Source organism: Lygodium microphyllum, chromosome 28 (genome assembly GCF_053477565.2).
Source record: "Lygodium microphyllum isolate KBCC chromosome 28, Lygodium_microphyllum_v1.1.10, whole genome shotgun sequence".
NCBI lineage: Eukaryota > Viridiplantae > Streptophyta > Polypodiopsida > Schizaeales > Lygodiaceae > Lygodium > Lygodium microphyllum.
The window spans coordinates 115,517,711-115,661,889 of record NC_141162.1 but is presented as its reverse complement, the minus strand read 5'-3'; positions in this window follow the sequence as shown (position 1 = coordinate 115,661,889).

Sequence of the window (144,179 nt, the reverse complement as noted above, 5' to 3'; positions counted from 1 at the left end):
GCCGACAACACAAAGGTGTCGCGTAAATCCGTCCATTTTTTTCGGAATCTATTTCGAGAAATCCAGATGGACCTCATTGAATTGTTGCTCCAGCTCCTCCAAGTACCACTTTGAATCATTGCACATCGAATAGTATCATGGAGAAGCTATGGTAATCCACTATAACAATACTTTGCAAGTTCCCAAAATACTACATCTCATCCACAACCGTGTTTGGATCCGTTGCTCATCGCTGGCTCTCTTGCTCGAACCTTGCCATGACCCCACAGTCCATTGTGGAGCGCATTTTGTCAATACGCTCCACGTGAAAATGTCATCCGCACGACCACGCTGCACTATATATTTTGTACTGTACATTGAAACCCTCAAATTAGATGTCTTATATAAAATTTAGATACGACAGATTCTAAACCCCTCATCACCTTTGGACTACATCCCCTCGACAATTCCCACTCCCCCATTGAGACCTCTGTCCCTTCACAAGACGCTGTGGTCAAAGCTCCATGCAACCATCACGTTGACATAAACCGCGGCATCTCCTCCATGCCTTCAGGATATCAAATCAGTCGATGACGCATACTACGTCGGAATTCAGCTCGTGCTTCCTCTCGATCTTGCCTAACAATCTGGTACTTGGTGAGCCACGTCTCCATAGAGGCATGGTGCAACATACAAAAGCGATTCACCTTCTCTTTCATTGAGGCATCTATTCTTTTTTCTACCCCATTTCCAACCACCACATCTCAAGTCAGTCTATCATCGCCCTTTAGCGGACCATAGCATTTCATTGTCTGGTTCCACCGTTGGTAGCCATTGTGAAATATGCACTAGCGCCTTAGACACCAACCAACCTTCGGCCATGCTACCTTCTGGCCGAGCTCCTTGTCACACAAAGCCTTTCAGGGTTTTCATGAAGCGCTCCAAGAAGAACATCCATTGCGTATGGACAGGTCCAGCAATCTCCACTTCATCCACAAGATGCACAAGAAGGTGGACCTGTATTGTGAGCATGCTGGTGGGCAGGTATTTCTCAAAGAGACAGACCATCTCCACTACTCTCCGCCTCGCAAATTCAATAGAGGATGTCTTAATCTCCTTATGTGAGATCCATTGCACCAAATTCGACAACTTGTAAATGGCCCCGCGTATTTTTGGAGTAAGACATCTTGTGATCGCGATTAGTAGTACAAACTACCACAAATGAGAAAGTATTATGAATAATGGCTACATTCCAAATATCAAAATGCCCACGCTAATTACAATCCATTCGTAGTACAAACCTGACATATCTTATGCCAGTCATGGGATTTTAGCCCTGATAATTGGTCGTCTTTAGAAAATGCGGACCTGAGAGAACGCATCATACCCGTCGGAGTGCGGATAGACTTGATTACTTGCTTCACAATGCGCTCTTCTTTAGTGGACAAAACCCAAGGAGTGCGAGGAAGCTACACGCGACCATCACCACTCGAGTGCGGCCAAAGCGCCTCCATCTTACCTACCTCCTTCAAATCCATTCGTGTCCCTATAGTCCAACGTTTCCCTAAAACTCCTCAAAGGGAGAACCCTTATACATTGGCAATGCCACGATCACACACATATGGGAGGGACTCCACCGACTAATAGTCGGAGCCCCACTGCAGCTCTCTTACATTACATGGATTGGCCCTTTGATGCGCTGCTAAACATATAACACAAACGAGCACAAACTCCTCTCTTTTATATTTCTCCTATTTCCAGGAGATATACCATGCTTCCTCACTTCACAGTCCCTTAGGAAACCGACCCTCTACCCCACGGCAAGGGATAACCTCACACTCTCAATCGTGGGTCAAAGTCCTAAGAAAACAATTGCTATGCAGTCCCGGAGATTTTCCTTCGATACCATGAACCATGCATAGTGCATAATGTGAATGGTTTAGTGCACAAACAATAGAAAATCAGCATTGTGCTTAGTGCAAAAGAATTCTTTCAATGATTTTGACTATCGCTCGTATGCGGCGTTGCATGAACCTAGCACCGAGGAACCCTCGTGCTACTAGGTCCTTAATTTTTAGATATCGACCAACCTAAATGATATGCATAAAAACTAGCAAGCTTTTCATCATTTCATTCAGCATTTAAACACCTTTCATACACTCTACCCCCTTACCGGTTTAGATTGTGCATTATTGATCGGTTTAGGGTTCATTTCCACGTTTTTGTTGTATGAAAAGCAATAAAAACTCACTAAAACATAAAGGTAGGGCTGAACTGAGGCTAAACCTCATATTTTAGACCCCCCATACATCCACAAACATGAATCTTATTTTTCCTTAACTTTCGGCACTCAAAATCCATTTTTCCCTTTTTTTTTTCATTTTTCCTATATTTCTTGTATTTTTTTGTAATATTAAATAACTGAAAATACAAAATGAGTTGTGAAATGTGGCCCTTAGGTTCATTTGCAGCAATAACATAAATTTAGTTGGTGTGTCTTATTATATTTTCCATTTATATATCAAAAAAATCCAATTTTTCCATATTTTGCATGTTTTACGGGTTTTACACCATTAATTTCAGTCACAACACTTATGATTTTCTGATTTTTTGAGCATAAACTGATCAAACTCATAGCAAACATCAACATTATGCATAATCATCCCATGGAAACAAATATTCATGAAGCAAATTGCATAAAACACCAATTTCCTTTGTAAAAATGAGATTACCGTTCTTTGCGGGTTGCGGGTTTTTATTTGCCATGTCTCGGGACTAATTTCCAGCAGCCCTTAATGCTCATGACAGCCCACAATCAGCAATCTTCATTCTTCTTGAACCACGGAGCAATCCGGTCTTCATTGGACAAGCATCCGCCATCCATTCTTCTTCTTCTTCTTCACCACATGAATCTGCCTTTAGGGGAGAGAGGGAGGAGAGAGAAAGACTAGATTTCCATCTCTTCATTCCCACAGCCATTTCACGGGAAAAGACAGGCGATAAGACCAGCCAAGAGAGGAAAGATCAGCCCCATGATCGGTTGTATGGGTTGCTTTCAGCCTGCATACTCCATCTCCATCATGAGAGGGCGCAAAAAATGGCCGCCATGTTGCTCCACGTTTCTTCTTCATCCCTCATCCTCTCTCCACGTTTTTTGCCTCATAAAGTGCATAAAATTTTAGAGAGAGGGTCCAAACTCAAAAGGCATGCCCAATTTTGGCCTCCCAAGTGTCCACCTTTTCATATCTTGACCGTTTCCTTGGCCATTTCCCCGTCCTGGTTGCGATTCGAGCTCTGAAAAATCCTGGGCATCCGGCTTGGCATCCAACATTGGCTGGTAACTCTTGACAACCCGCATGGTAGTTTGAAAAATTATGAAAAATCAACAAGTTTCGCTCGGGCGCCTTTAAAGCACTTTGCCGCTTAAAATCGTCCTAGATCGAGCCGCCGCCTTCGACGTTGAATATTTTTTCCTTGATATTCATAATTTTTAGCTATTTTTAAGCACTTCTGGGCATCAAAAATCCGCTCTCATTGGCGACCACGGGATAGGGCGACTCAGCCCGTCGAATCCCACACTAGATCTACACAAAACAACCGAAGGAAGCATCAAGCTTATACAAAATAGATACATATTAAACACAGCACAATGCTCACCCTACCCCCTGAAGAACCAAGGCATGACATCCACAAGGAGTAGGCCTAGCATAATCTGATAAAAGGTCCAAAGCTAGTCACTAACCAACTGCTCCAACACGGCCAAACGAAAAAGAACTACCAAAGAGGTTGCCCTAATTGGTGGTCTGAACTACCTACCTAACTAAGGACAACACAACCAGGAGCTCCTACTAGGCGAGGACTCCTATAGCTTGATCAAGAAGTAGTGTCGTGTAGCACATTTCTTCTTTCAGGTTTTTATTTTATTGACATACTCGGGCATGTAAAAAGGAGGGAGCTGAGCATTGTGACCCAAGGAGGACAGGGCATCGGCCTCAGGTCCAGTCTCAGTACCCAAGAACCTACCAAGCCCTCGCAAGGCGACACTTAATCCTTTTCTGACGCTCACTTTTATTTTTGCTCCAACCTTCCTTAATTTCTTCTTTTCCAGCAAGATGCCACCCCTAGGAAGACAATGCATCGGCCATGGGTCTGACTCGTCCCCAGGAACCTACCAGGCCTTCGCTAGGCGATAATCAACTACTAATTTTTCTTTCTTTTCTGTTTATAGGGGTTAGAATCCCTTTTTACACACCTTTGTATTTATTTGTCCTTTAAGATATTCAGGGTTTCTTTTCCCTTATTATCTTTATTTTCCTTCTACAGGCTTCCCTAACGGCCTCACAACTAACAAGAACTCCTGGAACAGCTGCCTAGCAGGCTAGCAGAACAGGGTCACTAGAACTCCATTCGAAAACAGGTCTTTCGATGCCTGACAGTGTCTTTACAGGAGGCAACGACTACTCAAACCTCCCTCAAACATACTGAACCTAAACCGCGGGATTGCATGCCTTGGACTCCGGTTCCCAACAAGAAAAGAAAAACCCCCTTAACAAGTACACAAACACATATAGCATGAAAACCACAGTACTCATAAAGGAAAGATATCACCTGGATAGGGCGACGAGAAGCTTCCACGCAACAAAAGGCTCCTTCCAAGCTCTTCTTCAAACCTGTCTAGCAAAAAACTAAAACACGAAACCATTAACCGTACCTACACTAAACAGACAACTGGCCCTCTTAGCCTAATGAAATAAAACACTTCACTACAAAACTTAATCGGCCCTCTTGGCCTAACGAAATAAAACACTTCGCTACAAAACTTAATTGGCCCTCTTGGCCTAATGAGATCAAACAGAATAACACCTACACATCCTTCCCTGGAAGAATCCAGATATACAATCATAAGCTCCTTTCCAAGGAGGAAAAACAGGCTCGTAGCCCTAAACTAAATGCATGAGGTTATGACCCATCCCTCCTGTATAAATAGCAAGACGCGTACGCATAATATGATGTCTAATCAACCTATGGGTCCCAGATAATAACGATAAATTGGTCTCGGCTACTCGTTGCATCACCCATATCAACCATCGTCTGCCATACATTGCATGTTCTGATAACATTCCCCACAAGCGACCGGGTCCTGTTTCATCATTGATCACAATATCCAAACTAGGACCACAATTAAAGAAGAGATCTTCCTCATAAGCAAGATTTGCTAATGAATCCACAAACTAATTCCAGTAACGTGGAATCAGCTGAAAAGACACTCTCTCAAACTCCTCTAGTAGGGTCATCGCAGTCCGATGATACATACAAAGAATGGGATTCTGCACTGTGTATGTCCCATCTAGCTGATTCAGGATCAACTGGGAATCCGCTTTTACTAACAATCGACGAATACCACCTTGTTTGGCAATATGCAGTCCCATAATCAAGGCTTTATACTCCGCCATATTGTTAGTGAATCCTACCCCGAGATAAGCAACTAACTTCATCGTCATTCTACGTCGGGGATCTCAGATTACTACTCCAACACTTCCTTTTCTACTAGGGTCCCTGGATGCTCCGTCAAAATATAATGTATACGTCCACAATGGGTTTACACAACCGGCCATTGCGAAGTCCTCTATTTGTAGTTATGATAGTCAAAGTTTAGCATGTTGAGAGGATGAACTGACTGCTCCATCCCACCTTCTTCATTGAACTCAACAGGGATACTCGTCAACAGTCATAAATAGTGATGCCAAAAGACTTTGATCTCCCACACAAAGGTTCCGACTTCTTGCTCAATCACTTTATACCCTTTGCTCCACCAGATGAGTTTCCCCTGATGGTATCTTTGCTCCAGATATGGGCGCTCCAAATAAGGGATTAACCAACCCATCAACTGTTTTAAGCTCTTCCGCAGGTCTCAGATCATTCCTACCATGGACCTGCAATGCATTTTCTTTATATTAGCATACTTAGAAGTAATAAGGTTTAATCTTATTAAGATTAACCTTATTCTTAAACTCTACTCCCTGTAGATCAACTAATAGGGTTGTAGACCTATTTTTCCCTAACCTAACAATCTTGTAGGGGCCATCCCATTTAGGTTCCAATTTTCATGGGAACAACTCCCTACGCGCATCATAATACAAAACCAGTTGTCCCTTCTTAAAGATATACTTCTTCGCTTTCAGGTCATGCAACTGTTTCATGCGACGTTTAGCCACCTCTTGATGTAGCAGGCCTTGCAACTTAATTTCATCGAGGTACGCTAAAGTCGTGAAACGTTCTAATAGGGCACCCTCATTACCCAAAGAATGGTTTATTGCGAATCTAATGGTCGGCAACTCAATTTCTAAGGGTAAAATGCACTCTTCACCATAAACTAGTTTGAACGGCGTGTGGCCAGTGGCTCGCTTGAACATGGTATTATATGCCCATACTGCCACATATAGTTTCTTATCCCATTCGCGTTTCTTTTCAGATACGACTTTCGATAGGATACCCACAAGCTGCTTGTTGGTACTTTCAACCTGCCCATTAACCTGCGGATTATAAGGATTCGTTTTATTGTGCTTGATTTGCCAAGCCTCTGTCAAGCTTTTAATCACTTTGTTCAGGAAATGGGTTCCACGGTCTGACACTAATTCTTTCGGTGGACCAAAACGGCATATTATCTGCTCTAAAAGGAAACTAGCAGTTTCTTTAGCATCATCTTTCCTTGTTGCACGTGCTTCTGACCACTTTGTGAAGTAGTCAATTGCTACAATAATATACCTCTTTTGCGCAGTCGATGATGGAGTAATAGGACCCACAAAGTCTATTCCCCACTTCTCAAATGGAAGTATCGGCATAATAGAGGTGAGTGGTATTTTCCTATTCTCTCGACTATCATGTCGTTGACAAATATCGCATCTCTTAACATACGCGAACGCATCCTGGAAAATGGCAGGCCACCAGTAACCTGCTCTTAAAGCCTTTTGTGCTGTAAGCCGTCCAGCAAAATGGCCTCCGCAAGCGAAATCATGGCACTCTTCCAAAATGAATGGCATCTCGTCAGGCATCACACATCGACGATAGATGTCATCAACCCCTTGCCGATATAATGTACCTGCGATCAAGGCAAACTTTAATGCCTGCTGCTTAATTTTCTTTCTCTCAGCTTTAGATAGTTCGGATCCAGCCTCTCCTGTCGATAAATAATGCGTTATTGTAGCATACCAGGAGGGAATAGATGCCGTATCTATCTTAAACAACGACTCCATGTCACTACCTTTAGCCACAGATTCTTTCGGCTCCCCAAAGTCCACAAGACATTCCACAATACCCTGTAACCTTGGTGGCTTACTCCTGATCTCATAATCAAACTCTTGCAAAGTGATTAACCACTTCGCTAGAGAATCTGGCGGCTGCAGCTTATTCATCAATAATCGAAGCCCCTCCACCTTCGTATAAAGCACAACTTTCTCATAGAGAATATAGTGCCTGAATTTCTTAGTCCTAAAGACCATTGCCAGACACAACTTCTCCATGTAGGTATAATTGATCTTTGAAATGCCCAATTTTTGACTAGCAAAGGCTATCGGATGATACCACTTTTCCTCCTAGATTTGGGCTAAACAACAGCTCATACTATGCATGGTGGCTGCTGAAAATATATAAAATACCTCACCTCTTTTAGGTTCTTTTAAAACAGGTGCTTTTACTAGCTCCTGCTTCACATCCTCGAATGCTACCTTACAGGGGTCACCCCATACAAACAAACAATTAAAGGACAATAGATTTGTAAGCGGCAACGTTCTTTCTACCAAGGCATTTATGAATCTACGGTAATAACCAACCGAAGACAGAAAGCTATGAATTTCTTTTGGAGTGCGTGGTGGACCCATGGCAACTATGACTTTGACCTTCTCAGGATCTGTCGCAATTCCGTGGGTTTAGGGCGATGCAAAATTGTCTGCAGCACTCAAAGCATTTTCTTAAAATGATCAACTGCCTTTCTCTCACGGTGGCGGCCCCTAGGTCATCAATAAACACCTTCAACTTTTCAGGGGATATGTCACCGAATGTCTTATCTGCTGTTTGTTGCCACGAACCAGGCGCATTGCATAAACCAAAGGCCATCACATGGTATACAAAAGTACCAAAGACAGTAATAAAAGTTGTTTTCAACTTGTCCTCTTCTGCAATTGCCATCTGGTTATATCCTGCAAAGCAATCCATAAACGAATATATCTCCCTACCCGCTAATTGATCCAAAATCTGGTCAATGAATGGCAACGGGTAATAATCCTTAACCATCTGCTTATTCAGCTCTCTAAAATCTACACATAATCGAATCTGGTTGTTTTTCTTCTTCCTGATAACAACTGGCGTACACAATTCCCTGTGTTGCACAGGAAAAATCAAGCCCGCTTTTCGAAGCTTCTGTAACTCCTCAAACAGCGCATCCCTCAGTTCAAAAGGCATACGCCTTACTTTTTGACGCACAGGATGACTACCTTCTTTTACAGGAATAGTATGAACAGCTAGGCTGGGAGGAATGCCTCTCAACTCATCATAACTCCAGGCAAAGATATCGCGGAATTCTTGAATTCGGGACACATAGTCCTCCCTTTCTGCTGAACTGAGCATAGAACCTAATTTGATCGACTGCAAATCATTTGGCGTGCCAAGGTCTAGCTCGATAACATCTGCATCTCTTATACAATCTTGGGCCTCTATCAGCTCATTCAAAGTGATCTGATAGATGTCTTCCATGGTGGATCCCTCTTTGGACTCATCTCTCGATGATGCCTCACTGGCGGATAAATCCTCTAATGTCTCCAATTCTGTAGAAGATAGAGGAGCTCTCTCACTCTGCGGGGACTCGGGATAGGCATCAATCACCACGCGCTGAGCACCTCTACCGAATATCAATCGACCGGAGGGTATATCCACTTGGCAGTCCGCTTGCAAGATCCAAGGTCGTCCAAGTAATACTTGGTAACTTGGACGCCCTGCAAAACGAATCACCCTAAAGTCCAACAGGCATTCTACATTTGCAACTGTGACATGGACCTTAGTAATGCAGCCTTCTGGCTGTCTCAAACTATCATCTGCCATTCTGAGAATTGTGGAGGTATCTTTCTGGATCGCAAGACCCAACCTTTCCATCAGTTCAGAACTCATAATGTTGACAGATAATCCCCTGTCGACAATGGCATAATCTACTAATATCCCATCGACATAGGCTGCAACCCTTGGGCAATGCTTCTCAGCATGCTCGAACCAATCATCACCAACTCGCGAAATACCCAAAGGTTCCACGATATACCCGGTACACAGGATCTTTCTAAATTCCTTGCGTACTCCTAGGGAAAGCTTAATAAGCTGTAAAAGGTTCACATCTGGCTTGACTTCGCAAAGAGAGCTCGCCAAATCAAATTCATGATAGTTTTGTAGAGTTCACTTTTCACGCCAAACCATCCGCTCTTTAGGTCGCTGAACCGGCTTTATTGCCTCTTTTTTAACTTTCACCTTCTTCCTTGGTGGTTCCTTATCCTTCTTAACATCTTCTTTACTCTCCATGGGCTTCAGAGGTCCCCCTTCCATGGTAGGATTCAGAACTTGCGTTCCTTTGTTGCCCTCTTTAGAGTTTCCATCGACAGGCTTATCCTTGTTGGCCTCTCTACCCTTTTGACCTCTTGTAAGGACAACTCGCAGATTAGAGGTTTCAGCATCATTAACATGCACAGCCTCAATCAAACTAACCCCATTACCACTAGGCAGCTCCTCTACTATAGTCTTTGGTCGTTGGAGAATTTGTTTAGGCCCGTCTTCTCACTGGGAATCATTTCCTTGCGCACGATGATTAACAGGCCCTGGTTGCCGACTACCTCACTGGAGAGAACTAATCTTACTCCAGCAAGTGGCTGCTAAATGGCCAGGTTTTCCACAAATGTCGCACTTGACATTTGGGCAATTTCTTGGATAATGTTGCCCACCACACCATTTGCAGCTAAACCTCGAAGGTGCACCCTCATCCGAGTATCTAATTCCTATCAAGAAAGTTGACGTCAACGGCTATTTGTCGATACTGCTCCGTAATGAGTTGTAAAAGGTTCCACGATATACCCGGTACGCAGGATCTTTCTAAATTCCTTGCGTACTCCTAGGGAAAGCTTAATGAGTTGTAAAAGGTTCACATTCGGCTTGACTTCGCAAAGAGAGCTCGCCAAATCAAATTCATGATAGTTCGGTAGAGTTCACTTTTCACGCCAAACCATCTGCTCTTTAGGTCGCTGAACTGGCTTTATTGCCTCTTTTTTAGCTTTCACATTCTTCCTCCATGGTTTCCTTATCCTTCTTAACATCGTCTTTACTCTCCATGGGCTTCAGAGGTCCCCGTTCCATGGCAGGATCCAGAACTTGCATTCCTTTGTCGCCCTGTTTAGGGTTTCCATCAGCAGGCTTATCCTTGTCGGCCTCTCTACCCTTTTGATCTCTTGTAAGGACAACTCGCAGATTAGAGGTTTCAGCATCATTAACATGCACAGCCTCAATCAAACTAACCCCACTACCACTAGGCAGCTCCTCTACTATAGTCTTTTGTCGTTGGAGTATTTGTTTAGGCCCATCTTCTCGCTGGGAATCATTTCCTTGTGCACAATGATTAACAGGCTCTGGTTGCCGACTACCTCACTAGAGAGAACTAATCTTACTCCAGCAAGTGGCTGCTAAATGGCCGGATTTTCCACAAATGTCGCACTTGACATTTGGGAAATTTCTTGGATAATGTTGCCCACCACACCATTTGCAGCTAAACCTCGAAGGTGCACCCTCATCCGGGTATCTACTTCTTATTGTTTTTTTTAAAGAAAGTTGACGTCAACGGCTATTTGTCGATATTGCTCCGTAATCATGTCGGTATAATGCTTCATCATGTCCTTAACCTCGCCAAGAACATTGGAAGTGCTCGACTCGTAGCGTTGATCATTACCCTGTCGTTCCATCGGCCTAACAATTCGATTAGGCACTGGTTGTTGAACCGCAGGCATGGTATTAGGATTAACTGCCTGGCCTCCACCATTTGGAGCCATTTGACTTCCCGTAGGCATCGTCATGCTAGGGGGAGCTGTTAATAAAGGCACATTCTGCATCATGTTCCCTCTCCTATTAGGATTAGCCATCGCTATCCCTAGGCTACCACTGCCATTGGCCATTGCCATATTATTTTCCAATCCTAGACCTATATTCGAATTGCCTCAAGAGGCATAGGCTGCTTGTAGTTAGGATTCCACTTCTTCTGCTCGTGTAATGGCAATGTCTATGTCTCCCAAAGGGACACTACTCAACTGTAACTGAATATTAAAGTCCAAACCATGTAGAAAATATTGCAATTGGGCCGCTGCGGAGATAGGAATAGAGGTGTCCAACTTATGGAAAACCTCTTTTAGTTTCTTCGCATAAGCACGAATATCCTCGTGTGGTTCTTGGTGGGTCACGTTGAGTACACGCAACCAATATTGCCCACCCCTTTCAGGGGCAAACTCCCTTCGAAAAGCTCCATAAAATGCATCAATATTCAATATGGTTCCGGCTTCTAAACCATGATACCATATGGCAGCTCTTCCTTTGAGAGTCATGTTGAAGAACATCATTAAATGTCCTTCTTCTTGGATGCGATTGTTAAACATCAGCTTTTGAAACTCCCTGGTGTGGAGTTCCGCATCTTCCTCAACTAGCCCATTAAAAATGGGCAGCGGGTAACCTAGAGCCGGCAAATCCGTCGTTCCTGCAGGAATTGCAATAGGCTGCGCCATGACAAAAATTGGATTTGCACTAGGAATGGGGGACGGTGAGGTTACACCTCCCTCACTTGATGTAGACTAGCTTATGGAAGGAAGGGGAGGACTAGAGCTCCCACCTTCTCCTAACTTACTGCTTGTGGCACCAAGACCACTAGATCCACTCCCTCGTAAGGGTTTAGCACCCATATGCTTAGGGGAGTACCTCCTAAGAATTTTAGCACGTCGCCTAGCTCTTTCGTCTCTCTCTTGCTTTTGGATGTCTGCTAGACGATGCTTATCGATGAATAACGGGTCAATCTCAGTATCCTTTGGCATAAACTGCTAATTGGTCCCTAGACAACCACAATTCGAGGACCGCCACTTCTAAGCGGCTCCCGGCAGACGCACCACTGATGGGACCTAAAATGGGCCGGCACTAGCTATGGCACTAGTCGGACCTCATGCTCATGACACACAAACACCCTCACGGCCTCGCAGACTAGGAGCGTCAATCTAAGGCTGAAGGACAAACTACCCTAAAGCTTAATTCATGCGTTTATAGTTCATAGTCCAACGTTTCTCTAAAACTCCTCAAAGGAAGAACCCTTATACATTGGCAATGCCACGATCACACACATATGGGAGGCACTCCACCGACTAATAGTCGGAGCCCCACTGCAGCTCTCCTACATCGCGGGGATTGGCCCTTTGATGCGCTGCTAAACATATAACACAAACGAGCACAAACTCCTCTCTTTTATATTTCTCCTATTTCCAGGAGATATACCATGCTTCCTCACTTCACAGTCCCTTAGGAAACCGACCCTCTACCCTACGGCAAGGGATAACCTCACACTCTCAATCGTGGGTCAAAGTCCTAAGAAAACAATTGCTATGCAGTCCAGGAGATTTTCCTTCGATACCATGAACCATGCATAGTGCATTATGTGAATGGTTTAGTGCACAAACAATAGAAAATCAGCATTGTGCTTAGTGCAAAAGCATTCTTTCAATGATTTTGACTATCGCTCGTATGCGGCGTTGCATGAACCTAGCACCGAGGAACCCGTGTGCTACTAGGTCCTTAATTTTTAGATATCGACCAACCTAAATGGTATGCATAAAAACTAGCAAGCTTTTCATCATTTCATTCAACATTTAAACACCTTTCATACACTCTACCCCCTTACCGGTTTAGATTGTGCATTATTGATCGGTTTAGGGTTCATTTCCATGTTTTCGTTGTATGAAAAGCAATAAAAACTCACTAAAACATAAAGGTAGGGCTGAACTGAGGCTAAACCTCATATTTCAGACCCCCCATACATCCACAAACATGAATCTTATTTTTCCTTAATTTTCGGCACTCAAAATCCATTTTTTCCTTATTTTTTTAAATTTTTTCTATATTTCTTGTATTTTTTTAATAATATTAAATAACTAAAAATACAAAATGAGTTGTGGGCTGTGGCCCTTAGGTTCATTTGCAGCAAAAATATAAATTTAGTTGTTGTGTCTTATTATATTTTCCATTTATATATCAAAAACATCCAATTTCCCCATATTTCGCGTGCTTTACGGGTTTTACACCATTAATTTCACAACACTTATGATTTTCTGATTTTTTGAGCATAAACTGATCAAACTCATAGCAAACATCAACATGATGCATAATCATCCCATGGAAACAAATATTCATGAAGCAAATTGCATAAAACACCAATTTCCTTTGTAAAAATCAGATTACCGTTCTTTGCGGGTTGCGGGTTTTTCATTGCCATGTCTCGGGACTGATTTCCAGCAGCCCTTAATGCTCATGACAGCCCACAATCAGCAATCTTCATTCCTCTTGAACCACGGAGCAATCCGGTCTTCATTGGACAAGCATCCGCCATCCATTCTTCTTCTTCTTCTTCACCACATGAATCTGCCTTTAGGGGAGAGAGGGAGGAGAGAGAAAGACTAGATTTCCATCTCTTCATTCCCACAGCCATTTCACGGGCAAAGACAGGCGATAAGACCAGCCAAGAGAGGGAAGATCAGCCCCATGATCGGTTGTATGGGTTGCTTTCAGCCTGCATATCCATCTCCATCATGAGAGGGCGCAAAAAACGGCCGCCATGTTGCTCCACGTTTTTTCTTCATCCCTCATTCTCTCTCCACGTTTTTTGCTTCATAAGGTGCATAAAATTTTAGACAGGGGGTCCAAACTCAAAAGGCATGCCCAATTTTGGCCTCCCAAGTATCCACCTTTTCATATCTTGACCGTTTTCTTGGCCATTTCTCTGTCGTGGCTCCGATTCGAGCTCTAAAAAATCCTGGGCGTCCTGCTTGACATCCTGCATTGGCCGGTAACTCTTGACAACCCGCAGGGCAGTTTGAAAAATTATGAAAATCAACAAGTGTTGCTCGGGTGCCTTTAAAGCACTTTGCCGCTTAAAATCGTCCTAGATCGAGCCGCCGCCTTCGACGTTGAATATTTTTCCCTTGATATTCATAATTTTTAGCTATTTTTAAGCACTTCTCGGCATCAAAATTCTGCTCTCATACAACATTATTCTCCCCAAACTAAATGTAAATAGTTGGCTTATCATTCCAAGACATGTTGTATTCCGAAAGGGCTATGCCCATATAAATACAATAAGACTTCCTTTTATCAATGTCTGTTTGTGCATGAGAATTGATAAAAGTTAAGTGGTTAGATTGCTTGATTGATAGCTAAAATCGAAATGAAATATAAATCGTAACGATTATCGATTAATAAAGAAACCTTTATCCAGGCACAACCCCAAGTACAGAATCCCAAATCACCTCCTGCATCAAGTACTGCTGTAATCCAGGAGAAGAAGTTTCTTCTCAAGCAGATTAAGCCTCCCAAATCTGACGGGAGAGGCAGGTCCATCCAAGCAGATGCTGAAATTTGGATTGAATCCATGGAGGATTACTTTGAAGTAGCCGGTACTGCACTCGCCAATCAAGCTATGCTTGCCAAGCTGAAGCTCACTGGCGAAGCCAGGCTTTGGTGGAAGCAATGGTGCAAAGATCAAGGGATCGTGGAAGGATTCGTTACCTGGGAGAAGCTGAAGGAAGTCGTGCAGGGAAGATACTTACCACCTGCGTATCGCACGCAGAAAATGAATGAGTTCTATAAGCTAAAACAGCTTCTAGGACTTACTCTTGATGCATACTACTCCAAATTTGTCTCACTTCTTAAGTATGCGCCATAGAGGGACATGACACAACAGGTGTCAAAATTTTGTGCTGGTTTAAATCCACCAGTAAATACCTGTCTCGAATCGATGCGCCCATCAGATCTTCAGGACGCGCTCATTCGAGCTACCCCTATAATTCAGGAGGTGCAGGCTAGACCAAGAGGTAACAAAACTTGGTCTTATAATGACCCAAACAGAGGAGCATTCAGGCCTCAAATGAAGAGAGTTCAAGGTCAAAATCAGGGACAAAGAAAGAAAGCAAGGACTAATAACATCAACAACTTTGTTCCTACTCAAAGCAATGGCCGAAACCTTCGCTCTTTCCACTGCAACGAGCCCAGTCATTTCAAGAGGCAATGTCCCAAGCTTGGAGGAGGACATCACCAAGCACCTTTCCAAGGAACGGTAGGGAGCCGCTACCCGAGGCAGAGGAAGAACCGCCTGCATTGCCAATAGGCAAATGTGCGAAGAAGAAGAAGATCCGACCATGGAAGCAGAGTTTGAAAGGGCGACAGTCCATGCGGCTCTTCATAAGAAAGGCCCGAATTGCCAGTTCTCGGTGATTCAGACACCGTCAAACTACCAAGGTAAAGGTTTTAAAACCTTGATTGATTATGGCAGTACACATTCCTTTATCTCACCAGCTTGTGCAAAAAGACTAGGAATAGCCACAGTAGAAGCACCTATCTTGCTTGTGGAATTGGAAAATGGTCGTGAGGTTACTTGTACTAGGCAAACTGCTAAGGTGGAATTCTTTCTGGGAGGAAAGAAGACTTCGGTCAAATTCAGAGTCATGAGCCTAGGTATCCATGAGTGTCTACTCGGAATGGATTTGCCTAAACCTAACGACACCCACATTCATTGTGAAAAGGGCCAAGTTTCCTTTCGAAACTCTGAAAGGGAATTGGTTACAACTCAAGGTGAGGCTGGAAATCCAAAAATGCAATTGGCCAAAGCATCTTGGATCATAAAAGGAGTCAAAAAAGGACTACTTGTCTACTTGATTAAGCTCAATAAGTTAGATTAGAAGCAGGACTCTAGTGAAGGACCTTCTTGGCTAAAGGAATATAGGGACGTATTTCCTGAAGAGTTTACAGAACTCCCACCTCAAAGAGAAGTGGATCATGAGATCAAGCTAGTACCAACAGCTGCGCCAATTGCAAAGAGACCTTATAGGATGTCTATACCGGAAGCGATTGAGCTGAAGGAACAACTCAAGCAACTGTTAGATCAGGGCTACATCCGTCCTAGCAATTCACCATGGGGAGCTCCAGTACTGTTCCAAAAAAAGAAAGATGAAACACTTTGACTATGTATTGATTACAGAGGGTTGAATCAATCGACTGTCAAAAACAAGTACCCTATTCCTAGAATAGATAAGCTTCTTGATTGTCTTCAGGGTGCAACGATCTTCTCCAAGATTGATCTTAGGTCGGGTTACTATTAGATAAGGATCAAGGAAAAAGATATCCCCAAGACGGCCTTCAATACAAGATATGGACACTTTGAGTTCCTAGTTATGTCATTCGGGCTTACGAATGCGCCTGCCACCTTCAACAGGTTAATGCATGATATTTTTAGGCTATATCTTGATGACTTTGTGCTTGTCTTCTTCAACGACACTTTAGTCTATTCCAAATGGGAGGAAGATCATGAGACCCAACTTCGGATTGCCCTTGAGACAATGAGGTCACATAAGCTGTATGCTAAAATGAAGAAGTGTGCATTCTTCAAGCGTCAGATTGAATATCTGGGATTCATAGTATCAATGGAAGGAATCTCAGTGGACCCAGCCAAGGTCAGAGATGTGCTAGAATGGCCAATACCAACATCTATCAAAGAAATACGCAGTTTTCTTGGATTTATAGGATTGTACAGGGTCTTCATCAAAAACTATGCTTTGATTGCAGCACCTCTGACGAATTTACTGAAGAAGCATACAACCATTGCATGGTCAGCTCCCGAACAAACCAGCTTTGATAGATTGAAGTAAAGTTTGGTATCAGCACCTATCCTAAAACTTCCAGACCTCAGTAGGAGTTTGAGGTAGTAACTGATGCTAGCACACGTCCTAGAATGTGTGCTCATGCAGGAAGATCACCCAGTGGCCTACTCTTCAAGAAAACTGAAGATTCATGAGAGGAATTATGCTAACCATGATCTGGAATTGTTAGTTGTCATCCATGCTCTAAAAATTTGGAGACACTACCTGTTGGGTAACAAGTTTACTCTAGTGACTGATCATAAGAGTCTCAAGTGGATCTTTACCCAGAACGAGCTCAACATGAGGCAACGTCGGTGGATTGAAGTGCTAGAGGAGTACGACTTTGAAATCAAGTACGGACCAAGAAAAGAGAATGTAGTTTCCGATGCACTCAGTTGCAAGGCATTTCTTAATTTCCTAATCTTGCAGAACCCATCAATGGCTAGATCTCTAGCTACAAAAGTATCTATGCCAAACAATCCAATGCTTGAGTTAGCTAGAGAGGAAGCATGCCATGGTCCAGCCTATCAAAAGATGCTAAGGGAAATCTCTATCAAGGATCAGGACCAAAAGCTGCAGGCTAAGTATCATGAATTCTCTATCAATAATGGACTTTTCTACTATAGAATGAGGCTGTGTATACCGGCAAGTCAGTCACTTAAGCATAAGATATTGTGGGAAGCTCATGATTCCCCTTTCTCAGGACATCCTTGCTATACCAAGACTCTCAATGCAGTTAGGAAGAGCTACCATTGGCAGAAGCTTAAAGATGACGTTCTCAATTATGTCACCGAGTGTTTGTCTTGTCAACATATCAAAGCCGAACATGTCAAAATGCCAGGAAAGTTACAACCACTTTACATTCCCCAAATAAAATGGGAATTCATCAATATGGATTTTTTTGTTGGCCTACCCCAAGTTCAGGGAGGATACAACTCCATCATGGTCGTGGTTGACATGCTTACTAAAGTTGCACACCTTATTCCAGTAAAGACAAACTATAAAGCCTTAGACATTGCAAGATTGTTTATCAAGGAGATATTCAAGCTACATGGGCTACCTAGAAGAATCATTAGTGATCACGATTCTCTCTTCACATTGCACTTCTGGAGAGCTATCTTTGAAGCCATTTTTTCTGCTTTAGCACAGCTTACCATCCCCAAACAGATGGCTAAACAAAGCGCGTCAATCAAGTTATTGAGGACATGCTTAGGGCACACTGCTGTCGTGAGCCAAAAAGGTGGATTCAATACCTACCTTTGGTTGAATTTGCCTACAATGCTTCTTACCAAAAAAGCATTCAGATGACCCCTTTCCAAGCATTGTATGGTCATGACTGTCGAAGCCCCCTAAACTTCTCAGATCCAACCTTGAGGGTTGAAGCTTCAAGGCAGATGTTGGAAGAGATGGATGACCAAATAAAGTCCATAAGATAGGACATCCAAGCTGCCAAGGATAGACAGAAGGCATACATGGACTTGAAGCGTCAAGATAGAATCTTCGAGGAAGGAGATATGGTCTTCATTCGTGTACGTCCAAAGAAGAGTTCTCTATCCTTAGGTGATTGCAAAAAGCTAAGTCCAAGGTATTGTGGACCGTACAAGATCCTCAAGTGCCTAGGACCTAATGCTTATAGATTCCAACCCCCTGAGAACCTAAAGGTTCATAATGTATTTCATATCAGCCTATTGAAGAAGTATGTATCTAATCCTAACCATGTACTTGATGACCAACAAGTTGTAATGCCTAATCAAGGAATCCTTGAACTAAGGCATGACAGGATCTTAGATGTTAGGGAGAGACAACTAAGATCCAGAAACTTGAGAGAATGCCTCGTCCAGTGGAAGGATTATCCCGAAGAGGATGCCACTTGGGTAGATGAAGGCACTCTCAACCATCAATATCCCCAGTTTATCTCGAGATGAGGACATCTCGATTCCTCCAAGGGGGAGAGAATGTAACATTTTGATCTTTCATGCATGAACCGCCTTTTTAAGTCATAAGGATAATTGGATAAATGGCAATTTTTTTATTATTCCCCTTATCCCCCAGTTGACAGTCATACTAGAGGGTAGGGGAATAGCATGTATGAGCAAGCTCCTTGCTGGAGCTTACTGAAGGTAGGAGGCCATGCACTATGGCCATGTAGCGTCAAGAAGAATCCCTCCCTTAGCTATGAAAACCATGGGACATGACCTTCGAGGGGAGGCAGATACACTGTTGCTACCATAGTGGTGAGAGAGAGGGAGAAGATTGTACGCTACGGCTGAGGGACAGCAACTGTGAGGGAGAGTGTGGGTGTGGAGTGAGGTGGAGGGCTACCGTGGAGTAGGAGAAGGGCACCGTCAGACTGTGAAGGAGAGGGGTGGAGAGACCGCCGCTCTGCTGATCGTGGGTGGTGAAGAAGAAGTTGCCCTCTACCGCGTCATATCACTGCCGTCCAATAGATCACTGTCGCCTTCTCCTTTGCCACGTGGCTTTCACGGCCTTACAAGAAGCATCAGAAGCTTCTTAGGAAGCTTCTATAGCTCCTAAGAAGTCCCCCCTTCCTATGGCTCTTTAAGACTATATCCCCCCCCAACAAATTCCCTCCTAAGGGCTCTATAAGCCTCTTAATTTCCCCCCAAGTTCTCCCCTTGAAGGGCCTTCATGTGGTCCTTAAGCCTTTCTTTTTCCCCCATACAAAAAATTTCCTTCTTAATACCCCTTCATACCCTTTGTCCCCCCACACAAAAATCCACTCTTAAGGGTCTTCTACACCCATTTTCCCCTTTCCAAGGTTCTTTTGGAAACCTTAGCTAAGAGGGTTGGTATTCCCTCCCCCCTCGGGATTCAGGAAAAGGCCCTTCTTGTGCGCATTCTTAATACCCTTTCAAGTGGGTTGAGAGCCCAGTTACTCCGTGATTGAAACCCTCACTGGCGAGTCATACATTCTCCTTCTTTCCTTTTCCGATCCACTAAGACCGTTTAAAACCCCTCCTGGAGTTTAAGCCCTTAGCATTTCCATAACGTCATTCTTGACGGTTGTAAGGTGCTAATCGTGAAATCCCTACTTCAAGGAGGAAACCTTCTAAAAACAATTTTCAAAAGAGATTGTGGATAAGCCTACGGGCTAAACTTTATGTATTTCAAAGATAAATACGATAACTTGTTAAAAAGAAACTTGTTTGACATTGCTTTTCTATGTCAAGTGCTATGATTACGTGAAGGAACCAGTGCCTAACGGGCTAATTAAGGAAGCTAATTGATACATGTCCAACTAAATGTGTTAGGTAATTAAATAAGTAAAACAACCTGAGAAAAGTGCGGTGGATGTGGCCATAGGTCTGTCCTACGGATGGGTGGTCCCGTTTGGCCGGAAACTTTTTACTACAAGATATAGGCCTTATACCGATGTTTAAAGCGATGAAAATGCAAACAACAAAATTTGCCCTCGTCATCGCAAAAAGCGTCGTTATTGGCGATGCCATAGAGCAGTCAGTATTGGCGTCGCTATCAGCGTCGCTATTAGCATCGTTATGCACGTCGCAAACCATCGCTATCAGCGTCGGTATTGGTACCGACGTTGATAGCGATGGTTTGCGACGCTAATAGCGACACCAATACCGATGTTGATAGCGATGGTTTGCGATGTGCGACACTGATAGCAACGCCAATACCGACACTGATAGCAACGGTTTGCGACGTGCATAATGACGCTAATAGCGATGCGAGCAATAAAATTTGCGACGCTAATAGTGATGGTTACAGGGGAAAAAAAAATTGTGGCAGGGCAGCTATAGCATTGTGTGCTTTATGAGAGCCATACAAAAAAGTTTTGGCACTACTGTGTACAATGCGCTTGCAAATAAAAACAATGTATACTGAAATCATAAAACCGATACATGAAATAAATACATGATTGCATAAAAAGCGATTGGTACAATCATGACAGGATATCAGTAATACATAGAAAATGTTTACATAGATCAGGTGACTCAAAAATAAAGGTGTGTGAGCTCCAGGGATCCAAGAGCGAGCTACGCATCCTCGTTCGCCGAAAGCTCGTCCCGCCACAAAGGAGCATCGAACGGAATCTGCAAAAAAAGAAACAACACATCAGTCCACCATACAATAATGCATTCAAATATCTCATGGTAACTACGGACAAGAAAGATTTGTGACTTACAAGGCCGCCGCGTCTATACAATCAGTCGATCAATGCAGTGAGACCGTGCCTCTCTACATATCGAGTCTCAAGGCCAGTCGGATCGCGATTTGTAATGGAGTGCATATCTTATGTACCCTTATAATGCATATCTCACTTTAAATGCATATCTTATGTACCCTTATAAGCGATTGGTCAACGAATTGAGTAAGTGGATGCTCCAAGTATGAAGTATCCTATGGTCCCATGTTAATCTCTTGATACAACTCCGCATACACTGGAAGGTCGATAGACATGTCACCACAAAAGAACGAGTCCGCCTCATTCTCAAAGAATTCTTGGACTCCTGTATTTCCATCATTGTTAGCCGATGCTGGCTCCAAGCTTTCGACGACATCCACCCCTTGCAATATCGACCCCTCTATTTGCATATTATATTCATCTATGCTCGGAACATCGCTTTGATCATATACTCTCACATTTAGGGGAGTTGAAGGTATAACATACCACCATCGAGGTTATCGGGGGTTTGGATAGAAGATTACTGTTCACAAACACGTACAAGAGAGTTCAAACCATTGTGACATAAACCATGTCGTAATACAATTAGCAAGCAAATGAGTCCATGCACCTGTTCACAATGGGCCGACAACACAAAGGTGTCGCGTAAATCCGTCCATTTTTTTCGGAATCTATTTCGAGAAATCCAGATGGACCTCATTGAATTGTTGCTCCAGCTCCTCCAAGTACCACTTTGAATCATTGCACATCGAATAGTATCATGGAGAAGCTATGGTAATCCACTATAACAATACTTTGCAAGTTCCCAAAATACTACATCTCATCCACAACCGTGTTTGGATCCGTTGCTCATCGCTGGCTCTCTTGCTCGAACCTTGCCATGACCCCACAGTCCATTGTGGAGCGCATTTTGTCAATACGCTCCACGTGAAAATGTCATCCGCACGACCACGCTGCACTATATATTTTGTACTGTACATTGAAACCCTCAAATTAGATGTCTTATATAAAATTTAGATACGACAGATTCTAAACCCCTCATCACCTTTGGACTACATCCCCTCGACAATTCCCACTCCCCCATTGAGACCTCTGTCCCTTCACAAGACGCTGTGGTCAAAGCTCCATGCAACCATCACGTTGACATAAACCGCGGCATCTCCTCCATGCCTTCAGGATATCAAATCAGTCGATGACGCATACTACGTCGGAATTCAGCTCGTGCTTCCTCTCGATCTTGCCTAACAATCTGGTACTTGGTGAGCCACGTCTCCATAGAGGCATGGTGCAACATACAAAAGCGATTCACCTTCTCTTTCATTGAGGCATCTATTCTTTTTTCTACCCCATTTCCAACCACCACATCTCAAGTCAGTCTATCATCGCCCTTTAGCGGACCATAGCATTTCATTGTCTGGTTCCACCGTTGGTAGCCATTGTGAAATATGCACTAGCGCCTTAGACACCAACCAACCTTCGGCCATGCTACCTTCTGGCCGAGCTCCTTGTCACACAAAGCCTTTCAGGGTTTTCATGAAGCGCTCCAAGAAGAACATCCATTGCGTATGGACAGGTCCAGCAATCTCCACTTCATCCACAAGATGCACAAGAAGGTGGACCTGTATTGTGAGCATGCTGGTGGGCAGGTATTTCTCAAAGAGACAGACCGTCTCCACTACTCTCCGCCTCGCAAATTCAATAGAGGATGTCTTAATCTCCTTATGTGAGATCCATTGCACCAAATTCGACAACTTGTAAATGGCCCCGCGTATTTTTGGAGTAAGACATCTTGTGATCGCGATTAGTAGTACAAACTACCACAAATGAGAAAGTATTATGAATAATGGCTACATTCCAAATATCAAAATGCCCACGCTAATTACAATCCATTCGTAGTACAAACCTGACATATCTTATGCCAGTCATGGGATTTTAGCCCTAATAATTGGTCGTCTTTAGAAAATGCGGACCTGAGAGAACGCATCATACCCGTCGGAGTGCGGATAGACTTGATTACTTGCTTCACAATGCGCTCTTCTTTAGTGGACAAAACCCAAGGAGTGCGAGGAAGCTACACGCGACCATCACCACTCGAGTGCGGCCAAAGCGCCTCCATCTTACCTACCTCCTTCAAATCCATTCGTGTCCCTATAGTCCAACGTTTCCCTAAAACTCCTCAAAGGGAGAACCCTTATACATTGGCAATGCCACGATCACACACATATGGGAGGGACTCCACCGACTAATAGTCGGAGCCCCACTGCAGCTCTCTTACATTACATGGATTGGCCCTTTGATGCGCTGCTAAACATATAACACAAACGAGCACAAACTCCTCTCTTTTATATTTCTCCTATTTCCAGGAGATATACCATGCTTCCTCACTTCACAGTCCCTTAGGAAACCGACCCTCTACCCCACGGCAAGGGATAACCTCACACTCTCAATCGTGGGTCAAAGTCCTAAGAAAACAATTGCTATGCAGTCCCGGAGATTTTCCTTCGATACCATGAACCATGCATAGTGCATAATGTGAATGGTTTAGTGCACAAACAATAGAAAATCAGCATTGTGCTTAGTGCAAAAGAATTCTTTCAATGATTTTGACTATCGCTCGTATGCGGCGTTGCATGAACCTAGCACCGAGGAACCCTCGTGCTACTAGGTCCTTAATTTTTAGATATCGACCAACCTAAATGATATCCATAAAAACTAGCAAGCTTTTCATCATTTCATTCAGCATTTAAACACCTTTCATACACTCTACCCCCTTACCGGTTTAGATTGTGCATTATTGATCGGTTTAGGGTTCATTTCCACGTTTTTGTTGTATGAAAAGCAATAAAAACTCACTAAAACATAAAGGTAGGGCTGAACTGAGGCTAAACCTCATATTTTAGACCCCCCATACATCCACAAACATGAATCTTATTTTTCCTTAACTTTCGGCACTCAAAATCCATTTTTCCCTTTTTTTTTTCATTTTTCCTATATTTCTTGTATTTTTTTGTAATATTAAATAACTGAAAATACAAAATGAGTTGTGAAATGTGGCCCTTAGGTTCATTTGCAGCAATAACATAAATTTAGTTGGTGTGTCTTATTATATTTTCCATTTATATATCAAAAAAATCCAATTTTTCCATATTTTGCATGTTTTACGGGTTTTACACCATTAATTTCAGTCACAACACTTATGATTTTCTGATTTTTTGAGCATAAACTGATCAAACTCATAGCAAACATCAACATGATGCATAATCATCCCATGGAAACAAATATTCATGAAGCAAATTGCATAAAACACCAATTTCCTTTGTAAAAATGAGATTACTGTTCTTTGCGGGTTGCGGGTTTTTATTTGCCATGTCTCGGGACTAATTTCCAGCAGCCCTTAATGCTCATGACAGCCCACAATCAGCAATCTTCATTCTTCTTGAACCACGGAGCAATCCGGTCTTCATTGGACAAGCATCCGCCATCCATTCTTCTTCTTCTTCTTCACCACATGAATCTGCCTTTAGGGGAGAGAGGGAGGAGAGAGAAAGACTAGATTTCCATCTCTTCATTCCCACAGCCATTTCACGGGAAAAGACAGGCGATAAGACCAGCCAAGAGAGGAAAGATCAGCCCCATGATCGGTTGTATGGGTTGCTTTCAGCCTGCATACTCCATCTCCATCATGAGAGGGCGCAAAAAATGGCCGCCATGTTGCTCCACGTTTCTTCTTCATCCCTCATCCTCTCTCCACGTTTTTTGCCTCATAAAGTGCATAAAATTTTAGAGAGAGGGTCCAAACTCAAAAGGCATGCCCAATTTTGGCCTCCCAAGTGTCCACCTTTTCATATCTTGACCGTTTCCTTGGCCATTTCCCCGTCCTGGTTGCGATTCGAGCTCTGAAAAATCCTGGGCATCCGGCTTGGCATCCAACATTGGCTGGTAACTCTTGACAACCCGCATGGTAGTTTGAAAAATTATGAAAAATCAACAAGTTTCGCTCGGGCGCCTTTAAAGCACTTTGCCGCTTAAAATCGTCCTAGATCGAGCCGCCGCCTTCGACGTTGAATATTTTTTCCTTGATATTCATAATTTTTAGCTATTTTTAAGCACTTCTGGGCATCAAAAATCCGCTCTCATTGGCGACCACGGGATAGGGCGACTCAGCCCGTCGAATCCCACACTAGATCTACACAAAACAACCGAAGGAAGCATCAAGCTTATACAAAATAGATACATATTAAACACAGCACAATGCTCACCCTACCCCCTGAAGAACCAAGGCATGACATCCACAAGGAGTAGGCCTAGCATAATCTGATAAAAGGTCCAAAGCTAGTCACTAACCAACTGCTCCAACACGGCCAAACGAAAAAGAACTACCAAAGAGGTTGCCCTAATTGGTGGTCTGAACTACCTACCTAACTAAGGACAACACAACCAGGAGCTCCTACTAGGCGAGGACTCCTATAGCTTGATCAAGAAGTAGTGTCGTGTAGCACATTTCTTCTTTCAGGTTTTTATTTTATTGACATACTCGGGCATGTAAAAAGGAGGGAGCTGAGCATTGTGACCCAAGGAGGACAGGGCATCGGCCTCAGGTCCAGTCTCAGTACCCAAGAACCTACCAAGCCCTCGCAAGGCGACACTTAATCCTTTTCTGACGCTCACTTTTATTTTTGCTCCAACCTTCCTTAATTTCTTCTTTTCCAGCAAGATGCCACCCCTAGGAAGACAATGCATCGGCCATGGGTCTGACTCGTCCCCAGGAACCTACCAGGCCTTCGCTAGGCGATAATCAACTACTAATTTTTCTTTCTTTTCTGTTTATAGGGGTTAGAATCCCTTTTTACACACCTTTGTATTTATTTGTCCTTTAAGATATTCAGGGTTTCTTTTCCCTTATTATCTTTATTTTCCTTCTACAGGCTTCCCTAACGGCCTCACAACTAACAAGAACTCCTGGAACAGCTGCCTAGCAGGCTAGCAGAACAGGGTCACTAGAACTCCATTCGAAAACAGGTCTTTCGATGCCTGACAGTGTCTTTACAGGAGGCAACGACTACTCAAACCTCCCTCAAACATACTGAACCTAAACCGCGGGATTGCATGCCTTGGACTCCGGTTCCCAACAAGAAAAGAAAAACCCCCTTAACAAGTACACAAACACATATAGCATGAAAACCACAGTACTCATAAAGGAAAGATATCACCTGGATAGGGCGACGAGAAGCTTCCACGCAACAAAAGGCTCCTTCCAAGCTCTTCTTCAAACCTGTCTAGCAAAAAACTAAAACACGAAACCATTAACCGTACCTACACTAAACAGACAACTGGCCCTCTTAGCCTAATGAAATAAAACACTTCACTACAAAACTTAATCGGCCCTCTTGGCCTAACGAAATAAAACACTTCGCTACAAAACTTAATTGGCCCTCTTGGCCTAATGAGATCAAACAGAATAACACCTACACATCCTTCCCTGGAAGAATCCAGATATACAATCATAAGCTCCTTTCCAAGGAGGAAAAACAGGCTCGTAGCCCTAAACTAAATGCATGAGGTTATGACCCATCCCTCCTGTATAAATAGCAAGACGCGTACGCATAATATGATGTCTAATCAACCTATGGGTCCCAGATAATAACGATAAATTGGTCTCGGCTACTCGTTGCATCACCCATATCAACCATCGTCTGCCATACATTGCATGTTCTGATAACATTCCCCACAAGCGACCGGGTCCTGTTTCATCATTGATCACAATATCCAAACTAGGACCACAATTAAAGAAGAGATCTTCCTCATAAGCAAGATTTGCTAATGAATCCACAAACTAATTCCAGTAACGTGGAATCAGCTGAAAAGACACTCTCTCAAACTCCTCTAGTAGGGTCATCGCAGTCCGATGATACATACAAAGAATGGGATTCTGCACTGTGTATGTCCCATCTAGCTGATTCAGGATCAACTGGGAATCCGCTTTTACTAACAATCGACGAATACCACCTTGTTTGGCAATATGCAGTCCCATAATCAAGGCTTTATACTCCGCCATATTGTTAGTGAATCCTACCCCGAGATAAGCAACTAACTTCATCGTCATTCTACGTCGGGGATCTCAGATTACTACTCCAACACTTCCTTTTCTACTAGGGTCCCTGGATGCTCCGTCAAAATATAATGTATACGTCCACAATGGGTTTACACAACCGGCCATTGCGAAGTCCTCTATTTGTAGTTATGATAGTCAAAGTTTAGCATGTTGAGAGGATGAACTGACTGCTCCATCCCACCTTCTTCATTGAACTCAACAGGGATACTCGTCAACAGTCATAAATAGTGATGCCAAAAGACTTTGATCTCCCACACAAAGGTTCCGACTTCTTGCTCAATCACTTTATACCCTTTGCTCCACCAGATGAGTTTCCCCTGATGGTATCTTTGCTCCAGATATGGGCGCTCCAAATAAGGGATTAACCAACCCATCAACTGTTTTAAGCTCTTCCGCAGGTCTCAGATCATTCCTACCATGGACCTGCAATGCATTTTCTTTATATTAGCATACTTAGAAGTAATAAGGTTTAATCTTATTAAGATTAACCTTATTCTTAAACTCTACTCCCTGTAGATCAACTAATAGGGTTGTAGACCTATTTTTCCCTAACCTAACAATCTTGTAGGGGCCATCCCATTTAGGTTCCAATTTTCATGGGAACAACTCCCTACGCGCATCATAATACAAAACCAGTTGTCCCTTCTTAAAGATATACTTCTTCGCTTTCAGGTCATGCAACTGTTTCATGCGACGTTTAGCCACCTCTTGATGTAGCAGGCCTTGCAACTTAATTTCATCGAGGTACGCTAAAGTCGTGAAACGTTCTAATAGGGCACCCTCATTACCCAAAGAATGGTTTATTGCGAATCTAATGGTCGGCAACTCAATTTCTAAGGGTAAAATGCACTCTTCACCATAAACTAGTTTGAACGGCGTGTGGCCAGTGGCTCGCTTGAACATGGTATTATATGCCCATACTGCCACATATAGTTTCTTATCCCATTCGCGTTTCTTTTCAGATACGACTTTCGATAGGATACCCACAAGCTGCTTGTTGGTACTTTCAACCTGCCCATTAACCTGCGGATTATAAGGATTCGTTTTATTGTGCTTGATTTGCCAAGCCTCTGTCAAGCTTTTAATCACTTTGTTCAGGAAATGGGTTCCACGGTCTGACACTAATTCTTTCGGTGGACCAAAACGGCATATTATCTGCTCTAAAAGGAAACTAGCAGTTTCTTTAGCATCATCTTTCCTTGTTGCACGTGCTTCTGACCACTTTGTGAAGTAGTCAATTGCTACAATAATATACCTCTTTTGCGCAGTCGATGATGGAGTAATAGGACCCACAAAGTCTATTCCCCACTTCTCAAATGGAAGTATCGGCATAATAGAGGTGAGTGGTATTTTCCTATTCTCTCGACTATCATGTCGTTGACAAATATCGCATCTCTTAACATACGCGAACGCATCCTGGAAAATGGCAGGCCACCAGTAACCTGCTCTTAAAGCCTTTTGTGCTGTAAGCCGTCCAGCAAAATGGCCTCCGCAAGCGAAATCATGGCACTCTTCCAAAATGAATGGCACCTCGTCAGGCATCACACATCGACGATAGATGTCATCAACCCCTTGCCGATATAATGTACCTGCGATCAAGGCAAACTTTAATGCCTGCTGCTTAATTTTCTTTCTCTCAGCTTTAGATAGTTCGGATCCAGCCTCTCCTGTCGATAAATAATGCGTTATTGTAGCATACCAGGAGGGAATAGATGCCGTATCTATCTTAAACAACGACTCCATGTCACTACCTTTAGCCACAGATTCTTTCGGCTCCCCAAAGTCCACAAGACATTCCACAATACCCTGTAACCTTGGTGGCTTACTCCTGATCTCATAATCAAACTCTTGCAAAGTGATTAACCACTTCGCTAGAGAATCTGGCGGCTGCAGCTTATTCATCAATAATCGAAGCCCCTCCACCTTCGTATAAAGCACAACTTTCTCATAGAGAATATAGTGCCTGAATTTCTTAGTCCTAAAGACCATTGCCAGACACAACTTCTCCATGTAGGTATAATTGATCTTTGAAATGCCCAATTTTTGACTAGCAAAGGCTATCGGATGATACCACTTTTCCTCCTAGATTTGGGCTAAACAACAGCTCATACTATGCATGGTGGCTGCTGAAAATATATAAAATACCTCACCTCTTTTAGGTTCTTTTAAAACAGGTGCTTTTACTAGCTCCTGCTTCACATCCTCGAATGCTACCTTACAGGGGTCACCCCATACAAACAAACAATTAAAGGACAATAGATTTGTAAGCGGCAACGTTCTTTCTACCAAGGCATTTATGAATCTACGGTAATAACCAACCGAAGACAGAAAGCTATGAATTTCTTTTGGAGTGCGTGGTGGACCCATGGCAACTATGACTTTGACCTTCTCAGGATCTGTCGCAATTCCGTGGGTTTAGGGCGATGCAAAATTGTCTGCAGCACTCAAAGCATTTTCTTAAAATGATCAACTGCCTTTCTCTCACGGTGGCGGCCCCTAGGTCATCAATAAACACCTTCAACTTTTCAGGGGATATGTCACCGAATGTCTTATCTGCTGTTTGTTGCCACGAACCAGGCGCATTGCATAAACCAAAGGCCATCACATGGTATACAAAAGTACCAAAGACAGTAATAAAAGTTGTTTTCAACTTGTCCTCTTCTGCAATTGCCATCTGGTTATATCCTGCAAAGCAATCCATAAACGAATATATCTCCCTACCCGCTAATTGATCCAAAATCTGGTCAATGAATGGCAACGGGTAATAATCCTTAACCATCTGCTTATTCAGCTCTCTAAAATCTACACATAATCGAATCTGGTTGTTTTTCTTCTTCCTGATAACAACTGGCGTACACAATTCCCTGTGTTGCACAGGAAAAATCAAGCCCGCTTTTCGAAGCTTCTGTAACTCCTCAAACAGCGCATCCCTCAGTTCAAAAGGCATACGCCTTACTTTTTGACGCACAGGATGACTACCTTCTTTTACAGGAATAGTATGAACAGCTAGGCTGGGAGGAATGCCTCTCAACTCATCATAACTCCAGGCAAAGATATCGCGGAATTCTTGAATTCGGGACACATAGTCCTCCCTTTCTGCTGAACTGAGCATAGAACCTAATTTGATCGACTGCAAATCATTTGGCGTGCCAAGGTCTAGCTCGATAACATCTGCATCTCTTATACAATCTTGGGCCTCTATCAGCTCATTCAAAGTGATCTGATAGATGTCTTCCATGGTGGATCCCTCTTTGGACTCATCACTCGATGATGCCTCACTGGCGGATAAATCCTCTAATGTCTCCAATTCTGTAGAAGATAGAGGAGCTCTCTCACTCTGCGGGGACTCGGGATAGGCATCAATCACCACGCGCTGAGCACCTCTACTGAATATCAATCGACCGGAGGGTATATCCACTTGGCAGTCCGCTTGCAAGATCCAAGGTCGTCCAAGTAATACTTGGTAACTTGGACGCCCTGCAAAACGAATCACCCTAAAGTCCAACAGGCATTCTACATTTGCAACTGTGACATGGACCTTAGTAATGCAGCCTTCTGGCTGTCTCAAACTATCATCTGCCATTCTGAGAATTGTGGAGGTATCTTTCTGGATCGCAAGACCCAACCTTTCCATCAGTTCAGAACTCATAATGTTGACAGATAATCCCGTGTCGACAATGGCATAATCTACTAATATCCCATCGACATAGGCTGCAACCCTTGGGCAATGCTTCTCAGCATGCTCGAACCAATCATCACCAACTCGCGAAATACCCAAAGGTTCCACGATATACCCGGTACACAGGATCTTTCTAAATTCCTTGCATACTCCTAGGGAAAGCTTAATAAGCTGTAAAAGGTTCACATCTGGCTTGACTTCGCAAAGAGAGCTCGCCAAATCAAATTCATGATAGTTTTGTAGAGTTCACTTTTCACGCCAAACCATCCGCTCTTTAGGTCGCTGAACCGGCTTTATTGCCTCTTTTTTAACTTTCACCTTCTTCCTTGGTGGTTCCTTATCCTTCTTAACATCTTCTTTACTCTCCATGGGCTTCAGAGGTCCCCCTTCCATGGTAGGATTCAGAACTTGCGTTCCTTTGTTGCCCTCTTTAGAGTTTCCATCGACAGGCTTATCCTTGTTGGCCTCTCTACCCTTTTGACCTCTTGTAAGGACAACTCGCAGATTAGAGGTTTCAGCATCATTAACATGCACAGCCTCAATCAAACTAACCCCATTACCACTAGGCAGCTCCTCTACTATAGTCTTTGGTCGTTGGAGAATTTGTTTAGGCCCGTCTTCTCACTGGGAATCATTTCCTTGCGCACGATGATTAACAGGCCCTGGTTGCCGACTACCTCACTGGAGAGAACTAATCTTACTCCAGCAAGTGGCTGCTAAATGGCCAGATTTTCCACAAATGTCGCACTTGACATTTGGGCAATTTCTTGGATAATGTTGCCCACCACACCATTTGCAGCTAAACCTCGAAGGTGCACCCTCATCCGAGTATCTAATTCCTATCAAGAAAGTTGACGTCAACGGCTATTTGTCGATACTGCTCCGTAATGAGTTGTAAAAGGTTCCACGATATACCCGGTACGCAGGATCTTTCTAAATTCCTTGCGTACTCCTAGGGAAAGCTTAATGAGTTGTAAAAGGTTCACATCCGGCTTGACTTCGCAAAGAGAGCTCGCCAAATCAAATTCATGATAGTTCGGTAGAGTTCACTTTTCACGCCAAACCATCTGCTCTTTAGGTCGCTGAACCGGCTTTATTGCCTCTTTTTTAGCTTTCACATTCTTCCTCCATGGTTTCCTTATCCTTCTTAACATCGTCTTTACTCTCCATGGGCTTCAGAGGTCCCCGTTCCATGGCAGGATCCAGAACTTGCATTCCTTTGTCGCCCTGTTTAGGGTTTCCATCAGCAGGCTTATCCTTGTCGGCCTCTCTACCCTTTTGATCTCTTGTAAGGACAACTCGCAGATTAGAGGTTTCAGCATCATTAACATGCACAGCCTCAATCAAACTAACCCCACTACCACTAGGCAGCTCCTCTACTATAGTCTTTTGTCGTTGGAGTATTTGTTTAGGCCCATCTTCTCGCTGGGAATCATTTCCTTGTGCACGATGATTAACAGGCTCTGGTTGCCGACTACCTCACTAGAGAGAACTAATCTTACTCTAGCAAGTGGCTGCTAAATGGCCGGATTTTCCACAAATGTCGCACTTGACATTTGGGCAATTTCTTGGATAATGTTGCCCACCACACCATTTGCAGCTAAACCTCGAAGGTGCACCCTCATCCGGGTATCTACTTCTTATTGTTTTTTTTAAAGAAAGTTGACGTCAACGGCTATTTGTCGATATTGCTCCGTAATCATGTCGGTATAATGCTTCATCATGTCCTTAACCTCGCCAAGAACATTGGAAGTGCTCGACTCGTAGCGTTGATCATTACCCTGTCGTTCCATCGGCCTAACAATTCGATTAGGCACTGGTTGTTGAACCGCAGGCATGGTATTAGGATTAACTGCCTGGCCTCCACCATTTGGAGCCATTTGACTTCCCGTAGGCATCGTCATGCTAGGGGGAGCTGTTAATAAAGGCACATTCTGCATCATGTTCCCTCTCCTATTAGGATTAGCCATTGCTATCCCTAGGCTACCACTGCCATTGGCCATTGCCATATTATTTTCCAATCCTAGACCTATATTCGAATTGCCTCAAGAGGCATAGGCTGCTTGTAGTTAGGATTCCACTTCTTGTGCTCGTGTAATGGCAATGTCTATGTCTCCCAAAGGGACACTACTCAACTGTAACTGAATATTAAAGTCCAAACCATGTAGAAAATATTGCAATTGGGCCGCTGCGGAGATAGGAATAGAGGTGTCCAACTTATGGAAAACCTCTTTTAGTTTCTTCGCATAAGCACGAATATCCTCGTGTGGTTCTTGGCGGGTCACGTTGAGTACACGCAACCAATATTGCCCACCCCTTTCAGGGGCAAACTCCCTTCGAAAAGCTCCATAAAATGCATCAATATTCAATATGGTTCCGGCTTCTAAACCATGATACCATATGGCAGCTCTTCCTTTGAGAGTCATGTTGAAGAACATCATTAAATGTCCTTCTTCTTGGATGCGATTGTTAAACATCAGCTTTTGAAACTCCCTGGTGTGGAGTTCCGCATCTTCCTCAACTAGCCCATTAAAAATGGGCAGCGGGTAACCTAGAGCCGGCAAATCCGTCGTTCCTGCAAGAATTGCAATAGGCTGCGCCATGACAAAAATTGGATTTGCACTAGGAATGGGGGACGGTGAGGTTACACCTCCCTCACTTGATGTAGACTAGCTTATGGAAGGAAGGGGAGGACTAGAGCTCCCACCTTCTCCTAACTTACTGCTTGTGGCACCAAGACCACTAGATCCACTCCCTCGTAAGGGTTCAGCACCCATATGCTTAGGGGAGTACCTCCTAAGAATTTTAGCACGTCGCCTAGCTCTTTCGTCTCTCTCTTGCTTTTGGATGTCTGCTAGACGATGCTTATCGATGAATAACGGGTCAATCTCAGTATCCTTTGGCATAAACTGCTAATTGGTCCCTAGACAACCACAATTCGAGGACCGCCACTTCTAAGCGGCTCCCGGCAGACGCACCACTGATGGGACCTAAAATGGGCCGGCACTAGCTATGGCACTAGTCGGACCTCATGCTCATGACACACAAACACCCTCACGGCCTCGCAGACTAGGAGCGTCAATCTAAGGCTGAAGGACAAACTACCCTAAAGCTTAATTCATGCATTTATAGTTCATAGTCCAAAGTTTCTCTAAAACTCCTCAAAGGAAGAACCCTTATACATTGGCAATGCCACGATCACACACATATGGGAGGCACTCCACCGACTAATAGTCGGAGCCCCACTGCAGCTCTCCTACATCGCGGGGATTGGCCCTTTGATGCGCTGCTAAACATATAACACAAACGAGCACAAACTCCTCTCTTTTATATTTCTCCTATTTCCAGGAGATATACCATGCTTCCTCACTTCACAGTCCCTTAGGAAACCGACCCTCTACCCTACGGCAAGGGATAACCTCACACTCTCAATCGTGGGTCAAAGTCCTAAGAAAACAATTGCTATGCAGTCCAGGAGATTTTCCTTCGATACCATGAACCATGCATAGTGCATTATGTGAATGGTTTAGTGCACAAACAATAGAAAATCAGCATTGTGCTTAGTGCAAAAGCATTCTTTCAATGATTTTGACTATCGCTCGTATGCGGCGTTGCATGAACCTAGCACCGAGGAACCCGTGTGCTACTAGGTCCTTAATTTTTAGATATCGACCAACCTAAATGGTATGCATAAAAACTAGCAAGCTTTTCATCATTTCATTCAACATTTAAACACCTTTCATACACTCTACCCCCTTACCGGTTTAGATTGTGCATTATTGATCGGTTTAGGGTTCATTTCCATGTTTTCGTTGTATGAAAAGCAATAAAAACTCACTAAAACATAAAGGTAGGGCTGAACTGAGGCTAAACCTCATATTTCAGACCCCCCATACATCCACAAACATGAATCTTATTTTTCCTTAATTTTCGGCACTCAAAATCCATTTTTTCCTTATTTTTTTAAATTTTTTCTATATTTCTTGTATTTTTTTAATAATATTAAATAACTAAAAATACAAAATGAGTTGTGGGCTGTGGCCCTTAGGTTCATTTGCAGCAAAAATATAAATTTAGTTGTTGTGTCTTATTATATTTTCCATTTATAGATCAAAAACATCCAATTTCTCCATATTTCGCGTGCTTTACGGGTTTTACACCATTAATTTCACAACACTTATGATTTTCTGATTTTTTGAGCATAAACTGATCAAACTCATAGCAAACATCAACATGATGCATAATCATCCCATGGAAACAAATATTCATGAAGCACATTGCATAAAACACCAATTTCCTTTGTAAAAATCAGATTACCGTTCTTTGCGGGTTGCGGGTTTTTCATTGCCATGTCTCGGGACTGATTTCCAGCAGCCCTTAATGCTCATGACAGCCCACAATCAGCAATCTTCATTCCTCTTGAACCACGGAGCAATCCGGTCTTCATTGGACAAGCATCCGCCATCCATTCTTCTTCTTCTTCTTCACCACATGAATCTGCCTTTAGGGGAGAGAGGGAGGAGAGAGAAAGACTAGATTTCCATCTCTTCATTCCCACAGCCATTTCACGGGCAAAGACAGGCGATAAGACCAGCCAAGAGAGGGAAGATCAGCCCCATGATCGGTTGTATGGGTTGCTTTCAGCCTGCATATCCATCTCCATCATGAGAGGGCGCAAAAAACGGCCGCCATGTTGCTCCACGTTTTTTCTTCATCCCTCATTCTCTCTCCACGTTTTTTGCTTCATAAGGTGCATAAAATTTTAGACAGGGGGTCCAAACTCAAAAGGCATGCCCAATTTTGGCCTCCCAAGTATCCACCTTTTCATATCTTGACCGTTTTCTTGGCCATTTCTCTGTCGTGGCTCCGATTCGAGCTCTAAAAAATCCTGGGCGTCCTGCTTGACATCCCGCATTGGCCGGTAACTCTTGACAACCCGCAGGGCAGTTTGAAAAATTATGAAAATCAACAAGTGTTGCTCGGGTGCCTTTAAAGCACTTTGCCGCTTAAAATCGTCCTAGATCGAGCCGCCGCCTTCGACGTTGAATATTTTTCCCTTGATATTCATAATTTTTAGCTATTTTTAAGCACTTCTCGGCATCAAAATTCTGCTCTCATACAACATTATTCTCCCCAAACTAAATGTAAATAGTTGGCTTATCATTCCAAGACATGTTGTATTCCGAAAGGGCTATGCCCATATAAATACAATAAGACTTCCTTTTATCAATGTCTGTTTGTGCATGAGAATTGATAAAAGTTAAGTGGTTAGATTGCTTGATTGATAGCTGAAATCGAAATGAAATATAAATCGTAACGATTATCGATTAATAAAGAAACCTTTATCCAGGCACAACCCCAAGTACAGAATCCCAAATCACCTCCTGCATCAAGTACTGCTGTAATCCAGGAGAAGAAGTTTCTTCTCAAGCAGATTAAGCTGCCCAAATTTGACGGGAGAGGCAGGTCCATCCAAGCAGATGCTGAAATTTGGATTGAATCCATGGAGGATTACTTTGAAGTAGCCGGTACTGCACTCGCCAATCAAGCTATGCTTGCCAAGCTGAAGCTCACTGGCGAAGCCAGGCTTTGGTGGAAGCAATGGTGCAAAGATCAAGGGATCGTGGAAGGATTCGTTACCTGGGAGAAGCTGAAGGAAGTCGTGCAGGGAAGATACTTACCACCTGCGTATCGCACGCAGAAAATGAATGAGTTCTATAAGCTAAAACAGCTTCTGGGACTTACTCTTGATGCATACTACTCCAAATTTGTCTCACTTCTTAAGTATGCGCCATAGAGGGACATGACACAACAGGTGTCAAAATTTTGTGCTGGTTTAAATCCACCAGTAAATACCTGTCTCGAATCGATGCGCCCATCAGATCTTCAGGACGCGCTCATTCGAGCTACCCCTATAATTCAGGAGGTGCAGGCTAGACCAAGAGGTAACAAAACTTGGTCTTATAATGACCCAAACAGAGGAGCATTCAGGCCTCAAATGAAGAGAGTTCAAGGTCAAAATCAGGGACAAAGAAAGAAAGCAAGGACTAATAACATCAACAACTTTGTTCCTACTCAAAGCAATGGCCGAAACCTTCGCTCTTTCCACTGCAACGAGCCCAGTCATTTCAAGAGGCAATGTCCCAAGCTTGGAGGAGGACATCACCAAGCACCTTTCCAAGGAACGGTAGGGAGCCGCTACCCAAGGCAGAGGAAGAACCGCCTGCATTGCCAATAGGCAAATGTGCGAAGAAGAAGAAGATCCGACCATGGAAGCAGAGTTTGAAAGGGCGACAGTCCATGCGGCTCTTCATAAGAAAGGCCCGAATTGCCAGTTCTTGGTGATTCAGACACCGTCAAACTACCAAGGTAAAGGTTTTAAAACCTTGATTGATTATGGCAGTACACATTCCTTTATCTCACCAGCTTGTGCAAAAAGACTAGGAATAGCCATAGTAGAAGCACCTATCTTGCTTGTGGAATTGGAAAATGGTCGTGAGGTTACTTGTACTAGGCAAACTGCTAAGGTGGAATTCTTTCTGGGAGGAAAGAAGACTTCGGTCAAATTCAGAGTCATGAGCCTAGGTATCCATGAGTGTCTACTCGGAATGGATTTGCCTAAACCTAACGACACCCACATTCATTGTGAAAAGGGCCAAGTTTCCTTTCGAAACTCTGAAAGGGAATTGGTTACAACTCAAGGTGAGGCTGGAAATCCAAAAATGCAATTGGCCAAAGCATCTTGGATCATAAAAGGAGTCAAAAAAGGACTACTTGTCTACTTGATTAAGCTCAATAAGTTAGATTAGAAGCAGGACTCTAGTGAAGGACCTTCTTGGCTAAAGGAATATAGGGACGTATTTCCTGAAGAGTTTACAGAACTCCCACCTCAAAGAGAAGTGGATCATGAGATCAAGCTAGTACCAACAGCTGCGCCAATTGCAAAGAGACCTTATAGGATGTCTATACCAGAAGCGATTGAGCTGAAGGAACAACTCAAGCAACTGTTAGATCAGGGCTACATCCGTCCTAGCAATTCACCATGGGGAGCTCCAGTACTGTTCCAAAAAAAGAAAGATGAAACACTTTGACTATGTATTGATTACAGAGGGTTGAATCAATCGACTGTCAAAAACAAGTACCCTATTCCTAGAATAGATAAGCTTCTTGATTGTCTTCAGGGTGCAACGATCTTCTCCAAGATTGATCTTAGGTCGGGTTACTATTAGATAAGGATCAAGGAAAAAGATATCCCCAAGACGGCCTTCAATACAAGATATGGACACTTTGAGTTCCTAGTTATGTCATTCGGGCTTACGAATGCGCCTGCCACCTTCAACAGGTTAATGCATGATATTTTTAGGCTATATCTTGATGACTTTGTGCTTGTCTTCTTCAACGACACTTTAGTCTATTCCAAATGGGAGGAAGATCATGAGACCCAACTTCGGATTGCCCTTGAGACAATGAGGTCACATAAGCTGTATGCTAAAATGAAGAAGTGTGCATTCTTCAAGCGTCAGATTGAATATCTGGGATTCATAGTATCAATGGAAGGAATCTCAGTGGACCCAGCCAAGGTCAGAGATGTGCTAGAATGGCCAATACCAACATCTATCAAAGAAATACGCAGCTTTCTTGGATTTATAGGATTGTACAGGGTCTTCATCAAAAACTATGCTTTGATTGCAGCACCTCTGACGAATTTACTGAAGAAGCATACAACCATTGCATGGTCAGCTCCCGAACAAACCAGCTTTGATAGATTGAAGTAAAGTTTGGTATCAGCACCTATCCTAAAACTTCCAGACCTCAGTAGGAGTTTGAGGTAGTAACTGATGCTAGCACACGTCCTAGAATGTGTGCTCATGCAGGAAGATCACCCAGTGGCCTACTCTTCAAGAAAACTGAAGATTCATGAGAGGAATTATGCTAACCATGATCTGGAATTGTTAGTTGTCATCCATGCTCTAAAAATTTGGAGACACTACCTGTTGGGTAACAAGTTTACTCTAGTGACTGATCATAAGAGTCTCAAGTGGATCTTTACCCAGAACGAGCTCAACATGAGGCAACGTCGGTGGATTGAAGTGCTAGAGGAGTACGACTTTGAAATCAAGTACGGACCAAGAAAAGAGAATGTAGTTTCCGATGCACTCAGTTGCAAGGCATTTCTTAATTTCCTAATCTTGCAGAACCCATCAATGGCTAGATCTCTAGCTACAAAAGTATCTATGCCAAACAATCCAATGCTTGAGTTAGCTAGAGAGGAAGCATGCCATGGTCCAGCCTATCAAAAGATGCTAAGGGAAATCTCTATCAAGGATCAGGACCAAAAGCTGCAGGCTAAGTATCATGAATTCTCTATCAATAATGGACTTTTCTACTATAGAATGAGGCTGTGTATACCGGCAAGTCAGTCACTTAAGCATAAGATATTGTGGGAAGCTCATGATTCCCCTTTCTCAGGACATCCTTGCTATACCAAGACTCTCAATGCAGTTAGAAAGAGCTACCATTGGCAGAAGCTTAAAGATGACGTTCTCAATTATGTCACCGAGTGTTTGTCTTGTCAACATATCAAAGCCGAACATGTCAAAATGCCAGGAAAGTTACAACCACTTTACATTCCCCAAATAAAATGGGAATTCATCAATATGGATTTTTTTGTTGGCCTACCCCAAGTTCAGGGAGGATACAACTCCATCATGGTCGTGGTTGACATGCTTACTAAAGTTGCACACCTTATTCCAGTAAAGACAAACTATAAAGCCTTAGACATTGCAAGATTGTTTATCAAGGAGATATTCAAGCTACATGGGCTACCTAGAAGAATCATTAGTGATCACGATTCTCTCTTCACATTGCACTTCTGGAGAGCTATCTTTGAAGCCATTTTTCTGCTTTAGCACAGCTTACCATCCCCAAACAGATGGCTAAACAAAGCGCGTCAATCAAGTTATTGAGGACATGCTTAGGGCACACTGCTGTCGTGAGCCAAAAAGGTGGATTCAATACCTACCTTTGGTTGAATTTGCCTACAATGCTTCTTACCAAAAAAGCATTCAGATGACCCCTTTCCAAGCATTGTATGGTCATGACTGTCGAAGCCCCCTAAACTTCTCAGATCCAACCTTGAGGGTTGAAGCTTCAAGGCAGATGTTGGAAGAGATGGATGACCAAATAAAGTCCATAAGATAGGACATCCAAGCTGCCAAGGATAGACAGAAGGCATACATGGACTTGAAGCGTCAAGATAGAATCTTCGAGGAAGGAGATATGGTCTTCATTCGTGTACGTCCAAAGAAGAGTTCTCTATCCTTAGGTGATTGCAAAAAGCTAAGTCCAAGGTATTGTGGACCGTACAAGATCCTCAAGTGCCTAGGACCTAATGCTTATAGATTCCAACCCCCTGAGAACCTAAAGGTTCATAATGTATTTCATATCAGCCTATTGAAGAAGTATGTATCTAATCCTAACCATGTACTTGATGACCAACAAGTTGTAATGCCTAATCAAGGAATCCTTGAACTAAGGCATGACAGGATCTTAGATGTTAGGGAGAGACAACTAAGATCCAGAAACTTGAGAGAATGCCTCGTCCAGTGGAAGGATTATCCCGAAGAGGATGCCACTTGGGTAGATGAAGGCACTCTCAACCATCAATATCCCCAGTTTATCTCGAGATGAGGACATCTCGATTCCTCCAAGGGGGAGAGAATGTAACATTTTGATCTTTCATGCATGAACCGCCTTTTTAAGTCATAAGGATAATTGGATAAATGGCAATTTTTTTATTATTCCCCTTATCCCCCAGTTGACAGTCATACTAGAGGGTAGGGGAATAGCATGTATGAGCAAGCTCCTTGCTGGAGCTTACTGAAGGTAGGAGGCCATGCACTATGGCCGTGTAGCGTCAAGAAGAATCCCTCCCTTAGCTATGAAAACCATGGGACATGACCTTCGAGGGGAGGCAGATACACTGTTGCTACCATAGTGGTGAGAGAGAGGGAGAAGATTGTACGCTACGGCTGAGGGACAGCAACTGTGAGGGAGAGTGTGGGTGTGGAGTGAGGTGGAGGGCTACCGTGGAGTAGGAGAAGGGCACCGTCAGACTGTGAAGGAGAGGGGTGGAGAGACCGCCGCTCTGCTGATCGTGGGTGGTGAAGAAGAAGTTGCCCTCTACCGCGTCATATCACTGCCGTCCAATAGATCACTGTCGCCTTCTCCTTTGCCACGTGGCTTTCACGGCCTTACAAGAAGCATCAGAAGCTTCTTAGGAAGCTTCTATAGCTCCTAAGAAGTCCCCCCTTCCTATGGCTCTTTAAGACTATATCCCCCCCCAACAAATTCCCTCCTAAGGGCTCTATAAGCCTCTTAATTTCCCCCCAAGTTCTCCCCTTGAAGGGCCTTCATGTGGTCCTTAAGCCTTTCTTTTTCCCCCATACAAAAAATTTCCTTCTTAATACCCCTTCATACCCTTTGTCCCCCCACACAAAAATCCACTCTTAAGGGTCTTCTACACCCATTTTCCCCTTTCCAAGGTTCTTTTGGAAACCTTAGCTAAGAGGGTTGGTATTCCCTCCCCCCTCGGGATTCAGGAAAAGGCCCTTCTTGTGCGCATTCTTAATACCCTTTCAAGTGGGTTGAGAGCCCAGTTACTCCGTGATTGAAACCCTCACTGGCGAGTCATACATTCTCCTTCTTTCCTTTTCCGATCCACTAAGACCGTTTAAAACCCCTCCTGGAGTTTAAGCCCTTAGCATTTCCATAACGTCATTCTTGACGGTTGTAAGGTGCTAATCGTGAAATCCCTACTTCAAGGAGGAAACCTTCTAAAAACAATTTTCAAAAGAGATTGTGGATAAGCCTACGGGCTAAACTTTATGTATTTCAAAGATAAATACGATAACTTGTTAAAAAGAAACTTGTTTGACATTGCTTTTCTATGTCAAGTGCTATGATTACGTGAAGGAACCAGTGCCTAACGGGCTAATTAAGGAAGCTAATTGATACATGTCCAACTAAATGTGTTAGGTAATTAAATAAGTAAAACAACCTGAGAAAAGTGCGGTGGATGTGGCCATAGGTCTGTCCTACGGATGGGTGGTCCCGTTTGGCCGGAAACTTTTTACTACAAGATATAGGCCTTATACCGATGTTTAAAGCGATGAAAATGCAAACAACAAAATTTGCCCTCGTCATCGCAAAAAGCGTCGTTATTGGCGATGCCATAGAGCAGTCAGTATTGGCGTCGCTATCAGCGTCGCTATTAGCATCGTTATGCACGTCGCAAACCATCGCTATCAGCGTCGGTATTGGTACCGACGTTGATAGCGATGGTTTGCGACGCTAATAGCGACACCAATACCGATGTTGATAGCGATGGTTTGCGATGTGCGACACTGATAGCAACGCCAATACCGACACTGATAGCAACGGTTTGCGACGTGCATAATGACGCTAATAGCGATGCAAGCAATAAAATTTGCGACGCTAATAGTGATGGTTACAGGGGAAAAAAAAATTGTGGCAGGGCAGCTATAGCATTGTGTGCTTTATGAGAGCCATACAAAAAAGTTTTGGCACTACTGTGTACAATGCGCTTGCAAATAAAAACAATGTATACTGAAATCATAAAACCGATACATGAAATAAATACATGATTGCATAAAAAGCGATTGGTACAATCATGACAGGATATCAGTAATACATAGAAAATGTTTACATAGATCAGGTGACTCAAAAATAAAGGTGTGTGAGCTCCAGGGATCCAAGAGCGAGCTACGCATCCTCGTTCGCCGAAAGCTCGTCCCGCCACAAAGGAGCATCGAACGGAATCTGCAAAAAAAGAAACAACACATCAGTCCACCATACAATAATGCATTCAAATATCTCATGGTAACTACGGACAAGAAAGATTTGTGACTTACAAGGCCGCCGCGTCTATACAATCAGTCGATCAATGCAGTGAGACCGTGCCTCTCTACATATCGAGTCTCAAGGCCAGTCGGATCGCGATTTGTAATGGAGTGCATATCTTATGTACCCTTATAATGCATATCTCACTTTAAATGCATATCTTATGTACCCTTATAAGCGATTGGTCAATGAATTGAGTAAGTGGATGCTCCAAGTATGAAGTATCCTATGGTCCCATGTTAATCTCTTGATACAACTCCGCATACACTGGAAGGTCGATAGACATGTCACCACAAAAGAACGAGTCCGCCTCATTCTCAAAGAATTCTTGGACTCCTGTATTTCCATCATTGTTAGCCGATGCTGGCTCCAAGCTTTCGACGACATCCACCCCTTGCAATATCGACCCCTCTATTTGCATATTATATTCATCTATGCTCGGAACATCGCTTTGATCATATACTCTCACATTTAGGGGAGTTGAAGGTATAACATACCACCATCGAGGTTATCGGGGGTTTGGATAGAAGATTACTGTTCACAAACACGTACAAGAGAGTTCAAACCATTGTGACATAAACCATGTCGTAATACAATTAGCAAGCAAATGAGTCCATGCACCTGTTCACAATGGGCCGACAACACAAAGGTGTCGCGTAAATCCGTCCATTTTTTTCGGAATCTATTTCGAGAAATCCAGATGGACCTCATTGAATTGTTGCTCCAGCTCCTCCAAGTACCACTTTGAATCATTGCACATCGAATAGTATCATGGAGAAGCTATGGTAATCCACTATAACAATACTTTGCAAGTTCCCAAAATACTACATCTCATCCACAACCGTGTTTGGATCCGTTGCTCATCGCTGGCTCTCTTGCTCGAACCTTGCCATGACCCCACAGTCCATTGTGGAGCGCATTTTGTCAATACGCTCCACGTGAAAATGTCATCCGCACGACCACGCTGCACTATATATTTTGTACTGTACATTGAAACCCTCAAATTAGATATCTTATATAAAATTTAGATACGACAGATTCTAAACCCCTCATCACCTTTGGACTACATCCCCTCGACAATTCCCACTCCCCCATTGAGACCTCTGTCCCTTCACAAGACGCTGTGGTCAAAGCTCCATGCAACCATCACGTTGACATAAACCGCGGCATCTCCTCCATGCCTTCAGGATATCAAATCAGTCGATGACGCATACTACGTCGGAATTCAGCTCGTGCTTCCTCTCGATCTTGCCTAACAATCTGGTACTTGGTGAGCCACGTCTCCATAGAGGCATGGTGCAACATACAAAAGCGATTCACCTTCTCTTTCATTGAGGCATCTATTCTTTTTTCTACCCCATTTCCAACCACCACATCTCAAGTCAGTCTATCATCGCCCTTTAGCGGACCATAGCATTTCATTGTCTGGTTCCACCGTTGGTAGCCATTGTGAAATATGCACTAGCGCCTTAGACACCAACCAACCTTCGGCCATGCTACCTTCTGGCCGAGCTCCTTGTCACACAAAGCCTTTCAGGGTTTTCATGAAGCGCTCCAAGAAGAACATCCATTGCGTATGGACAGGTCCAGCAATCTCCACTTCATCCACAAGATGCACAAGAAGGTGGACCTGTATTGTGAGCATGCTGGTGGGCAGGTATTTCTCAAAGAGACAGACCGTCTCCACTACTCTCCGCCTCGCAAATCCAATAGAGGATGTCTTAATCTCCTTATGTGAGATCCATTGCACCAAATTCGACAACTTGTAAATGGCCCCGCGTATTTTTGGAGTAAGACATCTTGTGATCGCGATTAGTAGTACAAACTACCACAAATGAGAAAGTATTATGAATAATGGCTACATTCCAAATATCAAAATGCCCACACTAATTACAATCCATTCGTAGTACAAACCTGACATATCTTATGCCAGTCATGGGATTTTAGCCCTGATAATTGGTCGTCTTTAGAAAATGCGGACCTGAGAGAACGCATCATACCCGTCGGAGTGCGGATAGACTTGATTACTTGCTTCACAATGCGCTCTTCTTTAGTGGACAAAACCCAAGGAGTGCGAGGAAGCTACACGCGACCATCACCACTCGAGTGCGGCCAAAGCGCCTCCATCTTACCTACCTCCTTCAAATCCATTCGTGTCCCTATAGTGTCTCTCTTTCCTGTGATGTGGTCCCATAACAAGCTGCCCACATTCTTGAAAATATGCATGGGATCCAACAAGTGGTTGACCTCTAAGTGGGTCCAATATGGCAACTCGTAGAAAACTGAGAACTGTCGCATTCCATTTGGATGTGATTCCGCGTGGACCATTTTCAGCTCGTACCAGCTTGGGGCATTCATACGTGTTGGAGGTCGTCCAAGGAAACCTTCCCTGAGTTCATGATCCTCCAACAAGAAAGCATCGTGTCCTTGATATACCATCTTCTTCATGGTTTGTGACCTTCGGGAGTCTAACTGTGGCCCACACAATGGACATGCATGATAACGTGAGGTAACTAGACCTATTCCAACACCATGACCTAGTGAATACTTGATTGAATGAGATAAAATATAGATATTACCAGCGAGAACAGAGGCCTACTCACCTAAGCACTCTCCCAATCTCGGAAAGTCATGCATCGTCCACATGAGAATGGCTCGAATATTGGCTGACCCGCTGACCATCCCGCCTGCTCATATCTTGCACAGTGACCCCCTCCTCCCACAAAATCTTAAGCTCATCGACTAATGGATGAAGATACACGTCCATATTTTTTACTTTGTAGCAGCCTGGGACAAGCAAGCTAAGGATGAAATATCCTTTCTTCGTAGAAAGCCATGGAGGGATGTTGTAGTTGACAAGGACTATAGGCCACACACTGTAAGAAGTTGAGCGCAGATCGAATGGGTTCACGCCATCCATTGCAAGACCGAGCCAAAGATTCCTTGGCTCTGGGGCAAAGCCTGGGATGGTAGAGTCAATGTGGCTCCATGCGCGCGAATCCGCTGATATTCATTGAACTCCATCCGTGGACCTATTCTGTGCATGCCACGTTGTCAAGTTCGCCATGCCGAACGTACGAAACATGTGGTTTATGCGGGGAATGAACGAAAAGTGTCTGAGAACTTTTTGAGGGATGGTTTTCCCTTGCAAGTCCTCTCAATATCTGTGAGCACCACACTTTCGACATGTCTCCATAGTCTCGTATTCTCCTCAAAATAGACAGCAATCGTTGATACATGCATGGATGTGATTGTAGTCCATGCCAAGCTTCCGCAAAACATGTTGTGCATCATCACAAGACTCAGGCATGATATTTGCAAGTGGTAATATATGATATTTCAATAAACTGAAAAAAATCATAAAACACCTTGAAAAAGCACAAATTCTTGTAATAATAGTGCTGAAAAAAAAATTCAATGAAGCGTATGTACAAGATACTTGAACAACTCGATCACACTCGTATCGCTCCACCCGTATTTTGCTTGCACACTTAAGAGTGCAAGCAGTGTCTTCAGCCGAGATACTTGGCACCCATCATATAATGGTATGGATGCTTCCTCTCTAAGCGGATCAGAAGTCTCAAAATCCATGGGAATCAATGCATCGATCATTGCCTCCAACTCAGGCTCCAAGATTGTAGGTAGGTCTGGAAGGTTGTCTGTCTCCTCTGGCATTGACGGTATAGATTGGCCTTGCGAGTGGTGGATTGGCTCTTGCACTCCATCCATCGCACGCCCACGTACTCTTCTAATTGGCCGCAAAGGGTGCACTTCCCCTTGGGATGAGACATCACCTCCCTGGATAGAAAATTTCCCAGCAAGACCCAATCTTATTGTATATGGTATTCACTTAGCTTGAGAGTACAATGCATGATTGAAATTAACTTCAAATTACCGTTTGCTGAAAATCCGCAATCGCCTGATCAATGATCTCAGATTGAAACTCGCCAAATCGTCATATGTGTTCTATAGACAATCAGTGTTTTCGTCTAATTGCCAAATTGCATTGAGAGCAAGGAGATGGGACACGCTGATTAAGATACGCCTCGCGATCTTGAACAATAGGACCTTCTTCATTTTCCATCTTGTCTACGTTACAATAAATAATTTAATGACTTGTAATACAATTTGGGAAAACCTTTCACTCATTGTTTATTGGAGGTCACTTATGCTTCTTGAGATGTCTATTTGATGTGAGATCACTTGGGATGCTATGTCAATGTCTTGGCATGCTATTGGACTAATTTGAGCACTCATTTACTCAATTTTATAGAGGTTTTCACTTCTGTAATAAGTAGGATTGAATGTTATTTTGTCAGAGAAACTTCATGCTTATTGCTTGTTGATGCTTATTGATTACTTTGCATGCTACACTAATGTCTATGGTTGATGCCATATACTTGGCCATGTTCTAGAATGCACTTGGATTGAGATTGAAGCTTAGTCTCATTGAGTTTGACTGTCACTTCTCACATCAAGCATTAATTTAAGACACTTCATGCCTCTTATCATTGGATGATACATGAGCCATTTGTTAGATATATTATGGTGAGACAATAGGACTAATTGTGACATGTACATGCTCTCTTGATACTCATTGGATGCAGTACCCCTATCATAGGATGGTTTGATGTTTTGTCTTGGATCTAGTACTTATATCTGTCATAGTGTTGTCAGTGGTATTTATATGCTTCTAGGTTATGTATTGAGCCTTAGTGCCCTCTCTCATTTCCTTTTCTCTCTCCTCTCTCTCTCTCTCATTTTTTCTCTCTCCTCTCCCTCTCTTGTTTCATTTTCTTCCTTAAATGTTTTATTTGGAAAATATCTCCCTCTCTTCCTGCTAGCTTTCACTCAAGAGGTCCTTCCATTTAAATGCTCCTAACACTCTCCAATGAGTTGCATTTAGATGAGTTACATTGTGAATTCAATTTGAATACATTTAGATGAGTTACATTGTGAGTTGCATTTAGATGTCATAAGCAAAAAAAATTCACTAATTTCTTTCCTAATACAATTGATAAACATTAGACATAACTAATCCTCCATAGCAATCATTAGACATAACTAATTTCTTTCATAATGCAATTGATAAATGTTGGACATAACTAATCCTCCATAGCTATTATCAATCAATGCAATTCGAATCTCTACTACAAATGATTAGAGAGTTTTTTTATAAAAAATTGAGTTGTTGATTTCTATCTACTCTAATATACTCAACCAATCAAATCATCATCTCAAATCAATTCAGCCTCACAATCCAAGCATGGCTTCCTCAATTGGTTATGCCACTCCATTTTGCAATCCATCCATTCCTCAAGTACTCCAACAAAGAGAGGAAGCATAGAAAAGAAAGAGGGATATCCCAACCTCATCTCAACTCCACCTATCACCCTCCAAATTGTAGAAGAAGAAGGGGAAGAAGAGAAGAATGCAAGATAGGAGAGAAGATTCACTCTTCTAGTTCCTCACTTAATTCCTCTCTCACTCTCCCTCACCCTCACCCTCACCCTCGCCCTCAATGTGAAGCATAAGAAGATAGGATACAAGTTGAGAGAAGAGAGCTCTCAAGTTTGCACACAGAAGAATGATCTATGCATGCATCCTATGTTAATTTGAACACTTCAAAAAAGTGAATAGAGAGTTTTGCCCACAACCTCTTCCATTTCCTCCCTCTCCCTCCCTCCCCCTCCCCCTCCCCCTCCCCCTCCCCCTCCCTCTCCCTCTCCCTCTCCCTCTCTTTCTCTCTCATTTCCTCTCCCTCTCACAATATATCCTAACACTCTCCAAAAGCAAAAGGGAGAGGGAGAGGGAGAGAGAGAATGCACTCTCCCTCCCTCTCCCTCTCCCTCTTCCTCTCCCTCTCTTTCTCTTTCTCTCCCTCTCTCATTTCCTCCCCCTCCCTCTCCCTCTCTTTCTCTTTCTCTTTCTCTTTCTCTTTCTCTTTCGCTCTCTTTCTCTTTCTCTCCCTCCCTCTCCCTCTCCCTCTCTTTATCTCTCATTTCCTCTCCTAAACAAGCAAAAGAAAAAGTGATTTAAACCCTAAACAAGCAAAAGAAGGAGAGAATAGACTCACTGATGAGATATGGCGACTGTGGGGCAGCTCCTCTTCGTGATGAAGGCTCCTCCTCTCCTTTGCGAACAACGAGGGCAACGGCAGTGGCAGCAGCGGCGGCGGCAAGCCTTCTTCCTCTCCTTCTCTCACGATGGTCGCTCTCGCTCTCAAAATAGTAGACGCAAAAACGTGAAATAAACCCGCGCTCGGTTTTGGCTTGTTTTTTTTCCCTATGGAGCATCGCTATTTGCATCGCAAATAGCGATGCCGCTACCTGCATCACTACCTTGCCGTCACTATAGGCTTAAATCCTTGTAGTGATTCTCAATCAAGATGGATAGCATGAAGATCGTTCAAAGAACACGAACTACAAGAGCGTTGACCTAGAGTTATAACTGATCCTAATTTACGCTGTTTTAAGGGAATGGAATGGGACTATGCTTTATGGAAGAGAGGTTGAGATTCACATCGCTCTCGTTTCCCATTCTCCTTGACTAAGTGCAGCGTGAATCCACTTCTGACCTGGTGTTTCTGCGTAAAGTAGTTTGCTCGGGTTCGATGCTAGTTGCCGTTAGGAAATGACCAATAGGAAAAACCCCAATTCAGGTCGGTCCTAAGTGGGAACGGCCGGAATACTTCCGCTACATGGCAGACACGGAAAGTCCTAGATCGCAAACCCCGTGACATTCCATGGAAGTGTTGGGTGGAGCTTTGTAGACATCCTTTTCGATGGACTGCTAAGACGTGTCCTGAAGATAACAGGTGGACACGTTACATTCCTTCACGTAATCATATCACTTTGACATAGAAAAGCAATGTCAAGCAAGTTCCTTTTTAACAGGCTATCATATTTATCTTTGAAATACATAAAGTCCAGTCCATAGGCTTATCCACAATCTGTCCGAAGGCTATCCAACAATCCACAGGGATCACTAATCCAAGATTCCGCTCGTAGACTAGTATGCAGGCCTCGAGATCCAATCCCAAGTCATGTTAGCCTCTTGTGCAGGGCCTGAAAGGTGAGGGATTTACAGCCAGAGCCCCCCGTGGCACCCAAGCATCCTCCTACTCTAAGTAGCGCTTAACGGAGAGACCTCTCGCGGCGGGTTCGGTCAACCTTTCGGGCGCGGTTAACAATCCCCTTGGTAAGGGTGAGGCAGGCAGTCGGGGGTAACTAAAGTTGCCTCTCCCTTCAGGTCTGCATCCTGAAGCATTAGATATCCCTTTATCCTTTAATTCTTTGATCAAAAAAAGCAAAACAATGCTCTTAAATCTGTAACAAGCACAATTATTTCCATTGGTCGTTATTGTTGGCCAACTGCTAAGGAGTGAATCCTTCTTTCCAAATGTATCCAGCACTCGATCCAGGATTACTTCCAACTTGGCAAGATCCCCTATATTCTGTTTTAGGGCGTACCCTATTAACCCAACTTGATCAATACCTTAAGTTCATATGTTATTCCAATTTATTGGCTTGTCCTTTGCTTCGAAGCAATTACCTTTACCCTAGAAAGATACTATATTAAGACGATTATTCATCCTCTTGCAAGATAACTTGTATAAGAATCTTCCAATCTCATTCCGAGGAATTGGCCATTCCCTTGTGATCAAATCACAAGATCATGCGACTCTACAACTTGTTTCACAAGTGTCACATCAATTGTGGGACTATTTACCCATCGAATGGAGTCACGAAATAATCTGTTTCTGATGGCATTAGGCCGACTTGTCAGTCCTAGGGTTTCGAGTTTCATCTTTTTGGCGAGGGATTCTTAGGAAAACCCTAGATCACTTCTCACAAGTATGTCCTACTATCCCTACATTCCGTGAATGTGGGCAAGTAATTAGGGTATAGGAATTTCAGTTTTTGGCAATACGTGCGACTAGGTAAATGTCTTCACCGGGCTAACCCTAGTCAATTCCTTGGGATACGTCGCATTGAATTAACCCTTTTCTAAACGAGTACTCCGCGGGTTTAGGTGTTTAGGTTTATGCCAATTTAACCTATCTATTTTTGAAGATAATTACGCTATCATTTCCATAATCACATGACTTATTGTCTACGTGTAAGTTTATTTTCAAATCCTAACTTTTTGGTTAAAGATCAAGCATAGGTTAGATTATAGCCTAATTCCAATTAATCATTCTATAACATGCGAACAAGATTCATGCTAAAACATGCAGCCTTTTACTACTTTCATTTCCGAATGAAAATGCCGTATGCAGAACTTACACACTCTGTCGTTGATTTAAGTTTCTAGGCTACTTGCTTGGAGTAAAATCTTCTTCATGCAACCCTAGAAATTTCCTACGGTTTCTAGCAACTTTCTTTAGGAATTATTTCGAAAAAGATGTTCAATAATGCAATATGCGGTTTATTTCTTTGATGTGTACTATCATAATTCTGGTTTGTAAAAATGGACATTACTAAAATGTCAATTTATTGCAATGCATAAAACTACTTGCTAGAAATGCATATCAATTTTCTGCTCACTTTATTTTGTTCGTTTTATTGAAAATACTAATGGCCAAACTCTTCCGTCGTGGGATAATTCTTTCAAAATTAACCAAAGTATTCAAGACAAAAAATGCATCCTATCTCTAAAAATCATCCACGCACGATTGAATTATAACAACATAAAATAAAAATTAGGAAGGAAAACCTGGACTTGTGGTGAGATGTCCATGTGGATGCTAGGAGACGATCCTCCTGCTGTTGCGCCTTGGGCTTTCTTAGGAGCCATCGCGAATGCAGCCTTTCCGTCTTGGATACAGAATTATGACTTGGCCGTCTCCTTTTGCATGCGTAGCTCCCCTTTGTGAGACAGCTTGCACCATCTTTTGAAAGCGGTTTTTATAGAAGGTTTCCTCCTATGAGTTTGAGTGGGGAATTTCCTACGATTCGGGTCTTTCAACCCCGGCCTAAAGTAGGAAAAAAAAGCCCTTGATTTCAACAGGGTAACTGGGCTTTTAAACCCCACTTGCGAGGGCAATAAGAAGGTTCAAGAAAAGGGTTTTAGATCCCGTGGAGGGGGTTTAAATTCTTTCAAGGATAAGGCTTATTAAAGCCACGGAAATGGGGCTTTTTATTTTGATCATGGGGGTAGTTTTTGGGATGCCCTAGATGGGAAAAACAAAGGGGAAAAAGGGGGGAAAAGGGGTTAAAAAGAGGCACATGAAGGAATTTTGTATGGGGGGAAAGGGCTTCGCTGTGCCCACATGAACAAGAACTTACAAGGACAATTTATGGGGGGGAAAAAGTAATATGAAGCCTTAAATAGGCCACGTGAAGGCCCTTCAAGGCAAATTTCGGGGGAAAAGGGGGCTTATAGAGCCCTTAGGAGGGAATTTCAGAGGGGGGGTAGTCTTAAAGAGCCATAGGAAGGGGGGCTTCTTAGGAGCTATAGAAGCTTCCTAAGAAGCTTCTGATGCTTCTTGTAAGGCTGTGGAAGCCACATGGTGAGAGAAAGGTGGCAGATGGGGTCGTGTCGGCAGACAGGGTGGACTGCAGGTAGCTGCTGGCAGCGTGAATGCAGGTAGGGGGTCGGACTGTAGCGGCATAGAGACTCGACGGCATGTGCAGCTGCTCCTCAATTCGTCAGCACTCCACTTCTCCTCTCCCTCTCATGACTGCTGTCCCTCGTAGCATAACAATCTTCTCCCTCTCTCTCACCACTATGGCAGTGATGATGCAGCCCCCTTCCCCAAGCTTGGCAAGAGCCCTCAGCAGTATTGTGTTGGGTGGCTGCAAATTGTCGACGATGCAAAAATCAGACGTAGAGTCTCCTTTTCTCGGTGTTTGAGAGGCCCCCCTGCATGGTTTATGTAGGTGAGGGGAGGGGATCCTCCCTCCCCTACGTGGCATTGTGCATGCCCTCTCCCTTCTTGTGAGCTCCAGCAAGGAGCTTGATGGCTTATACTATTCCTTTCTCCTCCATCACGACAGTCGGCTGGAGGAGAGAGGGATAATCAAAAAAAATTTGCCATAATTCAATTATCCTTACGACTTTTAAAGGCAATTCACGCGTGAAAGATCAGAATGTTACATTCTCTCCCCCTTGGAGGAATCGAGATGTCCTCATCTCGAGATAAACTGGGGATATTGGTGGTTGAGAGTGCTTTCATCTATCCAAGTGGCATCCTCTTCAAGATAATCTTTCCACTAGACAAGGCATTCTCTCAAGGTTCTGGATCTCAGTTGTCTCTCCCTAACATTTAAGATCCTGTCAGGCCTTAGTTCAAGGACTCCTTGACTAGGCATTACAACTTGTTGGTCATCAAGTACATGGTTAGGATTATGTACTTATTTCTTCAATAGGCTGATATGGAATACATTATGAACCTTTAGGTTCTCGGGGAGTTGCACTCTATAAGCATTAGGTCCTAGGCACTTGAGGATCTTGTACGGTCCACAATACCTTGGACTTAGCTTCTTGCAATTTCCTAAGGATAGAGAACTCTTCTTTGGACGTACGCGACTGAAGACCATATCCCCTTCCTCGAAGATTCTATCTTGACGCTTCAAATCTGTGTATGCCTTCTGTCTATCCTTGGTGGCTTGGATGTCCTGTCTTATTGACTTTATTTGGTCATCCATCTCTTCCAACATCTGCCTTGAAGCTTCAACCCTCAAGATTGGATCTGAGAAGTTTAGGGGACTTCGACACTCATGACCGTACAATGCTTGGAAAGGGGTCATCTGAATGCTTTGTTGGTAAGAAGCATTGTAGGAAAATTCAACCAAAGGTAAGTATTGAATCCACCTTTTCGGCTCACGACAGCAGTATGCCCTAAGCATATCCTCAATGACTTGATTGACTCGCTCTGTTTGGCCATCCGTTTGGGGATGGTAAGCTATGCTAAAATAGAGTTGAGTCCCAATGGCTTCGAAGATAGCTCTGCAGAAGTGTGATGTGAAGAGAGAGTCGCGATCACTAATAATTCTTCTGGGTAGCCCATGTAGCTTGAATATCTCCTTGATAAACAATCTTGGAATGTCTGATGCTCTATAGTTTGTCTTTACTGGAATAAGGTGTGCAACCTTAGTAAGCATGTCAACCACAACCATGATGGAGTTGTATCCCCCCTAAACTTGGGGTAGGCCAACAACAAAATCCATACTGATGAATTCCCACTTCATTTGGGGAATGTCAAGCAGTTGCAACTTCCCTAGCATTTTAACATGTCCAGCTTTGATACGTTCACAAGACAAATACTCGGTGACATATTTGAGAACGTCACCTTTAAGCCTTTCCCAATGATAGCTCTTCCTAGCTTCATTGAGAGTCCTGGCATAGCTAGGATGTTATAAGAAAGGGGAATCATGAGCTTCCCACAATATCTTCTGCTTAAGTGATTGGCTTGCTGGTATACATAGCCTCGATCTATAGTAGACAAGTCCACTATTGACAGAGAATTCATGATACTTAACCTGCAGCTTTTGGTCCTGATCCTTGATAGAGATCTCCCTTAGCATCTTTTGATAGACTCGGTCACAGCATGCTTCCTCTCTAGCTAACTCAAGTATTGGATTGTTTGGCATAGATACTTTGTAGCTAGAGATCTAGCCGTTGATGGGTTCTGCAAGATTAGGGAATTAAGGAATGCCTTGCAACTGAGTGCATTGGCCACTACATTCTCTTTTCCTGGTCGGTACTTGATTTCAAAGTCATACTCCTCCAGCACTTCAATCCACTGACGTTGCCTCATGTTGAGCTCGTTCTGGGTAAAGATCCACTTGAGACTCTTATGATTAGTCACTAGAGTAAACTTGTTACCCAACAGGTAGTGTCTCAAAAGCTTTAGAGCATGGATGACAGCTAATGATTCGAGATCATGGGTAGCATAATTCTTCTCATGACTCTTCAATTTCCTTGAAGAGTATGCTATAGGATGACCTTCTTGCATGAGCACACAACCTAAGGCAAGCGTTCTAGCATCTCTTACTACCTCAAACTCCTTATTGAGGTCTGGAAGTTTTAGGATAGGTGCTGATACCAAACTTTGCTTCAGTCTATCAAAGCTAGTTTGTTTGGGAGTTGACCATGCAATGGATGTTTGCTTCTTCTGTAAATCCGTCAGAGGTCCTGCACTCAAAGCATAGTTTTTTATGAAGACCCTATACCATCCTGTCAATCCAAGAAAGCTATGTATTTCTTTGACAGTTGTTGGTATTGGCCATTCGAGCACATCTCTGACCTTGGCTGGGTCCACTGAGATTCCTTCCACTGATACGATGAATCCTAGATATTCAATCTGACGCTTGAAGAATGCACACTTCTTCATTTTAACATACAGCTTATGTGACCTCATTGTCTCAAGGACAATCCGAAATTGGGGTTCATGATCTTCTACCTGTTTAGAATAGACTAGAGTGTCATCAAAGAAGACGAGCACGAAGTCATCAAGATATGGCCTAAAAATATCCTACATTAACCTGTTGAAGGTGGCAGGCGCATTCGTAAGCCCGAATGACATAACTAGGAACTCAAAGTGCCCCTATCTTGTGTTGAAGGCTGTCTTTGGAATATCTTCATTCTTGATTCTTATCTGATAGTAGCCAGACCTAAGATCAATCTTGGAGAAGATCTTCGCACCCTGAAGATGATCAAGAAGCTCATCTATTCTAGGAATAGGGTACTTGTTCTTAATAGTTGATTGATTCAACCCTCTGTAATCAATACATAGTCAAAGTGTTCCATCTTTCTTTTTCTGGAACAGTACTAGAACTCCCCATGGTGAACTGCTAGGACGGATGTAGCTCTGATCTAGCAGTTGCTTGAGTTGTTCCTTCAGCTCAATTGCTTCTGGTATAGACATCCTATAAGGTCTCTTTGCAATTGGCGTAGCTCCTGGTACTAGCTTAATTTCATGATCCACTTCTCTTTGAGACAGAAGTTCTGTCAACTCTTCAGGAAATACATCCGTGTATTCCTTTAGCCAAGAAGGTCCTTCACTAGACTCCTGCTTCTGATCTAACTTGTTGAGCTTAATTAGGTAGGCAGGTAGTCCCTTTCTGACTCCCTTTATAATCCGAGATGCCTTGACCAATTGAATTTTTGGACTTCCAGCCTCTCCTTGAGTTGTGACTAATTTCCTTTCAGAGTTTTGAAAGGAAACTTGGCCCTTTCCACAATGAATGTGGATGTCATTAGGTTTAAGCCAATCCATTCCGAGTAGACACTCATGGATACCAAAATTCATGACTCTGAATTTGACCGAAGTCGTCTTTCCTCCCAGAAAGAATTCCACCTTAGCAGTTTGCCTGGTACAAGTAATCTCACAACCATTTGCCAGTTCCACAAGCAAGATAGGTGCTTCTATTGTGGCTATTCCTAATCTTTTTGCACAAGCGGGTGAGATAAAGGAATGTGTACTGCCACTATCAATCAAGGTCTTGAAACTTTTACCTTGATAATCCGACGGTGTCTGAATCATCGAGAATTGGCGCTTTGGCCCTTTCTTGTGAAGAGTGGCATGGACTGTCGCCCTTTCAAATTTTTGGCTTCCATGGTTGGATCTTCTTCTTCTTTGCGCATTTGCCTATTGGCAACGCAGGCGGTTCTTCCTCTGCCTCGGGTAGCGGCTCCCTCTTCACGGCCAGTTCCTTGGAAAGATGCTTGGCGATGTCCTCCTCCAAGCTTGGGACATTGCGTTTTGAAATGACCGGGCTCGTTGCACTGGAAACAACGGAGGTTTCGGCCATTACCTTGAGTAGGGACAAAGTTGTGGATGTTATTAGTTCTTACTTTCTTTCGTTGTCCCTGATTCTGACCTTGAACTCACTTCATTTGAGGCATGAATGCTCCTTTGTTCGGGTCATTATAAGACCAAGTTTTGTTACCCGTTGGTCTAGCCTGCACCTCCTGAATTATAGGGGCATCTCGAATGAGTGCATCCTGTAGATCCGATGGATGCATAGATTCGAGATGGGTATTTACTGGTGGATTTAAACTAGCACAAAACTTTGATACCTGTTGTGTCATGTCTATTTGTGGCGCATATTTAAGAAGTGAGACGCATTTAGAATAGTATGCATCAAGAGTGAGTCCCAGCTGTTTTAGCTCGTAGAACTCATTCATTTTCTGCGTGCGATATGTAGGTGGTAAGTATCTTCCCTACACGGCTTTCTTCAGCTTCTCCTAGGTAACGGATCCTTCCGTGATCCCTTGATCCCTGCACCATTGCTTCCACCAAAGCCTGGCTTCGCCGGTGAGCTTCAGCTTGGTGAGCATAGCCTGGTTGGCGGGTGCAGTATTTGCTGCTTCAAAGTAATCCTCCATGGATTCAATCCAAATTTCAGTATTTGCTTGGACGGACCTGCCTCTCCCGTCAAATTAAGGTGGATTAATCTGCTTAAGAAGAAACTTCTTCTCCTGGATTACAGCAGTACTTGATGTAGGAGGGGAACTGGGATTCTGTACCTAGGGATGTGCCTGAATAAAGATTTCTTAACGTTGTTAAACGCTGTGATTTATATTTCGTTTCCATTTCAACTATATCAACCAATAAATTTAACCACTTAACTTTTTATCAATTCTCACGCCCAAACAGACATTAATAAAAAGAAGTCTTATTGTATTTATATGGACATAGCCCTTTCGGAATACAACATGTCTTGGAATGATAAGCCAACTGTTTACATTTAGTTTGGGGAGAATAATGTTGTATTAAATTTATCTATAGGAATTGGATAATAGTATGATTTCGGGTCATGGATCTTCAGGAATCGGTAAGTCATTAGAAGTTCAGGGTATCCTTTCCTTTGGAACCCATTCTTCTCATGGTGCCCCAATACTTTAATCCTGTCGGCGGGGATTACACGAGTCACTTCCTCATATACATATGAGTTCGGTTCAACCCTCCGACCTCGAATATGTAAAGTTGAATTTATGTGAGCTTCCACAAAAATGAACAGCTTCACGACTTTTAGGTCTTCCAACCACTTGATCCTCTTTAGGTTGGTCTGTAGCTATGCAAATCGGTGGGCAGCTATATAGTAGATTCCTAAGGCACCCGTCCATCTTCGTTCCATGTACAAAGGCGATGGATTATAGATTCGCTCTAGGATGTTCATCATCTCAATCCTTTGTCGATAATTCGGCGAATGTATCACAGTCATAAACATGACTCGGAACACTAAGAACTTGTTCCATGCTTTGTAATTCTGCAAGACAGTATTGAAAGTAAGGAAATATTCGGAATAGCAACATTTGTTTTACTTCATCTTATTAAGATTTCATAAAAACAATTCTGTTGTTGGTTTGCTCTGATACCAACTGTAACATGTCCACCTGTTATCTTTAGGACACGTGTTAGCAGTCCATCGAAAAGGATGTCTAGAAAGCTTCACCCGGCACTCCCATGGAATGTTATGGGGGTTGCGATCTAGGACTCTCCGCGTCTGCCATGTAGCAGAAGTATTCTGGCCGTTTCCACTTAGGACTGACTTGAATTAGGATTTTCCCTATTGGTCATTTCCTAACAGCAACTAGCGTCCAACCTGAGCGAACTACTTTATGCAGAAACGCGAGGTCAGAAGCAGATTCACGCTGCACTTGGTTCAAGGAGAATGGGAAACAAGAGGGATGCAAAGCTCAACCTCTCTGCCATAGAGCATAGTCCCATTCCATTCCCCTAAAACAGTGTAAATCAGGATCAGTTATAACTCTAGGTCAATGCTCTTGTTGTTCGTGTTCTTTGAACGATCTTCCTGCTGTCCATCTTGATTGAGAAAAGTTCTCGGCCAACCACCACCACCCATCCATAGGACAGGCCTATGGCCACATCCACCGCACTTTTATCAGGTTGTTTTAGTTATTTAATTACCTAACACATTTAGTTGGGCATGTATCAATCAGCTTCCTTAATTAGCCCGTTAGGCACTGGTTCCTTCACGTAATCATATCACTTTGACATAGAAAAGCAATGTCAAGCAAGTTCCTTTTTAACAGGCTATCATATTTGTCTTTGAAATACATAAAGTCCAGCCCGTAGGCTTATCCACAATCTGCCCGAAGGCTATCCAGCAATCCACAGGGATCATTAATCCAAGATTCCTCCCGTAGACTAGTATGCGGGCCTTGATATCCAATCCTGAGTCACATTAGCCTCTTGTGCAGGGCCCGGAAGGCGAGGGATTTAGGGCTAGAGCCCCCCTGGCACCCAAGCATCCTCCTGATCCAAGTAGTGCTTAATGGAGAGAACTCTTGTGGCGGGTTCGGTCCACCTTCCCGGCGTGGTTAACAACCCCCTTGGTAAGGGTGAGGCAGGCTGTCGGGGGTAACTCAAGCTGCCTCTCCCTTCAAGTCTTCATCCAGAAGCATTAGATATCCCTTTATCCTTTAATTCTTTGATCAAACAAAGCAAAACAATGCTCTTAAATCTATAACAAACACAATCATTTCCATTGGTCGTTATTGTTGGCCAACTGCTATGGAGTGAATCCTTCTTTTCGAATGCATCCAGAACTCGATCCAAGATTACTTCCGACTTGGTAAGATCCCCTATATTTTGGGTTAGGGCGTACGCTATTAACCCGACTTGATCAATACCTTAAGTTCATATGTTATACCAATTTATTGGCTTGTCCTTTGCTTCCAAGCAATTAACTTTACCCTAGAAAGATACTATGTTAGGACGATTATTCATCCTCTTGCAAGATATCTTGTGTAAGAATCTGCCAATCTCATTCCGAGGAATTGGCCATTCCCTTGTGATCAAATCGCAAGATCATGCGACTCTACAACTTGTTGCACAAGTGTTGCATCAATTATTGGACTATTTACCCATCAATTATTGGACAATTGTTGCATCAGTCCTAGGGTTTCAAGTTTCATCTTTTTAGCGAGGGACTCTTAGGAAAACCTTAGATCACTTCTTGACTGGCCAAAGACCAAGCCACTTTTACCCAGGTTAACAAGCCAACTCCTAAGAGTTGTTGCACTAAACAAGTGATTATTTCACTAATTGTTTTAATTTGACTCAACTTAACCTTCCCTAAAATCTACAACGTTGTTTGTAGTAGTCCAACTGCAAAGATTCTAGACTTCAATAAATTATACTGGGCACTAAATTGCTAAACCTAAGATAACTATGGTTTCTCCTCATCTCTCAGAGGCAGCTCCTCATAATGTACTCCTGCCATGCTAGTGGCGGTTTATCCAGGAAATGTTTTTAATGTTTGACTTTGGAAAGGTTGTTTCAGGGATATAGATCTCTTAGATCTATTTGTATATCTCCGTTTAAAATTCCTTTTTATGTTTTTCTCCACCTGATTAAAATTAGTTCTTTTTATTTGTTTAATTTTAAACAAACATTCAAATCAAATTTTCTGACGTACCATAAACCTCTAAATTTTAATCTCCCTTGGTAGACATTTCCCACTCCGTATATAAATTTCGTCGTTGCTTATTAGTTTTTAAATACTTAATTCATTTTGCGAATATAACGTCCTTTCCTTCTTTCTTCTATAACCAGTATCAGCATGATAAAACAAATTCTTTTCACACTCTTATGGTTCACATACAATGTTCATTTTAAATCCCGTATATCCCCTTAGTTTTCTTTAAATTATCCTAGTGACCCTCCACTCCATATATTTAAGAAGTTGATTGTAAAATGAATAACATATAAAAATTTAACATAGATGCTGAGGCTTTTCCTCATGCCATCCAATCATCAAATTGTTTGATTTTATTTTGGTTTTAATTTAAACTAAATTTTATAACTGCAACCTAACATTATTAATCATTATAAAGTGTTGTCAAACTTTGTATTTGTAATTTCCCATGTTTCCTAAATGTCCACACCGTGTATAATCTCTCTTATCAAAACTAAAACACCATATCTTTATACGAGCATTTCTTAAGTAAAATATTATTAAATCATCATTTTTTAGTGTTTTCAACTGTTTTTGATTTTTTAATAAATAAAATCTAGTTCAGATAAATGCAAACAACCATGTAGCATAAGAAAACAGGTTTAAAGACATATTTTAAAAATATTAAACTAAAGAAATTTTCATGCCATATCATTTATTTTAGATAAACCAGTTAGACACTTACTTGTAAAACCCGCAGGTCGTCGTCACGTCCTTGGAGACCGTGTCCCCCTACAATCCAGCCAATGTCTGTCTTCTATCCAGTCGATTCAAATGGAAGCTCATCATCTTGTTTTGCTTCCCCACAATTACCCCAGATGCTATTCTTGCCTATAACTTCCACACTTATTCTTCAACCTCCATGTTGCATAAAAAAACAAAAAGGATCTCCCATCCGCCTTTGATCCTTGCTTATGATTTTGTCGATGAAGATCTCCTCCCATACTCTCATGAATCTTGGATATGAATTTGCTTGTGCTTAGGCTTGACCCTTAACTTGATTACTTTGTGGAAGAGAAGAGATTAGGGGTTATGTGGGAATGAAACTTAAGAGATATTGTTCCTTTATTGTATCATTTAGCTTTCGAAAAGAGAGATACGACACAAAATTCTACCACTATCCACGATTGAAAATCCAGCTATCGCTTCTTCCCATTGTTTTCCACTTGCGATGGTTGCAATGCACCACTGCTTTGGTTTTGATCTCGTGATGTGGTCGATAATGGGTCTTTTATCTTCTTTGCTTCTCTGGTGGGAAGAGAGGGTCTTTTCACCCTCATCTCTCTCTATCTCTCTCTCTCTCAGATCTAAAGTCTCTTTTTGGCGATTTCAGTGACAATATCTGGAACCCATTACAGATCAAAGTTATATCACACCGCTTGTGACCCTCAATAGCTACTCAGAGCTTCTAATAGCACGTATATGAAACCGTCACTAAAAGAAGCTCCTTTCTATCAATCAGCACTACCACAAAGGCTCTTCGATCATGGAGTCATCCCAGCAAGAGCGTCAAGGCCTTGATGAAGAACATACCACCAGGGGCGTGTCAGACCGACAGAGGCATTGACCCATGGGAAGGCTATACTTTGAGCAGTTACATTAGACCATTACACACTTGTAATCCGGCCAGACAGAGAAACTGCAATGCCAGAGAAGAAGCGGCTGGATTGGGTGGATGCAATCCTAAAAGCCTGTATTATGTGGTAGAATGCGCTGCCTCTTCTTTCTCTTCTTGGCATCCCCAGAAGAATGCGCCGCCTCCCCATTTCTCCCTCTCCTCCTCGGGCATCCTCTCTCTCTCTCTCTGATCATGGCAGGATCAGGATCCTTCTCATCGTCGGCCAGTGCGTATGGAAGCAGCAGGTCGTCCGCGTCGTCATTGGCTGCGCTGCGGCATCACTTGTATGGCGACAACATCAACCCTCCTCCTCCCAAGCGAGGCCACGTCAAGCTCTGCATTGCCCGCTCCATCCTGCGTTGATAGTCTTCTTCTCTTCCCTTTATCAATCATTCCTTGGTCTGCACTTTGTAGAGATCTCTGCGGGAGAATTAAGCGGGTCAGAACATTGGGTTTTCGTCTGGCATAGTGTTTCCAATCAGCACCACCAACTCCAATCATTTTTCGCCATTTCCTCAGTCTCTTCTCTTCCCTTTCTCGATCGGTGCCTCCTCTCCAAGAATCCCATGCCCCCTCCTTTCTCCACGACATGTCCGTAACGGTTTCCCTCTTCCATGCCATTCGTTGTTTTTTTTCTCTTTTTCATTAAAGTTCCTTCTATTAAGGTTCCTTCCCATTTAACTAGATATTACACTTGACCCTTATGCACTCGCTTCTCCTTAATGCATTCCACTTTGTAAAATCCTTCTGAAAGCGTCTCACCACCTCCATCTTCCCTTCCTTCCTTCAACACACACCACCCCTAAGGCAAAGTCAAGACCCCATCCATCTTCTTTTGCAAATAAACGACTCCTCCCAGTTGTGGCTTGGAGTAGGAGTTTTTGAGAATCTCCTCAAGCATACTCACATTTACGATAAGACCAACATTGAAACCTTTTCAATTCAGGTCGATTGCAAAGCCGAGGGATAGTGCACACATTATTAAGTTTATAATAATTTCATGTTGGCATTGGATTCATTATAGCAGATTAGAACTTTCAGCTCTCTATTGCATTTTCTTATGCACTACCCCTCAATTTCATTGATGCAGTGGCACTCATCTTCAGTTGAAATAACCTGTGTTTGTAATCATTCGATGTTGGCATTGTGAGTCGTTATAACTGCCCTCCATGACCTAAACCATAACCTAAAACTACATAATCGACATTTCTTGGCCAGAGTGCAAGGACACGGTCTCCAAAGACAGCAACAACGAACACCGCATCTGCATTGAATTCATGTAAAAATTTAGTAATAAGGTGTCAATTGTATACAGTTTTGCCAAAAAATTGTTGCAATAAATGGCATGTTTTTTAGGTGTTGTCATTCTCCCCCACTGAAATGCGAAGCGTCCTCGCGAGCACAGCTACATCATGAACATTCAGCATCACGAACATTGCTACCACGAGCACTGCTACGCAACTTTGAAAGAAAAATATACTCTCCTCCACTTAATTGCGAAGCGTCCTCGCGAGCACAGCTACAAGATCTGCAAAACCGCACATGGACAACTAGTAGACACTGAAAAGATAGGAAAAATACTTATTTGTGTCATATTAAAATGCAAACAATATAAATGTTTCAATGAAAAGATGTAAAAACTTGTGCAAACTAACATTCTCCCTTACTCACTCTCCCCACTGAAATGCATAACAGAGCTTCATCCATTGCATAGAATATACCAATTAGGAAACTGTCTAGAGCCGCTAAACAACAATAATCCCTCTAGCAATAAATTGCCACACTACTATCCTACTAAAAATATTACTTCTGAAATAGCATCACTGATAAGGTCGTTACTTAACAAAGAACCCAAACAAGGTAAACTAATACTACAACACTAAATAGGACTCCTAGGGTTTAGCTGCTAACCCGCCATGTTCTACTAGAACAACCAGCCAATGGTCCGGAACTTCTAATTGTCCAAGGCTCTTCTTTTAAGTTTATGTTTAATTGGCAATTTTTTTTTAAATGTCAAAAGAGTATATACATTGATTCTCTTTCCCAAAAGGTCCCACCCCAAAGAGATACAAGGCATCGGACGCAGGGCACCCGTCAAGGAATCCCTACAGCCTACCAGGACCTCAGAGGCAATGGTTATCTTCTTTTGGTTGTTTTTTTTTTTTAACCCTGCAGTCTCAGGGTGTTTTTTTCTTTTCTTTTCTTTTTCTTTTTCTTCTTGCTTTCTTTCTTTAAAAGAATAAATATATAGACTCTTCCAAACTTTTAATATTTGGATTTTAAGGATTGTTTTGTTGTTGTTTTTTTTTTTTTAAAGGATCAACTAAGAAGCTAAGAAGACATCACTTAATTGAACGATCAAACATTTCAGCTCAACAACTTTACTCGAGGAATCTAATCTAGCGCATAATACTAGTCACTCTGCCTAGGCAAATGATAAGCAAAGAATACTCACCAGCTCAGCATCTTTCTTCCACGCTATTCCTAGTCAAAATTTCGTGGAGAGAACCTTGTTATTCAGCTATCCCACATATCGCTAGAAAAGCGACCAAAAGATAGGGGAAAACTCTATAGGATTCCTAATCGGACACCCATACAATGAAATTCACTATGTTATGCACACACATCACCCCCCTTTTTAATCACTCCCTAATGCTAAGTCCCATCCCTTGTGAGTGGACTTCATATACAATTGTATGTATATATATCATTCATATTTGTTTAAAATATCTATTTATAATTCCTCTGTAATTTACTTAAGTGTTTTTTTCTTTTTATTTTCTTCTTCGACATCTCTAATTTCATTCCATCAATTTTTTATTCATGTATTTTTTTAAAATGAATATGAAATAAAAAGTTTAGGTATGAAACAACCTTGTATGTTCGTGGATATTGCAACTCCAAGAATCAACAACAAAAGCATACAACAGTGTAACGCAAAATCATAGTCAAATCTGCACATGAAACATACACTAGCCAGTACAACGTTAAAGGGTTAGATAAATAATAAAACTTCTCCCTGTACAAAAGAATTGTCAAATACTCATGTCACAATCTCGATCAACTAGACTGTCATAACGCTTCCACTGCTTGGTTGTTTAAGAAGCAGTATATTTCTCCACTTGATAACCATTCTTGCATATAGAACTGTCCTTCTTACTAACTTAAATATCCCAAACTCCAGCACTGAAAGGAATATCCTGACCGTGCGTGCAACTAACTACCTAACTACGTGGAAAATAAAACTAAAGTGCATGAAAACCTACAAGATATCAATAACTCAAAGCATTGTATGTTTTTTTTTAAAACGATATATATTTTTGTTTGTTTGTTTGGTTTTTTCAAAATGTAGAATAAAAGAAAAAACATAAAAGACTAAGAAAACAAAATATCTAGACTAAAATCTTCAAAGTCTCTGAGATCTTCTAGTAAAAACAATAATCCTAATCCGAAATCATCAACTCCATCTAAGTCAAACCTATTAACTAAACTATCATCTATAGGATGCTCAAGAATAGCCTCTAGCGTAGACATATCAGAAGTCACAGATCCGCTATCAGGTGCATCGCTAAGAACCTCCATCACCTCATGGAGCGAAGCCGAAGCTGCATCATCATAGTAGGGCATAGGGGCCACTGGTAAAGCATCTAAGGAATGCCCCTCGGTCGCATCCATGTACCAACAAATATAATCCCAACATGGGCAGGGAACACTAGTCTGCAAATCATGGTAAGATGGAGTAAGACCGTAGACAGTGGAACGATATCTCGCAAATTCTGCTTGCTCTCTACCTACCCTAGACTGACCAGCGCCGCGCTCAGGAGAAAAAACACTATTATAATCATGACGCTGGTAGGTATAACCAATCATTTCCTGCATGGCAGTGGTACCATAGCGTCGAAAGTATGTGCGACACTGCCAACACAAGAGCTGAGCACGCACAAATAAATGCCGCTGACAAGACCTACAACCAAAAGGTGGATGATACTGTAAACAAAAAATAATCACAAAGGAAGAACCACAACAGGCCTCCCCTCTCGGTGCATATAAAAACCTGTCATGCGTCTGAAAACGCGGAATATCGTAAGGTCCAGCATGAACAGGATCAGTACTATCGGCATCAATACGAGGGTAAAGCGCATCCATCCACAAAAAGGCCATGACTGGCCAAAGACCAAGCCACTTTTACCCAGGTTAACAAGCCAACTCCTAAGAGTTGTTGCACTAAACAAGTGATTATTTCACTAATTGTTTTAATTTGACTCAACTTAACCTTCCCTAAAATCTACAACGTTGTTTGTAGTAGTCCAACTGCAAAGATTCTAGACTTCAATAAATTATACTGGGCACTAAATTGCTAAACCTAAGATAACTATGGTTTCTCCTCATCTCTCAGAGGCAGCTCCTCATAATGTACTCCTGCCATGCTAGTGGCGGTTTATCCAGGAAATGTTTTTAATGTTTGACTTTGGAAAGGTTGTTTCAGGGATATAGATCTCTTAGATCTATTTGTATATCTCCGTTTAAAATTCCTTTTTATGTTTTTCTCCACCTGATTAAAATTAGTTCTTTTTATTTGTTTAATTTTAAACAAACATTCAAATCAAATTTTCTGACGTACCATAAACCTCTAAATTTTAATCTCCCTTGGTAGACATTTCCCACTCCGTATATAAATTTCGTCGTTGCTTATTAGTTTTTAAATACTTAATTCATTTTGCGAATATAACGTCCTTTCCTTCTTTCTTCTATAACCAGTATCAGCATGATAAAACAAATTCTTTTCACACTCTTATGGTTCACATACAATGTTCATTTTAAATCCCGTATATCCCCTTAGTTTTCTTTAAATTATCCTAGTGACCCTCCACTCCATATATTTAAGAAGTTGATTGTAAAATGAATAACATATAAAAATTTAACATAGATGCTGAGGCTTTTCCTCATGCCATCCAATCATCAAATTGTTTGATTTTATTTTGGTTTTAATTTAAACTAAATTTTATAACTGCAACCTAACATTATTAATCATTATAAAGTGTTGTCAAACTTTGTATTTGTAATTTCCCATGTTTCCTAAATGTCCACACCGTGTATAATCTCTCTTATCAAAACTAAAACACCATATCTTTATACGAGCATTTCTTAAGTAAAATATTATTAAATCATCATTTTTTAGTGTTTTCAACTGTTTTTGATTTTTTAATAAATAAAATCTAGTTCAGATAAATGCAAACAACCATGTAGCATAAGAAAACAGGTTTAAAGACATATTTTAAAAATATTAAACTAAAGAAATTTTCATGCCATATCATTTATTTTAGATAAACCAGTTAGACACTTACTTGTAAAACCCGCAGGTCGTCGTCACGTCCTTGGAGACCGTGTCCCCCTACAATCCAGCCAATGTCTGTCTTCTATCCAGTCGATTCAAATGGAAGCTCATCATCTTGTTTTGCTTCCCCACAATTACCCCAGATGCTATTCTTGCCTATAACTTCCACACTTATTCTTCAACCTCCATGTTGCATAAAAAAACAAAAAGGATCTCCCATCCGCCTTTGATCCTTGCTTATGATTTTGTCGATGAAGATCTCCTCCCATACTCTCATGAATCTTGGATATGAATTTGCTTGTGCTTAGGCTTGACCCTTAACTTGATTACTTTGTGGAAGAGAAGAGATTAGGGGTTATGTGGGAATGAAACTTAAGAGATATTGTTCCTTTATTGTATCATTTAGCTTTCGAAAAGAGAGATACGACACAAAATTCTACCACTATCCACGATTGAAAATCCAGCTATCGCTTCTTCCCATTGTTTTCCACTTGCGATGGTTGCAATGCACCACTGCTTTGGTTTTGATCTCGTGATGTGGTCGATAATGGGTCTTTTATCTTCTTTGCTTCTCTGGTGGGAAGAGAGGGTCTTTTCACCCTCATCTCTCTCTATCTCTCTCTCTCTCAGATCTAAAGTCTCTTTTTGGCGATTTCAGTGACAATATCTGGAACCCATTACAGATCAAAGTTATATCACACCGCTTGTGACCCTCAATAGCTACTCAGAGCTTCTAATAGCACGTATATGAAACCGTCACTAAAAGAAGCTCCTTTCTATCAATCAGCACTACCACAAAGGCTCTTCGATCATGGAGTCATCCCAGCAAGAGCGTCAAGGCCTTGATGAAGAACATACCACCAGGGGCGTGTCAGACCGACAGAGGCATTGACCCATGGGAAGGCTATACTTTGAGCAGTTACATTAGACCATTACACACTTGTAATCCGGCCAGACAGAGAAACTGCAATGCCAGAGAAGAAGCGGCTGGATTGGGTGGATGCAATCCTAAAAGCCTGTATTATGTGGTAGAATGCGCTGCCTCTTCTTTCTCTTCTTGGCATCCCCAGAAGAATGCGCCGCCTCCCCATTTCTCCCTCTCCTCCTCGGGCATCCTCTCTCTCTCTCTCTGATCATGGCAGGATCAGGATCCTTCTCATCGTCGGCCAGTGCGTATGGAAGCAGCAGGTCGTCCGCGTCGTCATTGGCTGCGCTGCGGCATCACTTGTATGGCGACAACATCAACCCTCCTCCTCCCAAGCGAGGCCACGTCAAGCTCTGCATTGCCCGCTCCATCCTGCGTTGATAGTCTTCTTCTCTTCCCTTTATCAATCATTCCTTGGTCTGCACTTTGTAGAGATCTCTGCGGGAGAATTAAGCGGGTCAGAACATTGGGTTTTCGTCTGGCATAGTGTTTCCAATCAGCACCACCAACTCCAATCATTTTTCGCCATTTCCTCAGTCTCTTCTCTTCCCTTTCTCGATCGGTGCCTCCTCTCCAAGAATCCCATGCCCCCTCCTTTCTCCACGACATGTCCGTAACGGTTTCCCTCTTCCATGCCATTCGTTGTTTTTTTTCTCTTTTTCATTAAAGTTCCTTCTATTAAGGTTCCTTCCCATTTAACTAGATATTACACTTGACCCTTATGCACTCGCTTCTCCTTAATGCATTCCACTTTGTAAAATCCTTCTGAAAGCGTCTCACCACCTCCATCTTCCCTTCCTTCCTTCAACACACACCACCCCTAAGGCAAAGTCAAGACCCCATCCATCTTCTTTTGCAAATAAACGACTCCTCCCAGTTGTGGCTTGGAGTAGGAGTTTTTGAGAATCTCCTCAAGCATACTCACATTTACGATAAGACCAACATTGAAACCTTTTCAATTCAGGTCGATTGCAAAGCCGAGGGATAGTGCACACATTATTAAGTTTATAATAATTTCATGTTGGCATTGGATTCATTATAGCAGATTAGAACTTTCAGCTCTCTATTGCATTTTCTTATGCACTACCCCTCAATTTCATTGATGCAGTGGCACTCATCTTCAGTTGAAATAACCTGTGTTTGTAATCATTCGATGTTGGCATTGTGAGTCGTTATAACTGCCCTCCATGACCTAAACCATAACCTAAAACTACATAATCGACATTTCTTGGCCAGAGTGCAAGGACACGGTCTCCAAAGACAGCAACAACGAACACCGCATCTGCATTGAATTCATGTAAAAATTTAGTAATAAGGTGTCAATTGTATACAGTTTTGCCAAAAAATTGTTGCAATAAATGGCATGTTTTTTAGGTGTTGTCATTCTCCCCCACTGAAATGCGAAGCGTCCTCGCGAGCACAGCTACATCATGAACATTCAGCATCACGAACATTGCTACCACGAGCACTGCTACGCAACTTTGAAAGAAAAATATACTCTCCTCCACTTAATTGCGAAGCGTCCTCGCGAGCACAGCTACAAGATCTGCAAAACCGCACATGGACAACTAGTAGACACTGAAAAGATAGGAAAAATACTTATTTGTGTCATATTAAAATGCAAACAATATAAATGTTTCAATGAAAAGATGTAAAAACTTGTGCAAACTAACATTCTCCCTTACTCACTCTCCCCACTGAAATGCATAACAGAGCTTCATCCATTGCATAGAATATACCAATTAGGAAACTGTCTAGAGCCGCTAAACAACAATAATCCCTCTAGCAATAAATTGCCACACTACTATCCTACTAAAAATATTACTTCTGAAATAGCATCACTGATAAGGTCGTTACTTAACAAAGAACCCAAACAAGGTAAACTAATACTACAACACTAAATAGGACTCCTAGGGTTTAGCTGCTAACCCGCCATGTTCTACTAGAACAACCAGCCAATGGTCCGGAACTTCTAATTGTCCAAGGCTCTTCTTTTAAGTTTATGTTTAATTGGCAATTTTTTTTTAAATGTCAAAAGAGTATATACATTGATTCTCTTTCCCAAAAGGTCCCACCCCAAAGAGATACAAGGCATCGGACGCAGGGCACCCGTCAAGGAATCCCTACAGCCTACCAGGACCTCAGAGGCAATGGTTATCTTCTTTTGGTTGTTTTTTTTTTTTAACCCTGCAGTCTCAGGGTGTTTTTTTCTTTTCTTTTCTTTTTCTTTTTCTTCTTGCTTTCTTTCTTTAAAAGAATAAATATATAGACTCTTCCAAACTTTTAATATTTGGATTTTAAGGATTGTTTTGTTGTTGTTTTTTTTTTTTTAAAGGATCAACTAAGAAGCTAAGAAGACATCACTTAATTGAACGATCAAACATTTCAGCTCAACAACTTTACTCGAGGAATCTAATCTAGCGCATAATACTAGTCACTCTGCCTAGGCAAATGATAAGCAAAGAATACTCACCAGCTCAGCATCTTTCTTCCACGCTATTCCTAGTCAAAATTTCGTGGAGAGAACCTTGTTATTCAGCTATCCCACATATCGCTAGAAAAGCGACCAAAAGATAGGGGAAAACTCTATAGGATTCCTAATCGGACACCCATACAATGAAATTCACTATGTTATGCACACACATCACCCCCCTTTTTAATCACTCCCTAATGCTAAGTCCCATCCCTTGTGAGTGGACTTCATATACAATTGTATGTATATATATCATTCATATTTGTTTAAAATATCTATTTATAATTCCTCTGTAATTTACTTAAGTGTTTTTTTCTTTTTATTTTCTTCTTCGACATCTCTAATTTCATTCCATCAATTTTTTATTCATGTATTTTTTTAAAATGAATATGAAATAAAAAGTTTAGGTATGAAACAACCTTGTATGTTCGTGGATATTGCAACTCCAAGAATCAACAACAAAAGCATACAACAGTGTAACGCAAAATCATAGTCAAATCTGCACATGAAACATACACTAGCCAGTACAACGTTAAAGGGTTAGATAAATAATAAAACTTCTCCCTGTACAAAAGAATTGTCAAATACTCATGTCACAATCTCGATCAACTAGACTGTCATAACGCTTCCACTGCTTGGTTGTTTAAGAAGCAGTATATTTCTCCACTTGATAACCATTCTTGCATATAGAACTGTCCTTCTTACTAACTTAAATATCCCAAACTCCAGCACTGAAAGGAATATCCTGACCGTGCGTGCAACTAACTACCTAACTACGTGGAAAATAAAACTAAAGTGCATGAAAACCTACAAGATATCAATAACTCAAAGCATTGTATGTTTTTTTTTAAAACGATATATATTTTTGTTTGTTTGTTTGGTTTTTTCAAAATGTAGAATAAAAGAAAAAACATAAAAGACTAAGAAAACAAAATATCTAGACTAAAATCTTCAAAGTCTCTGAGATCTTCTAGTAAAAACAATAATCCTAATCCGAAATCATCAACTCCATCTAAGTCAAACCTATTAACTAAACTATCATCTATAGGATGCTCAAGAATAGCCTCTAGCGTAGACATATCAGAAGTCACAGATCCGCTATCAGGTGCATCGCTAAGAACCTCCATCACCTCATGGAGCGAAGCCGAAGCTGCATCATCATAGTAGGGCATAGGGGCCACTGGTAAAGCATCTAAGGAATGCCCCTCGGTCGCATCCATGTACCAACAAATATAATCCCAACATGGGCAGGGAACACTAGTCTGCAAATCATGGTAAGATGGAGTAAGACCGTAGACAGTGGAACGATATCTCGCAAATTCTGCTTGCTCTCTACCTACCCTAGACTGACCAGCGCCGCGCTCAGGAGAAAAAACACTATTATAATCATGACGCTGGTAGGTATAACCAATCATTTCCTGCATGGCAGTGGTACCATAGCGTCGAAAGTATGTGCGACACTGCCAACACAAGAGCTGAGCACGCACAAATAAATGCCGCTGACAAGACCTACAACCAAAAGGTGGATGATACTGTAAACAAAAAATAATCACAAAGGAAGAACCACAACAGGCCTCCCCTCTCGGTGCATATAAAAACCTGTCATGCGTCTGAAAACGCGGAATATCGTAAGGTCCAGCATGAACAGGATCAGTACTATCGGCATCAATACGAGGGTAAAGCGCATCCATCCACAAAAAGGCCATGACTGGCCAAAGACCAAGCCACTTTTACCCAGGTTAACAAGCCAACTCCTAAGAGTTGTTGCACTAAACAAGTGATTATTTCACTAATTGTTTTAATTTGACTCAACTTAACCTTCCCTAAAATCTACAACGTTGTTTGTAGTAGTCCAACTGCAAAGATTCTAGACTTCAATAAATTATACTGGGCACTAAATTGCTAAACCTAAGATAACTATGGTTTCTCCTCATCTCTCAGAGGCAGCTCCTCATAATGTACTCCTGCCATGCTAGTGGCGGTTTATCCAGGAAATGTTTTTAATGTTTGACTTTGGAAAGGTTGTTTCAGGGATATAGATCTCTTAGATCTATTTGTATATCTCCGTTTAAAATTCCTTTTTATGTTTTTCTCCACCTGATTAAAATTAGTTCTTTTTATTTGTTTAATTTTAAACAAACATTCAAATCAAATTTTCTGACGTACCATAAACCTCTAAATTTTAATCTCCCTTGGTAGACATTTCCCACTCCGTATATAAATTTCGTCGTTGCTTATTAGTTTTTAAATACTTAATTCATTTTGCGAATATAACGTCCTTTCCTTCTTTCTTCTATAACCAGTATCAGCATGATAAAACAAATTCTTTTCACACTCTTATGGTTCACATACAATGTTCATTTTAAATCCCGTATATCCCCTTAGTTTTCTTTAAATTATCCTAGTGACCCTCCACTCCATATATTTAAGAAGTTGATTGTAAAATGAATAACATATAAAAATTTAACATAGATGCTGAGGCTTTTCCTCATGCCATCCAATCATCAAATTGTTTGATTTTATTTTGGTTTTAATTTAAACTAAATTTTATAACTGCAACCTAACATTATTAATCATTATAAAGTGTTGTCAAACTTTGTATTTGTAATTTCCCATGTTTCCTAAATGTCCACACCGTGTATAATCTCTCTTATCAAAACTAAAACACCATATCTTTATACGAGCATTTCTTAAGTAAAATATTATTAAATCATCATTTTTTAGTGTTTTCAACTGTTTTTGATTTTTTAATAAATAAAATCTAGTTCAGATAAATGCAAACAACCATGTAGCATAAGAAAACAGGTTTAAAGACATATTTTAAAAATATTAAACTAAAGAAATTTTCATGCCATATCATTTATTTTAGATAAACCAGTTAGACACTTACTTGTAAAACCCGCAGGTCGTCGTCACGTCCTTGGAGACCGTGTCCCCCTACAATCCAGCCAATGTCTGTCTTCTATCCAGTCGATTCAAATGGAAGCTCATCATCTTGTTTTGCTTCCCCACAATTACCCCAGATGCTATTCTTGCCTATAACTTCCACACTTATTCTTCAACCTCCATGTTGCATAAAAAAACAAAAAGGATCTCCCATCCGCCTTTGATCCTTGCTTATGATTTTGTCGATGAAGATCTCCTCCCATACTCTCATGAATCTTGGATATGAATTTGCTTGTGCTTAGGCTTGACCCTTAACTTGATTACTTTGTGGAAGAGAAGAGATTAGGGGTTATGTGGGAATGAAACTTAAGAGATATTGTTCCTTTATTGTATCATTTAGCTTTCGAAAAGAGAGATACGACACAAAATTCTACCACTATCCACGATTGAAAATCCAGCTATCGCTTCTTCCCATTGTTTTCCACTTGCGATGGTTGCAATGCACCACTGCTTTGGTTTTGATCTCGTGATGTGGTCGATAATGGGTCTTTTATCTTCTTTGCTTCTCTGGTGGGAAGAGAGGGTCTTTTCACCCTCATCTCTCTCTATCTCTCTCTCTCTCAGATCTAAAGTCTCTTTTTGGCGATTTCAGTGACAATATCTGGAACCCATTACAGATCAAAGTTATATCACACCGCTTGTGACCCTCAATAGCTACTCAGAGCTTCTAATAGCACGTATATGAAACCGTCACTAAAAGAAGCTCCTTTCTATCAATCAGCACTACCACAAAGGCTCTTCGATCATGGAGTCATCCCAGCAAGAGCGTCAAGGCCTTGATGAAGAACATACCACCAGGGGCGTGTCAGACCGACAGAGGCATTGACCCATGGGAAGGCTATACTTTGAGCAGTTACATTAGACCATTACACACTTGTAATCCGGCCAGACAGAGAAACTGCAATGCCAGAGAAGAAGCGGCTAGATTGGGTGGATGCAATCCTAAAAGCCTGTATTATGTGGTAGAATGCACTGCCTCTTCTTTCTCTTCTTGGCATCCCCAGAAGAATGCGCCGCCTCCCCATTTCTCCCTCTCCTCCTCGGGCATCCTCTCTCTCTCTCTCTGATCATGGCAGGATCAGGATCCTTCTCATCGTCGGCCAGTGCGTATGGAAGCAGCAGGTCGTCCGCGTCGTCATTGGCTGCGCTGCGGCATCACTTGTATGGCGACAACATCAACCCTCCTCCTCCCAAGCGAGGCCACGTCAAGCTCTGCATTGCCCGCTCCATCCTGCGTTGATAGTCTTCTTCTCTTCCCTTTATCAATCATTCCTTGGTCTGCACTTTGTAGAGATCTCTGCGGGAGAATTAAGCGGGTCAGAACATTGGGTTTTCGTCTGGCATAGTGTTTCCAATCAGCACCACCAACTCCAATCATTTTTCGCCATTTCCTCAGTCTCTTCTCTTCCCTTTCTCGATCAGTGCCTCCTCTCCAAGAATCCCATGCCCCCTCCTTTCTCCACGACATGTCCGTAACGGTTTCCCTCTTCCATGCCATTCGTTGTTTTTTTTCTCTTTTTCATTAAAGTTCCTTCTATTAAGGTTCCTTCCCATTTAACTAGATATTACACTTGACCCTTATGCACTCGCTTCTCCTTAATGCATTCCACTTTGTAAAATCCTTCTGAAAGCGTCTCACCACCTCCATCTTCCCTTCCTTCCTTCAACACACACCACCCCTAAGGCAAAGTCAAGACCCCATCCATCTTCTTTTGCAAATAAATGACTCCTCCCAGTTGTGGCTTGGAGTAGGAGTTTTTGAGAATCTCCTCAAGCATACTCACATTTACGATAAGACCAACATTGAAACCTTTTCAATTCAGGTCGATTGCAAAGCCGAGGGATAGTGCACACATTATTAAGTTTATAATAATTTCATGTTGGCATTGGATTCATTATAGCAGATTAGAACTTTCAGCTCTCTATTGCATTTTCTTATGCACTACCCCTCAATTTCATTGATGCAGTGGCACTCATCTTCAGTTGAAATAACCTGTGTTTGTAATCATTCGATGTTGGCATTGTGAGTCGTTATAACTGCCCTCCATGACCTAAACCATAACCTAAAACTACATAATCGACATTTCTTGGCCAGAGTGCAAGGACACGGTCTCCAAAGACAACAACAACGAACACCGCATCTGCATTGAATTCATGTAAAAATTTAGTAATAAGGTGTCAATTGTATACAGTTTTGCCAAAAAATTGTTGCAATAAATGGCATGTTTTTTAGGTGTTGTCACTTCTCACAAGTATGTCCTACTGTCCCTACATTCCGTGAATGTGGGCAAGTAATTAGGGTATAGGAATTTCAGTTTTTGGCAATACATGTAACTAGTTAAATGTCTTCACCGGCGGGCTAACCCTAGTCAGTTCCTTGGGATACGTTGCATCGAATTAACCCTTTTCTAAATGAGTATTCTGCGGGTTTAGGTGTTTAGGTTTATGCCAATTCAACCTATCTATTTTTGAAGATAATTATGCTATCATTTCCATACCCACATGACTTACTGTCTATGCATAAGTTGATTTTCATAGAGACTCGGTGGTGTGTGCAGCGGCTCCTCGATTCGACAGCACTCCTCTCCCTCTCACGACTGATGTCCCTTGTAGCGTAACAATCTTCTCCCTCTCTCTCACCACTATGGCAGTGATGACACTACCCCCTTCCCCAAGCTTGGCAAGAGCCCTCAGCAGTCTCGTGGTGGGTGGCTGCAAATTGTCGACGATGCGAAAATTAGACGCAGAGTCTCCTTTCGTCGGTGTCTGAGAGGCCCCCCCCGCATGGTTTATGTAGGTGAGGGGAGGGAATCCTCCCTGCCCTATGTGGCATCGTGCATGCCCTCTCCCTTCTTGCGAACTCCAGCAAGGAGCTTGAGGACTCATACTATTCCTTTCTCCTCCAGCACAACAGTCGGCTAGAGGAGAGAGGGATAATCATTTTTTTTTTTCCATAATTCAATTATCCTTATGACTTATAAAGGCAGTTCACACATGAAAGATTAGAATGTTACAATATACTTCATACTTGAACAAGATCTAACTTTTTTGCCTTCATAATCATCATGCGATTCATAAGAATCATGAATAATATCCTCAAAAGAATCCATATTCTTGTATGCTTTATCTATCTTTGAGCTTGAACCCTTCTTTGCTACTCTATTGATGAAAACCTTTTGCGAATACCACCAAACTCATTGCATAAATCAAACATGTAGAAATACTTGCAAGATTTTCCTTATTTACAAGACCCATAAGAACAACGCTCTAAAGTGTATCCAAACTCAAAGCAAACTTTACACCACCATTTCTTCTCCTTTAGTTTTCCCATTGCAATTAATCATATTGAAATTTTAAACTTCAAAGTTGAAAATGAAACCTAAATGCTCTCTCGTTAATTCTCCATTGGCTTCCTGTAGCAAGCAAAATATAGTGCTTCTTCTTTCTCACTAGATTTTTTTCATCTATTCATGTTTTTCCTCTAATTTTTTGAAACTCATGCTTTGTTGTTGCTTTGCTAATGGTTTTTGCAATTCCCAAGACTTGTGGCTAGACAAAACAACAGAGTAATTTTCTATCATAAAGAAGAAAGGAAAAAGTAACCTTGTAAAATGTATCATCAACTTGCTTCATATATCACTACTTCAAGCAATTGTCACTACTTCAGGTTGTGACAAAAAATTGCAAATTTTTGGAATAAAACATAAACATTTTTTTAGTAGAGTTTGAAATAAGTGATGCACAGTAAGAATGATGTAAGTACACCATCTTGCTATATGAAATGTATCACTGCTTCATAAAAGAAATACAAATTTCTACCATTAAACAAAGCCATTCTTAAGAGTGTTTTAAACCATAGATATAGAGAATTGATGGCAAGGTATACAAATAGAAAATCCTTTGAACTCCATACAAAAAATTCACTTTTCATCCATAAAACAAAGTCTTTTTTCAAAAATCTTCACACCAAAGGTTCAGGATGACAATGCAAGATCAGGAAAAGAATAATATGATTTTCACATAGAGAACCTTTCAAACTACATACAAAAAATTAGGTTTTCTTCTCCAAAACAAGGTCATTTTTTATAGAGCTCCGAATTTCAAGCATCAATTGGAGGCGTTTTTCTATTAAATGTCCATACCAAAGGTTCACAAAAGTATTGCAGGATTGCCAAGTGTTTCAACCTCAAATCTATACTGAATACATAATAGGATTGAACTGCCTCATATAGAAATAGAGTAATTTGTACCAAAGAGTGTAGAAAATACCTAATACCTCACATAGGAATGTAGAGCTATATTCTACAACACTTGTAATGAAAAATCATAGCATATGCTGGAAATAAGGTAGAAATAGAGGTATGAATCATGGCACTCACTGTCATATTATATTGCTAAGCAAGAAACTCTAGCATACAACTAATTGTGATCAAGAATAATGATCCATACATAAGAAAGACATACAATACCTCATTAGGTCACGTTTTTCTACTGCCTAGAAATTACACATAATAAGACATACAACTTCATGAGGCATTTAAAGATTACTTCATATAGGAAATAGTAAAGACTAAAGCTCTAAACCATGCTAAGGGCAAACATAGTGCATCATGCCAAATATAGCTAACAATTCTAGAGAAATTTCATGACTCAGCATATAGGGGTTATTTTATTGGATGGCTTATCACTTAGAAAGCTTTACGTGCTAGCTATTGGTGGCCAATGGTTTTCCAAGCTGCTTTTGCATATATTAAGTATTGTGATATCTGTCAAAGACATGATGCTAGGAAAAATTGTAAGAGGCCACTAAATCTCATTCTAGCTATCCTATCCTTTAAGAAGTGGAGCATTGATTTTGTTGGACCTGCACATCCTTCGTCTACTACACGATATTATTATATCATTGTGACGACATACTATTTTACAAAGTAACTTGAAGTCCATGCTACGATGAAGGATAATGACAAGGAGATGCCTAGTTTTATTTTAGAGCAAATTGATTACTATTTTAGTCCACCTAAAGAGCTTGCATTTGAATATGGGTCACATATTCTGAATAAAGTGATTGAGACATTGATAAAATCTCTAAATATTGAACATAATAAGACCATGACTTACAACCCCCAAGCAAAGGGGCAAGTAGAGAGTACCAATAAGCAACTTGTAGAGATTTTATCTAAGACAATATCTGAAAGGTAAGCGTGATTGGGACAAAAAGTTGCATGTGGCTATTTGGTCTTCTAATACAATGTTTAAAAGAGCTATAGGCCGTACGCCCTTTAAACTGATATATGGGAAAGAGTGTGTCTTACATTTGGAGATTGAACTACGTACACTAAGGTTTGCTCAAAATCATTTGCTAGATGATAAGGAGGCATTGCAAGAAAGGTTCAATTCCCTTGCACATCTTGATGAGATTAGATTACAAGCCTTGTTATATCAAGAAATAGGGAAGAAGCAGATGAAAGTGCTTCATGATCTTCTTGCTAGGAAATATAAATTTGCTAAGGGTCAATTAGTCCTATATTATGATTACCATTGTAAGCTATTCCCAAGCAAGTTAGAACCCAAGTGGGATAGCCCTTATAAGATTGTTTATAAAGGAAAGAATGGCTCCAAAACTCTTTTGGTGGATGTACATGGGGTAGAGTAGAAAAAACCTTTGACTTTGAAAACCTTTTGCATAGTGTTGGTAGTTTGAATAAGATCACCATGCATGAATGTAGTTCAAATGAGCTAATCTTCTCAAGGACTCACAAGAAGCAGGAGCATATATGGAAGTGTTTGAATATGCAATAAAATATCTTAGAAGTAGATCTAGGTAACTAATGTGTGGCTTCAGAAAAAATAATAGTAGACGCATTGAAAGAGGGATTGCAGCAAGCACATACATTGTGTCAATCTTTGGGATTGAAACCTATCAAGGTAGATAACCTAAAGTGGTGGTCATAGCTTGGGAGGATACAAATTCTGTATGGACAAAGATATATGATGAAATGGGGGAGGTTGATGAATATGATGAATTTGGACAACCAACCAGTGATGAAGAACAATTAGAGGATTTAGATGATCATGATGATGTCATTTCTCTTAGTGAGATTCGACATGAAATTAATGGGCTCTTAGATGAGTTTCATGGCTCAAGTATTGTTACAGAAAGTCAGAAGGTCAACCCAATGGTGGAAGTTGAAGGAAAGTATATCTTCAAGACTACATTGGTCAATCAATTTAATGGGAGTTTGACTTTTTCAAAGCATCAATTAACAAGAGTGATGCACAGTGTCTACTTTGATCCTAAACTAAAATCACAATCATCAAGCAATGTGAATTTCTTTGGGATAAGTTTTGATTGTGTAGTATATTTTGTGTATGATAGACAAGATCAAGGAAGTGGTAAGCATCCAAAGAGAGATGGAAAAGCCACAAACTTGAATAAAATGGATGGGTCTCATAGCATGTGGTACCTTGGCAGAGTAAATATGAGGAAAAAAGTAGAAGATAGATATGTGGATTGTAAATGAGGCTTTGATTTGATAGATCAACCTCAAGGCATAGAAGTTCAACTTGGTACCATAGGCTGAAAGGATCATGCATGTTCACATATGACTTAACAGACTTGAACATGATTTCCATAGAGTCAGTGATCTCATTGGAAAATCTAACAGACAATCCATCAAATGAAAAATATCAACTAGATGAGAATGATTATAAGTTGTTTAATGACTTTCTCATGTGCGTTGAGTAATCACGTGCGTGCTCAAAGTAAGTGAATTAAATTTGGAACAAGCTTTGCATTTTCTTTCTAAATAAGCTTGTTACACTTTTTATAGTAATTTTTCCTATAGGAAATGGATCTTCAAGCTAGCATCTCACAAGTCTAGGACATACTCTTTGCATCTAAAGTATTGCTACCAAAGGGTTATTTGAGAGCTCTTCAAACTAGTCTTACAGTAAGGTATTAGGTTGACTGAAGTATGTTTTTGTTGCTAAAGTATTAAGGTGATGTATTCATTTTACATGATGGCCAAACTATATTGTATATAGTGTTTGTACTATCTAGTCTTCCTTTGATTTTAGTTATGCTACATACTTTGTATGTGCTATTGATGAGTGCTTGACACAAGAGATTTTCTTTTGTCTTGCATTCAAAACAATTGTGTCACATTTTGAACTTTTGGGAATCTCCAACAACATTATGCATGGAGATAAATAGTGATGAAAGCAATAGGAGACAATATACTTATGTTCAGTTCTTTTATATAGTACATGTACATAGATCTTCCTATACTATAGAGTCCAAATGTATGGGATATACTTTGGACATGTGGATCTTGGAGATTTTCACATATAGCTTTATGTCATATTTCTATTGTAAAATTTTCTAACATCCTTTTTGCAAAGTAGAGAAAGTATTCTTGCATATATTGTTAAGTCTTAAGTTTTTTTAAGTTAGAATATGAAAATTTAGAATGCTTGTATGATTAGTTAGCATGTGGTGTCAATTCTTGTCTTGGTTTTTATGTTAAAAAGTCCTACCATCAAGACCAAGATCTCGAGAGATGATGAAAGCTTCAATTTATTATCTAGTGATGCATTGAGACCTTGGGTGCATAGGAACATTTTTGAAGAGAATAATCAAAGAAAACTCGAAAAAACATGGTTTCAGCGTGGTGAATGCAATGCCATCTACATATGTTATGAAGTTCTCTCTATTGGGAGGGAAGGGATGAGGTTATAGATTGAGTATTATGGGTTTATGTATTATGTAAATAAATCCTTGTGTAAATGGGGGTGTGGGAATTTAAAAGATTTTAAGTTTAATCCTTGGTAAGGGATGTATGGGGGGAAAAAAGAGCTATCTAGCTATGTGAGATGGAGGCAGGGATTTGAGATGAATCAAATCATACTTTGCATGTAAATAGTGAGATTATCCCTTTGGCTTGCTAGCTGAGTTAGATGAGATGAGTATGAGTAGAATTGATAGCTTAATGGTGATATGGATTCATTACATGAAGGTGGCATCGTGTTGCCATGCAAAGGATTTCTATGGTCAAACAATGACAAAATATGTAGAAATGCATCATTTGATTAATAGTGGGGTATGCTAATAGGCCACCATGATGATGTGATGCATTTCTATCCTCCTTTCTTAATTTTTAGACTAGACCTCCTCTCTTTCATATCTATTAACCTTCTTATGAACCATTTAGGCCATGATTATCTATGGTTGTTGTGCATGGTTCCCAAAGAGGAGTTTGTCCTCTAGTGGGTGGCTCTTCTATAGGGTTGTGAAAGTATACAAGACTGTGCACTCTAGTGTTTATGTGTGTATCAATGGAAGAATAAGAAAATTGTAATGAGGGTCTCATGATCATTTGTGCAAAAGATGCCTCATATAATTTGTAGACTTAGACATTCCTATATTTTTCAATGCATCTCGCATTTTGTAAATTTTGATGTGACTTTCATGTTGGGTTCTCCATAAAGTTTGCATGTAGGCTAGAAATCACTCTCATCATCTTTCTCACCCAAACATGATGATGATGCCCTAGTCAATCCCCAAGAACACCAAACATGGCTCATATCAGTAGTCAACATGCCATCTCCTCTAGATTAGCAGCACATTTTTTTATTGTAGAATGCCACATAGTCATATCTATGATAGACCCTATCCATAATCAGCCCTCCTAGTAGCCACGTCTTGTCCTTATCACAAATGCCCTCATGATGTAGTAGTTACTTTTGATAGGGGGCACCTATGCTATCAGAGTGCCTGGAGGTAGTGCCCATGGGTGCATTGTCTTCACTTTGAGGCCTTCATCTCCTTGCTGTGGGGTGTGACACCTATGCTTCTAGAGATTGAGGCCATTAGATTACACAAACCTATCAAGGCCCTATGGTGCAATTGGGGCATTATCATTATTAGCTTACTATGCAATGCCTCTAAAAGTGGTTGATGTTTCCCAATAGTGGTGATAATAAATCCCCTACTATCCTCATCATTCAAAAATTAATGCCTTTTTTGGCCCTCATATATTGGGTGAATATAGACTCAATGGAATGTAAGAGACCAATAAAGTGAAGTAGAAGGTCTTCAGATTTTTTCTGGAGGCCCTTTACCTACAAGACAAGACATTCAATGTCTTCAATAAAGTGGCCTCCATGTTCTTCTTCAAGGATTAGCTACACCTAAACTAGATGGAGGTGCTATAGGAGAGCTTGCTCTATGAGTGTAAGACGATGGTAACTAAGTCCAGTGTTGCCAGAACCATATAGGTGATGTGTATCAAACACTTCACCTTTTTTTTCCTAGTACTTGAGGCTGAGGAGCCCGGCTCTCATTTGGAACCTGCTCATTTGGGGGCTCCAAAGTTACACCTAGTTAGGCTAGGAAGGTAGGTGCAGCTTCTACCACTTGGGCTGAGAAGTAATCCTACATTCATTGGCACAACAATGCCACCAATCCGGTCTCCTTGGATTCTATAGACACATATATGGGTACATGTGGTTCATCTAAGGACAACAAGAGCTTATTGCCAGCAAGGAAAAGAGTATCAAATAGCTAGTAGTAGAGCAAGATAGTGGAGACTTGCATCTTGAGCAACCATGACCAACTAGTGCTCCAATCGGGTTAGGGCCCACTAGCAGAGCAAGAAAATGGAGAATTGCATCTTGAGCAACCATGACAAGCTAGTGCTCCGATGCAATAAGGGTCCACTAGCAACAAGATTAACTGAAGATCCACATTTCCATGCTGAAGGACTCTACATGAGGAGTGAAGCTATAATATTTCCGCATCACGAAGTATTAACGACCCCTTGATCTCACATAAAAGCAATTCAAAGTAACTTCCCGCAACAGAAAGACCCTGGGCTAAGTGCTACACCCTCGCACATTAGCAAATACTAGCCCCGCATCATGTATAGGAAGCCGTGGCTTGAAATCGCAAGCCCACGCAGGAACACCCCTTCAAGGGACAAAAAGGGTTAATTTTTGCAAATTTTTTAATGGATAAACTCCCTCCCCTTTAGCCGTTGCATGGCAGGGAGAGGGAGTATGTGTGGAAGTATGAAAGCATGGGGGAAGGGAGCATGCAGATTGCCACTTGTGTGGCTACCCCCCCTTCACAACCTATAAGAACCCTCCCCTCCTAAGCTTCAGGAGGAGGGGAGAGAGAGAGGACCATGCTGCTGCTACCGCCTATGGAACTGCTCGCCGCCAAGAGCAACCACCATGCCACCTGGTCGCTGCCACCTTCATTGCATCATCATCATCATCATCATCATCATCATCATCGTCATCATCATTGTCATCGTTGTATTCATCTCCTTCATCATCCTCAATCATCACTTTCTCTCTCCACATCATCTGCCTTTGGACAGAAGCTTGGAAGCTTCTATTGGAAGCTTCTATTAAGGCTTCCATAGGCCTTGTTCTCTCGTGCTTCCTTGGGTTTTTAAAACCGTGTCCTGCAAGGCTTGTGTCCTGTGCGGAGGAGGAGATATCGATAGAAGTGACTTCGTAATGCGTAAGAGAGCCAAGAGGAAGTTTGTTGAATCAAAATTTGTTGCACCAATGGCTCCGAAACAAAAGACGAGAGGAGCACACGCGGGAGCTTCCACCCTGACTACGCGAGTAGACAACGCCCTGATTCTTAATGCCCAAGTTCTAATAATATTCTCGCATGAAAAGGATGCACTAGGCATGTTTAATTCTTGTAGGCAAGATTAATTACATTGGAAAATTTATTTGCCCGGCCGATTTACAAAATTTAGTTGCATGTCAAATATTTGCAATTGCTTGCACTTCCGTGGTTAAGGGTAGTTGGAATTCTGAACATATGAGGCATAGGTAAAAAGAAAAAATCGTGCAAAGGCATCTCTGTTGCATCGCGCATAGGACAGAGCTTGTAACACATAATGCTTAGTTGTGACTCGTGTATAAGATAATCGTAGACGCCCATTAAATGATGTCCGAATAGTTGCAAAGCATGGAAAGGATTTATGTACTTTGCAAGTTGCATGCGATGGTAATACAATCTAGGTTGGGTTAACTAATAAAAGAAGGGTTAAGTCAATTATGGACTCATAGCATTCGCTCATGCATGGAGTTCTTTTATCAAAGTTTGAATTTGGGAAAGGATGCATCTTCATATTAAAGCTTGAATTCGATGCATAAAACGTAGGGTTTTAATGAATAAGCTCTGAATGTCAATCAATATCAAGGGAAAGAAAGATCACTATACGTTGCATAAAAGCAGAAGGTCTATGGTTTGAAATTGCATACTCGCTTGGAATTATATATCTCTTACATCTTGCGGTTAATTACTTCCTTTAGGGAAAGTATTTGCATCTCTAAGGAAAAGATCACCTCTTGTTGTAAGACAATTAGATCAATTAGGTAAATCGTTTGTAATTGTGCAACTCACATGGGATTCATAAAGGCGTGATTAGTTAGTGTACAATGAACACCTCAATGTGCTAGATAGGGTTAATCTATGTTAAAAATTCTGCCTAGTATCGCACTTAGGATGCGAACCTAATATTTTCGATCCTAAAGGTCCTACCCACATTCTCGAAATGTTAGGATTGTCTAATCGGCCATGCAAGAATGATCTAGGGTTTTCACCCGAAGGATCAGAAGACCAAAATGCTAGACTCCCACAAGGAATTTAGGAACCCTGGGGCCAAAACGTTTATCGGCCTAGTAGGGCTAGGGTTTTGGATTGGGTCAATACGACTCCCAAACCCTTCATCTTGATCAAAGGTATTCTTGACCAAGGATTACTGTGTGATGAGAAAAATAATCCCACAAGTTGGGAGTTGACAACTATCTCGTGCAACAAGTTGCAACGTTGCATGGTTTTGTGTCTAAATCACAAAATAGTATTGCCACTCCTTAGGCGAGTTCTAAGTACAAGTCTAATTTTCTAGAGGATGAGTAGTCATTCTGCTACATCACTCTTCCTTGGGAACTAATTTGCCAAGCTAGGGCAGCTATGAATTGCCAAGAAAGAAATTGACCAACCAAGTTAGGGCAACGGGGTTGTCCAGGGTTTATTAACTAAGACATAAGGATACCTAAGGTAGTGACAATTTGGGTCAATAGGGTATAAACCCTAACCCAAGGAAAAAGAGGGTAAACAAGCAACTCAGCTCTTACGGAACCCTTGGGATCTTGCCAAGTCGCAATTGATCCCAGATCAAATGCTGGATGTATTCAGAGAGAAGGATTCACAGCTTAGCAATTGGCCGTACAAATGACCATTGGAATGTTCTTGATTCTACACTTAGGTGCATTGTTTGTACTTCTTCTCTCAAGGAACTAATTCAGGGAAAATAACTAATGCTTCAGCTTGAACGCCTGGAGGGAGAGGCAGTATCAGTTACCTCCGACTGTCTGCCTGACCCTATCCAAGGGGGTTGTTAGCCGCGCCGGGTATGTGGACCGACCCACCGCGAGAGGTCTCTCCGTGGGTGCTACTTGGAGCAAGAGGATGCGTGGGTTCCAGGGAAGGCTCTTGCCGTAAATCCCTTGCCTCCAGATCCTGCACAAGAGGCCGACGGGACTCGAGATGGGATCTCGAGGCCTGCATACTAGTCAACGGGTAGAACTTGGAATAGCGATCCCTAAGGATTGCTAGTATAGCCTTGGGGTGGATTATATGGTATTCCAAAGACTGATAAATAAAGATCAAATGTTGAAAAGGAACTCTCTTGACATTGTTTAATTGGTTAATTAAGGAAGCTATTTTTGCTTGTCAAACTAAATGTGGTAGGTAATTAGATAACTAAAGCAACCCGAGGAAAGTGCGGTGGATGTGACCCTGGGTCCGTCCTATGCAAGGGTGGTCTCGGTTGGCCGAGAACTTTTCTCAAATGATTTGACAATGAGGTAACAATGACCTAGAATCTAGAGTGCTAGAGTCCCGATTTATACTGTTTTAGGGGAACGGAATGGGATTATGCCTTATGGGCACAGAGGTCGAGCTTCGCATCCCTCTTGTTTCCCATTCACCTCTGACCAAGTGCAGTATAAATCTGCTTTGACCCTGATGTCTCTGCGTAAGGTAGTTCCTATGGGGCTCGACGCTAGCCATCTTCTAGGAACTTGACCATTAGGAAAATCCTGATTCAGGTCACTCCTAAGTGGGTACGGCTGGAATGTTTCCGCTTCATGGTAGACTCGGGAAGACCTAGATCACAAACCCTGTGACATTCCTTGGGAGTGTCGGGCGGCGCTTTCTAGACTCCCTTCCCGATGGGCTACTAAGACGTGTCCTACAAGTGGACAGGGGGACACGTTAGAGTTGATATCAGAGCAAACCAGCGTAATCTAATATTTACAAGGAAACTTAATGAGGGGAAATAGAGCAATGTTGCCGTTAGGAACATTTCCTTACTTATGGGTGTTGGCTTGCAGAGTCGCGAAGCATGGAACAAAATCTTGGTGTTCCAGGTTATGTTTATGATGGCAATGCGTGCTTCAGTGTAATATTTCCACTTAAAAATATTATTAAACCCGACTTCCCACACACTGTGTGAAACTCGTGCAAAGGTTATTTTCCATATTGGAATTACCAGCACTGTAATCCTTAAACCGCAAGCGAGAAATCAAGGCCTCCGCATTGCCAAACCGAGCCCGAGGGTTCAAAACCACATAAACCATGGGGAAACACCCTCTTGGGAGGAGGTTAAGTGGATAATGTGAAATTTATTTGCCAATTTTCCCCCAGCCGATGCATGCCTAAGGGAAGGGGATGGGCTAGGTGGGAGAGGTGATTACTTGAGGGAGTCATGGGCTGCATGCACAGCCCACGTGGGGGAGGTCTCCTCTCCCCCCTTGGCTTATAAAAACCCCCCTTAGTGGAGGGGGGTAAGAAGAAGGAGGAAGCAGGGAGGCTACGCTGTATTCGTGAAGGAAGAGGAGGACTGGAAGATGACGCCGTGCTGCTGTTAGCCGTCGGACTGGGGGGACGCTGCCGCCTGTGGCGTTGACAGCCGCCGCCATTTCCTGTCGAGGCCATCATAAGCTTTTCTTTCCTTTTTCCCCCCTACGTTAATCTCCCCAATAGTCTTTTCTTTCCCACGACGATTTTGACTTTTTGTCAGAAGCTTCTTTTAGGAAGCTTCTAAGGGAGCTTCTATAAGCCCGTTTCACAACAATCCCAAAAGCCCATTCCAAGCCCTGGGATTTTGAAGAGAAGAAGAAGAAGCTTATAAAGCCCCCTTCCCACAAGACCCATCGTAAGAGCCTTTCCGCAAATAGGCTTCAAAGCCCACAAACCATTCGTAAACCCATTCCTAGCCACCCCGGTTTTTCCTAAAGAAGCGCATAAAGCCCTTTTCCGCAAGCACCATTCATCCGAAGTCCCGTGAAGGAATCTCCTGCGTACGAGGGAGAAAGGCAAAGATCTTGAGGCTGCATACCAAGGCGAGTAATTCTAGACTGAGAAGGCAAACCAAAAGTCGAAATCACGCCTACGATGGCCCCTAAAAAGTCACAAGGCGCGCCTGCAAGAGGTTCATCTCCTAGTATTCACGTGGATATTTCTCTGAGTCCATAGGTTTTTTTTTTCTATTTTAATTTCATGTAGAAATATTGCATTATGCACGATATTTGCGTGGACTAGAATGCACTTATGCATGTCAAATCCACCTAGCTGAACGAAATTGAAATAAATTAGCTATTTGAAATTTACTAGAATTAGCTCATGATATGAAGTTGGTCATTGGTATTTTCAATAGAATGAATGAAAAAAAAAAACATAAGTTGTCTACACATTTTAGGACCTTATCAATAAGCTGCTTTTTGTGCATTTCAAAATAACGGTCTAGAACACCTATTGTCTATCTTTACAAGGTCGAAATTATTAAAGTGCACCTTTGATTAGGCATGGAAAGATTAATGGCATGTCGCATTTTTAGACAAATCTTCTTTGTAATGATTCATTAAGAAAGTCGTTATCAATCGTAGGAAATAGCAAAGCATGGAAAAGATTCTAAGGGCTGCATGAAATAGGTTAACTCTAGCCTCAATTGGCATGAATCTCATTTAACTACATAGTAGTTAGGAAAAGGTTGCATGTTGCACATTCATCATACGAAAAATTTCATTCATCAGGAGTTGTATTTAGGGAAAGGTTGCATGGTTCATTTAAGCATAAAATCTTAAAATCTTAGTGGCATGATTTGTGAATGCAAGTCCTAGTAGGATCAATGGAAGTTATGCCAAAATTTAACATGAATTTTGGTCTTAACAAGAAAAGTTAGGGATTGTGAATCTAGTCGTACGTAGAGGCAATGAATTGAGTGCTTACGTGAATTTTGTCGTAATGCAACTAGTTTTTCCCTTTTAGATCAAGTTAACATGTCTAGGAATGGCTCGTCCTTGTCGCTAGACAAGTCAACTGGATTACCTAAATCACCTAAACCGCAAAGGATTCGCATAGGATGGTTCAATCAATACAATAAATACTCCCAGTGCTAACTAGGGTTTAGCACGTTAAGGAGTCAACCTAGTTTCGCACTTGTTGCCAAGTCGAAACCCTCATACCTAAAGGTCCTACCCACATTCACGGAATGTAGGGACAATTGGACATGCTTGCAAGAAACGATCTAGGGTTTCTACCCTAAGGATCACTCCTTCAAATGATGAAACTCGGATTGAGTTGGAACCCCTAGGACCGAACGTTGTCGGCCTTGTGCAATTAGGAATGGGTTGGGTAAGAAGACACACTAAACCCCGCTCCTTGTCCAATCATAATTCCTTGAACAGAAAACACCGTTTAAAGGGTGAAATAATCCCTTGAAATAGATGCGACACTTGTGCAACAAATTGCAACGTCGCATGGTCTTGTGGTTTGATCACAAGAGAGTTGCCATTCCTTGGAATGAGGTTGGCAGGATCTGTTATAACACCTTTCTGTTATAACACTTGCAAGAGGATGAGTAGTCATCCTGTTATAACACCTTTCTTGGGAAAAATTTGCCAAGTTAAGGGAAATTAGGTATATGCTTGGAAGCAAAGGATCAGTTGACAATTTAGAGCGACATGGTCGCCAGGATTTATTGTTAATGTATGAAACCTAAGGTATTGGTTAAGTTGGGTTAACAGGGTATGGCCCTAACCCAAGGACAAAAGGATTAACAAGCAAAACCTTGGGGATCTTGCCAAGTCACAATTGATCCCAGATTGAATGCTGGACTCATTCCGAGGGAAGGATTCACTCCTTAGTAGTTGGCCAAATAATCGACCAGTGGAATTGATTGTGCTTGTAACAGTTTAGGAGCATTGTTTACATTGTTTGCTCAAGGAAATAAAGGATGGAAAGATCTTTAATGCTTCAGGTTGAAGGCCTAAAGGGAGAGGCAGCCTCAGTTACCCCCAACTATCTGCCTGACCCTAACCAAGGGGGTTGTTAGCCGCGCTGGGAATGTGGACCGAACCCGCCATGAGAGGTTTCTCTGTTGAGTGCTACTTGGAGCACGACGACGCTTGGGTGCCAGGGGGGACTCTGGCCGTAAATCCCTTGCCTTTCGGGCCCTGCACAAGAGGCCAATGTGACTCGAGATTGGATCTCGAGGCCCGCATACTAGTCTACGGGCAGAATCTTAGATTAGTAATCCCTGTGGATTGATGGATAGCCTTTGGGTGTATTATGGATAGCCTTCGGGTGGATTATGGATTAGCTTGCTGGCTATTTTATGGATGTATTCCAAAGATAAATATGATAACTTGTTGAAAAGGAACTTGTTTGACACTGCTTTTCTATATCAAGTGCTAAGATTACGTGATGGAACCAGTGTCTAACTGGCTAATTAATGAAGTTTCTTGATGCATGTCCAACTAAATGTGGTAGGTAATTAGACAACTAAAGCAACCTTGAGGAAAGTGCGGTGGATATGGCCATGGGTCCGTCCTATGGATGGGTGGTCACGGTTGGCTAAGAACTTTTCTCAATCGGAATGGACAGCAAGGAGCTCTTCCCAAAGGAAATGAACAGCAAGGGCGCTGACCTAGAGTTTAGGTTACAAAAATCCCGATTTATGCTGTTTTAGGAGAACGAAATGCAACTATGCCTTATGGGCAGAGAGGTCGAGCCTTGTATCCATCTCATTTCCCATTCTCCTTGAACCAAGTGCAACGTGAATCCGCTTCGTCCTTGGCGTTTCTGCGTAAAGTAGTTCGCTTGGGGTTTGATGCTAGCTACCATTTAGGAAAATGACCATTAGGGGAAGCCTTGTTGGTCCTAAGTGGGAACGGCCGGAATACTTCCGCTATGTGGTAGACGCGGGAAGACCTAGATCGCAAACCCTGTAACATTCCATGGGAGTACTAGGCGGAGCTTTCTAGACTCTCTTTCCGATGGACTTCCAAGACGTGTCCTGAAAGGGAATAGGTGGACATGTTAAAGTTTGTATCAGAGTGAACCAACAAAGGATCTATCTTTATAAGAAATATTAATAAGAAGAAGTGACAACAACCCTCCCACGGCAGAAAATGAACATGAAACCAAGGTAGAAGCATGCAAAATCTATGCACATGGCTAAGCCATTAATCTCAAAACTGAAAAGAAATAACATTACCTCTGGTGACTTTGACGAAATGTTGATCCATTTTAGTGAGGAGGTAAGTGCTCCAATCAATAGTGACTCCTTTCAACACCATCCTTGAAGCTGTGAAAAGCTCTTTGGACAAGTACTGGGATGGCGTTTTGGCAGGCATAAACTTGTCCTGGAGAAACTGACAGACCATCTTCCACACAGGATCAATGATCATGGAAAAGGAAACTCCTGAAGAGTTGATCACCTTCTTAACATCTAGCATTTCCCTTGTCTGTTTTTGTAACAGCTTCAAAATCTCTTCATTAGAGAAAAGCTGACGAGTGGTAACAAAAGGTTCACCTTTGAAAGGAAGAGACAGAGCCTTCCCTAGGCCTCGAGGTGTCAAAGTCATAGAAATACCCTGGACCAGTCCCGACTTCTTGCTGTAAGAGGCCAGAAACTCGTCACACAACGATGGATCCTCTGGAAGCAATGGAAAGGAGGTAGCCACAAAAGCAGCAATTCCCACCTTCGTGAGAGGCTCAAAAGTGAGTAGGGAAGAGTAATCCCTACTAACTAGTGGGACATACTGGATAGGGGGAGGAGCGTGAGAAGGTGCCATTCAGATGGTTACACACACCACAGACACAAACAATCAAGGAGAATGCTTGCAAAGCAACAAACAAAAAACCAAGGATAAGAGAACAACCAAAACGATAAAATGTGACTCGACCAACAAAATACCTGGTAGTGGGTGTATGTAAATGCAAAGTATGTGCTCTCCTCAATCCAAAAATATCTGGATTTTTTTCTAGATGTTTAGTTCGTGTTTGGATGAAAAATGGTTTTTTTTTGTATGTTTAAGGAATTTAGGTGTGAAATAAAATATTATGACAGCTTAGAAAAATAAGCCAAAAATAAGTAAAAATGGTAATGGAAGTGTTAGGAAATTTTCAAAAATTAATTGGAAAATTTTTAGCATTTTTAATGATTTTTTTTCAAATTTTTGGATTTTTTTTTAAAATATGGAATTTTAAAATGTTTTGAATTTTTTTCTTGAAATTTACAAGTTTAAAAAAAAGGCAATTGATTGCAAAAATAGTAGGAAATTTTCTAGATTTTTTTGGAATTTTTTCAGAATTTAAATGGTTGGTTTTTGTTTACTTTTTATTTTTTTTAATTGTGTTTGTTTTTATTTTTTTAGTGTTGTAAAGGTTTCGGGTGTTTGAATTAAAAATCTGGGAAAATACCCAGAAATAAGCTGCGTGGCAGCTGCGTGTCAGCAAACCAGCTAACGATCTCCCGGACACGCACACGAGCAATCACGATCAGCCACGTACGTACACACCCTCTGTAGGGGAGAATGGACGGAAAATGGGGGTTACAGGTTGCTGTGCTGGAGTCGGCGATTTCGGCGGGTGTGACAGGGGCGTATGGAGGGGGGGAGGGTCGGCGGGTGTGAATAGTGCGTGGGTGGGTTAGGTGGGTTATCTGCGGGGGAACAGGGGCTAGGAGGGGGGGTTGTCTGCGGGTGTGCCTGTGGGGGGGGAGTTGGGAATGTGTGATTGGGGGGAAGGGGGGCTTAGGTGGGTGTGGGTGGGTTTAAGGTGATGGTGGGAAGGAGGGCTGGGATGGGGGTTTGTGTGGGGTGGGTATGCTTAGTGGGGGGGAATGGAGGTTTGTGTGGGGGTGGGGAGGAAGTGTGTTTGAATGGGGGGTGAATGGGGGCTTGTGTGGGGTGGGGAGGGAAGTGTGTTTGTGGGGTGTGAATGGGGGTTAGGTTGGGGGTGAGGGGGAGTGTGTTTGAACTGGGGGGGAAAGGGGGCTAGGGGAGGGAAATGGGGGTGTTTGTGTTTGAATCGGGGATGGGAAGGCGGGAGGCGGTCGAGGTCAACGGCCACAGAGCGGCGCGACGACGGGCCGACACGGGCTGAAGGCGGAAGGCAGCGCGACGGCGGTCTGCACGAGCTGCGGGGGCACGGCGGGGAGGACAGGGCGGAGCAGAGGGCGACGGGCTGCACGGGTTGGGATATGAACCTCTATCAATCAGTGCATTTGCAATGAAGCAGCCTTCTATCCACACGCCAGTCTCTAGAGTACCCGGATCTAGGAAGGCGTTAGCTACATCCACTTCTTTTACAGGCTCTGAAGCTTTGTTGGACTTTGTTGCTATTGAGGGAGCAATCCTTAAGCCACGTCTTCTTGTCAGTATACTTTTGAACCATTTTCGGCAACTGGGAGACAACACCAATAATTGTCGGAATGTGAGGTTTGGTTTAAAGGTATCTAGATCTCTGACCAGATCATATTCCTTAATAGGATCCACTGGCTTCTCTAATCGGTTAGGGAATGGGGCGACACCCATTTTCATTTTCCCTCTTTCTTCCAACAGAGGAATCATGGGAACTTCTTCTGCCCCTTGTGGCACTTCCTTCTCTTCTATCTCCTGGAACTCTGGTCCTGTCTCTGTAACTGTCTCTATAACTCTCTATGGCATTGTAGTGCTCTGTATGGCACTGTCAGGCTCTGTTCTATTCTATTCTTCTGGTGGAAGATTGAACGTCACTGTTCTAGCAGGAGGATTATTTTCTTTCTGGATAGGTGGTTCCTTCTTCTTTGCACGCGTGATGGCAGCAACTTCCAATTCCACTAAATTGGAGGTAGGCTCTTGGGCCTTGGCCGGATTATCAGTAGCACTATTTTTCACTGGGACTGGGCTTGGACAGTCTTTTGCAGTGTGGCCTTCTCCTTTGCATCGACTGCATAAGGGCTTGTAATCCATTGACCTTCTGGGATTTGGACAATTTGGTGAGATGTGTCCCTTTTCGCCGCATCTGTAACACTCCACTTCTGATCTCTGACCACCGCCAGACTGTCTTCCTCTGTAACTTTGGGATGGAAATCTTCTAGGTCCGAAATTAGGACCAAACTCCCTAGGCTTGGGTCCAATATCCTGTGTTGTCATTTTGGATTCCAGCAAGTTGAATCTTGCGTCTTCTTCCTTCCTTCTCCTATCATGCATCTCCTTCAAAGAGAAAATGTCCTCTGTACTTCCGCAAACAGTAGGAACAGAAGGCTCCAGGAATGGTTGGTTTTCGTGTACATTTAGTGGCTAAATGGCCTGCTTGATGACACTTACCAGACCAAGTATTTGACCGCATCACATCTCTTCCTGCTCCTGCCACGTTGGATATGCTGGCGGTATTCACTTTCAGCGTCTGTAGTTGCTCTATAATCACATCCATCAACTCCTTTTTGATATTTGCAACTGAGTTGGATAAGTAATCCTTCAAGCTTTCTCCTCCTGAGGCACTGGCAGGAGGGTTTTGAGGAGTCTCTGTAATCACTGCATAAACAGGTTGGGCTGGTGCAGAGGGATCTCTGTTCTGATTCTGATTAAGAGCTCTTGTTTGAACTGTTGGCTGTTGGCTCCAGTTAGCAGGGTTCCACTGTTGCTGCTGATTTGGCATTGAGGAAATTGGTTGGGACCATTGTTGTTGTGGTTGAACCATCATTTGAGGCATTGATTATGGCCACTGTGGATTTGGTGCACTGTACTGTGATACTGAGGGCATCTGTGGGTAAGGGTAGGGGACTGTCCCTGGAACTGCATTTGGTGGGTATATCATTCCTGGCATCAGAGGAGGTAGGACTCCTCTTTCTGGATTCATCGCCAATCTAGCTTCCACTTCATCGTACAGTCTTGCACCTTCTGTTTTGCAGCTTGCAGTGTGGCTGGTCTTTGCAGCTCTACAAACTTACGGACTTCTGGTTGTAATCCTCTGAGAAACACTCCCTTCTGAATGCCATCATCTAGATTATGGTTAGTCCATCTCTTCAGGATGGATTCCATTCGTGAGACATAAGCTTCTACTCTTTCTCCAGAGGACTGACTTAGGTTCATAAATTCCTCTCGCATCCGCTCTTCAAAACCTTCACGCCTGAATTTAGTGAGGAAGGCCAACTTCAGGTCGTCCCATGTGCCAAAAGTTCCTGCTGCTTGTCTCTCATACCACTGAAACGCCGCGCCCTTGAAAGTGGCGGGGAATATTGCTAACCAATGCTCAAGGGTTCTGGCATTGTTAGCCACACATGCTACCATAAAATCTGCTACATGAAGATCGGGGTCTTCATTGTACTCTCCCTTAAAAACTGGCAATGGTACTACATTCGCTGGCCTGTCATCAATATTTCCAGGACGAATCTGGCTTGGAAGTGGACCTCCAGCAGGATGTATGAACTCCCCTTCTTTTCGTAGAAGTTCCGAGACTACAATTGATCTTCACGGTGTGGAAGGGTTTGTGAAAGCAATGTCGCAACTTCAGAAGTCCTTGATAATTTCAGGCTAGAAGATCCATCAAGAAAAATGAAGTAAAATCTGTTATAATTTCAGGACACCCTACATTCTTTTGAGCATTTAAAAGGGATTCCACCCTCTTGTTCAGCTCCATAGTTGCGTCAATAAAGTCTATAAGAACAAAAGGAGAGTTGTCTTTTTTACAAGTTTTTAATTACAGTGGTTAGATGGATCAATCTCTGAATTGTCAATGATCTCTTATGAATTCAATCCTTTGTGTTTATCACAAACATCCTCATAAGGTCACAAATTTGTTTCCTCAATCATAGATTGTTTACTGTCTTCATTATCATAGATACAAAGCTTGCATGAATAGCACTAAGAGCTGATGGACCTTATTTAAGCTGTGCCTTCTACATCCAACTTGCAGTATCCACAAGGTAAACAGTTCTGTTGCTGTAACAGAATTTCACACGAACAGCATCTCGAATTAGACTGGTTCTGGCTCAGTTAGCACATGTTCCTGTCAAAGTAGGAAATTCAGTATTGTTGATTTGCCAACATTAGGGTGACCAGCTGCATTGCCAAAGGACCTCCAGATTCATCCTCAGAAATCAGTTCTTGGACAGCATTTATGTCTTCTTGGGCTTTTATAAGCAAAGGCATTAATCCTTCATAAAGATCTGTCAGGCCTTCTCCAGTACTTAATTCACTTGCAGAATTGGAACCACCAATACAGCTTCTAGAATCCGCGCGATAACCACAGCGACAACAATCTGATTTCACTGTTGGTTCAAGCTCCCCCCCTCAAGACAATGACAAGAATGTATTTCTGCTTGCGTTATGATGCAATCCTATTCGTAACTTGGACATAGCGGGAAGTGAAATTGAGGCATGGATTAAAGGCTTGATTATCAGGTTGTTTCCAGAACTCTGCTTCCTCATTCACGGTTTCAGAATCGAAAGAATGAATGAGGAGAAAACGGCTGAATGAAATCCGCGTTGGGACGAACATTGATAGGCTCAATGTAGTGCTCCTCGGTGGAAGCAGCAGCTCCAATGTCGTGCTTTCTTCTGTCCTTCAACTTCAGAAAATGATCTCGTGTTTTCTACTACCATCTTTCATATCAGCTACGTCTCATCCTCTTGATATAGCAGCAGTTGCCGATGCGTTTTACCAAATCATTGCTCTGAATAGAACTGGCATAACTCAAGCTGAGGGAGGTTAGATTATGACATACTGGAAGGAGAACTGGGAGTCAAAAGGAAGCTTCAAGCACCCACAGGCGTTGTAGTTTACAATTGTTGCTGATGCTTCGATAAGCATGCGTCAATTAGCCCGAATCTTCTTGGGGCGCAGATCAAGAACCTTGATCTTAGGCATTGCAAAGCCAGAACTGCGGCAGGAGCAGCGATGATGGAAAGAACTGTGTCGTTAATATCTTCTGAGGGAGGGGGAGAAAAGAGTTGGTTATGGGTCTTCAATCCTCTGTTTCCTCCTATGCTCCGTTCATCCTCTCTCTGTTCCTCCTTTTTCCCGTAATTCCCTCCTCCTTGTCAGCCTTCATTGAAAAAAAACTCCTTCTCCTTCCTTCCGTCCAGCGTCCATCTGATCAGTAGGTATAATCAAGCTAAGCATCGCATCAGGCATTCGATCAAGACTCATAGATCTTCAGTAGAGCACCCAGTGGATCGTCTGGATTCCGCGTCATACTCCCCTTCAGGACTCCGTCTGCCCAAGGCTTTAGCACTCCACCTGCACTTCCCGTCATACTCCTCTTTCTTACCCTTGGCACTGTTCTGCTGGATCTTCTCTACACACCGCTGATCAATCGTCATGGAAGCGAACGCAAACAGGGTGTGGCAGCTAATGCGGTCTCCTGGTGCCGTGTCGTCCAATCGGAATTGCCCATTTTACACATTCTCCTCGCAGCACTGCAGTGCCAATGAGCTATTTGTCTTCAAATCCTCGATTGGATGACTGTCCATGATGCTATTTCGAGCTCCCTGTTTTCTGCTTCTCTCTCACCACAAGAGATGATCCGTCGAGACCTCCTTCTTTCTCCTAGTCTTTAGCTGCACCATGGCCTCCTTTCCTCTGCGTCTCCTTCTGCTCTCAAAATAGGCTCCTTTTTCCCTAAAGCAAGGCTCCCCTTCACGCTTTCCTCCATCGTCCATCCTCCTTTCCTAAAGCGAGGCTCCCCCTCCACTTTCCTCCTCTGTTCCATCGTTCAAAAACTTCCCCCCTTTTCGTTCATTCTGCCTCCCCAGGAAAAACCAGAGAGGCCTCCCTTTTCGCTCCTCTTTTTCCAGAATTAGTGGCCCTTTTCTCTTCTTTTTTTTTTTAATACATACGCAGATTGTGCCTATCAAAAAGTAGCCTCCTTCTTTATAAATGGAGAGTGATAAGGATAGCACAATCTCCAATCAAAAATTAACATAGCATGAACACAACTTGCCCCTTCAAGACAGATTAAACAGTGCTGTACTGCCACCTGAAATAGCACTATTACTTGTCGTGGGGGGGGGAAAGAATCCACTAAAGTAATCAAGACGATGAGGCCTATAGAAACCGAAACATGTTACCACTATGCGTATCCATCTTGGTGAAGTGGGCAAAACAAACACCAGCAACAACAATGTGCATCAAAAAGAACCCACCTCGCTCACACAATCTCTCCAATTGTATGTACTGATGATGTCTTCCGTTTGATTTCAATGGCAAATACTCCAAAAAGGAACACTTGTATTGCCATCTCACTCGCATACCACAAAGGGCCATTGACACCATACTCCCATGTAACATTAGAGCTTTGCAAAATAGTAGCTGCCCAAGTCCACTGTGATACAATGACACTCACAATCAAGCCTGTCTTGATGCTCCTACTAGTTGTATTGCACCATTCTGAGGTGTGCTAAACATCAAGCAAGCTCTCACATTTGGCAAACATATCCACCAATGTACTTCGACTTGCATCTCTCGGAATTAGTTTAGTACTTCCTCACAAAGCCCATATTCGGCATATCTTGAAATAAGTGTAGCCCATGAGATTGCATCTCAAGTTACCAGTCTACCAAATTCCTTATTCTTCTCCATCTTCGGCATAGAATGAAAGAGCAAACATAACAACTAAATATGTACAAAGTAACAAATCTCATGCACAACTTTTGGGTGGTTTTCACACCTCAAATGCGCAGCAATACGACATCCACCCCCTCTAATCCTGCGCATCCTCCGGATGGGCCAACTACCCATGATCATTATCATCAAGATCCACAAACAATTCAATCTCTTCGTTATGCATTTCCGGTAGATCAACAAGATATCCAGCCATATCATCCGTCTCTTCCATTGGAGTTTCTTGACGTTGCTCTTCTCTGGAAAATTCTTCCAATGCATAATCCTCATCATCTCTTTTCTTGAAAATCTTGATTCTTTTTCCAGCAATAGGCACTCTAAGCACTGTTCCATCCAATTCTGTCAACTCATATGTTGCATTATCAAAGACATGTCTGACTATGTATGGCCCAAACCATCTTTTCACCATCTTCCGAAGTGTAGTATGCTGATTTTGAAGGCTGCTATCAAAGACCAATACCCAATCTCCCTCTTCTATTGCTCTAGGCCGCAAGCGATGCCTGCTATCAAACCTGTCCTTGTTCCTTAGTCTAGCAACTTTCAACCTGTCAATAGCTAGCTGAATATCCTCAGGTCTCCTCTCCAACTGTCGAATCCGAAGAGCTAAGAGCTCCTCTCTCGTCAAATCCTCCTGCCATGGTAAAACTGACCAAGTCAAAGCACAAGTCTCAATCGGCATAACAGGTTTCTGACCATACATCAACTCTGCAGGCATATATCCTGTAGTAACACTATGAGTCGTACGATCAGCCCATAAAGCAAATGGTAGAAGTCTCGGCCATTCTCCAATCCGTCCTCTGCATGCTTTGGCTAATGCTTTCACTATCGATGGATGCCCTCTTTCACTCTTCCCATTTCCCTTTGGATTGTATGCTGTAGTTAGAGCCAATTTGATTCCTAGCTGAGAGAAAAACTCCCTAGCTTCATCTGCATCCAATTCACCACGATCCGCAGTGATCTTACCCACACAACCATACCTGCAGAAAATTTCCTCCAATAAGAACTTACACACTGCACTAGTGGTCTTCGTTCTCAAAGATCTACCCTCAACATGATTGGTAAGATCCTCTCTAGCCAAAACAATGTATCTCATTTGCCATAGACCCATAGGCATGGTAACCAAATCAACTACCCACTTATAATGAATGCATAGTGGATAGGTAGGATGAAGCTCATCTCGATGACGCACAACTGAATACATCTGGCAGTCTCTGCAAGTCTCAATAAAGTGAGAAACATCTCTATACATGCCTTTCCACCAATATTTCTCCTTGATTTTCTCATAAGTAGCCCATACTCCTCTATGACCAGCCCAAGGACTCTCATGAAACTCCCTCATCACCTGTAACTGTGACTCTCTATCGCAGACAACCCGCAAAGGTAATCCGCCTCTTTTCTTCGGATGCTTCCAAAGAAATCCGTCCTTGAGAAAATAACCATAAGCTTTCCTTCTGATCTTCTTGAACTCTTCATCTGTCCATTCATCTCTTTTGCTTAGTGTACTAAGGTACCTGCCAATCTGCAACCAATCTCCAACATAGAGCTCTTCTGTGAAAGCCACAATATCATAAACATGACAAACATGATCAACCATAGTGGCTGAAATTTCTGCATCATCCTCTTCTGCAAGTAGAGTCTCCTCATCATCATACCTGGCTCTAGACAACATATGTGCCACTGGATTATCCTTCCCTGCTATGTGTTTAAATTCCGGATTTAATGACTTGATGTATGCAATCCATCTCAACATGGCTATATCCGGAGTAGAGCAACTCGTGATCATACCAATCAATGGCAAGCAATCTGTCTCTACCACAACTGAAGCTCCAATAAAGTACTCCTTGTCACATTTGAGAGCCGTCACAATCCCCAATAACTCCCTCTTGATTTGCGGATATCTCCTCTGTCTCTCGTTTAGGACTTTCGCCCCAAACCGAATAGCATACCTATTTCCATCTGCATCATCTTGACCCACAGCCCAACCTATGCCAATTGGACTAGTGTCAACTGTCAATACAATAGGCCTATCACAATTATAATCCGCTTTCCTGAGAGTAGGAGAATTCTGCAATAACTTCTTCAATTTCCGCATGGCTCTAGTGTGGCTCTCATCCCAATAAAATTTCTGCCCCTTTCAAAGCAACTGATACAAACAATCTGCAATGTGTGCAAAATGAGGTATCCAAATCATATAAAACACACAAGCACCAATGAATCTCCGTACCTCTGAAGTGGTAGAACAATACTCTGCAATCTTGCCTATAGCATTCACCTTATCAGGTGAAGGTTTCCTGCCATAATATCCACACATATGCCCAACAATGACAACCTCATTCACTCCAAAAATAGATTTTTGCCCTGAAAGTGTCAAGTTCACTTCTTCTAACCTGGCCAAAATCTTCTCACATGCTAAAATATGATCAGCCACAAAGTGTCTGCATCCCTGCTCATTTAGGCTTTCATTCTTCTCTTCTTCTGCACACCCCTTAATGGGCACATCATCCAAGAAAGGCATAGTAAGCTGAGGTATGTAATCACGAAGGACCTTATGCATGGCATTCATCATATGCGCAACAGAATTAGTGGCACCTTGAGGCAAGGTACACATCCTTACAAGCCCAATAGGAGTTCTCATGGTGGTTATGTCCCTGCTTTCCAAAGCCAGCTGAAACTGATCATAACCTGAATACAAATCACCCAAAGAATAGATGGCACGTCCAGCAAATGCCTCTGCAAACTCATCCACAACTGGACCTATACCAACATTCCTGATAGTAACTCTGTTCACTGGCTGCATGTCCTGAATAAATCGAAGAGTACCATTCTTCTTTGGAACTGTAAACCACCTGTTTGAGTATGGTGCAGATGAAGGCTCAAGGATTCCCATCCTGATTTTCTCATTCAATAAATCAATCAGCTTTGGCAAGTATGCTTTAGGCACTGGAATAGGTCGGAGATTCCATGGAATATGAGGAATAGTAAAAATAACCATAGGAGCAACAATATCAGGATTCACACATCCAATCTCATGTGGGACAAAAGCAAATCCCCTTCCATGACGCTCAAGCATCTCCTGAAAGCATTGCTTCTCCATAGGTAACAAGAAATCGCCATTTCCAATTTTCAATTCAGCAAGTGTCTCTGCTGAAAATTTATGACCAATATGCTCCGGATTCCTCAAAATTTGCTGTTTAGCAGCCCTCTCTATTTGCTGATCACTGTCAGGTGGAAGCGGTACAGCAACCGGCTTCACCTTCTTATCCACAGTTTTGTATTTCGTGTCAACCCTGGCTTCATTATGCTCTTCTGCATTACATAAACCTTGCTGTAAATCAGCAATTCTGCACTCCAATGGCTGAATATTCTCAGCCCTCTGCTCTATGGACTGCATAAAAACAGCCCCAAACTCTGAATGCTGAAATATTTCAGCAGTAAACTCTGTTGGCTGAAAATTTTCAGCCCTCTGTCTCTCTGAAAGCTGATCATAACCAGCTGGAAACTCTGTTTGCTGAATTTCTTCAGCACTCAACACTCTTTGCTGAGTTTCCTCAGCCTCTGACTCAATCTGTGACACAAAATCTGCAATTTCATGAAACATGTCCAGGGACTGCACTAATACATTACCATGACAATTCAGCATATCAGTTTTCAGCATATCTCTCATCTCTGTCATCGTATCTGCACAAATCACACTGTCATACATACCATCTATGTGCTCATCATCCTCCAAAATTCCTGCATTTTTCAAAATTTTCTCATTCCTGCATATATACTGCCTGGCAGCTCTAGGCAACCTAGAAGTCTTCTGATAACTCATTGAACTGTTTGCTGAAATCCCAACATAACCGGAGGAGAAAACTCTGCTGCTCCCAGGAGGCGAGAACTCCAATCTCCTCTCCTCTGTACCACCGTCGTCTCGCGAAACGGCGGTACCTAATGAAAACCCGAATCCCTCACAGTGGGCAAGGGTGCATCTCTGAGAGTATCCCTGTTTCTAACATGGTTCACACATACAGTCATAAACTGAACTGCTTTCATACCATCTTTACTGCGAATCCGTGCATAAGCAGATCCATCATCCATGACCTTTGTCTCCATGCGCATCTCTGTAATGAATGGCTGACCAAGAATTATAGGATATGAGCATGAATCTTGGACAAAGAAATGAAAATCCTCCTCTACATCACCAATAGAAACCCTGACACTAGGGCAAGCAGCATATAAATCACCTGCAGTGTTATTGGCGGCTCTCATACGCCACCCATGCTCTACATCCATAGGCCATCTGTTACTCTCATAAACTCCACGAACAATGAGATTAATCTCTGAACCATGATCAACCAATGCAACGTAAGGCACCTGTTTTTCTCCAACCTTTACCATCGTCTCTGTAGTTGCCCTAGCCCAATGGCTCCGCGAAAAGTGACTACGCGGTATCAAAACAGGCTCATCAATTTCAGCATAATGCATAGGCTGAACCCTCTTCTCTACCTGTGGCAAAACAGAAGCATTATCAACCATAACCTCATCATCATCCTCATCCAACTCTCCAATCAAAACTCCCTGTGTATCAGTGGTAGACAATGCATGTCTTTTCCTCTTCAGGACCTCCTGAAACTGATCATGAAACTCTCTTTTTGAGATGCCCAAAATCTCGAAAATAGTGAAAGTCACCTCACTGCCAAGTATCTTATCATTAAAGATTTTCTTCATGTCTGTAGATGTCTCAATATCGGACATCAATCTGAATCCTGGCTGCTTTCTCTCTCTAGGCTCTTGCCTCTTTTCTCTCTTTTGAGCATCCTCCATCTGTCGATCTGGCCCTGGTCTTGAAGATGGTCCTGCAATAGGTGGAGTAACAAACTCACCCCCTCTAGTCTTCTTAGTTGCACTTGGATTGTCTTCATCCCTCTTACGCTTCTCCTCAACAAATACATCTGCACCATGAGATTTAGCCAAATAAGCATAAATAGAATACCTGTCAACAGGCGAGTCCCATCCTGTCTCTGATCTGATGCTAGAGCCTGCGCTAGTCAAAACAGTTTGCTAAATTTTCCCCTTGTTTGCGGTCTCCATAGCATAAGTCCATAGTGCGGACTGAGTCTCCGATCCCTTCTCAATCTGTACTCCTTATGCAGAAGCATCACCTCTAGCTGTCACATAAGAAGTACGCGCAGCCATGTCCTCCACTAACTTCTTCATTCCACCTTTACCAAAGTTGGTAGCAAGTGGAGCTCCTGTCTCAGTCAACCAAATCTTACCATCTTGCCCCCAATATACCAAATTCTGCCTCCTTGCATCCTGGAAAGAGTCACAATCCCTGCAATGCTGATGCTCCGTACTATCACACCAAATACATCTCCGATCTCTCCTAGGAGCACTAGGAGCACTCCTAGGTGCAGTAGGAGCACTAGAAGAAGTAGTAGGCACAGTGGAAGCAAACTGCTCCTTCAACTTACCCACCAACTCCGCTTTAACTGACTCAAGTGTCAAATCTGTGATGCCTTTGATTATGTCATCAATAGAGGTAGGCACCGATGGAGCAGATGGTTTTGGAGTAGAAGGTGTAGGCATCGGTCGTGGAACAGGAGGAATAGGTGGAGTGGCAACAGTAGGCACTGGCATAGGCCAAGAAACTGGCTGAGGAGGAGAAGAAATAACAGGGATAGAAGTAGGCATAGGAGCAGATGATGGTGTAGGTGTCATGGAACCATTCTGTAGGCGAGTCTTCCATATCCTCCTCTTGGTCAAAGTCGAGACTGCATCCTGAGCATCCTGCCAATCAGTTTTAAGACCCATAGGCTTCGTGCGATCTTCAAGAAGCTCACCCAATTCTTCTTGAAGAGCAGGATCTGCAGCTTGCAAGAAAAGTTCAACTTTTTCAACATCCAATGCTCTTTGTTCAATGGCATCAAGCTGACTATACCTTTCCTCAAATTCTTGAATCAACTCCGAAGCAGCAAGACCTTTGTTTGGCATGTAGACCCACTCTCGAAATGACCGTCGAGTAGCCATACCAAAGTCCTCAAGGAAATATTCTTCTTTAAGAGCCTTCTTAAAATCTTGCCAATGTGTATTTTGAATAAATAAATCAGTCACCTTTGTCCTCAAAGCAGGTGTGACAAGACGAAGGAAGTACTTACTCATAAGTCCAGCAGGAACTCCAAAAAACCCCATCTTGATCTCATATGTCTTCAAATATGCTGAAACATTCCGCCCGTCAAATAGCTTCTTCTCACTCTCAACTGCTTCAATAGCCTTAGTCGCGCTGTTTGCATTCTCCTGCTCCGAATAGAGTTGCCTTTGCTGAGACAACTGTTGTTGATGCAATTGTTGTTGCTGCTGCATATACATTTGTGTTTGCTGATTTTGGAGCTGCATATACATGGACATATTCTGCAAAATCTATTTTAGATCCTCCGTTGAAGTACTTGACGCAGCAGTCATTGATGGAGCTGAAGTAGACGCAGCTGGAGTTGTAGAGGAAGCTGAAATAGAGGCTGAAGTGTCTCCCATCCTGAAATTTCTGCGACGCTTTCACGTCGGGTTCACCAAAGATGTGGAAGGGTTTGTGAAAGCAATGTCGCAACTTCAGAAGTCCTTGATAATTTCAGGCTAGAAGATCCATCAAGAAAAATGAAGTAAAATCTGTTATAATTTCAGGACACCCTACATTCTTTTGAGCATTTAAAAGGGATTCCACCCTCTTGTTCAGCTCCATAGTTGCGTCAATAAAGTCTATAAGAACAAAAGGAGAGTTGTATTTTTTACAAGTTTTTAATTACAGTGGTTAGATGGATCAATCTCTGAATTGTCAATGATCTCTTATGAATTCAATCCTTTGTGTTTATCACAAACATCCTCATAAGGTCACAAATTTGTTTCCTCAATCATAGATTGTTTACTGTCTTCATTATCATAGATACAAAGCTTGCATGAATAGCACTAAGAGCTGATGGACCTTATTTAAGCTGTGCCTTCTACATCCAACCTGCAGTATCCACAAGGTAAACAGTTCTGTTGCTGTAACAGAATTTCACACGAACAGCATCTCGAATTAGACTGGTTCTGGCTCAGTTAGCACATGTTCCTGTCAAAGTAGGAAATTCAGTATTGTTGATTTGCCAACATTAGGGTGACCAGCTGCATTGCCAAAGGACCTCCAGATTCATCCTCAGAAATCAGTTCTTGGACAGCATTTATGTCTTCTTGGGCTTTTATAAGCAAAGGCATTAATCCTTCATAAAGATCTGTCAGGCCTTCTCCAGTACTTAATTCACTTGCAGAATTGGAACCACCAATACAGCTTCTAGAATCCGCGCGATAACCACAGCGACAACAATCTGATTTCACTGTTGGTTCAAGCTCCCCCCCTCAAGACAATGACAAGAAGGTATTTCTGCTTGCGTTATGATGCAATCCTATTCGTAACTTGGACATAGCGGGAAGTGAAATTGAGGCATGGATTAAAGGCTTGATTATCAGGTTGTTTCCAGAACTCTGCTTCCTCATTCACGGTTTCAGAATCGAAAGAATGAATGAGGAGAAAACGGCTGAATGAAATCCGCGTTGGGACGAACATTGATAGGCTCAATGTAGTGCTCCTCGGTGGAAGCAGCAGCTCCAATGTCGTGCTTTCTTCTGTCCTTCAACTTCAGAAAATGATCTCGTGTTTTCTACTACCATCTTTCATATCAGCTACGTCTCATCCTCTTGATACAGCAGCAGTTGCCGATGCGTTTTACCAAATCATTGCTCTGAATAGAACTGGCATAACTCAAGTTGAGGGAGGTTAGATTATGACATACTGGAAGGAGAACTGGGAGTCAAAAGGAAGCTTCAAGCATCCACAGGCGTTGTAGTTTACAATTGTTGCTGATGCTTCGATAAGCCTGCATCAATTAGCCCGAATCTTCTTGGGGCGCAGATCAAGAACCTTGATCTTAGGGATTGCAAAGCCAGAACTGCGGCAGGAGCAGCGATGATGGAAAGAACTGTGTCGTTAATATCTTCTGAGGGAGGGGGAGAAAAGAGTTGGTTATGGGTCTTCAATCCTCTGTTTCCTCCTATGCTCCGTTCATCCTCTCTCTGTTCCTCCTTTTTCCCGTAATTCCCTCCTCCTTGTCAGCCTTCATTGAAAAAAAACTCCTTCTCCTTCCTTCCGTCCAGCGTCCATCTGATCAGTAGGTATAATCAAGCTAAGCATCGCATCAGGCATTCGATCAAGACTCATAGATCTTCAGTAGAGCACCCAGTGGATCGTCTGGATTCCGCGTCATACTCCCCTTCAGGACTCCGTCTGCCCAAGGCTTTAGCACTCCACCTGCACTTCCCGTCATACTCCTCTTTCTTACCCTTGGCACGGTTCTGCTGGATCTTCTCTACACACCGCTGATCAATCGTCATGGAAGCGAATGCAAACAGGGTGTGGCAGCTAATGCGGTCTCCTGGTGCCGTGTCGTCCAATCGGAATTGCCCATTTTACACATTCTCCTCGCAGCACTGCAGTGCCAATGAGCTATTTGTCTTCAAATCCTCGATTGGATGACTGTCCATGATGCTATTTCGAGCTCCCTGTTTTCTGCTTCTCTCTCACCACAAGAGATGATCCGTCGAGACCTCCTTCTTTCTCCTAGTCTTTAGCTGCACCATGGCCTCCTTTCCTCTGCGTCTCCTTCTGCTCTCAAAATAGGCTCCTTTTTCCCTAAAGCAAGGCTCCCCTTCACGCTTTCCTCCATCGTCCATCCTCCTTTCTCCAAAATAGGCTCCTCCTTTCCTAAAGTGAGGCTCCCCCTCCACTTTCCTCCTCTGTTCCATCGTTCAAAAACTTCCCCCCTTTTCGTTCATTCTGCCTCCCCAGGAAAAACCAGAGAGGCCTCCCTTTTCGCTCCTCTTTTTCCAGAATTAGTGGCCCTTTTCTCTTCTTTTTTTTTTTAATACATACGCAGATTGTGCCTATCAAAAAGTAGCCTCCTTCTTTATAAATGGAGAGTGATAAGGATAGCACAATCTCCAATCAAAAATTAACATAGCATGAACACAACTTGCCCCTTCAAGACAGATTAAACAGTGCTGTACTGCCACCTGAAATAGCACTATTACTTGTCGTGGGGGGGGGAAAGAATCCACTAAAGTAATCAAGACGATGAGGCCTATAGAAACCGAAACATGTTACCACTATGCGTATCCATCTTGGTGAAGTGGGCAAAACAAACACCAGCAACAACAATGTGCATCAAAAAGAACCCACCTCGCTCACACAATCTCTCCAATTGTATGTACTGATGATGTCTTCCGTTTGATTTCAATGGCAAATACTCCAAAAAGGAACACTTGTATTGCCATCTCACTCGCATACCACAAAGGGCCATTGACACCATACTCCCATGTAACATTAGAGCTTTGCAAAATAGTAGCTGCCCAAGTCCACTGTGATACAATGACACTCACAATCAAGCCTGTCTTGATGCTCCTACTAGTTGTATTGCACCATTCTGAGGTGTGCTAAACATCAAGCAAGCTCTCACATTTGGCAAACATATCCACCAATGTACTTCGACTTGCATCTCTCGGAATTAGTTTAGTACTTCCTCACAAAGCCCATATTCGGCATATCTTGAAATAAGTGTAGCCCATGAGATTGCATCTCAAGTTACCAGTCTACCAAATTCCTTATTCTTCTCCATCTTCGGCATAGAATGAAAGAGCAAACATAACAACTAAATATGTACAAAGTAACAAATCTCATGCACAACTTTTGGGTGGTTTTCACACCTCAAATGCGCAGCAATACGACAACGGAAAGGGGCGTAAGAAAAACCCCAGGGTAAAATGGCTTGTGGGAGTTGAAATGGGAAAGGGATTAAAACCTAGATAATATAGCTTTATGTGAGTCCATGGGAAGGGCTTTAAAAGAAAGCCGAGGGATAAAGTGGACTTAAGAAGATTCAGTGGAAAAAGGGAGCTTAAAACCGTCTAGTGTGGGAATCCACGAAAGGGGTAAAATAGTTTTGTGGAATGCAAGGGGGGAAATGGCTTAAATCCCCGGGTTTGTAAAAACCACTTTGTAGGGCCAATGAAAAAGGGGTTTTAATATTGTCTAGTGCGAATCCACAAGAACGGGTTTTTAAAAAAAACCTGGGCTAAGGTGGGCTTTATAGGGGATGCAAGGGGGGAAAAGTCTAATTCCTCGGGTTATAAGAGACCGCATGGAGAAGGGCAATAGAAAAGGGGGCTTAGAGAGCCCCCTCCCTTAGAAGCTTCTAAGGCTTCAGTTATGGAAATACATGGCATGGATAGGAGCTCGATGGAGGCAACAATCTTCAAGCAGCGGCAATTTGAGACGGCACTGGCGGCGTGCTCAACTTCAGGCGGCGGCAGCTCCTGACACAGCAGCTAACAGCTCTTCTGCAAAATTGCTCCCCCTTCACGGCAGTTTGTAGCTCTCCTCTCTCACAGTCTGTCACAATCAGCACATGACTCTCTCCTTCAGCCCTCCGTACTTTCCTTCCTCCACAGGGGTTTATATAGGATAGAGAGAGGAGACCTCTCTCCCCCACGTGGCCAGTTGCATGGCCATTCTCCCTTCTACGACCTCCAACAAGCGAGCTTACGCATCCGTGCTTCACTCCCTCCCCTCCAACACGGCCTTCGGCTGGGGGGAAGGAAGAATATAAAAAAATTTGCCATAAACCTAACCTTATCCTCTTGACCTCATCCGAAGAGGAGGATCTCATGAAGATATGTGGGTTTTTATTAAACCTTGGTCTCGATTTTTGCCAGTGGAGGGTCATGTTGTGTACAGTATAAAGATCACACCGTTCGTATCTTTGATGCCGGAATTTCCTTGCATGAGTCTCACGCGGTTTAGTAATATATTTCAACGGAAATATTACACGAATAAGGTAAACATACTGCAAAATTTGTTTTTTGGGCTTGTAAAAATATTCTCTATTAACTTTTTAATTTTATGACATTTGTTGTTTTGATTGTAGGTGGAACCCTAAAGATAATATGCTTATTAGGTTTGATGGATACAAGTATTTAGAGCATGAGTCTGAGACTTCATGCATGATTAAAGTTGGAGAAGGAAAAGTAGCCTATGACATAATTGTTGATGCTTTTGAGACTTGTATCATTGGTGGTTATGCAAGAGTCTTTGTTGCAAATCCACTTCATGAAGTACTTCCATGCTTAGTTGTGGTTGCTCATTGCACATGCAATTGATTTGATGCAAGTTTTCTCCAAAGACAATGGAGTGAAATCTCAACATTGTGGGATGAGAAGATTGCCTCAATGATAGGTCCTATTATTGGACATGCATCAGATAGAGATAGTCGATGAAGAAAATTAATATTAGTTGATTATGCTCACAAACATGGCAACATATACAAGATTGAATGGGATGGATGGCCTCTCTTAGCCAAATTATCAAATGGAGAGGTTTTGGGTATACATGATCAAGATTTTATACATAACGGAAAAACTCTTGTCAATATTCTTGACAAACCAAAGTGTCAACTGGCTCTTGGTGATGTTTAGGTTACCTTGAATCATGTTTTCACTGTTTATGATTATTTTCTAGTTGACAAGCATATGCTCAAGGAAGATTATATTAGCTGAGATGATCGTCAAAATTAGGCTACAGTGCAAAAAATGTGTAGTAAGGCAAGTTCAATGGTTTGGGGGAGCTAGCAAATAATAGAAAGCATAGAAAAGAGAGGAGCATGGTGGAAACACAAGATTATCTTGAAATTGTAGGAGACTACATTGATATTTTCTTATCTCCACACTTCAGCTTGGTGGAGAGAGTCCATTTAGTATCAAAAATGACATTCTTTTTTCAAGTTTGGAGATCTTGGATTATGAAACATGCCACATATACATTGTTAAAAGAATTTATTAGTAAAGGAGGCATTCCTAGATGTACAACTCTTGTGCCACTTCGTTTTACTACTCATAAAATATTTTATAAACTTTAATTCAAATAAGATACTTCCAAAACATTTGACTAGATTAGATGTAGTTGAAATATTATTCAACAAAGTTGGGAGCATGGTTGGGCAAGAGCGCACTTATAATTTGATGGACATGCTACATGGTATAGGGAACTTGAATAGGCTTTTGTATTTTGAGTGCAAGGAGAATAGTGTGAAATTTACACATGTCCATAAGAAGCAGGAACATGTATGGAGAGAGTTGAATCTCAAGGAGACCATGGAAGAAGTAGATTTAGGTGACTGCAGATGTGTTTCAAATGATAAGAAGATAATTGATGCCTTGAAAAGGGGATTACAAAGTGCTCACCACATTTGTGAGCATTTACAAATGAAACCAAAAGGTAAAGAGGATAAGAAATCGTGGTTGGAGCCTTGGTCTGAAGGTTTTTTTAAATGCTTATGCGAGCTCAAATTTACATGATTCTGATACATATGAGGAATTTTCATCTCTTACAAATGATGGAGTGGATTCATAGGAGGATGTGTCCACAAGTGAGATAAGACATGTAGTAGATTATTTGTTAAATAAAAAAGGATAGAGTAAATCCAATAGTGGAGCTTGACAATAATGGGTTTCTTTTTAATTTAACATTGGTAAGTCAACTCAATGGCAATTCCACATTGTACAAAGATAAGCTTAGAAGGGTGCGACAAGGAGTATACTATAGTAAGGAAGAGAAACATTCATACTCAAACAAATGACAATCTATTTGGCATTGATTTAGATTGTGCTATGTTCTTCCAAGAAGAGCATACTGATGGAAAGATCACAAGGCCATTGGTAAGCTCTTCAAAAAGCATTTAAAAAAATAAAAGCCAAAGTGTATGGTACTTGTGGGACGAGTTCAAAAGATGAGAAGAAAAGTTGGTGGCACCTATATGGAATATAGAAGAGGATTTAGCCTCCTAGATAGGCCCTTAAGAGTGGAGGTTCAACTTGGAGGGTATCAAAAATCAAAGGGAACATGGAGTTTTACATATGATTTGATAGACCTTGATGTGATAGACATTGAAACTGTCATTGCCCTTGCAAACCTCACATATGATTATAAAAATAATAAATATGAGCTTGATGAAAATGATTGGAATATCTTCAATGAATTCGTAAAGGACCATTGAGGATAGGTAAATGAACATTATTTTTTCTCTTTTTTATTGTTATTTGTTGTGTAAATTGAGTGAAGAAAAAAAGGCTTATAGAGTGATTTTTTGGCATTTTCATTCATGTTAATTTTTATATTTGTATGTATGCACATAAGGAATGCGACTAGTGGATCATGGCGATGCATTTATGCATGTCAGAATTAGGACTCTAGCTTTGAAGCTGTCGAGGTGTTGAGTAGAACGTACTTATGGACTGGAGAAAAATTTTGTATACCACATTTTTTGTATAACTATATCTAATTTGTAAAGGAATACAAAATAATTTTTTTATAAATGAAAAAATAAGAAATCATATTTTTTCATGTGGATTTTGTATATTCCCATTTTTTGTATAGCTATATCTACTTTATAAAGGAACACAAAATAATTTTTATGCAAATGTAAAAATAAATCATGTGGACTATTCTAGAATTTACTTGTGGGGTGTAGAAATACAACATGTTTTTCCTTTTAATGTACCTACCTCCTTGAATTAAAAATTAAGCTTATATTCATTGTATTGCTTGAATTACAAATTGAGTATCATTTGTATCTTGTCATCTCCGAGAGAGAGAGAGAGAGAGAGAGAGAGAGAGAGAGAGAGAGAGAGAGAGAGAGAGAGAGAGAGAGAGAGAGAGAGAGAGAGAGAGAGAGAGAGAGAGAGAATGTATGTGTGTGTGTACATGTGCATGTATATGCGACATATATGCCTTTGATCTAGTTCTGTAGGGATGGTGGAGAGGATATTTTGAGATGAACTAGATACAAAAGATATAATGATATACACTGCTATAGCCTTGTTACCATCATAATAGTGCAAGATCAAGATCAATATTGCAATGTAAGCGAGCCCAAAAATAGTAATAGAATGGTCAAAATATTTATTTTTGTATATTAGTAATTGTGTGTAGCTTTAGGCAATGCTAGCAGCAAAGATACTAATGTGAATGCCCTTTGCTAACTAGCTCTAGGTTAATAATTGCATACTCAGGGTATATACCTATTTTCATAATCACTATAACTACTAAGATATTTTTATGAACCCTTGGAAGTCTCTTTGTGGTCATTTATATATTGTAGTATCTTATATCTATTACATAGGGGTCTATTAACTTCTTTACTTAAAAAAATAAGCTCGTAGTAAGGTATTTATAATTCTTGGTAAAAAGTCAGATAAGGGTCAATAAAATTTTACAAAATAGGTTACACATGGGTATATAAAACATGCCTTGAACGTAAGGGATGCCTAGGGTTTACACATAGTAACTTACCCGAGTGTGGGATTCGGTTGTACTCTAGGTGGCTCTCTGGAGCCCCAAGAGGAACACCAAGGAAAAGGGAATTCTCTTGCAAGAAAATATATCTTGTAGCATCAACAAGATTTTATTTCTTTCTTTTGATCATCAAAACAAAGAAAACAGCAATTCTTCAGGCAGTATCATAGTAGATATCTCCCACGGATTTGATAGAATTAACCATATTCACAAAATCCATCAATAGAACAAAGAACACAAAGAAATACACCATCTTTGAATGGAAATAAATCATTCAATATCTTCATAATTCTCTTTCTCAATCTCTCATATACCATTACACTGTTTTGATAGAATTGACTATCTTTGACTCTCTCTCTCTCTCCATCAATAGTACATCATATCCTCACTACAATACTCTCATAATAACCCTCAATAATCCTTCTTAGGTCGTGGATGCACCTCCCAAGAGGCATGCCTGATATGAAGAGTCATCAGAGCCACTACAGTGTCTTTTCACAGCTCACTACTGTCACTGTCACTTAGTCTTCTCTTCAGTCTTTAGCAGCTGTTTCTTCCACCTGTTTTAGCTCTTTTGAACTTAGATTCATCCTTTCCAAAGGTTAGAAAAAATTTCCAAAGTCACACATACATTCTACAGAACAGTCACAGTACAGCACCAGAATAGCTACAGTACAGTTACAGAACAGAGACAAAAGCTCTACAGAAGATCTACAGAAGGTTACAGAAGGTCATTAAAACCTCATAACTCATACTCAAACCATTCCAAACTCTCAAAAACTATTCAATAAGCTTTCACAAGATCTCAATCTTCAATCCATGCTTCATACAGAAGACAATCAGAACAAAATAGAAGCTATACAGAAGGTATATAGAACCAATTAGAACCTATCAAAACATCACAGAATCTCATATCTCCACTGAAAATCATCATGAACTTCCAAAACATAATCAATATCATCCAAAACACTCTCAAATACTTCCATTAACAATCATACGTCACTCTAAATCCACCAAAAATCAATCATTCAGACCTCAAAAACAACAAAAATCAGTCAAAAATTCAGTCTTTTTCCACTCTCAACATATCCCCACACTTAGAAAGGAAGCATCCTTGCAACCTAAGGAAAAGAAAAATATAAGTTCACTAAAGAGCTCAATTTTGAATCTTCCTTCAGATCTTCAATAATCTTGCCAAAACACGACCCCAACTTATCACCTGTCTCTGATAGAAAAAATACTACTAAAGGAAAACTTCATTATTTATTAACTCATCTGATTAATCATTTAAAAACCATTACAAATTTGTAAAGGATATAAGAGGTTCTCTTCAGCTTTCCACCATAGGCTTTTCATCTACCAGCAATCTTTTGAAAATAGCTTTTGAACAAATATTCGCAACCAACACGAACTCATCACATACAATTAAGACAACACATACACGAACACTAACACAACCATCTGAATGACACCTCCAAAAAGAGATATATCATTAAAATTCTTCCAAAATACATGGCAAAGGCATCAATGAAGATGATCCCTATTAAAATCTTGGTGTTTTCGGAATCGATCCATGGAGAAGGATTCATCTACAAATGTCTTGGGAGGATTCTGAAAAAACTACAAGCAGCACATCCTTTCGAGCAAGACAAGGTATTTGGTAGGGAGACATAAGGCATGAAAATACAGGACATCTAACTGGTGGGAGTCAATGTTCATGTTGACATTTATACAAAGTTTTGGAATAGCCTATTGATCATTATGGAAATGACTATGCATGTATGCTAGATACCAAGCAATATGAGCTGTCAATCTCACCGAAGGATCCAGAGACTGTGAATATTGGTGAGCAAAATGAATATAGTTCTGGTATGCTTAACTGGCAGTTGTCCAATCTCCTGGAATTATTGGCCAGTTTATCTGAGGTCCTGTAAGAGAATCATTCGAGCTCCATCCCCTTCTTCTAGAAATCTGATGATCAAACCCGTCATATTCACTAACCAACTAAGGTGGTTGAGAGATAGAAGTGGCAGGAGATGGAAGTGGAATAAGTAAAAGTGGATGAAGAGATGAGTAGGCAAAATCATAAAAGGAGGAATAATTTAAAGAAGAAGTGGCTGAAAATTTTAGGGAATCACTTAGGAAGGGTGTTGATTGATAAATAGGAAAGGTAGAAGGTACATGAATGGATGGAGAAGGACATGGTGGAGAAGGGAAAAATACTCTATCTTCTATAAAAGAGCAGTATGTAAATATGGGAATTTGAGGAAAAGATTGAGGTTGGAAAAGAAGGGGTAAGATGGTTGTGGAATTGGTTTGATAGAGGGAAAGATATATATCATAACGGTGAGCCATTTGTTGGTAATACAGTAGGGTAGGAACAGAAGGACCTGAAATAGATATTCTCTGATAGGCATCAAAAAAGGTAGAATCAAATGGATTATGTTTGGAAAGATAAGCTAAGAGATCCACCCTCAGTTGATTAGTGCTTTGTACATAGGTAGGGGCTGTGTTCTGTCTTTGATTCAGGACCACAGAATCAATCATAATATGCCAGGAATTATCAGGGCAAGTAGCCACTTTGGAGGAGTAACTCTGAAACATGTCATCTATTCGCAACTCCAAATGGTTGACATACAAAACATCTTGTAAAGCCACATCTCCCACATACCAGGCCATATCCACTTCATCTGGAATCAACAAGTCTCCTCGTAGATACATATATGACATCAACATGGTATCGGTCGTGACAGAATCTTCAAACACCATACAAACCACCTCTATTCAGCAACTCAGGAGACCAAGCCCCACTCCAACCATCCTCTGGAAGAGGAAGATCCATCGTGGAAAGCTTCATGTAGAAGGCCAACTTGTGTAATTGATAGTGGACAAAGAAAGAATGGTCCGGAGGAACATATTCCTGGAATTGCTCAAATGTAGACCATAGCAGATCCATCCTGGACTGCAATCTTTCCACTTTTTCTTGGAAGAGAGGACACAAGGTAGCCTGTCTCTGAAGAATTGCCAAGTCCTACTGTGAGAGAGAAGGGATCAAGGGAACATTAGGGCTTGGAGGAACAGACCGTGACTTTGCCAGTTGATCTTGCAACTGCTTGATTTGGGAAGCTTGTGATTCCACTGTGTCATTAGCAGTTTGTAAGGCTAAAAGTTTGACATCTAAGAGAGTTTGGAACTCTTGCGCTTCTTTGGACATCCTCTCCTTCTCCTCGGAGAGGCTAGTAACCTCTGATTGAGCCTCTGTTAAACTGAATCTTCAAAGAAGATATCTCATCTCTTTGGGTTTCAATCAGTTGGGTTTGTTGCTCCATCTGCTTGAACAGATTGGCCAGGGTATCCTTAGCAGAGGCTAACTCGGATGTTGCCTTATGCAACTGGTCCTTAGACTACATCAGTTCTTCATAAAAGGAAGCGTACAACTGTTGAACACAGGCTGTCACTGAGAGTTCAATGGAACTCTGAATGTCTTTACATAAGAAAGGAATGGCATCTCTCGAGACTAGACTGTTCAGTGAGGGGACTGATATATCCAACAAACCTTCTCGATGTGCTCTGAACATGTTATTACATGTGAGATAAGCAGGGAGATCACTGCCAGAGGTAGCAGGAATGGGTACAGAAGGAAGAACTGAAGGATCTTTATCTACTACCCGCTTCAAGCGTTTGCGCTGTATGACCAGGGAAGGCGGAGAATCCAAATCCTCTATATCAATTGGTTCTGACTCATCTGAAGGTGGAGGAGGAGATACTGGATCAGAAGGAGGAGGTGGAGGCACACTCTTTTGTAAACCTGAGGAGGTCAAGAAGGCATACAAGTACGATCCATAGGTGACATTGGTAACATTGCCCCTGGTGACTTTGACGAAATGTTGATCCATCTTAGTGAGTAGGTAAGTGCTCCAATCAATAGCTACTCCTTTTAACACCATCCTTGAAGCCGTAAAGAGCTCTTTGGACAAGTAATGGGATGGCGTTTTTGCAGGCATAAACCTGTCTTGGAGAAAGTGACAGAGAAACTTCCACACAGGATCAGTGATCATGGAAAAAGAAACTCCTGAAGAGTTGATCACCTTCTTAACATCTAGAATTTCCCTGGTCTGTTTTTGTACAGCTTCAAAATCTCTTCGTTAGAGAAAAGTTGGCGAGTTGTGACAAAGGGGTCACCTTTGTAGGAAAGAGGCAGAGCCTTCCCTAGGCCTCGAGGTGTCAAAGTCATGGAAGTACCCTGGACCAATCCCGACTTCTTGCTATAGGAGGCCAGAAACTCATCACACATCGATGGATCCTCTGGAAGCAATGGAAAGGAGACAGCCACGAAAGTTGCGAGTCCCGCCTTCATGAGAGGCTCAAAAGTGAGTAGGGAAGAGTAATCCCGACTGACTAGTGGAACATACTGGATAGGGGGAGGAGCATGAGGTGCCATTCAGATGGTAAACACACACACCATAACACAGACAGTCACAAAGAATGCCTGCAAAACAACCAAAAGGCGATAAAAAAGGAATCATTCCAAAACAAGGACACTCATACAAATATAGACGTAACTAACCCAAGTACCACCCCAGACAATACACAGCCTAGAAAAATTTTGGCATGACCTCTATACATATGCGACCGAAAGCTTCATGCGATGCAACATGCAAGCACCCAAATCCTCGTATCAGGCAATAAAGAAAAAAAAAACTACACACCGTACTCGTAATCGTAACACATGGACAAATCAGACTACCATAAAAAACAGACATTAAGATTGGACCATAACTTGACCACCATCAGTGTCAACTAATAGACTTTTACGCGCCCATCCCACGAAGCGAGTTCATTAAAAAGGCGAAATAAGTGTAGTGAGGGGGGATTAATTTAATGAAAGGTTCATTAGAATAAATTATTAACAATGGGTGACATTTTATTAGGTTATAAACCTTAATAAGAAAATGACAGTTCCTTCTTAAAATTTTAATTACAAATTATTAAGTTGAAACGGTGCTTTAACGCAACCTGGACTTCGATGCCCAGACTGGGTCTCTAAATGCAAATTCCTTAATTAAAAATTAAGAGTTATGTAGAGTACTTTTTTGCCAGCACGTTCTCTTGAGACGGCTGGTTCATTTGTATTATAAATTAAAGTGCCTCTTAAGCACACGTAGCGCATGCAAAGTGAACGGCTGGTTGAATTTTATTATGATGAAATTGTGTGTTTAGTGCAAACGCGCATGGAAAATGTGGGTGAATAAATATTTTATCTTAATAATTAATTTGTGATTAAGGGAAAAATAAAAATAAATAAAGCACATAAAATAAATACCTGGAAGGGGTGTGTATGCAATGGCCTGAAGGCGCACGGTGTCGTATTGCTGCGCATTCGAGGTGTGAAACCACCCAAAAGTCGTGTGTGTGATTTGATACTTTGTACATACTTAGTTGTTATGTTTGCTCTTTTATTCTATGATGAAGATGGAGAAGAACAAGGAGTTTTGGTAGATTGGTGACTCGAGATGCAATCTCATGGACCACTTTGATTGTGACCAAGGGTTCGTTTGAAAGCCTGTGGCAGCATAGGAGCATTCCCAATGGGCCAAGAGATACATGCTGAGATCATCCTAAGGGGCCTAGAAAGAGACTCTGTTGTTGGTGACATGCTCGTGGACATGTATGGAAAATGTGGCTTTATCAAGGAAGGACGAGAAGCATTTGAGAAATTGATTGTCCATGATGTTATATCATGGACAATAATGCTAGATGCCTATGTTCATAATCGTGAAGGTGATATGGCTATGCGATGCTATGAGGAGATGCAACATCAAGGGGTGCATGCCAATTCTATTACATATGTTATCTGCTTGAAAGCTTGTGCAACCATAAAGGTGTATCTACAAATGCTACAACATTTGTTCTTTGCTTGAAGGCTTGTAGGAACACTTACTCTGAACAAACTTACAGTCGACAGAAACTTGATTGAGGTCTTCATCAAAGGAAACGACAAAGATATGGTTGTGCCAAAGAGGCCCACAAAAGGAACAAATTTAGATGGCTATCACGAAAGGAACAAATCTAGATGGCTATTTTCAGGAGCCGCTTTACTGGTGGGGGCAGAAAAGCTAATCTGGGAGAAACGGGCACTCTGGGAGCTACGAGAAAGAAAAAGAAAGGAGTTTTTTTTGGAATCGAAAAAGGAGGGGAAATACTGTACTCTGCGACTGAACAGGGGAAGACTCGTTTTTCTTTGCGACTTCGACGAGCAGAATGTTTCGACTGGATGGAGAGAGGATCAAGTAAGGAAGCATAGCGAAGCATATATCGCTGCTGTGGGAGTGAAGATTGGATGAAGTGATCACTACTGTGGCAGAGGAGAATGAGGGGACTTCGGTGAGCTGGAAGACAAGGACGAAGCTGCAGGTGAAGACGACGAGAACTGGAATGACGAAGAGCTGCAGTGAGACGAAACAACATGATCGTGAAGAAGGATGAAGTCGACAAAGAAGATGGTGGACTGTTAATCATCACTCAACTATTGGGCCTTTTGATCCTTGATGTTGCTCACTTGCTTCAAGCGATGATGGAAGTGGGAGCGAAGGAAACGGACCGAAGGTGAAGCCACAGGTTACGAAGGAGCAAGTCGCAGCATTGAAGAGCCTGGGCCGTCGAAGGAAGATCGAGAAGCCGTAGAAGAAAGCATCTTTGGTCGTTGAGAGGAAGAAGAAGACCTGATTTTCCTTCCAATCATGATTGCTATATTGAGTGCCATCAAGCGACATTTAACAGACGACTCCCTGGGAATCTGGGATGACTTTTTTTCCTTCCCCTTCTAAAAAACAAATCGATAGTGAAGAAAATCACTAACAATTGACCCAGGATTGGACCGATCTTACAGAGGAAGTCCAAAAAGCTGTTAAGTCCTTTCCTGATCAGTGCTTGACGCAAGATCGAAAGGTTTTGAAGATCCGACCTATGATACCTTGGGATTCTTGACTCAAATTCAACATGAGAAACTCATTCACAGAGTTCCTTATGTGATCCCTCCGAAGTCTTAAAGTTCTTCCTGCACCTTGCAGATTGGAGACAAATGTTTGAGAATGTAGAGCCAAGTCTTCATTTAGAGAAAATGCTTGTTGTATCTCCAAGGATCGCTGAGGCAGAACAAATCTGACACAATGAAGGGTTAGCTATAAAACCTTTCCATCAAAAGCAGGGCATAGAGCCAAACTTTGTAACTTGGAATGCAATATTTGGAGTTTATACCCATCAAGAGCAGTTTCAGGAAGCATTTCATTTTCTGTGGAAAATGTGTCAAGATGGTATCAAAAATGTAAAAGTCTGCTGGATGCAACAACAATGTTTGATCTTCTTGAGAATCGTAATGGGATTACATGGAATTTAATCATCACAGGCTATGCTCAATGTGGTTGTATTCAAGAAGCCATTCTTTCAAATCTCTTCCCACAAACTACATACAGTACCAGGATTTCAGCAATTTACATTGAATATGTCACAATTTCAGAGATGTTCATTGTGTATACAGATGCTAAAATACCCATTCTTTATTTTCCACGATACATTTACAGGCCTATAAGACAGATCTCTGTAACTGAATCATCTTTATCATCATAAATCAGAACTAAATCATCATTATAATCGCAATGTTCAGGATATTCTTCTTGGAGTTTCTGTAAGAGCAACCAATTTGGTACTGATAGTAAGGCAACTCTGATTTTGGATGATTCAATTGTTTGATCTTCCATCTTGATATTTGTCAAGGTCCTCCGTGGTTGCGACATTGCTTTCACAAACCCTTCGACATCTTTGGTGAACCCGACGTGAAAGCGTCGCAGAAATTTCAGGATGGGAGATACTTCAGCCTCTATTTCAGCTTCTTCTACAATTCCAGCTGCGACTACTTCAGCTCCATCAATGACTGCTGCGTCAAGTACTTCAACAGAGGATCTAAAGCAGATTTTGCAGAATATGTCCATGTATATGTAGCTCCAAAATCAGCAAACACAATTGTATATGCAGCAGCAGCAACAATTGCATCAACAGCAGTTGTCTCAGCAAAGGCAACTCTATTCGGAGCAGGAGAATGCAAACAGCGCGACTAAGGCTATTGAAGCAGTTGAGAATGAGAAGAAGCTATTTGATGGGCGTAATGTTTCAGCATATTTGAAGACATATGAGATCAAGATGGGGTTTTTTGGAGTTCCTGCTGGACTTATGAGTAAGTACTTCCTTCATCTTGTCACACCCGCTTTGAGGGCAAAAGTGACTGATCTTTTTATTCAAAATACACATTGGCAAGATTTTAAGAAGGCCTTGAAAGAAGAATACTTCCTTGAGGACTTTGGTATGGCTACTCGGCGGTCATTCCGCGAGTGGGTCTACATGCCAAACAAAGGTCTAGCTGCTTCAGAGTTGATTCGAGAATTTGAGGAAAGGTATAGTCAGCTTGATGCTATTGAACAAAGAGCATTGGATGTTGAAAAAGTTGAGCTTTTCTTGCAAGCTGCAAATCCTGCTCTTCAAGAAGAATTGGGTGAGCTTCTTGAAGATTGCACGAAGCCTATGGGTCTTAAAACTGATTGGCAGAATGCTCAGGATGCAGTCTCGACTTTGACCAAGAGGAGGATATGGAAGACTCGCCTACAGAATGCTTCCACGACACCTACTCCATCATCAGCTCCTATGCATGCTTCTATCCCTATTATTTATTCTCCTCCTCAGCCAGTTTCTTGGCCTATGCCAGTGCCTACTGTTTCCACTCCACCTATTCCTCCTGTTCCACGACCGATGCCTACACCTTCTGCTCCAAAACCATCCGCTCCATCGGTGCCTACCTCTCTTGATGACATAATCAAAGGCATAACAGATTTGACACTGGAGTCAGTCAAAGCGGAGTTGGTGGGTAAGTTGAAGGAGCAGTTTGCTTCGACTGCGCCTACTACTTCTTCTAGTGCTCCTACTGCACCTAGGAGTGCTCCTAATGCACCTAGGAGAGACCGGAGATGTATTTGGTGTGATAGTACGGACCATCAGCATTGCAGGGATTGTGAATCTTTTCAGGATGCAAGGAGGAAGAATTTGGTATATTGGGGGCAAGATGGTAAGATTTGGTTGACTGAGACAGGAGCTCCACTTGCTACCAACTTTGGTAAAGGTGGAATGAAGAAGTTAGTGGAGGACATGGCTGCGCGTACTTCTTATGTGACAGCTAGAGGTGATGCTTCTGCATATGGAGTCCAGATTGAGAAGGGTTCAGAGACTTAGTCAGCACTATGGACTTATGCTATGGAGACTGCAAACAAGGGAAAAATTCAGCAAACTATTTTGACTAGTGCAGGCTCTAGCATCAGATCAGAGACAGGTTGGGACTCGCCTGTTGACAGGTACTCTATTTATGCTTATTTGGCTAAGTCTCATGGTGTAGATGTACTTGTTGAGGAGAAGTGTAAGAGGGATGAAGAAAATCCAAGTGCAGCTAAGAAGACTAGAGGGGGTGAGTTTGTTACTCCACCTACTGCAGGACCGTCTTCACGATCAGGGCCAGATCGACAGATGGAGGATGCTCAAAAGAGAGAAAAGAGGCAAGAGCCTAGAGAGAGAAAGCAGCCAGGGTTTAGATTGATGTCCGATATTGAGACATCTACAGACATGAAGAAAATCTTTAATGATAAGATACTTGGCAGTGAAGTGACTTTCACTATTTCTGAGATTTTGGGCATCTCAAAAAGAGAGTTTCAGGATCAGTTTCAGGAGGTCCTGAAGAGGAAAAGGCATGCATTGTCTACCACTGATACAAAGGGAGTTTTGATTGGGGAGTTGGATGAGGATGAGGATGAGGTTATGGTTGATAATGCTTCTGTTTTTCCGCAGGTAGAGAAGAGGGTTCAGCCTATGCATTATGGTGAAATTGATGAGCATGTCATGATACCGCGTAGTCACTTTTCACGGAGCCATTGGGCTAGGGCAACTACAGAGACGATGGTAAAGATTGGAGAGAAACAAGTGCCTTATGTTGCATTGGTGGATCATGGTTCAGAGATTAATCTCATAGTTCGTGGAGTTTATGAGAGTAACAGATGGCCTATGGATGTAGAGCATGGGTGGTGTATGAGAGCCACCAATAACACTGCAGGTGATTTGTATGCTGCCTGTCCTAGTGTCAGGGTTTCTATTGGTGATGTAGAGGAGGATTTTCATTTCTTTGTGCAGGATTCATGCTCTTATCCCATAATTATTGGTCAACCATTCATCACAGAGATGCACATGGAAACAAAGGTCATGGATGATGGATCTGCTTAGGCACGGATTCGTAGTAAAGATGGTATGAGAGCAGTTCAGTTTATGACTGTATGTGTGAACCATGTTAGAAACAGAGATACTCTCAGAGATGCACCTTTGCCCACTGTGAGGGATTTGGGTTTTCATTAGGTACCGCCGTTTTGCGAGACGACGGTGGTACAGAGGAGAGGAGATTGGAGTTCTCGCCTCCTGGCAGCAGTGTTTTCTCCTCCGGTTTTATTGGGATTTCAGCAAACAGTTCGATGAGCTATCAGAAGACTTCTGGATTGCCTAGAGCTGCCAGGCAGTATATATGCAGGAAGGATAAAATTTTGAAAAATGCAGGAATTTTGGAGGATGATGAGCACATAGATGGGATGTATGACAGTGTGATTTGTGCAGATACGATGACAGAGATGGGAGATATGCTGAAAACTGATATGCTGAATTGTCACAGTAATGTATTAGTGCATTCCCTGGACATGTTTCATGAAATTGCAGATTTTATGTCACAGATTGAGTCAGAGGCTGAGGTAACTCAGCAAAGAGTGTTGAGTGCTGAAGAAATTCAGCAAACAGAGTTTCCAGCTGGTTATGATCAGCTTTCAGAGAGACAGAGGGCTGAAAATTTTCAGCCAACAGAGTTTACTGCTGAAATATTTCAGCATTCAGAGTTTGGGGCTATTCCTATGCAGTCCATAGAGCAGAGGGCTGAGGATATTCAGCCATTGGTGTGCAGAATTGCTGATTTACAGCAAGATTTGTGTAATGCAGAAGAGCATAATGAAGCCAGGGTTGACACGAAATACAAAACTGTGGATAAGAAGGTGAAGCCGGTTGCTGTACCGCTTCCACCTGACAGTGATCAGCAAATAGAGAGGGCTGCTAAACAGCAAATTTTGAGGAATCCGGAGCATATTGGTCATAAATTTTCAGCAGAGACTCTTGCTGAATTGAAAATTGGAAATGGTGATTTCTTGCTACCCATAGAGAAGCAATGCTTTCAGGATATGCTTGAGCGACATGGAAGGGGATTTGCTTTTTTTCCGCATGAGATTGGATGTGTGAATCCTGATATTGTTGCTCCTATGGTCATTTTTACTATTCCTCATATCCCATGGAATCTCCGACCTATTCCAGTGCCTAAAGCACACTTGTCAAAACTGATTGATTTATTGAATGAGAAAATCAGGATGGGAATCCTTGAGCCTTCATCTGCACCATACTCAAACAGGTGGTTTACAGTTCCAAAGAAGAATGGTACTCTCCGATTTATTCAGGACATGCAGCCAGTGAACAGAGTTACTATCAGGAATGTTGGTATAGGTCCAGTTGTGGATGAGTTTGCAGAGGCATTTGCTGGACGTGCCATCTATTCTTTGGGTGATTTGTATTCAGGATATGATCAGTTTCAGCTGGCTTTGGAAAGCAGGGACATAACCACCATGAGAACTCCTATTGGGCTTGTCAGGATGTGTACCTTGCCTCAAGGTGCCACTAATTCTGTTGCGCATATGATGAATGCCATGCATAAGGTCCTTCGTGATTACATACCTCAGCTTACTATGCCTTTCTTGGATGATGTACCCATTAAGGGGTGTGCAGAAGAAGAGAAGAATGAGAGTCTAAATGAGCAGGGATGCAGATACTTTGTGGCTGATCGTATTTCAGCATGTGAGAAGATTTTGGCCAGGTTAGAAGAAGTGAAGTTGACACTTTCAGGGCAAAAATCTGTTTTTGGTGTGAATGAGGTTGTCATTGTTGGGCATATGTGTGGATATTATGGCAGGAAACCCTCACCTGATAAGGTGAATGCTATAGGCAAGATTGCGGAGTATTGTTCTACTACTTCAGAGGTACGGAGATTCATTGGTGCTTGTGTGTTTTATATGATTTGGATACCTCACTTTGCACACATAGCAGATTGTTTGTATCAGCTGCTTCGAAAGGGGCAGAAATTCTTTTGGGATGAGAGCCATACTAGAGCCATGCGGAAATTGAAGAAGTTATTGCAAAATGCTCCTACTCTCAGGAAAGTGGATTATAATTGTGGAAGGCCTATTGTATTGACAGTTGACACTAGTCCAATTGGTATAGGTTGGGCTGTGGGTCAAGATGATGCAGATGGAAATAGGTATGCTATTCGGTTTGGGGCGAAAGTCCTAAATGAGAGACAAAGGAGATATCCGCAAATCAAGAGGGAGCTATTGGGGATTGTCACGGCTCTCAAATGTGACAAGGAGTACTTTATTGGAGCTTCAGTTGTGGTAGAGACAGATTGCTTGCCATTGATTGGTATGATTACGAGTTGCTCTACTCCGGATATAGCTATGCTGAGATGGATTGCATACATTAAGTCATTAAATCCGGAATTTAAACACATAGCAGGGAAGGATAATCCAGTGGCAGACATGTTGTCTAGAGCCAGATATGATGATGAGGAGACTCTACTTGCAGAAGAGGATGATGCAGAAATTTCAGCCACTATGGTTGATCATGTTTGTCATGTTTATGACATTGTGGCTTTCATAGAAGAACTCTATGTTGGAGATTGGTTGCAGATTGGCAGGTACCTTAGTACACTAAGCAAAAGAAATGAATGGACAGATGAAGAGTTCAAGAAGATCAGAAGGAAAGCCTATGGTTATTTTCTCAAGGACGGATTTCTTTGGAAGCATCCGAAGAAAAGAGGCGGATTACATGTGGGTTGTCTGCGATAGAGAGACACAGTTACAGGTGATGAGGGAGTTTCATGAGAGTCCTTGGGCTGGTCATAGAGGAGTGTGGGCTACTTATGAGAAAATCAAGGAGAAATATTGGTGGAAAGGCATGTATAGAGATGTTTCTCACTTTGTTGAGACTTGCAGAGACTGCCAGATGTATTCAGTAGTGCGTCATCGAGATGAGCTTCATCCGACCTATCCACTATGCATTCATTATAAGTGGGTAGTTGATTTGGTTACCATGCCTATGGGTCTATGGCAGATGAGGTACATTGTTTTGGCTAGAGAGGATCTTACCAATCATGTTGAGGGCAGATCTTTGAGAACGAAGACCACTAGTGCAGTGTGTAAGTTCTTATTGGAGGAAATTTTCTGCAGGTATGGTTGTGTGGGTAAGATCACTGCGGATCATGGTGAATTGGATGCATATGAAGCTAGGGAGTTTTTCTCTCAGCTAGGAATCAAGTTGGCTTTAACCACAGCATACAATCCGGAGGGAAATGGGAAGAGTGAAAGAGGGCATCCGCCGATAGTGAAAGCATTAGCCAAAGCATGCAGAGGACGGATTGGAGAATGGCCGAGACTTCTACCATTTGCTTTATGGGCTGATCGTACGACTCATAGTGTTACCACAGGATATATAACTGCAGAGTTGATGTATGGTCAAAAACCTGTTATGCCGATTGAGACTTGTGCTTTGACTTGGTCAGTTTTACCTTGGCAGGAGGATTTGACGAGAGAGGAGATCTTAGCTCTTCGGATTCGACAGTTGGAGAGGAGACCTGAGGATATTCAGCTAGCTATTGACAGGTTGAAGGTTGCTAGACTAAGGAATAAGGACAGGTTTGACAGCAGGCATCGCTTTGCAGCCTAGAGCAATAGAAGAGGGAGATTGGGTATTGGTCTTTGATAGCAGCTTTGAAAATCAGTATACTGCACTTTGGAAGATGGTGAAAAGATGGTTTGGGCCATACATAGTCAGACATGTCTTTGATAATGCAACATATGAGCTGACAGAATTGGATGGGACAGTGCTTAGAGTGCCTATTGCTGGAAAAAGAATCAAGATTTTCAAGAAAAGAGATGATGAGGAATATGCATTGGAAGAATTTTGAAGAGAAGAGCAACGAGAAGAAACTCCAATGAAAGAAACAGATGATATGACAGATAATCTTGTTGATCTACCGGAAATGCATAATGAAGAGATTAATCTGTTTGTGGATCTTGATGATAACGATCATGGGTAGTTGGCCCATCCGGAGGATGCGCAGGATTAGAGGGGGTGGATGTCGTATTGCTGCGCATTCGAGGTGTGAAACCACCCAAAAGTCGTGTGTGTGATTTGATACTTTGTACATACTTAGTTGTTATGTTTGCTCTTTTATTCTATGATGAAGATGGAGAAGAACAAGGAGTTTTGGTAGATTGGTGACTCGAGATGCAATCTCATGGACCACTTTGATTGTGACCAAGGGTTCGTTTGAAAGCCTGTGGCAGCATAGGAGCATTCCCAATGGGCCAAGAGATACATGCTGAGATCATCCTAAGGGGCCTAGAAAGAGACTCTGTTGTTGGTGACATGCTCATGGACATGTATGGAAAATGTGGCTTTATCAAGGAAGGACGAGAAGCATTTGAGAAATTGATTGTCCATGATGTTATATCGTGGACAATAATGCTAGATGCCTATGTTCATAATCGTGAAGGTGATATGGCTATGCGATGCTATGAGGAGATGCAACATCAAGGGGTGCATGCCAATTCTATTACATATGTTATCTGCTTGAAAGCTTGTGCAACCATAAAGGTGTATCTACAAATGCTACAACATTTGTTCTTTGCTTGAAGGCTTGTAGGAACACTTACTCTGAACAAACTTACAGTCGACAGAAACTTGATTGAGGTCTTCATCAAAGGAAACGACAAAGATATGGTTGTGCCAAAGAGGCCCACGAAAGGAACAAATTTAGATGGCTATCACGAAAGGAACAAATTTAGATGGCTATCACGAAAGGAACAAATTTAGATGGCTATTTTCAGGAGCCGCTTTACTGGTGGGGGCAGAAAAGCTAATCTGGGAGAAACGGGCACTCTGGGAGCTACGAGAAAGAAAAAGAAAGGAGTTTTTTTTGGAATCGAAAAAGGAGGGGAAATACTGTACTCTGCGGCTGAACAGGGGAAGACTCGTTTTTCTCTGCAACTTCGACGAGCAGAATGTTTCGAGTGGATGGAGAGAGGATCAATTAAGGAAGCATAGCGAAGCATATATCGCTGTTGTGGGAGTGAAGATTGGATGAAGTGATCACTACTGTGGCAGAGGAGAACGAGGGGACTTCGGTGAGCTGGAAGACAAGGACGAAGCTACAGGTGAAGACGACGAGAACTGGAATGACGAAGAGCTGCAGTGAGACGAAACAACATGATCGTGAAGAAGGATGAAGTCGACAAAGAAGATGGTGGACTGTTAATCATCACTCAACTATTGGGCCTTTTGATCCTTGATGTTGCTCACTTGCTTCAAGCGATGATGGAAGTGGGAGCAAAGGAAACGGACCGAAGGTGAAGCCACAGGTTACGAAGGAGCAAGTCGCAGCATTGAAGAGCCTGGGCCGTCGAAGGAAGATCGAGAAGCCGTAGAAGAAAGCATCTTTGGTCGTTGAGAGGAAGAAGAAGACCTGATTTTCCTTCCAATCATGATTGCTATATCGAGTGCCATCAAGCGACATTTAACAGATGACTCCCTGGGAATCTGGGATGACTTTTTTTCCTTCCCCTTCTAAAAAACAAATCGATAGTGAAGAAAATCACTAACAATTACCCAGGATTGGACCGATCTTACAGAGGAAGTCCAAAAAGCTGTTAAGTCCTTTCCTGATCGGTGCTTGACGCAAGATCGAAAGGTTTTGAAGATCCGACCTGTGATACCTTGGGATTCTTGACTCAAATTCAACATGAGAAACTCATTCACAGAGTTCCTTATGTGATCCCTCCGAAGTCTTAAAGTTCTTCCTGCACCTTGCAGATTGGAGACAAATGTTTGAGAATGTAGAGCCAAGTCTTCATTTAGAGAAAATGCTTGTTGTATCTCCAAGGATCGCTGAGGCAGAACAAATCTGACACAATGAAGGGTTAGCTATAAAACCTTTCCATCAAAAGCAGGGCATAGAGCCAAACTTTGTAACTTGGAATGCAATATTTGGAGTTTATACCCATCAAGAGCAGTTTCAGGAAGCATTTCATTTTCTGTGGAAAATGTGTCAAGATGGTATCAAAAATGTAAAAGTCTGCTGGATGCAACAACAATGTTTGATCTTCTTGAGAATCGTAATGGGATTACATGGAATTTAATCATCACAGGCTATGCTCAATGTGGTTGTATTCAAGAAGCCATTCTTTCACATCTCTTCCCACAAACTACATACAGTACCAGGATTTCAGCAATTTACATTGAATATGTCACAATTTCAGAGATGTTCATTGTGTATACAGATGCTAAAATACCCATTCTTTATTTTCCACGATACATTTACAGGCCTATAAGACAGATCTCTGTAACTGAATCATCTTTATCATCATAAATCAGAACTAAATCATCATTATAATTGCAATGTTCAGGATATTCTTCTTGGAGTTTCTGTAAGAGCAACCAATTTGGTACTGATAGTAAGGCAACTCTGATTTTGGATGATTCACTTGTTTGATCTTCCATCTTGATATTTGTCAAGGTCCTCCGTGGTTGCGACATTGCTTTCACAAACCCTTCGACAACGGAAGAGTCCCCCAAAAGGAATGAATCCAGTAAAGGAAAAGTAAAGACCACTAATTGAACAACAAAGACAAAACCTTAGTGGGTGTGTCAAGTTTGAGTATGATTTTTAATTTTATGATGATGTATTAGGATTGTTTTTTTTTTTAAAATTATATTGTGTGTGTTTGGTATTTTAGGGGGTATGATGTGTGGTGATGGAAGTTATGTGTGTTTTTCTGGATTTGGTTTTTTAATAAATTGTATGTGGTGGGTTGTTGGTTGTTTTGTTTTTAGTTTTTAATCAAAAGGAATAATAATAAAATATAGATAGGTGATGAAGAAAAAAGAAAATTTCAACCAGTTAGAAAATATCCAGAATTTAGGGTATGAAAATAACATATGGTAAAGTTTTGTGTGTTGGTCCTTTTTGTTTTAATAAATGGTTTTAAATAGGGGTACCATGTATAAAAATATTTTAAAGGAAAAAAATGATTGGGAAAAGGTCAGGGTGGGTGGGTGGAATTTTTTGGAATTTTTCAGAAGTTTTTCTGGATTTTTGTCTAATTTAAAATGAATTTTTTGCATTTTTGTAGGTAATTTTAGAATAAATTGGCAAATATGGAATTGTTTGTAATTGTGGGGGTTGAAAGTTCTAGCTGATAAATTTCCAAAAATTTGCAGAAAGTGAAGGGAATTTTTAGAAAATTTTTGAACTTTTTTTGAGTGGAAATTAATTTATAAATTAATTAAATCAGTTAAATTAGGAAAATCAGCTTAGTTTGGTAAGTAAGGTCAAATTAAGTCAGCTAAGGCATGGAAGTCAGGGTAAGTCAGATAATTCAAGCTAGGTTAGGTCAGGTTAGTCAAATGGAACTAGGTTAGTCTGGTTTAGGCAAAGTCAGATAAGTAAGTTAAGGCAAGTCAGTGGAGACTAACCTAAGGGGGGTTAGGGTAACTAGGCTAGGGTTAGTGTAACTGAACTAGGGTTAGTTTAACCTAAGTATGGTTAGTCTAACTAGGGTAAGGGTAACCTAACTAACTAGGGTTAGGTCAACTAGGCTAGGGTTAGTTTAACCTAAGTATGGTTAGTCTAACTAGGGTAAGGGTAACCTAACTAACTAGGGTTAGGTCAACTAGGCTAGGGTTAGTTTAAATGAACTAGGTTAGTGTAACTATGCTAGGGTTAGTGTAACTAGGGGGTGGGGTTAAACTAACTACAGTTGGGTGAAACTAATTAGGGGGTTAGTAAACTAACTATAGTTGAGTTAAACTAACTAGGGGGTGGGGTTAGTTAATTAGGAGGGTAACTAACCTAACTAGGGTTAGTGGAACCTAGTTAGGGTTAAGGAACCTAGGGTTAGTTTAACCTAGGTAAGGTTAAGTAACCTAGGGTTAGTTTAACCTAGGTAAGGGTAAGTGAACTAACCTAGGGTAGAGTTAGTTGAACTAGGGGGGGGTTAATGTAACCAGGGGGGGGTAACCTAACAAAATTAGGGTTAGTTGAACTAAATTAGAGTTAGTTTGACCTAGGGGGGTTAGGTTAACTACAGTAGGGTTAGTGAACTAACTATAGTTAAGTGAAACTAACTAGGGGGGTTAGTTGAACCTAACTAGGGTTAGTTTAGTTAATGATGGTTAGGTTAGGATTAATTAGGAGTGGTTAAGTTAATTAGGATTGATTAAATTAATTAGGATTAATGAAGTTAAGTAGGATTAATTAAGTTAGTTAGGGTTAGGGTCCTACCTGTGGTGACAGGGAGGAAGGAGGAGGAGAGGGAGGAGGAGTGGGTGGCGGCAGGGCGGCGGCAGGGCGGAGCCGGCGGCGACCAGGTGGCGGGCGGCAACCTTCATGGCGGCGCACGGCGCCGAGGGCGGGCGGACGGCACGCTAACGAGGATAGTGCCGGGGCAGGCGGACGGCATTGGGACGCGTCGACGACAAGCAGCGGGTTAGGTCAGAGCCAGGCGGCTAGCGTCAACAGTGGCGGCGGCCAATCCGGCGGCGACGGGTGTCAACAGCAGTGGCGCTGGAAGACCTGGTGGCGGCGGGTGGTTCCTTGCGACAATGAGTGGTTCTGGCGGGAGAGGCCAAGGAGGGCCTGACGGCGATTCAGAGCCCACGGGCCAGAACGCCAAGCGGAGGGTGGAGAGGGGAGAGGAGGGAGGGAGAAGGAAGAAATGAGGGAAGATGGTGGCGGGATGTAGCAGGAGGAGGAGGTGATGGGGGAAGAAGGGAGAGAGAGGGAGGGGGAGGAAGAGGAGGAGGGTGGAGTAGGGGAGAAGATGGAAGGTAAAGGGAGGAGGGGAGGGAGAAGAAGGAGGATGGAGAGGATGAATGGGGAGAAGGAGAAGAGGGAGCGGGAGAGAGCAGAGGAGGAGGGTGGAGGGAGGGGAGGGAAGGGAGGGAGTTACGGGGAGAGAGAGGGAGGGGGAGGAGAGAGAAAAAAAGAACAAGAAAGACATAGAGAAAAGGAGAGAGAGAAGAGGGAAGGGGGGGTGTGGTTTGAAAGGACGCGGGAGGGGGTAATTTTTTTTAAAAAAAATAATAAAGTTTTTTTTGAAAAATAATAAAGATATTTTTGGTTGTTAAAATAATAAATAAAGGAATTAAAAGAAAGACGTGCCCCCCGTCCCATGTGCGTGCGCGGGGCGGGGTAAAAAAATTTGCAGTGGTGGGATCGAAACGGCGTCGGGACGTCGACAGGGGGGACGTGTACGCGATCGGGTGTGGCAAGACGCGTAAAACCACAAATGCGGGAGTTCACGCGCGAGACGATTCGCGTGAAACACCTGAAAATAAAGAAAAATTAATATCTCACAATCCGGTCGTCGAAACGAAATGGCATAAAAATAAAAAATGTACCAGACGATAGGGGGAAGATAGGGGAAAAGGTCAACAGGGGTTCCGGGGGGAATAAAGGGCGGGCACATGCAAAAAACACGAAAAACGGCCCCGAAAACACATACGGGGATTAATTTCGGGAAATCCGCTCACCGGAATGCAGGGCGGAAAGAAGGAAAAATGTGCAGAAGAACGCACCCAACAACCCTATCACATCAAAACACAGTGCCGACTGAAATAAGATGCATTCACATGGGAAAAACATAAAAATGACACACGAAAATACGGTCGGAAATTAATAACAGAAGATCGGTTCATCGGAACAGAGGGCAGCAAAATTGAAAAATGTGCGGAGGACATGGTGGCACAGGACTGTTATGTTAAAATGCAGTTTCGATAGGGTTAGGAGGCATTCACATGCAAAAAACCCCAAAAAGACACTCAAAAACACTTTGAAAATTGAATAAGTAAAAATCCAGAAGTCAGAATAGGGGGGAGAACAAAGGAAAACTATAGAGAAAGGCACATTGGACATGGCTGTCAAGTCAAACTAGAATTCCGATGCAAACAAGGCAGGTTCACATGGAAAAATGTTTAAAAGACGCATGAAAAGGTCCCGAAAAACCATAAAATTAATATGGGACAAACCGTGCATCGGAATGACACAGAGTAAAAAGGAAAAATGTTAGGGGGAAAGTGATTGTCAGGGCTATGATGTTAGATCACGGTTTCGAAGTAAGAAAAGCACGTTCACATGGAAAAGCATCTAATGTACTCAAAATCCTTCAAAAATTAATAACTCAAAAACCGTGCATCGGAACAGGGGTAGGTAAAAAGTAAAATTGGAAAGTTTGAAGGGATGAATAGGTCTATAAAGGTAGATGGGGATTCTGCTAAACGTAGGGTGCATTCACTTAGAAACACATAAAAAATAAAGGAGAAAGAGAAATGGAGGAGGAACAGCCCCAAGGGAGGGGTGACAGGGGACGGTTAGGTGGGGAAGGGACCCCAGGAGTGTAACAAAAAGTCATGGCATACATGCATGATCAAAGTGAGGCATATGCAGGGTGGTATGCAATGTAGACGTGTAGGGACGCGGGGTGACACTTAAAACCTTAATGGATAGGGTTGACCGAGCGACAGGGACCTAATACCATACAATAGACCAACCGCTAACGTCCCCACACTTAAAACATGAACATCACTGACAACAGAAGGTGTAGGGTTAGAAAAACTTGGCCATGTTGTCGAGAATCAAGGTTGACTGTCGATGGCACGTCCACTGTTGTTGTCGGCTGCAGGAGGTACCTAGGTATCTTCACAGCACACGTCCTTCATGGCAGGGACCACGCGGCAGCACCCAGGGAGGTAGCTGGTGGATGAATCTCGTCGAGTCATTGTCGCTGACAAAGGATAGTCACTCAGCTTACAACACTCAGATGGGATGAGAGAATTGTCACTCGCCCCATTACGGACATCACTTGATGAATAATGATTGAAACCCATATCTCACACCCGGTTTAGGAATTGACAAGGGGATGGTGCAGAGTGAGTATGCCAGGGTGCACAATTGATGGTGCATCAGTGCGTCCAACCCGTCTGGCATAGGTGCAAGGAGAAAGGCGAGGGAGCCTTGTAGCACAGTGTATAAAGCAAAATGATGTGTCATGCGTTGATGGCAGACACCTAGCCCATGGGTGCATAGAGAAATGGAAACGTACCTGATTCCAAAGGTCGTAACGTCCCTCAATCCTCACCTCTCGGTAATTGATTGAAGAAACTCTAGTCACACTCAGCCCACCCTCTATCTCACGCTCTGTTGATAGATACAGAAGGAAGCCAAGTCCTGAAACCCGTTGATGTAATCCTCATGATCACTTGTGCAAAGGTTGTATGCCTTGTGCGCACTTGATGGTGCAATTGTGCATCCCGCCCTGTGCCGACATACGGTGCGAGAAGGAAGGCCAGGGAGCCTTATGGTGCAATGCACAGAAACAGATCGTGCTTTGTGCATTGAGGGGCCCATCCCGTGTGTGCAACACTTCATTCACACTTCTCACCTCTCATTTGATTTGAAGGAAAAGGACTGGTCACTCGCCCCACCCTCTGTCTCACTCTCTGTTGATAGTTACAGAGGGCACCCATATGTTAGAAATCAAGCTCACCGTCAGTGTGTCTTCATCTAAGACCGACATCTATGACAGCTAGTGTGTACAGCTGTCTACATGTGACTACATTAAATAAGTCGGGTTAGTCCGTCAGTTAGTGACCTGACTAGAGTTAGTCAGTCTAGTCTACATTTACACTATGTCACTTTATCTTGTAGAGTATGTGTGCTTTTCAGTTTAGTGTGTGGTATATGAAGAAATGAGCTTGGGAGCCTGAAGGCTCATGGATATGGAGTTTCTCCCTTTCTCTCTCTCTCCTCTTTGAACATGGTATCAGAGCCTTACTTGGTGGACCTCCTGGAGCATGAGGGAGTGAAGATGGTCTACAGTTGAAGACTTCTGCCATTTTCTCAAACAGGCTGAATGCCATTGAAAGCTGAAGGTATGCACTGAGTGATTACATATTCTATGGGTCAAGCTGCAGGTTGTGACTTGTTCAGAGCCTTATGGAGGCTGTATTGAGCACTAGTGTGTGCTCCATGAGCATCAAACTCAGCAAACAGAGCTGCTAGAGCAGAGGACAGATCTACGTGAACTGCGCCTGTTTCCTGCTCTCAGTTGTTGGGCTGCATCTCATCAAATGCTGGTGCATTTGGTCATCAAATGCTTGATTATGACAGGTATGAAGTGTTTTAAGATGGCAAGAGGCAAATGCTTGATCTTAAGCTCTGACATGAGCTGAAATCAGAGTGGGCAGATCTGGAAAAAAGGGCAGCACTGTTGTATACACAGTATACATGGTATATGCAACACATTGAAGAGCTTTGGAAACTCTCTAACAAGCCCAGAAGCACTCTTGGAGCATAAATATATGCTGGACATCATATGTAATTGTTGTGATCCATTGCAAGCTGATTTTTGTAATTGAAATACTCAGATCTGGAGCATTTCAGAGAGGCTGAAAACTGTCATTGAATATGGACAGCAAGCATTAGTTCCTTACTGAAGTATAGTGTGATATTTGGTGACATCTATGAGATGTATGTACTGACATGTGTATGTCAGAATGTTTATGGGTTGAGAAAAGCATTAAGTGCTACTGAATGCTGAAATTTTTGGAGCTGAAGCAAATACGATCTTGTCTTGTTGGCTGAGTACAAATTGCAGAAGTAATGTATGACTTTGCTCATTAGAGACAGATAGTCTATGGTCACTACATAGTCATGCATTGACCTTGTCATACTGGAGCAAATGTATGATTTGGATTGAAGACACTTTGAAGTGGTTTGGAGCTTGTTATGATGAATTCTGGTTGACTGCAACGTGCAACTGAACTTGTTGACACTTGTATGTGCTGGTTATGCACTGTTCTGTGCCTTTATGCTCATGTCTTGACTGCCAAATGTACTAGCAGCTACCTGGGAGATTTTGGAACATGTATGACATGATTGCCACTCAGTTTTGGACTTGAAATTGCTGCTGGTTACTCACAGTTTACAGTTTTCAGACTGCATGTATGTACCCTGGCAGTGAGGTTACAGAAGCTTAAGCTGAAGCAAACACATAGCTTATGTATTGACAGTTATATCTACAGTTGAGACCACTTATTGGGGTGTTTTGGGGTGTTAGTGGGCTGAAATACCCTGGTTTTTTTCTGCAATTTAGTGCAGAAAACTGTCATAAACTGTTACGGACTGAACTTAGTCAGTCATACTTATTGGACTGCAGGGAGTCAGGCATTTGATAGACAGTCTATTGCATCATGGCTAATGCACATGGGACTGACAATATCACTCAGATAGTTGGAGAGAAGTTGAATAATAAAAACTTTACATTATGGAAATTTAGAATGAAAAACTTTCTGGTTGGCAGAGGTTATTGGGATTTATGTACAGGAGATGAAGTTGCTCCTGAGTTGCCTGCACACAATCCAACAAATGAACAGAAAAGAGCCTACAGGCTATGGAATGAAAGAGCGTGCAAGGTGTTGCATTGGTTTTCCTTATGTATATCTGATGCTATGGTAATTCAAATCACTGGATGTGAGACTCCGAAGGATGCTTGGGACATACTGATGAAAAAGTATGGAACCATGACACATGCAAGAAAGATCCAGTTGAAACAGCAGTTCAACAACATGTCTAGGAATGGCAAGAGCATCCAGACGTATACCACGGAGATTAAGACCATAGCTGATCAACTTGCTACTATTGGCTCAAGTGTATCAGAAGATAATATGATTGCTGTTGCTTTGAATGGCTTAGGCAAAGAGTACAAAGCTTTTGACACTTCCATTTCTGTCAGAGAAGAGCCCCCTAGCTGGAAAGAGCTAGTTGCTTTGTTGCTGCATGAGGAAGTCAAACTTGGTTTGAATATAGGTTCTAGTGCATCTCAGAGTAGAGAAACTATGTTGTACTCTAGCCAGCGTGGCAGAGGATCTAGAGGTTGTGGTTCATTTCGAGGTCGTGGTGACACTCGTAATACTTATGGACAGTAGCAGCAACAGAGTAATTGGCATGGTGCAAATACACAAGGCCAGCCTGGATCTGGTGGGTTTAGAGGCAGGGGGAGATCACCCCGAGGTAGAGGTGGTGGTTCTGGTTCATGGCAGTCGTCTGATCAGTCCAACAGGGACAAGGACTGCCATTATTGTGGCCGGTATGGGCATATTGCAAAGGATTGTTACAAGAAGGAAGGAGATATGAAGGCAAAGGGCAGACAGCATGGGCACTATGCATCTTCCAGTGGTGCTCATGATGAGTCAGTTGATAGACTCTTTGCCATGCAACATGTATCTAAAAATGCATTGAGACATGATAGAGATGACAGATGGTACATTGACTCTGGAGCGTCAAACCACATGACCCCGCATGGAGAGTGGTTTGATGAGATGGTTGCAGGTACACATGGTCATGTATGTACTGGGGATGACACCCAACATGACATAAAGCATAAAGGGATTGTTCCTCTTATGATGCCTGATGGCAAGAAGAAAGGCCTGCATGATGTATTACATGTACCAACCATAACAAAGAATCTGTTGTCTGTGGGTCAAATGGCAGAACAGAATTTGCAAGTGAGGTTCAACAAAGATGGGTGTTTCATTGAGGAGTATGGAAATGTCTGCAAGTTAATTGCCAAGGGCAGAAGGGATGGCAGGATGTTTACATTGGATGCGACCATTCCGGGACTCAAGGCAGCCATGTTTGCACATGATGAGAGTGCCATTCGGGATGTAGAGATTTGGCACAAGCGGATTGGACATGTCAATGTACAAAAGCTGAAATCTATGCAGCAGAAAGAAGTAGTTGGATTACCTAAATTCAAGTATAATGATTTTGGTCATGTATGCCCTGCATGTCAGTTTGGGAAGGAGGCACGGTTTCCTTTCATGAGACGTAAAAAATAGCACTAGGCCTTTACAGTTGGTACACTCTGATGTCTGGGGTCCTTCACATAATGCTTCCTTTGGCGGTGCACGATATTATGTCTCATTTATTGATGATTTCAGCAGGTACACTTGGCTTTATATCTTGAAACATAAGGATGATGTGTTTGATGCATTCAAAGACTTCAAGAAACATGCTGAAAATGAATTGGGCTGTTACATATCATGTTTGAGATCAGATGGAGGAGGTGAATATGTCTCAAACTACTTTGACATGTATCTTGCTAAACATGGGATCAGAAGATAGCTCACATGCAGTTATACACCGCAGCAAAACGGTGTTGCAGAGAGGAAAAACAGGGTTTTGATGGAGTCAGCTAGAGCTATGCTGAATGAAAAATGTCTGCCAAATGGTTATTGGGCTGAAGCAGTGGTGACTGTTGTATATGTGCTGAATCGAACCCCTACAGCAGGGATTCATGATGTCACTCCGTATAAACGGCTATATGGTCATAAACCTGATATTTCACACTTGAAGGTATTTGACAGCATTGCATATGTGCATATACTGGATGAGAAGAGGAAGAAATTGGATCCTAAGGCAGTGAAAAGTGTGTTTATTGGATATGCACAAGAACGGAAAGCATATAAGTGTTATGTACCTTCTACGCATGAGACACTCATAAGCAGAGATGTAGTATTTGATGAGTTAGCATCTTGGTATGGGAATCCTGTTGCAGTGCCTACTGATGGCTCACCTAGTATGAGTCATGTTGAAAATGCTCCTGCAGAGAGTACTTCCATGACTGGTCAGACAGGTGATGTATCATCTATAGTGAGTCCTTGGACAGGACGATTACGGAGTCGCACTACTGCATCCACTGACACGGATATGTCAGTGAGGGGGAGAACATATAAGGGAAAAGAAAAGGTTTTTGAAGATGTAACAGGTCCACTCACTGCAGGTTATGATTCATCTAGCAGTGATAGCTTAGATAGTGAATTGGGGATTCCGTCTGTTATGATGCCAGGTGCTAGGCAGAGCCGTTATGTGCCGCCTCATGAGAGGCAAGCTCACAGTGAGCCACAACTCAGGAGATCAGAGAGGGTCAGACGATCTGTTGACAGGTATACTTACACTGGATATTCAGCCCGTCATTATGCTTATATGACGAAAGTAACAGGTTTTAGAGAACCAAGTAAGTTTGATGAGGCAGTTGCAGATGAGAATTGGCGTGCTGCTATGGATGAGGAATATTCAGCTTTGGCTGAAAATGGTACATGGGATTTGGTACACTTGCCTGAGGGCAAAACACCTATTGGATGCAAGTGGGTGTATAAGGTAAAATGTAAATCAGATGGATCATTGGAAAGATATAAGGCCAGGCTGGTTGCAAAAGGGTATGCGCAGCAGTATGGTCTTGATTATGAGGAGACTTTCAGCCCTATAGTAAAGATGGCTACAGTTAGAACTGTGATTGCTTTGGCAGCAGCTAGAGGCTGGAAACTATGGCAGATGGATGTAAAGAATGCATTTCTCAATGGAGAATTACAGGAAGAGGTTTACATGGAATAGCCTGAAGGCTATGTACATCCAGAATTTCCAGCACATGTATGTCAGCTGAAAAAGGCATTATATGGGCTGAAACAGGCACCCAGAGCATGGAATGCTCACATCAGCAGTTATTTACAGCAACATGGTTTCCGATTGGGAGATGCTGATCATAGTCTGTTTGCGAAGAAGACAGATAGTGGCTATGTTTTTCTAGTTGTCTATGTTGATGACTTAATCATTACAGGAGATGATGAAAATGGGATTGCAGAAATAAAGACATGTTTACAGGCAGAGTTTAAGGTCAAGGACCTTGGAGAGTTGAAATACTTTTTGGGGATTGAGGTTGTTTCTACACCTCAAGGCATATGGCTGCTACAGAAGCAGTATGCTCATGACATGTTACAGAAATATGGTATGGCTGATTGCAAGCCTATGGATACGCCTTTGGAGCAGAATGTCAAGCTGCAGATTGATGTTGGGACAGAGATTGAGAATGTTACTATGTACAGACAGATGGTAGGCAGCTTGATCTATCTCACGATCACTAGACCTGACTTGAGTTATGTTGTGGGGCTGATCAGTCAGTTCATGCAGAAGCCTCGCAAACCACACTTGGATAGTTAGAAGAATTCTGAGATATGTAAAGAGTACCACACATCATGGGTTGTTTTATGCATATGGGAAACCCCTTGACTTGATGGGGTACACTGATGCTGACTGGGCTGGTTGCACATATGACAGGAGGTCAACCAGTGGCTATGCATTTGGATTGGGTAGTAGCATGATCAGTTGGCAGAGTAAGAAACAGCCTACAGTTGCATTGTCTAGTACGGAAGCAGAGTATCGTGGTGCGGCCTTAACGGCCTGTGAAGCTAAGTGGTTACAGAAGTTGTTGAATGACTTGGGAGTACACTTGGACAGCAAAGTCAAGCTGTATTGTGACAATTTGAGCAGTGTTATGTTAGCAAGCAATCCTGTTTATCATGCAAGATCAAAACACATTGAGGTTCACTATCATTTCATCAGGGAAATGGTTTTAACAGATCAGATTGACTTGGAGCATGTGAAGACTGAAGACCAGGTAGCAGACATCTTTACCAAATCACTTGGTAAAGATAAGTTTATTCGCTTCAGACAGCTACTTGGAGTGATGCAGATGATTTGAGTTTTGTTTTTGAGCTTGAGGGGGAGTGTTAGAAATCAAGCTCACCGTCAGTGTGTCTTTATCTAAGACCGACATCTATGACAGCTAGTGTGTACAGCTGTCTACATGTGACTACATTAAATAAGTCGGGTTAGTAGTCAGTTAATGACCTGACTAGAGTTAGTCAGTCTAGTCTACATTTACACTAGGTCACTTTATCTTGTAGAGTGTGTGTGCTTTTCAGTTTAGTGTGTGGAATATGAAGAAATGAGCTTGGGAGCCTGAAGGCTCATGGATATGGAGTTTCTCCCTTTCTCTCTCTCTCCTCTTTGAACACCATACCCACTTCCCCATCCGGTTAGGATGAAAGCTCGCGTCACTCGATTATTTGTCGATAAAGATTGTGTCGTCAGTTGTTGAAGAGGCGTACCCAGGGAGGTAGCCATCAGACCGAACGTGGGGTTAGATAGGAACATGGCGTCTGTCAAACGCTCTGCAGAAAGGCACAAGACATAGCGTACCAAGGGAGGCAGCTTCGAAACTGGATCCTGGGGATGTCAATTGATGAATCCACTTTCTGGACTGTTGGGTGTTGCCACCTTTTCCACAGCCAGCTTCCCGCCCAAGGGTGTTAACCACCTTTTCTTGGAACGAGGCCTGCTATGACAGGGAATTTTGTCCTTTTCTCCCATAACAGTTTTTTTTTCTTTTCTTGTTTTTTTTTTCTTTCGTGTTTTATTGTTGTTTTTTTTCTCCTATTCCCGAGGGTATCTCCACCTTTTCTCGAAGAATAGGTCTGCATGATAGGGACCGAAGTCCTTTTCTCCCATGACCGATATGTATATTTTTTTCTTTTTTTTCGAATTAAGCAAGGGAATGGTAGAAATACCATTTGTCAGAACCAACCTCGCCACTGCCGCTGGTGGAAAATAGAGGATAAGAGATTAGGGCTGGAAGGTGGGGCTGAGGGGATAGAGGATTGCATCCACCTCATCAGCAGTGGCTGAAGAACGTCTATCAGAAGTAGCATCATAAGAGTTACAGTGCCACGCCAACGAGGGAAAGGATCAGGTGACCGTGATTGTCAAGATCCCCAATGAGGAAAGTACTTCTTCAGGCGATATCCATTGATAAGGAAGGGATCATCAGAGGCATCAACGGTCTGCACTTGGACAGAGCCATTAGGGTTGACAGCAAGTACCTTATATGGGCCCATCCACCGCTGTTGAAGCTTGCCAGGAAACTTGCCAAATCATGAATCATAGGCTAGGACCAAATCACCTTCTTTGAACTCCTTGTGCTTGATGAAGCTATCATGGTAAGCCTTACGTCGAGCTTGCATGGCTTCCATGCACTGTAGAGCCATCCTGCGAGTTTCGTCAAAACATTCCAAGTGCAGGAGATGGCGTTGCAGTGAATCATCATCTCCCAAATGCTCTTTGATAGCCACTCACAAAGAGGGCAATTCCAGTTCAACAGGGAAAACAACTTCTATACTACACACCAGCTGAAAAGGGATCTGTCCTGTTGTTGCTTTATGGGAGGTTCTGTACGCCCAGAGGGCCTCTGTAAGTCGATCATCCCAATCACGACGATGCGCAGCAATCGTTCTTGCCAAGATTGAGCAAAGAATGCGATTGCTGACTTCGACTTGGCCATTGGCTCTGGGGTAATAAGGAGTGGACTTGCGATGGCGGATCTTATACAGCTCTGTCAACTCTTCCATGACTTTATTAATGAAATGAGTGCCTCTATCACTTACCAGCTCCAGGGGACTACCAAAACGGGTGATGATATTCTCGTACATGAATAGGGCCACGTTGTTACCATCGTCCCGCTTTAGGGCTTTAGCTTCACACCACTTTGTGACATAATCCGTACATACCAAGATGTATCTGTTCTGTTTTCTTCTGGTGGGTGGATCAATGGGACCCACGAAATCAATCTCCCACTTCTGAAATGGCTTTAGGGGAAGAATGGGTTGAAGTGGCATAGCGCTGGTCTTGGTGGGCTTCCCCATCCTCTGACAGGCATCACATCTCTTGCAATAATCATATGCATCCTTATGGAGAGTCGGCCACCACTAACTTGCTAGCAGAGCTTTCCTAGCTGTAGCTTCTCCTGCAAAGTGGCCCCCACACGACTCGTCATGGCAAGCCTTCAAAACAATCCCAATCTCATCTCCTGCAACACATCTTCTGAGCACTTCATCTTTGCCTTTCTTGTACAGTGCTCTGCCTAACACGGTGTAGGGGGCTGATTCTAACATAAGCTTCTTCCTTCCCTAACTAGAAATGCCAGGAGGGTACTGTTGGGTTGCCAGCAGATTGGCAATGTCTGCATACTAGGGGCTTACAATTTCTACTAGGAATAGGGAAGCATCAGGGAGGTCTGGATCATCCTGCTCCTCGTCTACAATCTGTGGGATACGCGACAGATGATCAGCCAGAACATGGGAACGACCAGGTTTGGTAATCACCTCAAAGTGGAAATCCTGGAATAGAAGGAGCCATCTCATCATTCATCCTTTCACGTCTTCTTTGTTCATCAAGAAGGATAGGGCCTCATGATCCACATAAAATTTAAAGTGGGTAGATAGTAGGTAGTGGCGAAACTTCTCTAGGGCAAATACCATTGCCAAGCACTCAAGCTCTGTCACTGTGTAGTTCCGTTCCCTATCAGTGACCTTTCAGCTTGCATAATAGATGGGTTGCTCTAATTTCGAGGGGCCCTTTTGACATAGGACAGCACCTAGCCCTTCAACTGATGCATCTATGTGCACATGGAACTCCTTCATCCAATCAGGAGGCTGTAAAATAGGTGCCTCAATCAGGCATTGTTTTAGGGTATTAAAGGCTTATTCATAGTCATCCGTCCAAAGGAAATCATCTTCTTTCCTTAGGAGCTTGTGAGAGGGGCTGCCTTAGTTGCAAAATGTGCAATAAATCTTCTGTAATAGCCCACATGGCCAAGAAATCCTCTCAATTATTTGAGGTTTGTCGGTGTTGTTAAGGCGGCAATCTTTTCAATCTTTGCCGGGTGTGTTGCGATTCCTTGTGCAGAGACAATATGGCCCAAAAGAACTCGTGAGGAGATACCAAAGACACATTTGTCGGGGTTGAGAGAGATCCCATACTCTTGGCATCTATCAAAACATTGTTGTAGGTGTCCCTGTAAAATATTACACGGCGCAGCGAATAGAATCTGAGAAAGAGATAGAGAGAGTACACAACAGATAAGAGGAGAATCAGTAAATTCTTTAACTCCAAACAACTGATACAAAGATGGCTCTGTCCACCCGTGCGCTTCCACTGTGTGAAGCTTAGATGGCGATCTAGACAGAAGATAGGTGAAGAGCTTAAGGCTAGCTGGAACAACAACTCTGACTGGGTGAAAGATGAGTGATCGATGGCTGTGAAGGGGTTTAGCTTTTATAG